Consider the following 144,179-nt stretch of genomic DNA (forward strand, 5'->3'; position numbering starts at 1 on the left):
GCGATGGCACCCTACTGGGATCACGCTGCTGGGGGCAGTGCTCTCCCCCCGCACTCCTCTTCCTCTGCCAGTGGCCAATGGCCTTCAGAACAGGGATGGGGCATAGCTGCCAAGTTATCCCTTTTTTTAAGGGATTTACCCTTATGCTGAATAGGCTTCCTCGCGAGAAAAGGGAAAACTTGGCAGCTATGGGATGGGGGACTAGTAGATGTTATTAGACTATAGCTCTCATCTTCTGCAACCATTGACCATGCTGACGGGGGGGATGATGGGAGTTGGGCGGAGGCCAGCAACATCCAGAGGGCCACAGCTCCCCCATCCTTGACTCAATGCACAGTCACTTATTGGTCAATCAGACGAGCACCTTCACCATTACCTGCTGACCCAAGAATCTGCGGTCTGTGGGAGAAGCCCTCCTCCTGGTCCCATCAGTAGGTATAGTATGGAGAATGGGGACTTCTTGGTGGCAGCACTGAGAACTCCCAAGGGAAACCAGGCATTCCCCTTTTTTACCTGCTTTCAGGAAACATATACAGACTTCCTTTTATTCATCCAGGCTTTTCATTTCATGAAGGTAATATGCTGCTGGTTCTAACTGCTGCCTTTGATATGTCATAGTGCTGTTTGAAATTTCTTTTTATGTTGAAATATTGTTGTGAGCCTCAAACTTTGGGAAGCAAGTTTGAGTTCTGCATATGAAACATTATTATTATTAATAATAATAATGCAAATTGATGGCTGCAATTCTGTACACATCAATATGACCCACAGCAATCAACTGCTGCACAGACCACCATGGAAGCATAGGAAGCTGAATTATACTGGACTAGACCATTGCTCTACCTAGTGGAATGTACGCCGACTGGCGGTAATGGCTCTCAGGGTTTTCAGGCATGGGGCATTCTCAGGCCTCCCTGCAGATGTTAGGGACTGAACCTGCAGCCTTCTGCATGCAATGCAGAGGCTCCAACTCAGAGCCACAGCCCTCACCAGCCCCTGGCTCTGCATAGCACACTTGGGAAGACTCTCTTCCAAAAGCCAAGCTGTCAAAAAAAACAAACACAGAGAAGTGACATTTGTGCACCATGCCACCCTGTTTCTCTTTTTGTTCCTCTCTTGCCCATCTGAACCACATTCTACCGTACCTTGCTGCAGCCGCAGCCAAACTCTGCAGCCCTGCTCGGTAATGTGGTTTCATATTCAGAATCCTGCTCAAATGTGATTTACAGCAAAGAGGCGTCTGGTAAATGGCCGGCTTTATTTTCAGCACGCCAGTTTCATATTTGCTTTTATTGTTTGCAGTAAAAACCTTTTATTCTTTCCATTTTCCACCCGCTGTGCCTGCTGCCCGCGTGCTCCCTGGTCTCCCTTCATTTGTCATTTCCCATTTAATCTGCTCCAGTTTGCCTCTCTCCCCCCCACCACCACCACAACCCCCTCCAGCCTGTCCCTCCTCTGTAGCTGTCAGATTCTCCTCCTCCCCCACCCCTGCCAATGTCATTGCTGCATAAGAAAAATGGGATCATATTTAACTTGATATCAAATCCAAACTCTTGATGACTTTTTGAAGGGCGTTGGAGCACAAGGGACAGAGCACCGATTTGGAGGGGGGGGCAAGCTACTCCACGCTATACTAGGTTTGGCATGGAACACAGCCCAGGGGTTGTTTTGAAATACTCAGGGCTCCCTGGGCACCATGCCCAGCCCCTAAAGACTGCCCTGCATTCTCATGAAATATGAACAAGCTAGGAAGGCATCTGAATTTGGTGCACCATCCATATGGTTGTGGGGGTTTGGGGGTTTGCCAGGATGATGCCCCGAGTCCCTTCCCAGCCTTGGGGACCTGTTACCCAGGGAGGGTTAAAATCTAACGGAGGAAATTTCTGAACAAGTCAGACAAGTTTCTTTGTAAGACAAAGATTTTGGCTGGCCACTTTAGTGCTCTCATCTGCATCCTGAAAGAATGAGCAATGTGGTCTTGGAAGCAGACTGGAAGCTGGAGACATGCTTACTCTGTGCAGGATCCAAAGCTAGAGAAGCAGGGTCTGCTGGGGTGTCCCTCCATCTTATGCTCAGGTTGCATATATGTGTAAATAAAACCATAAATCCTAAAGACTATTTATTCCAAGGAAAGTGAACCCTGGGTAAGAGCTTGGAAGTTGGAACCGCTGGAGTCTCTCAGCCCATGGAAATTGAGGTGTTGGGTAACCCCATTTTGTACCAGTTTTCGGACTTCCCAAGCTGGCACACGTGATCTCTGGGACCCAGGGCCCAAGCCCGTCTCCTCAGCTGTAAACTTCCCGCTGACTTTTAAAGGGAGCTTGCTCCTGTCTGAGTATGCTAAGGGTCACAAGTTTTGATCGCCAGGACTTCTTCCGATTTGCATATAGATTACACACACATATGTATGTATATCTCAAGGATTCACGTGGCACACTCTTAATGCTGGGCTATATATTTGTCTCTGTTGATAGACAAGCAAAACGGGCGCAGCATGGCAAATCAGTATTCCGAGTGGGGTCTGGGGATCATCACAGGCTGTACTGTCACTAAAGCTCAGCAAGTGTGAAGCTGATCGGTGCCTGGTTGGGAAATACTGAGCACTCCATGGGAGCTTTTTAAAGGAAGCATAATCAAGCTCTGTTTTATATACTCATAACCGTAAACACTTTCTCCCAGTGTGGATCTTAATGTAGCCCAAATGGTGGCGCCCGTTCACTGATGGGGGCACCAGCAGTCTGGAGGCAAACCCAACATTTTGCAGAAGTACACAAGAATCTTGGGGTGGGGTGGGGGCATAAAACCCTAAGGGGGAGTCCAAAACAGTGCAATAAGGACTGGGCATGCTCCATGGGAACAGCATGCCGGCTTATCTCTTGAGAGGATGGAAAGCCTGAGGGCTCCTGGATAGCTCAGTTAGAGTATGGCACTGGTAATGCCAAAGTTTCAGGTTCAATCTCCATATGGGACAGCTGCATAGTCTCTGTTTGATTGTCAATCACTCATTTCGGGGAGCAGCCACAAAATGTGGGGTTTGTGGCACAAAACGCCACAAAACTTTGGCACCCGTTTGGAGTCAATTGGACAAGGTAGGGTTTAACCTGTGACCCCAATTTGTTGTATCCATTGCTCGGTTTGTGGGGTAGTGGTGGCATGAAACATTGGGGTCGCAGCACAAAACAGCACTAAACTAGCACTTAACTTTGGAATCAGGTTTTTTTTTTTTTCCAGAATTTCAGGCTCACACATTAATGAAGCTCCAGTTAGGGAAACTGCTGGTCTCTCTGACCCTCTACGATGGCCCCTTTGCCTTTGCCTCTGAAAAATAGGATTGCTGTAGGGCGGCAGAAAGAGACCTCGCTTCTCCCAAACAACCAGCCCTGTACCTTAAAAGGCTAAGGCCAGCTACCCCACTTTTAGCTGTTGCTTGCTGATGTGTGCTACAACAAAACTGTCGGGTCCGGGATGTGTGTGGAAAGCCTCCCTGTGGCCTGCAGCTGGCAGCTGGCCCCCTCGAAACTGATTGAAAGTCTGACTGACTCAGCACACACCGGCATGCATTCCTGCAGCTTGGGCACGAAAACCCAGCATCTGTTCTCCAAGCTGCCACAGGAAGCAAGGGCTGGGATGTTGCCATGCAAATGGAATGACATGAGGCTCTCAGCGGAAAGGCCACCTGCCCCATCAGAGGAGGCACCTTGGAAATGTAGTCGTAAAGAAACCGGGCTGGCAGGACTGGGGAAAGAGAGAGGAGGTTGCCTTCCTTTATTCCAGTGCTCCTTTATTCCATGCTTTTTATTACACAGAGCACAAATTTGGGGCTTCAGACAGATGCAGTAAGAAGGTGCCTTATAATGAGTTGTACCATTGGTCCATCAAGCTCAGTGGAGTCACTTCAGTAATGCAGATGGAGTCCAGGGAGAAAAGAAATTGATAATACTTTACTGGGTAAACTGTACAAAAACAGTATATAATTCGAGGACTTTGTCTTTTAGGGCTGGCCTTGTTTGTACAGTAGCAGGAAGATATTCAGCAACACATACAGGGAGAAACGACCTGAAAAACAGCCAGTCATGGAGGGCCTGAAAAACAGCCAGTCATGGAGGGCGTTTCCTTGCCAAGGATCATGCCAGCCTGACTAGTTGCTAGGCAACAAATCCTCTACTACTTGGCTGTCTGGCAGTCAACAGGATTAACCCTTAGATTGCCAACTGAATGATCCCTGCTATTGTACTTCCAACAATACCTTCCTAGTGTCTCTCAGTGGTTCTGATTCTGTCAGACTGAGCTTGTTATTAGAGCAAATAATGCTTACATTTTCTCAGAGCGGGTGTGGTGCAATGGTTAGAGTGTGAGAGTAGACTGGAGAAAGCCAGTTACTTCGGTCAGCATGAAACTTTGAGAATCTAGGCTAGAATAGTCCTGCAAAGAAGAACTATGGAGAAAAATACTCTAGGAATGACACCCCTTTACACACACACACACACACACACACACACACACACACTTCATTAAATGACAAATTATAGCAAAAACAGATATTATCACATTGATGCAAAGAATGATCTCCATTATATTGATGCATCAATCTGCATTATATTGATGTGTCAGTCCAACTATACCCATTCAATCCCTGCATTTCATTATCAAGATAATAAAAACAACAATTAATTACAACTTCAAAATGTTGCTCTCAATCTACCGGAATGCTCCATTGTTCTCTTCAAAGTGTTAATATTTCCAAAGGTACCTTTGTGATTAAATCCGAGAAGGTTGTGAATCAGTTCCAATTTTCATAATCTGTTCTTAGCTTATTTAGACTTTCCCTTCCTTTGTGAAATCATCTTACCAAATGAATAAACTATACTATACCATATCAGGAGGGTTCCAGGAGGCTGCCACATAGAAGATGGAGCGAGCTTGTTTTGGGCTGTACCAGAAGGGAGGACTCAAACTAATGGACTCAAATGACAAGAAAGGAGATTCCAACCCAACATTAGGAAGAACTTTCTGATGGTAACAGCTGTTTGACTGAGACAAAGGACTCCCTTGAAAGTTGATGGGACTCGCCTTCCTTGGAGGTTGGGTGGCCATCTGTCATGGATGCTTTAGTAGTTATTCCTGCCTTGCAGGGCATTGGAATACATGACTCTCTAGGGTCCCTTCCAACTCTAAAATTCTATGAGATATGGTTTTATTTACACATTTACAGGCTGAGCCTAAAATGAGAGGACTCAGCATTAACGCTCCAACAGACCTTGTTCCTCCATTAGCTTTGTTGCGTCAAAAATATAGCCTTGCATTCAGTACAAGTCAGGCTAGGGATGTGGGCGGCGTTGTGGTCTTGGGCTTGCTGGTCAGGAGGTCGGCAATTCAAATCCACAGAACGGGGTGAGCTCCTGTTGCTCTATCCCAGCTCCAGCCAACCTAGCAGTTCGAAAGCACACCAGTGAAAGTAGATAAACAGGTACTGCTGCAATGGGAAGGTAAACACTGTTTCTGTGTGCTCTGGCCTCTGTCACGGTCCTCTATGTGCCACATGCCAGTTGTGGTTTAGTCATGACCCGGAAAGCTGTCTGTAGCCACATGACCTGGAAAGCTGTCTGTAGACCAGGGGTAGGCAACCTAAGGCCCGTGGGCTGGATGCGGCCCAGTTGCCTTCTCAATCCGGCCCGCTGACGGTCTGGGAATCAGCATGTAGAATGTGTGCTTTTATTTAAAATGCATCTCTGGGTTATTTGTGGGGCATAGGAATTCGTTTATTCCCCTCCCCCCCCCAAAAAATATAGTCCGGCCCACCAGATGGTCTGAGGGACAGTAGACCGGCCCACGGCTGAAAAAGGTTGCTGACTCCTACAAAAGACAAATGCCGGCTCCCTCGGCCTGAAAAGCGAGATGAGTGCCACAACCCCATAGTCACCTTTGACTGGACTTAACCGTCCAGGGGTCCTTTACCTTTTACCTTACCTTACAAGCCAAGCTTCTTTGCCTCTATTGCTCTTTTACACTCATATTTACATGCACCTCCAGTCAAGGGAGGGGGAAAAACATGCCCCCTTTCGCCTAAGTTAGCTGGCTCCAGCTAGTACTTTCTGGGGCAATCCTTCACCTGCACTCTTTAGTCATGCAAAGAGATGCTTAACACACCTTTGGCTGGAGAGACTAACTTAACAAGGAGATGAGTCTGACTACTTTTGCAGGCTCTTTCTCGACAGAATCTCATCTTACTGAAATGAAATCACATGCATGGAAGGGACCCCAAAGAAGTCATGAATGCTACCCTCTAACCATATAAGAATATTATTGTATGAGCCAAATCCCCCCCCCACACATTCTATGCAATGAAGGAATCATTTGCCCAAAGTGGGGCTCGAACCCCCAACCCTGAGATTAATTAAGAGTCTCAAGCTCTACCGACTGAGCTAAGTGGGACCGGGGAAGCTTCCTTAAGCTGTTTGCTTATTTCATAGAATCATAGAGTTGGAAGAGACTACAAGGGCCATCCAGTCCAACCCCCTGCCAAGCAGGAAACACCATCAAAGCATTCTTGACAGATGGCTGTCAAGCCTCTGCTTAAAGACCTCCAAAGAAGGAAACTCCACCACACTCCTTGGCAGCAAATTCCACTTTATGTCATACCATTTCCATACCAAATACACACTAGTGTTGTAATTGGTGATCCCGGGCTCCCGGCTCCAGAAGGAGGGGACAGAGAGAGAAAGCTGCAGGTGGACCCAGGGTGATGGTTGGTGGGTTAGGGTGCCCACCAACCCACAAAACCACCCCTTTCATTGATTTGAAGACCCGTCATTCTTTCGACTTCACCCTTTGAGGCTGGGATGGCTGTATCCTTAACGAGATGCTAACCCAGTTTCACTTGGGCTCTGAAGTTAACGCAAGCTGTCAAACAAATTCTTCTCGGAGCCATTTCAGTTTATAGGGGCATGAATGCAGGCGGGTGATGGAAGCCCTCCATCCCTCTTCCACGACAGCACCCATTTCCCCCCACATCACGAAGATCTTAATACAATTAGTGCATCCATTTTCAATTAGGAGGCCATAATGCAGCTCATCTCCATCTATTTGATGCATGGTAATGCAGATTCTCGAGAGACAATGCCGCCACTTTACGGAGTGCCTGCGAATGAAAAGGGAACATTAATTGAATATTCTGTTGAAACCACCTTCAATTAGTGCCTCGGAATTTTTGCGCGACACATTCATCACTGCGGCAATTCCAGACCTGCGCGCAGTATGTTTTGGGGGCTCTGCGGTGTGCACACATCCCATTCGCACGCATCATTACTCTGAATGCAGCAAATTTATTTGCTAATGAGGCATTAGCATTGTTCAAGGAACCGAGATCTGCAAAGATGGGCCATAGAATTACAATGCAAAAACAGGGGAGTGAGTGAGGCACTGTGATCTGATTTCCCCTTTATCAAAAAAAAATCTGGAAGACTAGCAGTGATAATAATCATAGCTTAGTGGCATGGGAGACCACGTGATGCAGAAGGGCCCTGTTTCCAGCACTGCCTAATAATAATAATAATAATAATAATAATAATAATAATAATAATAATAATGGAGCTTAGGCTGTTTCATGCAGGCAGGTGAAAAAATACATGTGCTTATTTTTTATTTATTTAGGTAGGTAGTTGTTAGTTAGTTAGTTAGTTAGTTAGTAAGTTTATATTCCACCTTTACCCCAAGGAGCTCAAGGTGTTGTACTTAGTTCCCCACCTCCTCATTTTATCCATACAACAACTCCGTGAAGTAGGCTAGGCTGACTGACTGACTTGCCCAGTGAGTTCCATGGCTGAGTGGGGATTTGAACCCTGGTCTCCCAGGTCCTACTCCAACACTCTAACCACTTCCCCACATTTCCACTTTGTGGCAATGGAAAGGTCCCAGGAAGGGACTTGTCTGTCTTCTGCACATGGGCTACTATGAATTGAAATGCAGTTGGTGGGTCTCTGTTGTTGTTGTTGTGTGTTTTGTTTTGTTTTTTTAAAAAAGAACAGCACCTAAACAAAACGATGTTTGCAGTTCTATTTCCTCTCTGTTGTGTCTCAATTGCTTTTTAACCTAGCAGGCCTCCACTCTTGGAGGCTCACACCACAGTTTATTAAACCATAAACCCTTCACGAGAGGGGATTAGCAGCGCAGGATCTGATCAACGCAATGTGGTTATGCCCCTGCTGCTATTATGATCTGCATAATTCTCCATTCACTGGGCTAATGAATTGCAAGCGGGTACATTGCTGGCAAACGTGAACACTGAGAAGCTCTCCAGAAGCCAAAATCTGACACAGAGGCTGCCATTACTATTCATTGCTTTCGTTATTGATTGTGTGGGAAGAGAGATGAATATAACACACACACACACACACACACACACACACACACACACACATGCACCAGCATAAAAACAGAATATGGCATAACACCATTATGAGATTAGGGGAATTACTCAGAATAAAAACCCTGGCCTGTTGTGCAGGTTGTAAGTGATGTGCACATGGGGGTTTCTGTTTGCAAATAACATCTAAGAAAACACTCCTAATCCCTAGCTCAGGGTTATCTATGGGGCAGAAGTGCCTCTCAGCTAGTCAGGTGGGGAACATCCTCTGCACCCCAAGAATCCACAGAGGTGGATTGTCCACCATTTCACTTCCCATCCCGGTTAAGATTGCTTTGTAAATTAACCATTTTCAGAGCAGTAGGAATGCTAGTTTTTTTGCCGCAAGAAGTGACCAAGAGTCTTGTGGGGTGGAATGTTTAGCCTGGAGAAGGGAAGACTAAGAGGTGATAGGATATTGTTGTTGTTGTTTAGTCGTTTAGTCGTGTCCGACTCTTCGTGACCCCATGGACCAGAGCACGCCGGGCACTCCTGTCTCCCACTGCCTCCCGCAGTTTGGTCAAACTCATGTTCGTATCTTCGAGAACACTGTCCAACCATCTCGTCCTCTGTCGTCCCCTTCTCCTAGTGCCCTCCATCTTTCCCAACATCAGGGTCTTTTCCAGGGAGTCTTCTCTTCTCATGAGGTGGCCAAAGTATTGGAGCCTCAGCTTCAGGATCTGTCCTTCCAGTGAGCACTCAGGGCCGATTTCCTTCCGAATGGATAGGTTTGATCTTCTTGCAGTCCATGGGACTCTCAAGTCTCCTCCAGCACCATAATTCAAAAGCATCAATTCAAAAAGATATATCCATCTTCAAATACTCAAAGGACTGCCACAAGGGAGACAGAGCAAACTTGTTTTCCACTGCTCCAGAGAGGAAGATCCAAGCCAACAGATTAAAATTACAAGAAAGGAGATTCTGACTAAACTTTAGGAAGAACTTCCAACTGACTCCCCCCACCTCCAATTGAGTGCAAGCCTGCAGGCATGAAAGCTGTACCTTTAAAGATCTCCATCCATCACGGGGGGCGGAGCGGGCAGAGAGAATCTGGGATATGAGGGCTCAGTTCTGCTCCGGGCATCAATCACACTGTAGAATTGTAGAGTTGGAAGGGACCTCAAAGGTCATCTAGTGCAACCCCCTGCAATGCAGGAATCAATGATGGAACAAGCTGGGTCCAAGTTCTAGGGGGAGGGTTGTAGCTCAGTAGCAGAGCTTCTGCTTTGCATCCAAAAGGCCCCAAGTTCGATTCCAGGCATCTCCAGTTATGGATAAGAGACGTACTCCCATCTAAAATCCTGGAGATGCTGCCCTTAAATATAGACCAGGGATGAGGAACCTTTTGCAGCTGGGTTCACCTTTCCTTTTGGAGTCCACATGCCAGTGGTGGATAGGGCCTGAGGCAAAAGGGGGAGGAGCAAAAAGAATGCAAGTGTTACCATTGTATAGTAGTTTACTCCTCTCTAGCCTCCACCCAGGAAAGCAGAAAACATGTTCAGGAACGTATCTCAGATAAGCAGAAACTCTGAAGGAGGGTGCAAAGCAGGCTTGGTGAAGGGTGTGGCCTAGGGAGAATCTCAATGGCCAAAGAGACAGGCCTGAAGGGCTGGATTTACCTCCCAGCTGTGGATCTGTCCTAATTCACTATTCCTGTTGCTTTCAGTCTGCAAATGATACCCAACTTCATTGTGTTTCCTTTGCATCAAAATGAATGGCCTTTGCTTTGCAATGAACAGAGGGGAATGACAATTTGCTACAGCACAGTGAAGGATTTTTTTGTGTGCAAAAAATGAACTGCAGTAGAATGGAAACAGCACTGCGTGTGATGTGGGGTTTAATTAAGTGTGGGGTTTCCCCCCACCTTCATCTACCGAAAGCAAAGTTTCCATCAAACTTTCCGTAGAGTTCTCCTTTCTATTTGTTTCCTTTCATTTTTGCCAGACTCCGTTCTGCAGCCCGGCAGACATAGTTGTGCTTAACTAAGAAGGATGTCAATATTTAAATAGCCCATTAATTCCTACATCCAACGCTGATTGCCAGTTCCCATTCACTATTTAGCATGTCTGGGATTCACAAGTTTGCTTTTTCATCTTGCGGCGAGTTGCTGTGATTTGAGCCCCAGTTCGCACTCGCTTTGCTTAACTGTCTCCCCAGTGCTCCATAAAGAAGTCTCTTTTCATTAATACCCAAACTCACCGCATCATCATTATTATTTTTAATCTGAGCCCCATCTCTGGGGAGTGCCATTTGTCAGCATGGAGCCTGCGGCTTTGGCAAGCAGCCTGTCATCTTCGTTTGATAAGCCAGCTTCTGGAAATCAATCAGTGCTCATTTGGAAACTGGGGGGGGGGACATTTTCCATGGAATCCAAAAGGGTAGCAACAAGCCAATTGGTACCTAAGGCAGAAGCAGCCCAAGTGGTTCCCTCTAGAAGTTGTTCAGTGAACTTTTCGGACTGAATTCAGGCAGAGGATAAGCCCCCTTTGAGACCCACCCTGGTGTAGTGCAGCAGCAGAAGTGGGGGACCTGTAACCCTCTAAATGCTGGAACTCTTAACTCCCATCACCACTGAACACAGGGCCATGATGACTGTGCCTTCGCGGTCCTGATGAGGCCAATCACACATCCCTGGAGAGAGAGTTGCATAAGCAAGTGGTGGCCGTTGACAAGGCCTGACAACCTAACTGATCTTAAGGGCACGCAAACAAGCAGTCCAAGCACTGTTGCCAAGCTTAAGGAGCTCAAGGTGATGTGTATGGTAAGTTCCCTCCTCATTTTTCCTCACAGATGTTAGATGTGCAGCAGCACAGATCATTCCGTTTGTAGCCAACGGAGCCAGTTCTGTTCCCAGGCTATTCAGCCCCCCCCAAAAGATGGTTGGTAGAGGTGTTGCTTAGCAACCAGTCAGAATGGCATGATCTTTGCTGAGGTAGCACATGGTTTGATTGGCTATATCGTTCTGACAGAAATTTTCTCTATATATATGTTTGGTTGAAGGTCTTCCTGCTGTGTACAGAGCTTGGCCTAAGAAAGACGAACACCTCTCTGTTCCTTTCTCCTCAGCTTATGAGGAGAAATATGCTTAGTAGCAGGTTTCTTTTCTCTCTGGACTTCCTCTGTGTTATTTAAGTGACTTTGCTAACAACAACAACAACAACAACAACAACAACAACAACCCAGTGAGGTAGAGTAGGCTGAAAGGTAGTTGCTGGCCCAAGCTCACCCACTGACCTTCTTATCTGAACTCTTATCTCCTAGGTCCTAGTTGAACACTCTAACCACTAAACCATGCTGCCTCTTAAATTGGCCTGATAGTGGCCATACATGCTCTATCTCGCCTGTGCCAATAAACCAGGTGTTCCTCAGCTGACATGGCACACTCAACACAGAACAGCTCCCCGCTTATTAATTCATAACCAGATGTCAAACTTTGTGGTTTGCCATGGTTACATATTAATCTCTCTTTAATTGGCCTGATTTCCAGACACTTGTACAACTGATGGCTCCCAGCAGGTTTTTGAAACTTCATTCTGGTATTTGCCGGGGGGGGGGGGGAGAGAGAGAGAAACAAAGTCGCCTTGCGATTAACTAATCCGCCATCTTCCACTCTCTTCTCTTCTCTCTCATCCAGCAGTTAAAAACATTTGAGCTTCCTCCTGAGTACAAAAATGAAGTCATTTGTCAGTTCAGGTGTCAAGAGCAAAATGACTTTTCAAATCTCTTGGCATTTGATTCCACGTCCTTCTGTTCTCTCTGGCTGAAATAACTTTTAACATGAGAAACGGCTGCTCAGTCAATGTATTTAAAAAAAAAAAAACGGGACATGCAGAAGCTCACCTCTCCTTGCAAGAGACATTTCTTTTAAAATAAAATAGCTCCGGGGAGAATGATGGTTGACATGCCATCCATCGAAGATCCCCTGTGGCGCTCAAATCCACTCTGAAGAGCTTCTGGTGGCATCAGATTCCCTCTCTCTGAGATATATAGCTCGGGCACCACAACCTCCCCACCCCACCCCCCTACTTCTTTGTAATCTTTGGGGTAATCGCTGCAGAGTCTCCGAAAACAATTTGCACCCCTCCTCTGGATCCCATTGACAAGGCAGTTAAAAACCCAGGCAGTTCCATTCATTACTGCCAAGATATCCCCAGCTTCCTCCCTAGGTGCAAGCAGAACTGAATGCTGCTCTCTGTGTACTCCTTCCCTCCAGATCTAATTCTGAGGTCCAACAGGCGCTGGAACCACTTTGCATTTCAGCTTCCTTGAAAAGGATGAGGCGCCAGGCCAAATGAAGGAGAGAGTCTGCAGAACGATGCGATGGAGATGAGGGGGAGCGGCACTGGTGATTCGTAACACAAAGGTAGAAAACCTCAGGCTCTGTGGGCGAAAGGCGGCCCCCAAAGCCTCTTTATCTGGCCCTCAGGACTGTTCCCCCAGGCCACTCATCCTCCCTAGCCACATCCACCCCCAATGATGTTTGCAGCCTCATTGAGTGCTTTTGCTTGGCCGGGATGTGTGCTTTAACTCCTGACCTACACATAAGAACATGAGAAGAGCCTGCTGGATGGATCAGGCCAACCAGATAGCCTTTATGGCAACCCACAAACAGGACCAGAGCAACTCTCCCCTCCTGCAGTTTTTAGAAACGGGCACTTCCAATGGACGGTTGAGCGTCGCAATATGAACAGCATTAAGAGGCATTTAGAGATTTATAGTGGCACTAAAACCTGCCCACAAGTCTCAAGAGGAGACTTGATGCTGTTCTGTGTTACCTTTGCCATTAAGACAGCATCTCTATATTCATAAACCATATTTTTAAAGTACACAGGGAAATGTGACATTTTCAAACCATTCCCACTGTTGTTCATCTTTGTCTTTTGAGTCTGGCCTGATCCAACAACAACAACAACAAGAACAGAATATTAAAAACACAATAAAACACCAGATATTAAAAACTTCCCTAAACAGGGCTGCCTTCAGATGTCTTCTAAAAGTCAGAAAGTTGTTTATTTGCTTGACATTTGATGGGAGGGTGTTCCACAGGGCAGGTGCCACCACAGAGAAGGCCCTTTGTCTGGTTCCTGTAGCTTCACTTTTCGCAGTGAGGGAACCTCCAGGAGGCCCTTAGAGCTGGACCTCAGTGTCCGGGCTGAACGATGGGGGTGGAGAAGCTCCTTCAGTAAAGCCAAGCCAAGCCATGGCTTAATGCTAAGTCAAACCAAAAGTTGTGCCTGCTTCACTCCTGCCTCTGTCCTGTTTATGCTGCACTGCCTGCAGCTAAAGCTATGGTTTGTCTCACTCCAGAGAGAAACCATGTGCTATAGCCAGGGTTCGTTCTTGGCTTAACACTTGTGGGTTTGCGGTGGGACTCGTGGGACAGATATTATGCAAACTGGGCCACCAGGTTTGTTGTTGCACAGATAAAACAGAGAGGGGGAGAACCTCTCTTCGGAGGAAAGGAGCAATAGAAATGTAATAAATAAACTGGGTGAAAAATTCTGTGCTGAACACAAGCTTGAAAGTGCCACGCATTTTGTACTTGCCTTGTAGAGATTCTCCCAAAGCATCTTTGCTCAGAGCAAAGGGCAGTTGCTGTCTTTCGGGAAGTGTAAATGCTACCAGGAGAGGAGCTATATCACATCTCAAACTCCCAACATGAGTAGCATTAACACCTCCTGGAAAGAAGAGAGGACCTTTTCCTCCTTTGTTCCCTTGGGCCTCACAGAGGTTTAGAGTGGGAAACAACTTTCTGGGCTTTGCATCTTCATTTCGATGGCACAGCAACCATCGCCGGAGTCAGTCAGTGTTGACGGAAATGGGCAAATCTGTCATTTTAGGTTTCCCCAGTGCTTTTTTCCCTAAAAGAAAAGAAAAGAAAAGAAAGTTTAGGGGTACTCTCATTTTGACTCAAGAAAATCACCATTTTATAGTTCAAATCGGGAAAAATAAATACAGTAAATGGACAAAAATACAAAGATTCACAAAATGTTTAGGGGTATGCATCCCCCCAGGAAAAAAGCACTGGGTTTCCCTCCTTGTATTGGTTTCCCCCCAATCTTAAGTGCAGTTCTCCACATTTTCTTAAGTTCTCCACATCAGCTTGTGATTTATTTTTAAAAGACCTCATGAGAACTGTTTAGCATTTTAGCACAGATTTCTCCTACTACACGGATTTGGGGGGGGCAATTTTGCCTAATATACCCATTTCTGCAAAGCCACTTCACCATATACGATGTGCAGTGGTACCTCTGGTTACAAACTTAATTCTTTCCAGAGGTCTGTCCTTAACCTGAAACCGTTCTTAACCTGAGGTACCACTTTAGCAAATGGAGCCTCTTGCTGCTGCCGCAGTGCCGCTACGTGTTTTCTGTTCTCTTCCTGGAGCAAAGTTCTTAACCCGAGGTACTACTTCCAGGTTAGCGGAGTCTGTAACCCGAAGTGTTAGTAACCCAAGGTGTTTGTAACCCGAGGTACCACTGTATTTTAAATGCTATTTTAATCAATTTATAGGTATACATTTATAGACACACTTTACCTTCGTGCATACATAAGCTTGGCTGCAGGACTGCATTGCAACATCTGGAGAAGTACAAAATGCTAAAGGATGACTGTGCTTTGGTTTTGTTTGCGAGTTGCGTTGGAAAGTGCAAATCAGGTTCAGTTTGCCTTTCGACATGAACCGAATCATATCCCTTAGTGCAAACAATACTGAGCTGTTTGGACGGCCTTCATTCATATGCTGGAGAGGCAAATTCCTTCTCTTTAACTGCAGGGGAAGCTGCCTAGGCTGAGTCAGGTTGTTGTTCCATCCAGCTCAGGACTGCCTACACGGACTGGCAGCAATGGCAATCCAGAGTTTCAGGCAATGGATATTATGAACTCTACCTGGAGATGCCTGTTGGGATGTGAATAGAGGAGAGGATATCTATCTTTATTAGATACTAGTCTTCCTTCCCCACGTTTGTGAGTTCAGCAGAGTGCTATTCCTTTGCATCTTAAAAGGGAAGCTTAGATAGGCTAGTTTTAGCCTTTTATTTTCTGTAATCCAGGATGCTTTAAGGCAGACTGAATTCACCTGGTATTTCCCCCTTTAAACCACAATCACACAAACAAGTTTTGTAAAAGGTAAAAAATAGCACTTACTCAGAATACTTGTTGAAGAGTAACAGATACAGCAGCTTTGTTCAGGCAGGCTTAAAATAAAATAATAATAATAATAATTTATTTCTACCCCACCCATCTGGCTGGGTTTTAAAATGGTAATTCAGTTACAAATACATACTTAAATCTAGTTTTAGATGGAATGGCTGTCCTACCTCGCAGGGTCGGCGCTACCCCAGGAACCTCCTGACTGTGCAGAATTGGAAAGCCATAATGGTAGAGTGCTTATATGTTGGTTCTGGGTGGGAATCTGACCTTTGCTTCTGGAACCACATCAGCTTCCTCAATGCCAGGGACTGAACCTGCAACCTTCTGCATGCAAAGCCGATGCGTTCCCACCGAGCTGTGTCCCTTCCCCAAGAAAACGTACACTACCTTTTAACAGCAGAGATTCTTGTTCTTCTGTCCCCAGTCTAATAGTGCTGGGGTGAGTTTTCCTGATGTTCTTTTGGGACTGCCTGTCGGTGCGCTGCATACAGTGAGTTGGAAACCCTGAGACAGCTTTAATAGGTGCAAACCGTTAAAAAAAAAATCCCCTGGAAATCCCTTTCTTGCCCCTGAGTAACAAAAGTGCCCTCTTTAACTACATCCCCCTACCCCACCCCAATTCCAGCCTTCTTTCCTAAAACTCACAGGTAGTTTTCCAGCAAAAGGAAAGAGCTGTCCCCCCCAAAAAAAACCTTCCTCGCTAGGAATAGCCTCCCTTGGGAAGGATGAGGCTGGGGGATTTTCACACTTGATGTGCTCTGGCACTGACTTTCCAGGGAGTTTCCGCACAAGATTGTATAACACGTTCAGCTGAATTGCTGTTGCTAGCCCGCCCCGCCCCCCCGGCCACCCAAAAATAAAATAAAATAATCATCTTAACAAGTTCCTCGGAGAGGCAGTGGCGGTCTGTGCAACAGCTGGGAGCAGAAGTGATAAGTCTGGAAGTCCCCAGTCTTAAATCTCACCCCAGCTGCATCACTAAAGGGCCTTAAGGAAGTTTGCGGCAGGTGCAACTTATGATGCGCAGCCAAGCGAGATTCGCTCTTGCTGGACCTGAAACTGGCACAGAAGCCGACATTTGGGCAGGAAACTGTGTCCTCATGTCCCAAGGCACAATAAGTCAAAGGCTGTGGCTGCTCATGGGAGAAAGCGCTCTGTACATGCTCGAGGGTGCTTTTTAAATCCATGCTTCCTCATTTATAAGGGCTGAGCTCTGCAACTCAAAATGGGCTGGGACACGACCAGATAAGATGGTGGGAAGGCCTGGGTTTTCTAAGGGGTTAAAGGCAAGGGCTGTCCTCCGCTTTAGATCAGCGCTGCTGTGTTCAAGGACAAAGGGCAGTGAGACAGCCAAAGGACCAGCAAATCCAGCATTGGCCCAAGACACCAGGTGCTTGGAAGGGCCCCTCACTGCCCTGACCTGGCCATACCACCATTCACTGCCAGGCCTCCTTCCAGATCAAGCATCCCCAAATTGCAGCCCTCCAGATGTTTTGGCCTACAACTCCCATGATCCCTAGCTAACAGGACCAGTGGTCAGGGATGATGGGAATTGTAGCCCGAAAAATCTGGAGGGCCGAAGTTTGGGGATGCCTGCTCCAGGTGCTTTTCATGTCTGGCTCATTTAAGACTCCATAGAATTTTTATTCCCAATACTGATGATGGGACTCATTGATTGGAGAATACTTTTATTTTATTTTTAATTCTTTATTATTTGTAAAGGGAACCTTTGTATGAATTAATACCAAATGATCCCTCTGGAGCAGCGTTTCTCAACCGCTGTTCCGCGGCACACTAGTGTGCCGCGAGACGCTGGCAGGTGTGCCGCGACGTGCGGCGACGAGAAGGGCAATTTGCATTGTCACGTGCCTGGCGGCCGCCAATAACCAGCACTGACCCGCCAGAAAGCAATATTTCTCCTCCTCTTTCCCAAAGCTCAGTGCAAACAAGCCTGCCGGCCGCCAATACACAACACTAACCCGCTGGACGGCTTGTGAAGCCTTATTACAGGAGATTGCAACCAACACAGCAATTGGCAAGTGTTTCTTACAGTCATAATTATAGTCAATACAGTATAGGGCGGCACAGAGTTAATTTTTTTAACTTTTTTAATGGTGGTGTGACTCGTGATTTTTTTCATGGAACAAGTGTGCCGTGGCCCAAAAAAGGTTGAGAAACACTGCTCTGGAGCTGTGCTGTATCTTTGTACTTTTGTCCTTCCAGACTGTTACGCTTTTTTACATTTTTTATTAGTTGTTTCCCTTCTTTTGTTACGTTTGCACTTTACTGCTGTTGTTAGCAAATCAATAAAATACTTCCAGGCTGTGATGCTGGATGGTTTAATTTTTTAATTCTTTGTTTTTGTTATGTTTGTATGTTTTGTTCCTTTGTTAACAAATCAGTAAAAGGTGGTGTTTTTTATTGTAATGATCTCTGTGTTTTAATAAACCCCACCCACCCACTCCCATTGCTTTAATTCCATTAATGATTTTTTTAAAGATTACACACACACACACACACACCTCAATGTTTTTAGCAGTTTCTATCTTATCTGTGAGCCGCATTGAGCCTGTCAGGGGAAAAAGTGTTATATATGCATGGGTGAGGCCAGGATTTATTGGGGTGTGTGTGTGTGTGTGTGTGTGTGTGCAGCCAAGTTATCTGCAACACAATTGGTCAGTTAGTTAAGTATTTTTATTTATTTACTTGATGGGGGGGGAAGCACCTACCTACACTCATATCCCAGCTGGGATAGCTCACTCTGTAGAACATGAGATTCTTAATCTCAGGGTCGTGGGTTAGAGTCCCACCTTGGGTGAAAGATTCCTGCACTGCAGGGGGTGAATTAATGACCCTCTACAATTCCAGAGGTTTAGTCATGCTGGCCACATGACCCGGAAAGTTCCCTTGGCCTGAAAAGCAAGATGAGTGCCGCAACCTCATAGTTGCCTTTGACTGGACTTAACTATCCAGGGGTCCTTTACCTTTTACCTTACCTTACAAGCCAAGCTTCTTTGCCTCTTCCCAGCATAGCTGCCAAGTTTTCCCTTTTCTCGCGAGGTAGCCTATTCAGCATAAGGGAATTTCCCTTTAAAAAAGGGAGAACTTGGCAGCTATGCTTCCCAGCCCCCATCTAAGAGGACTCACATAGCTGTCAAGTTCTCCCTTTTTGTAAGGGAAATTCCCTTATGCTGAATAGGCTTCCTCTTGACAAAAGGGAAAACTTGACAGCTATGAAGAGGAGGCTGACCTGGTCTTTTGCTCTTTTTTACACTCATATTTACATGCACCTCCAGATAAGGCAGGGGGGGAAACCTGCCCCCTTTCGCCTAAGTTAGCTGGCTCCACTTAGTAGAATCATAGAATCCTAGAGTTGGAAGAGACCACAAGGGCCATCCAGTCCAACCCCCTGCCAAGCAGGAAACACCGTCAAAGCATTCCTGACAGATGGCTGTCAAGCCTCCGCTTAAAGACCTCCAAAGAAGGAGACTCCACCACACTCCTCGGTGCTTTCTGGGGCAATCAGTCACCTGCACTTTTTAGTCATGCAAAGTGATGCTTAACACACCTCTGGCTGGAGACACTAACTTAACAAGGAGATGAGTCTGACTACTTTTGCAGGCTCTTTCTCGACAGAATCTCATCTTTCCGATATGAAATAAAATGTATATTATTGTTATGTACTGAGCGGAATCCTAGAACAATAGGATTCAGAATCAGCGGGAGCTACCCAATCCAACTCCAGGTGGAAGTGAATCCGCAACCTGATTGGCCTGCTGGAGCAGCCAATCAGGCGGCTGGCAGAAGTGAATCTGCTACCTGATTGGCCTGTAGGAGCAGCCAATCAGGCTGCAGGCAGAAGTCAATCCACAATATAATTGGCCCACAGGTGTAGCCCTGAAGTAGCCAATCACGCAAGGCCCATTGTGTAAATAATGTATATAAGCAGATGGTTTTGGGAAAAGAGCCATTCGTCTTCTCTTCTTCTCCTTGATGAATATGAGCTGAATAAAGAGCATGAAATTCACTCTCGACTCCGAGTATATTTCACTGGCGACGAAGGTGGGATCCTGCTGAGCTGACCGCCACCACGCACTGCACCGCAGCACCGCCACCTGCTGCACCGCTGCATTGCACCGTGCATCCAGGCTTCAGCTCCAGGACCCAAGGAACCCAGAATGGCAACCGACAGCAGCTTCTTGCCATTCAAACCAGCATCAGGAGACTGGGAAGGGTACGCCGCCCGTTTCAACTTCCTCCTGCAAGCGAAAGAAGTCACCAACGATGCCATGAAGAGGGCGACATTCTTCAGCGTCTGTGGAGAGGAGACGTTTGAAATCGCCCGGGCTCTCCTTGCACCTAGAGATGTCGCTACCGTCTCTTACAAAACAATAATGGAACGGCTGAAGGAGCACTTCTCACCACAGCCCTCGGTGGTAGCTTGCCGAAATGCCTTCTACGCAAAGCGGCAAGCCCCGGGGGAAACCATAACTGGGTTTGTGACCTCCCTCCGCCAAGCCGCCCGGTTATGCAACTTCTCAGAGTTGGAGAACATGCTTCGTGACCGCCTCGTCGGTGGCCTGAGGGACGAGATGTTGCAACGACGCCTCTACGCCAAAAAAGACCTCACGTTCCAGATTGCTCTGGAGGAAGCCCTGGCAACCGAAGCCGCCGAGAGGTCAACGCAAGAGGCACGACCGGCCCCGCCATCCCAACCGAGGGTCTACCACGAAGACCTCACCGACGAATCCGAATCTGACAGGGAGGAAGTACACCGAGTACAGCGGCGCACTCAAGCAGCACACACACCACAGCAGCCTCGACGAGAAGGAGGGAACTGTGCAAGCTGCGGGGAGAACCACGAGAGGAGGACCTGTCGTTTCCGCAACGCAGAGTGCAGGCAGTGCAGAAAATTGGGACACATCGCCCGGGTGTGTCGGGCTCGACTCACCCGTCGACAAGCATCAGATGACCGACCCAGGAGCCCCAGGTCACACGGCACCATGCACCAAGGCAACTCGACGGAGATCACGGACTACCAGGTATTCCAGTTGCCCCATCCCAGCACAGAGAAAATTTATATAGAGGTACAGATAGAGGGAGCCCCATGCCGCATGGAGCTGGACACGGGTTCAACTCTATCCATAATCTCGGCCCGAACATTAAGGGAACTGTGCCCTAATGGGGGTCCCAAACTAAGGCCGGCCCCATTCACCCTCCGGGACTTCCAGAAACGTAAGGTCCCTACAATGGGGGTGGGGACCTTCAGGGTGCAATATCGAGGGCGAAAGCAACAATTGGACTTGCTGGTAGTTAAGGGCCCCTATGTTAGCTTACTGGGACTGGCATGGTTTGGACCTCTGGGGCTAGCCGTTACCGGGGTGAACCGCACTAGCTTACAAGTGGACGTGGACGCCATATGCAAAGAGTTTCCAGGGGTTTTCGATGGGGCATTGGGACGATATACAGGACCCCCCATTGCCCTACAGCTAGACCCCGCTGTACGACCCATCAGGCACAAGGCCCGCCGGGTCCCGTTCGCCCTGAAACCCCGCATAGACGAGGAATTGGACCGGCTCGTGGAGCAAGGAGTGCTGGAGCCGGTGCCCAACGCCCCCTGGGAAACTCCAATTGTCACACCCGTCAAGCCTAACGGTTCGGTCCGCATCTGTGCAGACTACAAATGCACCATAAACAAGGCTCTCACGGCTCATGCATACCCAGTGCCAGTGGTCAGCCATGTCCTCGCCACCCTGGCTGGGTCAAAAATCTTTGGCAAACTGGACTTGGCCCAAGCGTATCAACAGTTTTCTCTCTCTCTCTCTCTCTCTCTCTCTCACACACACACACACACACACACACAAATTATTCTATTCTATTCTATTCTATTCTATTCTATTCTATTCTATTCTATTCTATTCTATTCTATTCAACCGAAGGACGGCTTCCCTCCAAACCATCCATATATATATGGACACACACACACACGTGTATTTGAATGAAATAATGTGGATGGTTTGGAAAGCACCTTTCCAGCGTCGGGCGTCGGTCGCCAGATGGCACTGCTGCCGCCTCCGCCGTGGCTCTGCCGCTCCGCCTCGCCGCCCGGACGCCTCTTTAGCAGCGAGACCCAGGAAGCTCCCGGAAGCCCGGCCGGGACTCGGAGCCTTCCTGCGCCGCCTTGATCCGGGCAGACCGGCGCGGCGAAAAACTGGGAGCGCGCTTTGGGAAGCCCCCGGGACTGACCTTCCGCGCGCTGCAAAGCGAAGCGGGGAGGGAGAGGCGGCGTTGAACGTCTAGCTGCGCAGAAAAGCAAGCCTCGTCGGTCTTCGCGAAAACCAGCAGCGCTGCCATCGCCACATTCCCCGGGATTGTTTCAAGGGGGGAAGAAGTTCGGGGAGTTCTTTCTACGACGAGAGCCGTTTGCTACCTCGCAAATACCGAGCGCGGGAGAGGGCGCTTTCCCTTTGCAGCTTGCGTGCTTCTTCTTGTTGTCCTTTATCTTTGCCTTGCAACTTTCCCCGGTGCTCAGCTTGGCTTGTCAGCCTTTCCAGGCAGCTTAAATAAGGCTTTGCCCTGAAGCCAGATGGTACTTGCAGGCTCCCTGTTGCTTTAAATCTATTAGCGAACATCATCATCATCATCATAATCGAAAGAAATGCTTCTTTAAATCCAACTTGGGTGAGCTTTCTTGGATAGCAATGAGATTGAATGCTGCTTTATTAACTGGAAAAAAGTGGCTGAACTAATAAGCCTTTGCTCTGGCAATCGCAGCATCCATGCTGCTGTAAATATGTGAGCACTAATATTAAAAATAATAAACATGCCTATTTAAATCCAAGCCTTCGCTAGCCAAGAGAGAGCCATGCTACTTTATTAACTAGGAAGAAGTTGGGGGGCGAGACAGAAAATGCTAAGGATCCGGGATCCGGGTGCTGGCTTGGGCGACGTGACAGGCAGCCGGAAGCTGCTAGCCGTGGGGGCCGTGCTGGGATGGCTGCTGGTCGTCCACTTGCTGGTCAATGTCTGGTTGCTTTGCATCCTCTCGGGGCTGCTGGCGGTGCTGGGTGGCTGGCTGGGTTCCCAGGCAGTGATTGGGACCAGCAGCAGAGTCCACCTGGAGAGGTTCCTCCTCCTCGAGAGCAGCCCTCCGAACCCCGACGCGGAGCAGCAGCTGGACAAGGAGATCGAGGGCATGATCGGGAAGATCGTTCGGGATTTTGTGTCCTCCTGGTATCGGTCGGTGAGCAACGAGCGGGGCTTCGAGGACGAGGTGAAAAAGGCCATGATGGGCCTGGCTGTGGAGCTCAAGAGGCGGATGGCCTTGGTAGACAAACAGGCTCTGACCCAGAAGGTGCTCCTGCTGGGAGGTTGCCACCTTCAGACTTACAAGAAAGCCCGGGAGAAAGCAGAGATGGGGCAGAGCTCTGGAGACCCTGCCCAGAGGGCCGATCACCTATGGCGAGCGTACTCAGAACTGTCAGAGCCCCACGTGGCTGTCCAGAGCCCTGCCAGCGAGGTGGATTATGCTCGGCGCATCGTGGACTTGCTTCTGCGCGTTCTGGTGCCTGAACCGCACCTGGAGACCAGGACTGGGCGCTTTGTGGTGGTGGAGCTGGTGACCTGCAACGTTCTGCTGCCCATGATCAACAAGATGGCGGACCCCGACTGGCTCAACCTGCTGCTGATTGGGATTTTCTCTAAGATCAAAGCAGCTGGAGGGAATGAGAAGCCGGAGACGGCGCCAGCTCTTTCTCCATGCCAGCCTGCGGTACCCAGTTCATTGCCGCTGGCGTTTCTGTCGGAAGCTGCCCTGGAGAACAGGGCAGTTTCCCCAAGGAATTCCGAGCCATCGATCGGAGATGCACTTGACGGCTTGGAGTGCCATTTGTCGGAGGGGAGGGAGCCTTTCAGCAGAGAGCTGAGTGCTGACGTGGATAGTAGGAGAGTTAGCACCTCATCCGTGCCCTGCCTCCAGCCTGATACCCTGGAGTCCTTCTTCCCCGGTGAAGACCTGGAAGTTGAATCTCCCGTGTCCGAAGTAGGAAAGGACTCTGCAGGGCTCATGCCCCGGGAGGAATTCCTTGTAGAGTCCCTCGCCGCCCTGGAGGGACCTGACAGCTTGTTTCAAGAGGATGGCCTGGGTGTCAAGGGCAGGTACTCAGAGTACGCTGCCGGGTCCAGCTCCGAAATGAGGCCCCGAATCCCCTCCTTGAGCCCCTGCCCCGACATCCAGATCGAGGCTGCCGAGGAGAAGGAGGAGAGCTTGGCTTCACTGACGGCTCTATTGGAAGACCCGGAGAAGACATTCCTCAGGCGGCCGTCCTACCTGGACAAGGAGCTGGCGGCTACCGAAAGCCTGGCCCACAGCCCTCAAGACCTTGCCCAGCTGCCAGGGTTGCTGTCTTCGTCCCCCACCGCCCCCTTGGGCACCTTCAGCTTTGAGCCGCTCAGCAGCCCCGATGGGCCTGTCGTCATCCAAAACCTGCGCATAACTGGCACCATCACCACCCGAGAGCACAGCGGGACAGGATTCCACCCCTACACCTTGTATACTGTGAAGGTAACCCAGTCGCTCCTCTTTTCGTGGTATCATAAAATCCTAGGAGTTGGAAGGGAACCACGAGGGTCCTCTAGTCCAACCCCCTGCAATGCAGGGATATTTGGCCCAACATGGGGCTCAGAAACCACGACCTTGAGATTAAGAGTCTCATGCTCTACCGATTGAGTAGTGCAGTCAGTGGGAGTCAGAAAAGCAGAATCTGCTGCGCCTACATGTCAGTCACAAGCAGGGTGGTGCTTGCTCACTTTTCTAATGTTTTTGTAAGACTTGAAAGGTCCGTTCTCTAGAGCAGGCCTTGGGTTCCCTGATGTTGTTGGGTTCATAGCTCCCCTTGTCCATGCTGCCTGGGAACGATGGAGGCCGTAGTCCACTAACATATGGGGGACCAAGATTGGAGAGAGCTGAAAGAGGAAAAGTTGCTTTATTCGGGGACATTGGTAGGCCTATTCCTACCTCTTTTTCTCAACGGTGACATGGACCATTCATGTAAGAATATTCTTCACACCTCTGAGCAGCGCAGTGGGGTGAGGTAAGTGAAGACAAGCTGCAACAATAAATTATAGCGTTCTTTGCTGCTCCTCTAAGGAGCCATTTGGGGTCTAGATTACATATCTGAGTTTCAAACACTGATGGGGGGGGGCGGAGAATACAGATCCGGTTGTCTGGATCCAGCTTGCCACCCATGTTTTCCTTCTGGACCCTCATGTCTGCTGTGTTTTCATGTAGAAAGTATCCAGTGGCATGAAAATTCTTTTCGTCTAGTCTCCCTGTGGTTTCCTTGAATGACGTGTGATCTTCTCTTTCCCCCACAGTATGAGACGACTTTGGACAGTGAAAATACCAGCGGCCTGCAGCAGGTGGCTTATCACACTGTGAATCGGAGATATCGAGAGTTCTTGAACCTGCAAACGAGGCTGGAGGAGAAGCCAGACCTGCGGAAGTTCATTAAAAGTTAGTGCTGAGTCTTGCTTTCTGCAGGAGCTCTTTCCTAGGGTGGCCCTAGGAAAGTCTCCTGTTTAATTTCAGTTAAGTGCATATGGCATTGGGGCCTTAGGTCCCATCTGCACTGCACATTTAAAACGGCATAAATACCACTTGAAGCAGCCACGGAGTCTTCCAAAGTATCCTGGGAACTGTAGTTTGTTAAGGGTGCTGAAAGTTGTTAGGAGATCCCATATCCCCCTTACAGACCTACTGTTCCCAGAATTCCCTGGGAAGAGGGATTGATTGTTAAACCACCCTGGGAATTGTAGATCTCTCACCCAGTGAGCAAATTTTAGGGGACCCATAGTTCTCTCCTCATCTCATTTTGTAACATACTCATTTTTGCTGTCTTTAGAAGATTATAGGAGCCATGGTTTGGCTAAAATCAGGAGTTGGGTGAAAATAGTGAAATCAATAATAATAATAATAATAATAATAATAATAATAATAATAATAATAATTTATTATTTATACCCTGCCCATCTGGCTGGGTTTCCTCAGCCACTCTGGGCAGCTCCAAACATAAAAATAATAAACTAACTAAATAAATAAATACATCAACCAGATGTCTTCTAAAGGTCAGATTGTTGTTTATTTCTTTGACATTTGATTGGGGGGGGGGGCGTGTTCCACAAGGCAGGTACTACCGAGAAGGCCCCCTGCCTGGTTCCCTGTAGCTTCACTTCTTGCAGTGAGGGAACCGCCAGAAGGCCCTCGGAGCAGGACCTCAGTGTCCAGGCTGAATGATGGAGTGGAGACACTCCTTCGAGTATACTGGGCCGAAGCTGTTTAGGGCTTTAAAGGTCAGCACCAACACTTTGAATTGTGCTTGGAAACTTACTGGGAGCCAATGTAGGTCTTTCACAACTGGTGTTATATGGTCTCTGGATTAGTTGTAGTTTCCGGGTCACCTTCAAAGGTAGCCCCACGTAGAGCGCATTGCAGCAGTCCAAGCGGGAGATAACCAGAGCATGCACCACTCTGGCAAGACAGTCTGCGGGCAGGTAGGGTCTCAGCCTGCGTACCAGATGGAGCTGGTAGACAGTTAAAGAAGAAGAGTTTGGATTTGATATCCCACTTTCTCACTACCCGAAGGAGTCTCAAAGCGGCTAACATTCTCCTTTCCCTTCCTCCCCCACAACAAACACTCTGTGAGGTGAGTGGGGCTGAGAGATTTCAAAGAAGTGTGACTAGCCCAAGGTCACCCAGCAGCTGCATGTGGAGGAGCGGAGACGTGAACCCGGTTCCCCAGATTACGAGTCTACCGCTCTTAACAACTACACCACACTGGCTGCCCTGGACACAGAATTAACATGCGCTCCATGGATAGCTGTGAGTCCAAAATGACCCCCAAGTTCCCAATATAGACCCATCAACCTTTTCTTCTGGTAACTGAAACATTCTTATTTCTCCTTTGTGCTTTAGGACCAGCAGAGATTGGTACACCATTCCTGTACCAATCCGGTACTCAAAGGCAAATGGTCCTATGCTGAGTCCATCTAGCTCAATAATCTTTTGCAATTCTCTTCTCCTGGAGACTCTCCAGAGCCTGATTCTGTGTATCTTTCAGAAAAATAAAAATAATAATCAAGCTGTCTTGTGGTAGCAAGGGATAAAGTAGAGCAATTAGCATCATGTTATCCACCCAAGGGGTTGAAATGTGGCAGGACGTAAGTTCAAATGGAGAAAATAAATTCTGCACTTCTGCAAAATCTCATGTCATGGACTGAGAGTGATAGATAATGTTAAGGATGGAATTTGAACTCTTGCTCACAAAACACACATACCAGTGGCCTGCCACACCTCTGTTCCTCTCCTCACTTGTCTTCCCCCCAAAGAAAATAACAAGCTTTTTGATTTATCTTTAGTATTATTAATCAGAGCCATAAGGCCTTTGCTTGATAAAACTGTTTTTGGTATCAGTTTTTGTGTGTGTGTGTGTGTGTGTGTGTGGCTGTTCCTCTGTTGTGTTTGAGTTACGTTCTTTAAAATCTTCAGTTGTATTTTTGTTGTTGTAAATGGCTTTTCCTTGGAAAAATGGCACATCGGTATTTAAATAAATAAATGCAACAAGTAAGCTAATAGGATTAATGAAGCATTGCAATAAAGTGTCTTCTTCTTCTTCTTCTTCTTCTTCTTCTTCTTCTTCTTCTTCTTCTTCTTCTTCTTCTTCTTCTTCTTCTTCTTCTTCTTCATTTTTTCTAACTTCCAGATATTAAAGGTCCAAAGAAGATCTTTCCCGACCTTCCTTTTGGGAACATGGACACAGATAAAGTAGAAGCCAGGAAAAGCCTCTTGGAGTCATTCTTGAAGGTGAAGGATCTTCTCTCCTCTCTTGCCATGTAATATCTCTTAGCAGGTTTATTTTAGTTTTTTTAAAAAAATCATGCTGAGGGGACTCGGTAGGGTCACGGTTCAGTCATTTTAAAGAGTGGGGCTTCCAGACAGTTGCTTGGTTCCCAGAACATGGTAAGGCAAACCATGGTTTACTGGGGGCCATGCAGAGGGGAACCAAGGTTTGCTCTTTCCCACAACTCATGGTTAGTGAGGAGAGTACTTAGCCACAGGCCTGTGTCTGCTCTAAACCTTGGCTTAGCTCAGGGTGGCACAGCAGCAAAACTACTAAGGAGGAGCAAAGTGGCCATTATCTCCCTGGGAGCTCGTTCTAAACTATGCTTTGGCTTACTGTGTTGTGCAAACCAGATCATTAAAGCAAGGGTGGAGTGAGCCTTGTCACTGTAGTAAGGCTAGGAGAGACCTTTCACACGGCAGCTTACTCAATTTGCCCAACATTTCCCAAACTTTCCGCATTATATTATAGCCACATGGTGTAAAGCCCACTTACAAAAACCTAGTGGAACATAGCGAATGTTAATGGCTCATTTCCATGTTGTCGGATTCCAGGAAAAATCTGTTTGCGGCCCCCTTAGCCTGGAAAATCACGGCAACGTTTCAGAGTTTGGGGTGGTATACCAGCATGCAGTTATTTCCTGTTGTTTTCACGGGGTCATCATGGTGGAAAAACAAGCAGGCATTTGTGGAAAGGGGGGGGGGACAGTGACATGGTCCAATGGCGTCCGTTGTCGTGTTGCACCACACTCACTGGAATTTAGCACAGTATGCCAGTATATCGGCGAAAAAGCCACAATTCCAAGATGCAACAGGTACCACAGTGGCATGTTTTCAAACAGAGGTTGGATGGCCATCGGCCAGGGATTCTTCAGCCGTGATTTCTGCATTTGCGGGGGGTTGGACTAGATGGCCCTTGGGGGTCCCTTCCATCTCTACAATTCTATGGAAAGAGCATTAGGAAATGGGACAGAAGCCACTAGCATTACAGTCAGGAAAGCTAGTGCAATATTCCCACATGTAAACCAGGTCGTGCAGGGGTAAGGCACCACTGGCTGTTTTACATTGTTATATAAAACAATAGACCAGTGTTTAGGGGCCTTCTACTTGTTTCCACTGCTGGTTGTGGCTGTGGCTAACCCTGGTTAAAGTCTGCCCAAGCGTGCTCCTAAACTGACCGAGAGAGCATTCTTCTTCTTCTTCCAGCAACTCTGTGCTATTCCTGAGATTGCCAATAGCGAGGAAATGCAAGAATTCCTGGCCCTGAACACAGACGCCAGGATCGCCTTCGTCAAGAAGCCCTTTGTGGTCTCCAGGATTGACAAGGTAAGTGTGCTCAGAGCACCAATGCAAAACTTTAAAAAGAGCAATAAATCCCGTTCAAATAACCCAAGATCGGTTCCATACATTTTAAACCATTCAGTGTGAAAATGGGGAGGGCAGAACTTTGGCCCTGGCAATGTGAAAAGGTCTCCTGCAATCCCTTTTTCAGCTGAACGCCCCTCTCCTCTTTTCCCCGTCCTTTTTGCAGATTGTGATGAACGCCATTGTGGACACTTTGAAAACGGCCTTCCCCCGGTCTGAGCCGCAGAGCCCGACGGAAGAGCTCAGTGAAGCCGAGGTGGATGGGAAGCCCCAGAACGAAGGGAAGAAGGCTAGCAAGTAAGGGTGCCAGTGGGGGACAATCCTCCCATTAGCGTTGAACATTTACCTTCTTTCTGAGTGGATACTTGGCTGTATGAAGTAATGTCGGGTGAGAAAACTGCTAAGCATTTCAAGTTCAGCACTAGTTTTAACACTTCGGACTGCAGAGGTATGGGGTGGAATTGCCTGCAGGGGAACTCAGGGAGAAAGCAGGCCCCAGAGATGAGATGATGCACCCAGAATTTCTGGCCTGGTTCACACATCATACTGAGCCAAACCATGGTTTCGGGTGGGCTCCCTTGGGAGCGGATTGCAGCCAGTTTGCCCCTCTGCGGCCGTTGTGCTGCTTTGCCACCCCGAGGGAAACCGTAGCTTGGCTTAGCATGCCGCCTGAACCTGGTCTTGCGGCTTAGTTGCACAAGGTGCCGAAAAAAGTACGCCCGCCCCCACAGCCCTCCCACCCTCCCTCCCAAAGCTGGGAAAGTGCTCCCTAGGCTTTGGGAAGAAGGCTGAAGGACTCTGGGACCTTGTTAGAGGCCTCATGCTTCCTTCCCAAGGCCAAGCACCTCCTTACCCAGCTTTAGGAAGACAGTGGGAGGGCGGGGGGGGGGCATCAAATGTCGCCCAAGGCCACCAGAAAGACACCGAGGGTCGCATATAGCCCTTGGGCCACGCATTGGACCACGTTGCATCCAGGAATGTCTTTAGCACTTGACTTGGCAGGATGATTATTAGACTGGCACTCGTTGAGTGCCGAAACCAAGCCATGCAAGGTTCTATTTTTGGCCACACAAAAGGATCCTATCCCGAGTTTTCCACCGAGCGCCACATGTTGTTCGGAGGCAACCATTCGTGGAAGCCACGGACACTCGGCTCCTTTATCTGGAAGAGTAGCTGGCTAGTTGGCAGTCAGTGTTTGCCATTACTGAACACATGCAGGCCGATTGAGGCAATCACTGAGTCTTTGCTGGAATTAGGAGTGTTGTCATCCCTGTGCTGGTATCTGTAGCATTATTATTTTTTCTTCCTGGAAGGAGATTTCACTTCAGGAAAGCAATCCAACGGGGAGAATTGCATTCTTCCAAAACGAGAGAAATCTTGGCAGGAAAGGACATTCCTTAGCAATCAACAGACTTCTTGCTTTGTCTAGGAAGCCAGTAGACCCCTTCCAAATAAATAGAGTCTCCCCACAGCCGTAGATTTGACAGCGGATTTTGCAGTTATCCGATGTGTGTCTGGGTGTTTGGGAATCCTGCTTTTAAATTGCCCTTCCAAAAGCTGTGCGGTGTGTACAATTCAGTGTCCTTGGGGAGGAGCCCCCACCTGTATATCTGCTGCATTTTGAATCAAGCTCTGGATACCCCCATATCAGAAAGCATATTTCGCAGATGGGAACAGATGCAGAAAAGGCAAAATTAATAAATCAGGGGGCTGAAACTGCTTCCTTGCAGATTGTGGTGTTAGCTAGGCTGATTCTGGGTGCCCTCCTGTCCAGACAAAAATGTTTGAAGGCAGCACCTGTTACAAAATCTTTCCAGTTTAGTTTAAAGATAATCCTGGAAACAGGGAGTTTTCAAGAAGGCCTTGAACAGTTATGATTGTTTGCCGAGTTCTGTTTTCTATCTTTTATACTTTTGTAAGTCACCTTGGGGCTATTTTGGGGTCTGCTAAATTAAATCAATCATAGTTGGGAATTTGCTCATCAGGTGCTAGTACCTGAACATTAGATTGAGCATGCGGGTCATGCAAAACACTAGTTTGAAGAATGCTTTTAATAAGGTAGGGTGGGAGCACTGGGAATGAGCTTATGGAACCAAAAGGCCCCGGAAAAAAACACTGATTTAAATTATAGTAAAGATTTCAGCTATGTTTTCCTCTGTACATATCAATCAGTGTCCTATTGCTTGTTTGTTTTTGGCAATGCAAAAGCGACCACCCTACATGATGCCACAATTGGGAACAGACTCTATTTTTCTGGCCTTTGGTCGCTCCCCCTGGCTTGTTCCTATTGCTGCCTTTTCCAAATGCCTCGTTAACATTTTGTTAGCAGGAATTTTCTACGATTCTTGGAGGTTCAACTCAATAGTAATGAGTACCTTTTCTCTAAAGCACATCAATGTAAGTGCACACATATGAATGCTAAATTTGCTTATCTTGTGGTTGTGTCCTTATAAAAGGCACTGTACACAGATTTTAATTTTTTAAACCAAATCAGCCTTTGTTTTGGACCTACAATCTAGGAGACATAATAAAATCACAGAATTGTGGAGTTTGAAGGGACACTGAGGATCATCTAGTCCAACCCCCCGCATTGCAGGAATACGCAGCTGTCCCATAGGGGTATTGAACCCACAACCTTGGTATTATCAGCACCACACTCTAACCAACTAAACTATCCAGGCCATGCTAGAACTTGGGATTGCCCAGTGAAAGTAATTGCTAGGAGATTAGGGACAGGTAAAGCATTCCTTCACTCAGGGCATGTGGAAATATTTGTGTGAGAGTAAATGTTGGTCACTGGGTTAAATGACTTGAAAAGGGGACTAGGTGCATTGGAATATATTTTATGCTAGTCATTCTTTTTTTAAGCTTTATTATTATTATCTTGTATTTTTACTCCTCTTGCCTTTATGACGTTATGTAAAATAACTTTGGGTACAGCAGAGTTCACACATTCAGCTACCAATAGCTAAGTCAAGGAACCTGCCTGTGTGAGCCAGCCTTGAGCTCTTTGGAGGAAAGACTGGTTATAACAGTTAAATAACAATTCTGGGGTTTTCCCTTTCGCAGGCCTAGGCTGAGATTTGCATCCAGCAAAATTGCTCCTGTCCTGAATGTGCCTGGAGCGCAGGAGAAGATTGCATATTCTTTCAAGGAAGGCACCGCTGTAAGTGTGCACACATGCCTGAGAAAATCTGAATCATAGAAGTGTAGAGTTTAGAAGGGACCCTGGGGATCATCCAGTCCAACCCCTTGCAATGCAGGAATACACAGTTGTCCCTTACGGAGATCGAACCTGCGACCTTGGCGTTATCAGCACCATGCTGTAACCAACTGAGCTATCCATGAATCCTTGCTCCCCGCAGGAGCCAGCCCACTGAGTCGCTTCAGCAAGCAGTCCAGGACTGAGTTGTTTCCATTGTTCTTCATTTAGTTTATTTTTATTTATTCAATTTCAATTTTGGGTAATAATATTTATTGAGTTTTCCATTTTAGTAATCCAATAAGAACCACATTGAAACATTCCAAATTACAATAAAAAAGCCAAATTATATATCTTTGGGTGACTTCCCATGATCTGAATTTTGTGGAGTGCTAATCCTCTAACATCACATTGCATTTCTTAATTAGTCAATAAACCATTCCGATGTTAATCCTTCACTTAATTTTCATTTATGTTTACAACCACTGGTCTGTTCAAACTTTCGTCTTCATAGTTCTGTGTGAAATATTTTCCCCTGTTATCCACATTCCAGAAATTTCATGTTTGATTTCTATCTTGCCCTGTTGTTATGATTTACTACATTTCTATCCTGCCTTCCCACTGAGGCGCTCCAAGTGGGCCATGTGGTTCACTCCTTCCTGTGTTTATCCTCACCACAACCCTGAGAGGTAGGCTGAGAGGCAGCGACTGTGGCAGTGACCGGCTCCTTCTTCTCTCAGGTCTCAGAGTTCCTGTCTCTAGCAAGGATGGAGTCCTTCATCCAGAAGCAGGAGAAGCTGATGGAGGCCATGTTTGACGAGAGCCCAGAGGGCGAGGGAGACAGAGAGGCTAATGCCTTTAGACGTCCATCCAGTTTGGACATCGTGAAGGTGCCACAGCAGCCAGCAGAGGGCAGCAGCAATCCAGGTAAGAATTCTAACCTGTGGTCTGTTCCTGTTTCGCCTCTTACTCTTGTTACCGGCCACCCCAATCCCCGCCAAGCCATGCATGGGATTCCAGGGGTCTGGACCCTCAGCCAAGGTCTGTGCTCCTTTGCAGAACTGAAGACGCGGTGAAGACTGGTGTAGCTTTAAGAAATATGATTTACTCACCTATTTACACCTTCAGTCTGCAGGGAGGGTGTTCAAATCTTGCAGCATGGTCGTCTCAAGCAGGGCTTGTTCCCCACGGCAGTGCGGCTGGACTGGAGTCCAAGGCATCTCAGCCAGGCTCCCTCCAGCCAGCCCGCCCAAGATGGATCTCAGTCTTTTTTCCTCTCCCCTCTTCTTCCCGGCACAACTTGCTAAAGAATCTCTTTTCCTGTCACTTTACATCCAGTTACCCTGGTAGCCTCTCTCTGCCCAGGCCCAAGAATTCCTCTCAGGTGGGTCATCAACACCTTTTGTCATTTTAACACCTCTACCCCAGGTGAGGCCCTGGCTTGGATAGGGAACTTAGCCTGTATTTTTCCACTGGCCTGTAATCTTCCCTTCAATTAATCAATTACAAAAATTACAAAAAAAAACCCAGCAACAACACAGAAAATGACAACAGATACATTTAAAAACCATGCGAAGCAGACACTCATGGCAGAGACCCATTCATCTGGCTGGGAAAGCCTGTTGGAGCAAAAATGTCCTCAGTTGTTCGCAGAAGCAACAGAGAGCAGGCACCTGTTGTATATCTCAACAGGGATGCTGTTCCGCAGAACAGGGGCAGCCACATTAAAGGCCCTGCTCTCCTGAACAGGGGCAGCCACATTAAAGGCCCTGCTCTCCTGAGCTAACTGTGGAGCATGTAAGAATCATAAAATTGTAGAGTTGGAAGGGACGCGGAGAGTCATTGTCCAGCCGCCTACAATTCAAGTATCTCAACTGAAGCACCTGTGACAGATGGTCATCCAAGCTCTGCTTAAAATCAGGGTTAGAATATTCTGGAGAGGAAGACTCTTCTGGAGAAATGCCTGGGTTTTCCAGAGATGTCCGGAACGTGAATCTCTTCTCTTCCGCTGACCTAGCGGGCGGGGAAGAGGAGAGTCAAAGCGGGGTAATTGAAGCCAAAACGTAGAGATGGATCCCAGTTGGACGCTCCTTCTCGGGAGGCCTCTCCTTCTGTTCCTCAAACATTCAACCCTTTCCCCGAATCCCTTCCCATTCTGAAATTGACTTATGCTGTGATGAGCAACAGAGTCATTGAAACAGGGCTGTTTGCTCTGTGCATGATGGTCTCCGCTGCTGACTCAGGATGCTACCACAAGGTGGCAGCGGACCACCATGAATTAAAGGAACGGAGGAAATGGGGAATAGGCAGCCATAGCAAATTAATGGCATAGCTGGAACGCTGACTTAAGGCTGCTCAATAGCCGGTCCCTCTGTCCCTCCAAGAAATGCAGTAGTCATGCCCCTCATTGGCCCTGCTCCATATCCTCCTCCTGACTGGCTGGAATGTGCCCTTGAGCTGTGACGGGGCTGCTTGCTGGAGTGGATGGATGGCCAGGCGAAATTTCTTTCATTTGCCTGGTTGCAATGGATAGATAAACGTTGGATCTGTTGCTCTGCTCATGTTTGCTTCTGGGACCACCCAATGCTGACAGGTGACTCAATAGCCTGAGAGCTGGTACAGAGCTGTCCTGATGGTGGCTTACTTGGAGTCAGATCATTGGTCCATCTAGCTCAATATTGTCTACACTGGCTGGCAGCCCCCAGAAGGATGCCCCCAAGAGGTGTACACACACACACACACACACCCCTTGCCTGTGAGAAGGCAAACACAAAGATGCATATCCTTGGTTGGGCTCAATAAAAAAATGCTTCTCCACTCCTGCACTGAAGCATAATTTAGCTTTATGAGAGCAACTTGGTGTGAACTGCATTCTCCTCGTGGCCATAGCTGCAAGAGGTTCAGAAGATTTTGCTTGCAGTTTGAGCTAGTCATGGTTTATTGCATTGTCCGAATCCTGAAAGGTACTGAACATTAACTATGGTTTGTTGAAACAAGCTAGGTTCATATCAACTAGGTCAACTTGTTTCGGGTATATATATATATATTTTTAAACATACTTTTTATTAATTTTACAAAATACAAAAAAAAGAAAAAAAACGGTACATACATAAACACCTTTTCCACCTCCTTCCTCCCCACCCACATGGGTCCTCCCCTGCCACAGAAGTATCCCATGTATGTGAACAGTCAGAGATGGTCCATTTTATGCTTGGATTTCTGTCCTCCTCCCCCTCCCCTGACCCCAAAGCCCCCCCCTGCCACCAGGGAGCTCCAGCAAACCAGGGCAGTACGCAGGAGGCCATCCATCCAACCATCTATTGTCATACCAAAAAAAGAGAAAAATAGAAATAGGAAAAAAGAGAAAAAAGAAAGGGCAAAAAAAGAGAAAAAAACAATACAAAACAGAAAAATTTTTCTTACATTCATAATTGTAAAACCATATTTTGTGGGCTTCCCCTCCCCCCCCTTCCCCGGTTTTCATCACTTTTTTATCATCTGCAACAGTTTCTTACTTTATAAAAATACACCTTTATAACTTATACAACTTATAAATCAATTGTTAACATTTTCATCTAATATTCAAATCACTGAAAAATCAAACTCCCATTTTATCTTCCCGTGCCTAATTTTTTCTCCCTCTATAAGCCTCCATATTTTCACATTTTCCAAAATCCATTCACTTTTAAAACTATAACTATTCTCAATTTAACCTTACATCCCCGATTACCGGCTCCACCCCCCCAATCCAGCAAATTCCATAATCAGCAGACCAGTTATAAACCTGTTGATCCATCCTTATAATCACAACATCACTTTCCCTTCACCCCCCCCCCCCCCTGTTTACAGTCTTTTGCCATCCAGGCCACCATACAGGACCCCTGAATTTCTTCTCTTCGCTGCATATTTTTTCCTTCTTCCCTGTGGGCGTTCTGGAGTTCCAATAATACCAATCGTGCCCCCCTCAAAGGCAGGGCACTCCATCCAACTTTTTGTAGAGTAAAGTCATCATTTTTTTCGTGGTGTGCTTCATTTTGTGTTGAATCATCACAGTCCTCATCTTCATCTTTTCCTTCCAAATCACAGTCACCATCATTGTCATTCTCACATTCATCTTTTTCAGTGTCAAAAGCTTCATCTTCTAAAAAATCATATTCTGCCATCACCATCTGAAATTTTTGCTGTAACTCTTGCCGTCGTGTCTCCTCTTGACATAGCTCTATTCTTGTTTCCCACATTAAGGTCAAAACAGACCGCTGGAACTCAGAGGAACACTTTTTTGTTGACATAATTCAATCCTGCCAAGGTCAAAACTTGTCACGTGGGGTGGAATATGATCACAGTTTATTTTCTCGACTCCATTTTAACAAGCTGGCTGCATTCTTCAAGTCTTATTAACAATAAAGTTCGAACTCACATTTCACAGACATTTAAACCAAAAAAGAAATTCCACAAAGTCCAGAAATACAAAGTGAAATAAAAATTGACTTATAAATCCTGATCAACTCACTGGGTTGTCTGGGCTGCCGGCTCCCGAGGAAAAGAAAGGTTTTTCTTAGCCTTTACCTCTTGCTGCAGGGCAGTCATAAACCACAGTCTCTCTCCCCTTTCACCCTGCATCAAAGGGGAGATTCTCTTTGATGCCTTTGAGGGATCCTTTTGAATTGCAAATCTTCTGTTTACGGCTTTGGGTTTCTATTTACTGTCTCTTTTGTTGCTGTGGGGGGGGGGGTGGCTTCCTCTTTTCTCCCCTCTCTCCCAGATCCAAATTGTTTTATAATCCAAATCGTGAGGTTACTTACAGTCTTTTCCAATCGTTTTATTTTCGGAAGAATCCAGCGCTCTCCGCCTTCGGCTTGAAGCTTCTCCCTGCTAGAATAACGTTGCCGCTCAAAATGGCCCCCGCGACTTCTACCCTCCTCGCTCCGGAGCTCTTATTAGAGCTAGCCGAAGGGTTGGGGAGTCCGGATTGGGGCTGTGCCGAGCAAATTTGCCCCCGGGACGCCCTTCCCGAGGTTCTAAGGGGCGCAGCGTCGCTCTCGCTGCCCTCCCCACTCCTAGCAGGGACGGGCCGTCTCGGAGACGAGACGAAACCCCGCCGATCGGCGCTGGCGCTGAACCCGGAAGCCCCTGTTTCGGGTATATTTAAGTCAGGTTTGGACAATACAAAAGCTGGCCTTATGAAGTCCCCCCAGCTGAGCAGAAGTGGGGGGAAGGGAGTGTTAAAGCTAGACACTTTCTGCTGCTGATGTGCTAAACTGTGGTTTAGCACAGGGATGGGGAACTTAATGGCCCTTTAGATGTTGTTGGACTCCCATCAAGTCCCACCAGCTTGGCCATTGGTTGGGGATGATGGGAGTTGTAGCCCTGGAGAGCCACAGGTTTCCCCATCCCTAGTCTGGATGGATGGGCCAACGGCCTCACCTGGTGCAAGGCAGTTCCTTATCTTCCCTTTGTGCTACCTTGACTTTGGCAGAGTCAGAGACATTACTGGCGGATGTTGCCTTGGACCTCCTCCGCCTGGTTATGGTGGATCACTGGAGCTGGCTGTGCACGGAGAACATGCAGAAGGTCCTGCAACTGCTCTTTGGGAGCCTGGTCCAGAGGTAAGTCATACAACTGGAGGAAGAGGATTTGGTGCTGAGAGTGGTCAGGCCATTCAGCTGTGTGTAGTCTTTGCCTGTAGTAGTAGTAGTAGTAATAATAATAATAATAATAATAATAAATAATTTATTTATACCCCGCCCATCTGGCTGGGTTTCCCTAGCCACTATGGGCAGCTTCCAACAGAATATTAGAATACAATAATCTATTAAACATTAAAAGCTTCCCTAAACAGAGCTACCTTCAGATGTCTTCTAAAAGTCTGGTAGTTGTTTTTCTCTTTGACATCTGGTGGGAGGGCATTCCACAGGGCGGGTGCCACTACCGAGAAGACCCTCTGCCTGGTTCCCTGTAACTTGGCTTCTCGTAGCGAGGGAACCGCCAGAAGGCCCTCGGCGCTGGACCTCAGTGTCCGGGCAGAACGATGGGGGTGGAGATGCTCCTTCAGGTATACAGGACCGAGGCCGTTTAGGGCTTTAAAGGTCAGCACCAACACTTTGAATTGTGCTCGGAAACGTACTGGGAGCCAATGTAGGTCTTTCAAGACTGGTGTTACATGGTCTCGGCGGCCGCTCCCAGTCACCAGTCTAGCTGCCACATTCTGGATTAGTTGTAGTTTCCGGGTCACCTTCAAAGGTAGCCCCACATAGAACCGGAGTGGGGCTCCCATCATACCTGATGGCTGGAATTCATGGGGACTTGGAGCCCAACGACATCGGGGGGGGGGGGCAGAAGGTTCTCCACCCCTTGTCTACGTGCTTCTGCATTATATAGTAGAGTCCTCTCCACGTAGTCGGCTATTTGGACCAGGCATATGGAACCCAGGTCCTTCCAGATGCTACTGGAGTACAGCTCTGACTGTTGGCCATGCTGGCTGGATCTGGCAAGAGCCCAGCATCAGCCGAAAGGCCACAGGTTGCCCATCCCTGCTAATGAGAGTCGGATGTGCACTGTCAGCCGGCCATGAATGTCCACCCAGGAGTAATCATAGCTTTATGAAAGAGATTTCAGCCTGGCCTACTTCACAGGGTTGTTGTGAGGAGAATATAGACAGGGAAGAGAAGCACGTATGCCACCTTGAGCTCTGTAGAGAAAAGGAGAAATGAAAATGTAAGGAACAATAAAAGAGACTGATGTTTAAGAAAAACCTTTCTCGGTTGTTAAAGTTCTTGGATTATAACCAACAACGCCGTCTCGCGATGCTGAAAAGATCTGAGTTTAGAGGCCCTTGGGAGAGAATTTCATCCAAGTGAGAGACCCTACAAAGAAGGCCTTTTCCCCAGATGAAGCATACCTGCCCTAAGACCTAACTAGGGATGATGGGAGTTGAAGTCCAAAAGCAGCTGGAGACCCATGTTTGGAGAACACTGGTGCCAGCAGTACTGAGCTAGACGGACCGATGGTCTGGCGCAGGAACATAAGCTGCATTTTTCTGTGTGCATTAACTGGATCAATCAACAAAAGCTTTAGTTGATTCGCCTAGTGTTTGGGCCTTGGGCGTTGGACCTTCTCTGATGCTCAGCGACCCACCAGCCCTCCTCCTGCAGCAGACAGCCCCAGAGGACAACCGTCTGGGGTAGACGAAGGACAGCGTGTTAGCGCCCTGGCTTATTTGAGCTCCTTTGAGGCATAGGTTGCCAAGAACTGCAGAGGTCAAGGGGATGCTGACAGGTGCTGGAATGCCCGTTTTCTTTTTAAAGAAAATCGGGTCAGGATGAGTGAGTCGCATCTCCTAAATGGGCTTCTTAAAAGTAGATGGACCAGGCTGGAAATTGATACCCAGAGAGAGAGAGAGAGACTAGGCACAAGGGCTTTGAGAGGAATGTCATTGCCTGCTAATACGCAGGGCCCTGGTAGCCTGGGGCTCAGGTCATGTGGACTTGGTATTTATTTATTTTTTTAAGAGAGAAGGAGTCACACGCTAAGTTCCTGCCTCGGCTTGGAATCCCAAGGGGGGCTCAGCAGAGAAAATGTCCCTTGCGAGGCCGTATTAGGCGAGGGACTGCAAAGCCAGCAGCCTTTGGTTTCTGCAGCTGCGAAACGGGGCTGGAGCAGGGTGGCGCTTTTTGCAGCATGGTTTGGGTGCTCAGCTTCCCACCAGCACCCCTACTTTTCACCTGCAACATGGAACTTGAATGAGAGAAGGTTGCGGGGATGGAATCGTGGAATCGTATCATTCAGAGGTGACCCCAAGAGTCATCTAGTCCGACCCCCTGCAGTCCAACTTCAAGAATCCCTGATGGATTGCCTGCCATCCAACCCCAGTTTAAAAAAACCTCCAGAGGGGCCTGCACCACCTTCCGATCTCTACACTGCAGCATTTTGCCGCAGTTCCCACTTGTTGCTCATAGAGCACCTCAGAATCTTCCAGGCTTTGCCCACAAGAAAGTTTTGAACAGGAGAGATTGCTCTGTTCACAGTCTGAAGAGAAGAAGGTGGCAGAATGCTGGGAGGGGGCTTTTATGCAGAGAACAGGCTCAGGTGAGAAGGGTAGCTTGGCGGGCGTTGCGCGTGAGTAAAGACAGGAGGATTGCTGCGGCTGCTCTCAGGAACTCGCAGCAACATCGAGACCTTTCGAACTGAGCTGTAATTTTTTGTAAGCCTTTGGCGATAACCTCTCTACCAGAAAGCTGCAGCACCTGCCTCATACAACAGTATACAGTGACGAACGAAATTAATTCGTTCCGCGAGTCGTTTCGTTTTGCGAAAATTTTCGCCTTGCGAAGCGCGGTTTCCTATAGGAAAACCAGAACAAACCAGGACAAACTAAAAAAAACATTTCGTCTTGTGAAGGACGGCCATAGAAAAATTCGTCTTGCGAGTCACCCAAAAAATCGCGAACCCCTTTCGTCTTGCGAGTCTTTCGTTGTGCAAGGTATTCGTCTTGCGAGGTACCACTGTATAAATGAAGAAATAACAGAACAAAAACCCACGATAGGCCCTGGCATTGAATGACGACACCCTCTTGCCCTGCAGGAAACATTTTCTATCCTACAATTTCCCCCCTCCAAGGAACCCAAAGTGGCATATGTGGTTCCCTGTCTCATCATTTAATCCCCACGACAACCCTGTGAGGTAGGCTAAGCCGGGAAGCAGCGACTGGACCCCTCCCCCCCAAGGTCATGCCCAGTGAGCTTTGTGGCCGAGTGATGGATTTGAACTCTGGTCTCCCAGGTCCTAGTCCTCATTTAGCTCCCACAACAACGCTGTGAGGTAGGCTAGGCTGGGAGGCAGCGACTAGCCCCCCAGCTCACAACAGTGAGCTTCGAAGCCGAGTGAGGGATTCGAGCCCAAGTCCTCGTTTGGCACCCCTAACCCCCTGCACCACCACTGTCTCTCTCGCCTCTCACTTTAGCCTTTCTTCCCATGGTTGGGAAGGGAATCTTGCCTTCTAAATTTCTCCCAGTGATTAGTTTTGTGTCGGTGGCCGAGGGAGAAGAAAACCAGATGCCCGAAAAAGGTATTGCTCAGGAAGGCAAGCAGCCCCCACCCCCCTGCCCAAAGCGTGTGTTAGGCCGATCCAATTATGCAACGGTGGAACGAGCCTTTTTTTGGTGGCTGGACGGGGAGATCGCCGGGGGGGGGGGGGCAGCCAAGAGATGAGATCATCCGGAGCCGAGAAAAGATTACCCGCTTGGGTGGTCTCTTAAACTCTGCCTGTAAACAAATCCCCTCGGGACCAATGCAGGCATTTCAGTACTACAGCTAGCAAAGCATGTTTGTGTAAAAATCTGCTGTAAAGAGAGCAGCCGAAGGGGGGGGGGGAAGCAAAGCAGGCTTGGAATTGGAGAATTGTAGAGCGGGAAGGGATCCCAAAGGGTCATCTAGGGCAGCCCCCTGCAATGCAGGAATTGCACCTTCAGAACTCCTGTGGGGTCCCCTCCCCACACAACAGTTTGCCCCTTTTGCTTTCTTGCTGGAGGAGACACAGCAGCTGTAGATGTGCTAGAAAGACACCATTGGGGTGCGTGAGTAGGCTAAGCCTCCTGAATAGCTCAGTCCGTTAGAGCGTGGTGCTGATATCTCCAGGGCTGCAGGTTCGATCCCTGTATGGGGCAGCTGCATATTCCTGCATTGCAGCAGGTTGGACTTGATCAGTGTTTACATTCGTAAGTTGAGTCATTCGTAAGTAGAGGTACCACTGTATTCAGAAATATTACTGCCTCTAACTGCGGAGGCCAAGCTAGCAGCTATCCGATGTCCTCTACTTCACGAATAAGATTTAAGATTTAAAAGAAGGGAGCTGGTAGGCAAGATCTTGGCCAGTGTTTCCCAAACTTGGGTCTCCAGCTGTTTTTGAACTACAATTCCCATCATCCCTTACCGCTGGTCCTGCTAGCTAGGGATGATGGGAGTTGTAGTCCAACAACAGCTGGAGACCCAAGTTGGGGAAACACTGGTGCAGGCAGTTTTGAAAACACCAGAGTAGATGATCCTCAGGGTTCCTTCCAACTCTACAATCCTATGATCCTGACTGTTAAGATGCAAGCCCTCTTTTCATGGCACAGTCCCTTCATCTGCATAGCCCCACCCCTCAATCAGCATATCTTTTACCCTGGGTTCCGCGTCTGGGATGCAGTGTTGGGAATACCGGTACACGTGATGCACACGCTCCCAGTGGCAGCCAGCGTTGCATTCCCCCCAAATGTGCTTGGACTCCCAATATGCGTCAGTCCCAGCCAGCATGGCCATGGGAACTTAAGGAGCCTGGCTGCTGGATTTGGTCCAGCATCCTGCTCTCACAGCGGCCGACCAGATGCCCGTGGGGAACCCCCAACCAGAATTCAAATGCAAGAGCCATCTCTCCGCCTGCGGTTTCCAGCAAGCATCACTATCTCCAGCTGGGGAGGCAGAGCATAGCCACTGTGGCTAGTAGCCATCAATAGCCTTAACCTCCAGGCCCAGGGTTTGAATGTGCCCCCAAACCTCCCTATCTGGCCCTAGGGATTCTCCCTTGCCCGCCCCCCGCATTGGCTCTGCTTCATGTCCTCCTTGAGTGTTTCTGCCTGCTTGGAATTTCTCCTTGGACTCCAGTAAGGTTTCTTGCTTCTATGGATTAGAGCAATGTTTCCCAAACTTGGGTCTCCAGCTGTTGTTGGACTACAACTCCCATCGCCCCTAGTTAGCAGGACCAGTGGTCAGGGATGATGGGAACTGTAGTCCCAAAAGAGCTGGAGACCCAAGTTTGGGAAAAACTGGATTATTGAGGGTAAAGAGGGGTGTAGCTGTGTCTGTAAAAACGTGACTATTGTGCAGAGGTAGAATTGGCACCGTTGCTGCAGCCACCTTTGCCTCTGGGCCCAATCCACCACCGGTAAGTGGCCCTCGGAAGATTGCCCTGAGAGAAGTGCGGCCTTCTGGTTGGCAAAAGGTTCCCTCTCCCTACCGGTAGTATTGAAAGTGAGAGCATTATCCTTCTCCGCTATCATTTTGTAGGATATTCTTCTTTTTGCACTGGCAAAAGGACTGATTTTGGAAAGGTTTTGGAGGGTGTGTGTGTGTGCTGAAATTCAATGACTTTGAGAGAGAGCTGCTTGCAAAGGAGGAATGAGCAACAGCGTGTCCTAGCTATTAATGGCTTTTGGTGCCATTAGGTGAGAGGACAGCGAGCATCCCAGCTATCTTGATCCCTTTCTTTGATCCTGTGAGTCAGTGGCGGGATAAAAATACGGCGCGAGGCATCTGTACCCTGCCCTCAGGCTGTCCTCTTTGGCACTGGATGCTAGTGTGTCAGAGGGACAGGTAATGCTAGCTCATCTACTGCTGGTCGGTTGGTGTTGAGCACTGAGACAAAATGATGCTTTTGGCCCACCTGGCTTCTGCCAAAACAGATCTGTTGGGATGCACAGAATCACAGAGTTGCAGAGGAACATCTAGGCCAACCCCCTGCAATGCAGGAATCCTTTTCCCAACATGGGGCTCGAACCCTTGACCCTGAGATTCAGAATCTCAGGCTCTACCTACTGAGCTGCCCGCCTTTTGTAGAGGTAGGATGCGGATTCTCACGTGGATGAATCCGGACCCATAGAATGCAGCCCTCGAGGGGCAGACCACAGAAGCCCAACTGATAAAACAGACCGACGTGATTTGGAAAGGGAGGGAGGGAGGGGGGAATCGTGGGTGGGGATATGTGTAAGTCTGCGAGGAACACGACACCAATTGGCAGGTCTCTTTGAAGGCCAGAGATAGGGCTTTGGAGTTGAGGGCACGGCTCGGCCGCATCCCTTGGCACAATGCCTCCGCAGTCCTGCGAGGCGACTGCTCTTGAGAACTAGCCACTTTAAATAGGCTTCCCGGAAGAATAAACATTCCTGACAGGCTGTGGGGGGAAAGACACTAATCCCATTTTTGGAGAATCTTGCTTGTGACTATCAGTTACATTTGTGCAGTCTGGAGGAGAGGGAGCGTAGCTCAGTGAGAGAGCTTGCACCTGGCCTGCAAAAGGGAGCCAGGTCCAGCCGCTGCCTTTTCGAGTTTTTTTTAAAAAACACACACATTGCAGGAGATGAGGAAGAGCATCTTCCAAAGACGCTTGGGAGGCCTTGCCGATCAGAGGAGGCAATACTAGACCAGGTGAACAAAAAGCATCACCTGGTAGAAATCACCTCCTTAGATTCCATAGAATTGTAGGCTTGGAAGGGACCCAAAGGGTCATCTTGGGTAGAAGGGGGGAAACCCCCGAGTGTATTGATTGTTTGCCAGTTTCCAAGCTTTTCTGGATGCCAATAAAACCCTGGACCAAAGATAACAAGGCAGATGTAGGGTTGTAGAGCTGGAAGTGATCCTGAGGATGATCTAGTGCAACCCCCTGCAATGCCATCTGCAATGGATGCTTTAGTTGAGATTGCCACATTGGAGGATGTTGGACCAGATGAGCCTTGGAGATCCTTTGATTCTAATGCAGGGATATGCAGCTGTCCCATACAAGGATCGAACCTGCAACCTTGGCATGACCAGCACCACGCTGTAACCATGTAACTGCACTCCAGCTGCCACCAGCCCCAGCCAACATGGTCAGGGGTGATGACAGTTCCACTTCAGCCACATCAGGAAGGCACCATATTGGCTATCCCAAACCTAGGAGGAAAGAAGGACTCCATCAGTAGGCAGCCAATGGGAAGCTCCCAAGAAGGAGCTGAGTGCCAGACCACTCTTCATCAGCAGCTAGTACTCAGAGGCATATCACTATCATGGCTAGTATATGCAGATACGCATTTGTCTAATCCACTTTTAAGGCCATCAAAGTTTGTGGCCATTACCACATAGCCTAGCAGCAAATTCCACAGTTCTACTTGTTCCGTGAAAGAACCAGGAGCCCCTCTAAACTCTGTTCCCATAGTGGGGAACAGCCACAAAAACTTCTAGAGTCCTGGCATTGCCCTCTGTTACAGTAGAAAGTTATGCTTTCATTGAGTCCTCTGGGAATTTCTGTGTTGTTGTTGTTGTTACTACAGGTAGGTAGCCGTGTTGGTCTGCTGTAGTCGAAACAAAATAAAAAAATTCCTTCCACTTGCACCTTAGAGACTAACTACGTTTGTCATTGGTATGAGCTTTCGTGTGCATCCACACTTTTTCAGATACGCTTCTTGCACACTTCAGATAGTATCTGAAGAAGTGTGCATGCACACAAAAGCTCATACCAATGACAAACTTCGTTGGTCTCTAAGGTGCTACTGGAAGGATTTTTTTTGTGTGTGTGTGTGTTGTTGTTGTTTACTGTTTCTCACAAATGAACATGCTTTCCCCCCCATTTTTGCTGGAAATACTTTTTTGAGACCAAGAGCCTTTAAAGATGTTCCTGACCAGGGTGGCAGCTGCATAGGTGGAGTGGGGTGTCTGTAATTTAGCCCAAATAAATATAGGTGGGGGTGGGGAAAGAAATACCACTTTTTCTCCTCCGTAGGCTGCTCTTATGAGATCCCACCTGGGCTCTGCTTCTGCTGTTTGCAAGAGTTCCTTCGAGAGAGTCTGTGCCCTTTTTGCAAGTCCATCTGCCCGGTATCATTTGAGACCCACGCTCTGTGCAAACTGTTAATCCAAAGATAAAGAGAGCATCTCTCATCACATCCTGGCTGTCTGCGCTTTGGAAACCCGAGCAGCGCTCGAGTGGGGAGGCTTCTGGGACTGGGTGGGGGAGGGCTCGGAGGAGCACCGTGCTTTCTAAAGGGACGTTTAGGCACATGCACCGAGCGAGGTTGGTGTTGGGTTCCAGCGCGGGAGTTAAAATAAATGAGAAGCATCCTCAACTTGGTCACTGGCAAGCTGAGCATCACCTGGCCCTGCCCTAACTCCCTTCCCAAATTCCCACCCTGTAATCCTTTGGGGTGACATGGGGCAGTAAGCAGCCTTGGCACAGAATGCTGCAAAGGACTTGCCTCTGTGCCTGCCCGCCTCTGCAGCTGTGGCACACAGACCTAAAACAGGCCTGGATGCTGCAGAGCCATCCTTTCCCCGGTTCCGGCAAGGTTTTGTCTTCCTCAGTGGCCATGGTAGAAATTAGCACTTCACACCCCCAAAACAGGGCTCAGTGTCCATCTCTACAATTCTACGATTCTATGATCCTACTTTGGCAAGGGCTCGTTTTCACAAAGTAGCAGATGGGGAAGAAAATACAGAAGTCCCCCATCAGGCAGACTCTTTTTTTCTGATCCAATTGATAGTGTTTTCTGCTCTCACACACAGCAAACTTAACAGCTTTTATGGAGGTGGCAGAGTTTATCACAAACTGGTTAATAAGAGACCACAAGAAACTAGCTTTGCAGGAGAAACAGGGAAACAGCATTACTGGTCAAAAACCTCAAATGATGCATATTTCCTTCACCTTTTCTCCTACCTTCATGCTGACTCTCTTTTTCCCACTCTATGGGAGATGGGGCCTTAAGATAGAAACAGGCTCAGGCCCTTTGTTGTTCTTGTTGTTTAGTCGTGTCCAACTCTTCGTGACCCCATGGACCATAGCACGCCAGGCACTCCAGTCTTCCACTGCCTCCCGCAGTTTGGTCAAACTCATGTTCGTAGCTTCGAGAACTCTGTCCAACCATCTCGTCCTCTGTCGTCCCCTTCTCCTAGTGCCCTCTATCTTTCCCAACATCAGGGTCTTTTCCAGGGAGTCTTCTCTTCTCATGAGGTGGCCAAAGTATTGGAGCCTCAGCTTCAGGATCTGTCCTTCCAATGAGCACTCAGGGCTGATTTCCTTAAGAATAGATAGGTTTGATCGCCTTGCAGTCCATGGAACTCTCAAGAGTCTCCTCCAGCTCCATAATTCAAAAGCATCAATTCCTTGGTGATCAGCCTTCTTTATGGTCCAGCTCTCACTTCCATACATCACTACTGGAAAAACCATAGCTTTAACTATACGAACCTTTGTCGGCAAGGTGGTGTCTCTGCTTTATAAGATGCTGTCTAGGTTTGTCATTGCTTTTCTCCCAAGAAGCAGGCGTCTTTTAATTTCATAACTGCTGTCACCATCTGCAGTGATCACGGAACCCAAGAAAGTAAAATCTCTCACTGCCTCCATTTCTTCCCCTTCTATTTGCCAGGAGGTGATGGGACCAGTGGCCATGATCTTAGTTTTTTTTATCTTGAGCTTCAGACCATATTTTGTGCTCTCCTCTTTCAGCCTCATTAAAAGGTTCTTTAATTCCTCCTCACTTTCTGCCATCAAGGTTGTGTCATCTGCATACCTGAGGTTGTTGATATTTCTTCTGGCAATCTTAATTTCGTCTTGGGATTCATCCAGTCCAGCCTTTCACATGATGAATTCTGCATATCAGTTAAATAAGCAGGGAGACAATATACAGCCTTGTCGTACTTACAGACCCCAAACCCATGCATTCTCTTTCCACACTGATGAAATAGTAAAGTTTCATTTCCCCACTCTACTGCTTTGGGATGTGTCAAGGAAGTGTTACCGACGTACAGGCTGAAACTTACTGGCCTTTGCACCGTGGGAGTCAAGAGGGTGTGATTTCCAAATCAGTGGATGCAGTATCCAGACAACTTCTCATATTGTCATTGATGTTATTATTATTTATTACCTTCATATCCTGCCCTTTCCTCCAAGGAGCTCAAGGTGGGATTCATGGTTCTCTGCCTCCCTATTTTATCCTCGACCCTGCAAAGTAGGCTAGGCTGAGTGATGGGGACTTGATCCAAGGTCGTCCAAATGACCTTCACAGCTGAACAGGGATCTGACCCAAGTTTCAGAAGCGCTGCTCTAACCACTACACTGCCACTTGCTGTCTTAAAGGGGAGATACAGGTGAAACTTGGAAAATTAGAATATCGTCGAAAAGTGCATTTATTTCAGTAATGCAACTTAAAAGGTGAAACCAATATATGAGTTAGATGTACAATATGCAAAGCAAGATATGTCAAGCCTTTATTTGTTGTAATTGTAATTATTTGTCGTTAGGCGGGTCAATTATAAATTGAATGTAACTAATGAAATGTAATACTGTAGCGATATTTATTTTTGTTTATTTTGTATTATTGTAACTATTTGTTTTATTACTGTTGACTTTCCAAAAGAAAGCATTTGTAAAAATTAAAAAATAATAAGTTGCATTACTGAAATAAATGCACTTTTCGACGATATTCTAATTTTCCGAGTTTCGCCTGTATGTGCCCCTTTTTTAGCTTTCACTGAAATAGAAATTCCCACCTCTGGGCACAAGAGGGCACTGCTGGCTACCTTTTATCCTTCCTTCCTCCTCTTCCTCCAGCCGCTGGTTCTAGTTCAAAACAAGGAGATGTACCAGTGATGCAGCTCAGAGCATCAGAACCAAGGTGCAACCAGAGACTTTAAAAAGAGGCTGCCGGCATGTTTCGCCAGCCGACTCTGGGAAGGAGCGAGCGGATGCTGCTCCCCTTCCAGTTCACCCAGTGGTTGGGCTTGGCTTAGTCTTGCTCACTTTGTATTGGAAGTGGGTCAAGTCAGCCCTGCTATTACTGCTTAAGAGATGTTGCGTTGGATCCTACTCCCCCCCCCCCACGCTTTTCTTCTCCTTTTGCATCACTACTGGCTTGAGAAATAAGGATCAGGGCCGTTTCCACCCCAAGCAGCTGCTCTGCATAAGAACAGCGTGCTGGATCAGGCCAATGGCCCTTCTAGTCCAGCATCTTGTCCTCACAGGGGCCAGTGAGATGCCTGCGGAAAGCCTGCAACATGAAATTGCCTAATCCTCCTTTGAAGCCTTCCAAGTTGGTGGCCATCACTGCCTCCTGAGGAAGTGAGTTCCATAGTTTAACTCTGCATGGAGAAGAAGTAGAGTCATAGAATTTTACAGTTGGAAGGGAACCCTGAGAGTCATCTACCGTGTTTCTCATATTATAAGACACGTCTTATATTTATTTTTTCCTCAAAAACCCCCACGGTGGCTTATTTTGGGGGGATGTCTTATTTTTTTAAGTGGGAGCTGGCAACAGTGCGCTGCGCAGAGCCCTGGCCCATGGGGACCCGGTGAGAGCCGGCAGCATGCGCCGCGCGAGACCCGGGGAGAGCCAGGAAGCAGAAAATAAAAACAGCAAGGCTGCCCTCCCATTTGCGTGCTGCTGGGGAGCAAGGAGCACAGCCACGTTGGCAGAGCAGGAAGCAGCCGCGGAGGCGGCTGTGAGAGAAGCGGCGGCGGAGGGCCTGGCAAGAACCGCTTCGGGCAGCGCAGCGCAGCGCAAAGAGCCTGGTGAGAGGCAGCTGCGGCTGCAGGTGAAGCCCATGATCTTCATGGGCGACTAGGGGCGAGCGCTCTGAGCGCTGTGGCTGCGGCGAAGAGGCGCCCGATCAGCCCGCCTCTCAGCTGATCGTTGGGAAGCCCCTGCCCCAGTTTAAACAGAGAACTTTACGACACAGGCAGTTCCCAAAAAGGTTTTGCTATTTGGTTTTGCCTATGGGCGGCTATTTGTTTCCATTGCCTTTTGCACAACTCCAGTTGCATTTAGCCAACTCTGGGCAGTGCGCGCGAACTCCGATGGAAGATGCAAGGAGGATAGCAGTTAAGACGAAGGAGCGCGTTTCCTAGGAGGAAGCGGAGGAGAAGGGGCGGGGGTGGGAAAAGGCCTAAGAGGAAGAGAAGTGCACCGACCCGCCTCCGTAACCTACATGCACCCAGGTCGCCTCCTCCCACCCTTACCATCACCGCGCATCTCTTCCCCTCTGGCTTCTCACCGGCGCGGGTGGCGCAGCTGCACAGTCTCCATGGCCGCCTGACTAAAGCCGCCACCGCCTGACCGGGATGGCGAGGATGGGTGTGTGTGTGTGCGTGCTTTCCCGCTCTTCACGGCCGTTCCATCTCCGCCGCCCTCCTTCTGCTCTGCCTGCTCGCGCCGAGTCCCTCGGTCCCGCCTCCGCAAAACACAGTGAGGCGGCCGCAGGGGAAGCGCCAAGAGCGCCCAGGAGCATGGCTGCAGCGACAGTAATCCCAGCGGCTGCGGAGGTGGCTGTGGGCACGCGCCAAGCACCAAAGCTGTTGCCTCTTGCCGGCTCTTCCGAAGGTGCTTAAACGCCTTCCTTTCCTTGCCAGACCTGCCCCCCCACTATGGCTTATTTTTGGGGTATGTCTTATATTTAATCAACTCGTGAAAAGCCTGCCATGTCTTATTTTTTAGGCCCGTCTTATTTTGTGAGAAACACGGTAGTCCAACCCCTTTGCAATGCAGGAATCTCAGCTGAAGCATCCAAGACAGGTGGCCATCCAACCTCCACCACCTCCTGAGGGAGACCGCTCCACTGTCTTAACAGAATTGTCAGAAAGTTCTTCCTGATGTTTAGTTGGAATCTCCTTTCTTGTGCCTTGAAATCTTCCGACACTGGAAGATGCATCCAAACCAGGCTGCTTCTACTCGGCTCCTTTTCAGATCCTTGCGAAAGGTTAATTGTGACTCAGTCACACCCTTGAGTCTGGCAGGAACTGAGTCCAGCTCGTTGAATTCTGGGTCCAGCCCTATCTGCCGTGCCACTCAAAGGTTCGGGAAAGTTTGTTCCAATTCCGAGACTTTTCCGAAGGCAAACGCGAAAGGGAAAATGATACCAAACATGGCTCACTAACAGAAATAGGGTGTTTCCTCCACCCAAATACACCTGCTATCTTCAAGTTGCAACCTAAAAATCCCAAGACTTGGAGAGGCAGGACATTCCTTGCAGGTGGAAAAGGTTATGTGGACGCTTTTGATTTATGGATCCCAGTTTACTGGCTTTTAATCATTAAGTGCATTGTTAGGGGCAGCGTGCATTGTTACTTTGTCATTTTATGGGGCAATTTTATTAGACTGTGGACACAGGCTCTGCAGGAACTTGGCAGTGGAGCGAGAACCGTTTGTTCAAGTCCGCCACCAATGCTGGGACAGATGCTGCGTCCAAAATGCAGAATAGCACAGCGTTGGAACTGTCAGAAGGGGGAATGAAAAGAATGAGATTAAGGCAGGAGTCCCCAAACTAAGGCCCGGGGGCCGAATGCGGCCCAATCGCCTTCTAAATCCGGTCTGCGGATGGTCCAGGAATCACCATGTTTTTACATGAGTAGAATGTGTCCTTTTATTTAAAATGCATCTCTGGGTTATTTGTGGGGCCTGCCTGGTGTTTTTACATGAGTAGAATGTGTCCTTTTATTTAAAATGCATCTCTGGGTTATTTGTGGGGCCTATGAATTTGTTCATATTTTTTTTCAAAATATAGTCCAGCCCCCCACAAGGTCTGAGGGACAGTGGACCGGCCCCCTGCTGAAAAAGTTTGCTGACCCCTGGATTAAGGGGAATAGGAGTTGTAGCCACCCCCACCCCCACCCCATTTTTGAACCCTTCCCACATGTACGCTTTATGCATGCCATCTGCCGGTCTGTCCATAGTTGGGCCCAAGTGTGGCTGGGAGGGGAGAGATGCACTTGAATTGCAGGGGGTTGGACTAGATGCCCCCTTAGGTCTCTTCCAACTTGGTGATTTGAAGACTCGCACCCTGAAGCACAGGGACATTGTAGCTGTCAGGACTCGAGCCTGTAGTACAACCTTTCCCAACTGGGTGCCCTCCAGGTATTACTGGACTCCCAACTCCCATCAGTCCCCAGTCAGGGACAATGGGATCTGTAGTCCAAAATGTCTGAAGGCCATCAGGTTGGAGAAGGCTGCTGTACCTGGTCTTGAACTGCTGTGGTAGAACATCTGCTTTGCATGCAGAAGGTCCCAGGTTCAATCCCCAGTAGCAGCTCCAGGTAGGGCTAGAAGAGACTCCCTACCTGAAACCCTGGAGAGCTGCTGCCAGTCAGTGTGGACAATACTGAGCTAAATGGACCAATGGATTGATCCATTTACTATGTTCCTACAAGGATTTTGCCTTATATTTAAACCCTTGTGATAACACTTTAAACAGTCATGTCTTTCCCCAGAGAATTCCGGGAACCTTAGTTTAAGGGTGCTCAGAGTTGTTAGGAGAACTCTTTCTTCTCACCCCAGAGCTACAATTCCCACTGTGGTTTAACCATCAATCCTTCCTCCCAGGGAACTCTGAGAACGGTAACTCTTGAGAGGGGAACAGGAGCTTCCTAACAACTCCCAGCACCCTTAACAAACTCATTCTCCTGGGATTCTTTTGGGAAAGCCCTGACTTCAAACAGAAGACACTTGTGAATGTGGCCTTCTGGTGATTCCAGCCCGCTCGTTTCTCCAGCCGAGGTGCCTTTCTAGAGCTAGGATTGACACGTATCATTCTGCAGTCAAAGGCTTCTGGGTTCTCAGTGGGAGAGGGGAGTAAGTTGCCCTGCTGCACTCCTCCACCCCAATTTCTCCCCCTCAACCAAGCCTATTCAAGGCCTTTCCGCAGCTGCCTCCGTTCATTCCCAGCCCCTCTGTAATCCGCCCTTTGGCCAGGCCGCGATGGAGGTCGCTCCCCACGGAGGTGAAGTCACGGCAGACAATGAGGCTCTCAGTCGCCACGACAACCATCAAATTGCCGAAGCTGCTTCTTCACTCCGTCGGATTTCACACCCAGCGCTCCTTGCCGTGCGGCCGATTGCTCCAGGGGGAGGGGACAGGTGTGAGGGGGAGTCACTATTCTTTTTTTAAGCCACCCTGTGTGGCCGGTTTAATTAGCTCCCAACACAGGGACTCTGCAGTGGGGCAGACTGTTTTGCTGACCCGCTGGTAGATGTCGGATGAGAACGGGAGCAGGAAGCTATTCGCACCAGAATGAGACATTGGGGAGAGAAGGGGGGGGCAGTTCCTCCACACTAACTAGTGCAATGACATCACCGCCTTCAGCCATATCATTATTATCACATATTCTTATCATTGATTTGGTTTATAGCCCCCCTGCCTCCCCAAGTATAAGAGAGTGGTGCTTATTAGGGGGGGGGAGCAAAAGAATATTCATTTTCCACCCAAGCTCATAAGATCGGAGCTGGAGGTGTTGGACGAGATCTTGGAGTCATAGTAGATAGCGCAATGGTGACGTCGTCTCAATGGAGTGCGCCTCTGGGGGTGAAGCCAAACCGCTGCATGAGCAGCACCCAAGAGACCTCCCTGGGGTGCAAGCCAGGGCAATGTGTACGGGGGTCCTGGGCTGCCCAGATGACAAGGCCACCCCTCTCCTCGACCTCACTGATGTGGTCCAAAGGAAAGCAGAGCAATGCATTTGGCACCAGCTTGGCTGCAGGAGTTGCCGGGAGGAGGTGTGCCGTCTTACCGACTCCACTCCAGATTTGCGTAGGGTTTGCTCTTTAGCCTTTTCTTCTCCTGAAGATATCCTGCAAGGCAGCGGAGGCTTAGGACCGGAGTTTTCCTTCTCCTAGATAGGCTACCTTTCCAGGTGGAGCATCTGCCCCTCACTTCCTTCTACAGCACACGCAGGAACCGCCTTCTTGACCACTGGGCCCACTAGTGATCTCATCCGCTCCCTGTCTTCGCATGCAGGGAAAGTCCCTAACTACCGAGGGTTTGAGACCCATCGGTTACCCTGAACTGGTTTAGCTGGCCGGTCAAAGCCGTTCCAAGGGTGTGGCCATTGTAGCATGCTGGCTGACAGCTTCTAGGAGCCACAGGTGAGAGCTGAATGCGGGATGGGATCCAAAGTTGGACGAACTGCCCCAGAAGGAGCATGGCCTGTCCCCCACCAGAGATACTCCTCCTCCCCTATCCATGCTGTGGATGTATTTGGAATACTGTGTGTACAGCTCTGGCCACCTTGCCTCAAAAAGGATATTGTAGAGTTGGAAAAGGTTCAGAAAAAGCCAAAACGCTCAGTGGGATGGAGCAACTCCCTACGAAGAAAGGATGCCGCATTTGGGGCTTTTTTGGTTTAGAGAAAAGGCAAATAAAAGGCAGCATGGAAGAAGTTTATAGAACTATGAATGTCATGCAGCCCTGTTCAGGGAGGCTTTTAATGTTTAGTAGATTATTGTGTTTTATTCTTCTGTTGGAAGCCGCCCAGAGTGGCTGGGGAGACCCGGCCAGATGGACGGGGTATAAATAATATATTATTATTATTATTATTATTATTATTATTATTATTATTATTATTATTATAATTATTATTATATGCAGAAAGTAGATAGAGGGGGGGGGCAGGAATCTCCCTTACTCATTACACTAATATATCCAGTGAAGCTGAATGTTGGAAGATGAATGACAGATGGATGTTATTCTATCTGTCATTCATCTTCCAACATTCAGCTTCACTGGATATATTAGTGTAATGAGTAAGGGAGATTCCTGCCCCCCCCCTATCTTCATGAGGACTTCTACAGAACTCCCTCCCACAGGAAGGCAGCGATGGCCACCAACTTCGATGGCTTTAAAAGAGGATTAAGTACTTGGAAGGGAAGAGGGTGGCTACTAACCGCAATGGCTATGCTCTGCCCTCCACAGTTGTGGTAGAAGCCGCAGGAGAGGGAAGTGTTTTTGTGCTCGGATCCTGCTTGCAGGCTTCCCTTCGAGGCATCTGGTTTACTACTGAGGACAGGATGCTGGACCAGGTGGGCCATTCTCCTGGTCCAGTGCAGTTTTTCTTACGTTCTTAGAAGCCCAAAGTAATAGACATAGAAATTTAAAAAAGCATTAAAAAAATCAACAGCAACTAAAAATAGTTTAAAATATAGTCAAAACATTCTTAATCAGTGATCTTGGGGTTGCTTGGAAGACTCAGCTATCAAATGTGTAAACAGGAGTGTTTTAAAAGTCATAATGAGTCAGTAAAGTCAGTGAATTCAACCTGTCCTTCAGGAGAGAGGATCTGATAGGGGCTTGTGTTATTTACTTCATTTATATCCCTCCTGAAGGAGCGGCTGTGCCTTGGAAAGCAGCCCTAGCCCTGTGGCTGGATTGTCTCTCTTTCCCTCTCTTTCCTTGGGTGGGGTGGAGGAAAGCACAAATTGAAAAGGCTGCCATGGACACAGCCAAGCCACTAGGCCCCTCTGCAATTCCAAGCACCGCTAGCAGAGTTTGCGCGCCAGAGAAGCTGGCGAAAATAAAAGGCTTTGGCAAGGCCCGAGTTCCTCGCATGCTTTTTTTAATTATTATTACAAAGTGCCACAAGTCTGAAACGCTGCCTGGGGTGCCTCTGAGCCACCCGCCTGGGAGCCTGTCCATGCAGCTGGGCCGGAGCTGGGCTCTTCCCCAAGGCACCTGCTCCCACCACCCCTGTGACTGCCGAGAACAGATGCCTGGGGCAGGTGAGTCAGCCAGCCTTCTGCCAGGGCCATCTGGAGAGCTCAGCATCCTGCTGGGGAGATTGGACTTGGGCTCCACTTACCTGTCTGCCCATCCTCTTTTCAGGTAACTCCTTCCGGTCATTAGCTGCAGTCACAGAATCATAGAACTGTAGAAAGAAGGGACCCAAAGGACCATGTAGTCCAACCCCATGTCTTCTTCTGCTTTGGCGATCACTCGTAGCTGAGTAAGATTGTCTTCCATAAACACGGATTTAACAATGAGCCCATAAGTGACTGTAGAGGCCAATTCTGGATCCACACGTCCTTCCACAGTGGGGACATTGGTTTCCGGGCGGGAGTTGATCACGGTGTGGATTTGCCAAGTGTGCCTTCCTCTTAGCACGTTTCTCCCTTGCGTCCTGAGTTCAAAGCCCATGACACCTTTGGTAAAGGCTGTTCTCCAACTGGAGCGCTCACAGGCCAGTGTTCCCCAGTTGTCGGTGTTTATACTACATTTTTTTTAGATTTGCCTTGAGACAGTCTTTAAACTTCTTTTGTTGGCCACCAGCATTACGCTTTCCATTTTTAAGTTTGGAATAGAGCATTTGCTTTGGAAGATGATCATCAGGCATCCGCACAACATGACCAGTCCAATGAAGTTGATGTTGAAGAATCATTGCTTCAACACTGGTGATCTTTGGTTCTTCCAGTACACTGATATTAGTTCGCCTGTCTTCCCAAGTAATGTGTAAAAATTTTCAGAGACACCATTGATGGAATCTTTCGAGGAGTTGGAGATGGCGTTTATAAGTGGTCCATGTTTCACAAGCATATAGCATCTAGTCCAACCCCTGGTAATGCAGTCTAAGGTCATGTTTCCAACCCACCAAACTACGGTTTGGCGGATCAAGAAACAATCTGTATGGTTCTGCCCTCCCCTGCCCTATTCCCTCTTTCAATGCTTGAGCTCTGGGAGGAGGGGCTGGCCTAAGCTTTTGTGATGCCTACCCAACTACTGTTGAGAAAAACACACAGTTTGACAAAAATTGGGAGGGGGTAAGGGTGGGGCTTAAGGATTTCATTAGCCCCTCCCCCCAATGCACCCTTCACACACACACACACACACACACACACACACACACACACACACACGATGTGCTCATCTTTTTTACATTTTGTGACCAAACCACAGTTTCCTGTTTAGTCCAAACTGGCAAACCATGGTTTGAGCAATCCTTTAAAAAGCAGTTTGGTCCTGGTTTCCAATCCTTGTTTGGATGGATTCCTCAAACCTGCTCTTGAATAGAATAGGGCACACTTCCAAGCAGCTTGGGGTCACTTCCTATCCTCCAAGTCTTTGATTCTGAGATTCTGTGAAACATGCAGGGGACTTACTTTCCACCTCCAGACATCAACTCTCCTCGGGATCAGGGGAAGGCAGAAGGAGGTGAAGAATATTGAAATCTGACTTTCGGACACCCCACGTTTCGGTTGCTATGGTGCCTCCGAAATGCCTGGCAGGATCTTCCAGCAGCCACAAGCCAAGGACGTCAGTGCTCCTTTAAACGAGCCTGGCTCCTGTGCAATGGCAGATGTAACCCATCAGCTATCACGGCCAGGTTCTTTTTTATTACAGAAGCTATAATGTTCTGGGCAAGGAGGGCTTCTCGCCACTAAGTATGAGAGCAGCTGCCTGGCTGCCCTCCTTCCAATTCAGTGCTGTTCCAGTCATGCTGGGTTATTCACATTGGCTGCTTGGTGGCCTGCGGTGGCCAGAGGTGTGTCTGCTTGCCAGGGAGTGGGGAGCATGGTGCCCATTTATGAAACACGAGGGAGAGCTTTACTTAAGACAGACTAGTAGCAGGACACATGAACAGCCCTGGTGCGGATTGGCTCCTTGGGTTTAAGCATGTGCTGTAAGTAATTTCTACAGCTGATTTACAGCTCATGACCCCAAAGCCAGGTCCTCCCCTTTCCTTGAGGGAGCATCAATTGACCCGCTTCCATGGGCCAGCTCAGAAGCAAGAGAAAAAAGAGAGATAATAAATGGGGAGGGTGGGGGTTAATTAGTCCGTGGATGCAGGACAAAAAAAAAGAGCCCACTGGATTAAAAATCCAGGATGAGCACATTTTTCATTGTGCCCTTTCACCACAGATAAAACAGGCAGTTAAGTTTAAAGAAAGTGCGATTAAACTAATGCATGGCTAATATACAGGAAAGGGGATTTTATTATAAAAAAATGCAAGCAGAAAAGGAAGCCCTGGAGCAGGCACCCCCAAACTTCGGCCCTCCAGATGTTTTCGACTACAATTCCCATCTTCCCCGACCATTGGTCCTGTTAGCTAGGGATCATGGGAGTTGTAGGCCAAAACATCTGGAGGGCTGCAGTTTGGGGATGCCTGCCCTGGACCACCACCCTCCATTGCCTTTTCAAGGTGACCTTGGAATAAAGCAGATGTAGATGCTGCTGGAATACAGCTCCCATCACTTCCAATTATAGGCCATCTTTGCTAGGACTGATGGGAGCTGGAGTCTGACAACATCTGGAGGATCACAGTGCCGCCACCTTCCCCAATATAAAGTGATTTGAGTATTTGCATTCATAGTGTGCAGGGTGCCCTGCAGCAGCGATATCACAACAACCCTCTGTGGTTGGCCTTTATTCCACCTTGCCTTCTACAAATGAAACACCAGAGCCTACCAGCAACTCAGTGGCGGGCTAGGTTTTGAACAACGGCCTTCCCAGGCAGGCCCAATAAGTCCTTAGTTGCACAAAGTGTTCTGCAAGACGTTTGAACCGAATTCAGTGCATTGGCCTTTGGTTTGTTCAAAGCTCATCCTGAGAATCTTTTCCAGCAGGGGGTGGGGTGGGGGGCAGCAGCAATGAGTTTGTAATTGTTTATCTATTTGAAGGAGCCTCAGTAACCATAAAGCAGCAAAACAAAAACAAAAAACCAGCCCCTCAATTAAAATGCAACATCTTGTTTCAACTTTGGCTGAAATAAGAGGATAAGGAGAGGCCCTGCTAAAAATACATGTTTCTTATCAGGAAGTCACTCAAAGCCATTTTAGTGGTTTTCAAGCACTTTTGGCAGGCCTCTTCTGGCAGCATTTTTGGTTAGGCGGGGTGTGTGTGTCACAAACAAGAAGGCTTTGCTGCATTCCCCAGGCCTCACGCGCGTCCTTATCTTCTTCTTTTTTTCATTGTTTTTTTTTACAGATTACAGAAATAAAACACAGAAGTAAATAAAACGGCATTTGTGATTGTTCCAATACACTTAAATCTCCATACAGTGGCACCTCGGTTTACAAACACAATTGGTTCCGGAAGTCTGTACTTAACCTGAAGCGTAGGCTACTTACCCTGAAGCGAACTTTCCCATTGAAAGTAATGGAAAGTGGATTAATCCGTTCCAGATGGGTCTGTGGAGTACACAACCTGAAGCGTACTTAACCCGAAGTATGAGTGTAATTGGTTCCGGAAGTCCGTACTTAACCTGAAGCGTACTTAACCTGAAGCGAACTTTCCCATTGAAAGTCCATTGAAAGTGGATTAATCCGTTCCAGACAGGTCCGCGGAGTACTTAAACTGAAAATACTCAAACCGAAGCGTACTTAAACCGAGGTATGACTGTATACTGTATACTTTTCCCCTTATCCCTCCCACTTATCCCTTCCCCTCCCCTCCCCTTCTACTTCTCAGCCACTACTATGTAACAATTGTGGGTTACCATATTTAACTGCATACCTCCTTTCAAGGTTTGTTTCTCTTTTTTCTCATTTGTTTAATTATTTGAGCCTTTAAATATCTGCCAGAAGATCGGCTTTTTCTACATGTTGTTTAATGTAATCCACAAATAATTTCCAATTTTTTATCCTCCCCTTCCTCCCCTATTCCTTTAATTTCATCATGCTTAATCGCCAAATTATAATATGTAACCATTTTTAGCTGCCAATCTTCTTTATTAGGTATTTTTTGGGTTTTCCAATTTTTTGCTATGAGGAGTCTGGCTACTACTGTTGCGTAGCTTACTATACATCTATCTTTGGCTTGGATGTCGCTTTCCATCATTCCTAATAGGAATATTTCCGGATTTTTTTTAAAAGGAATATTTTAGAATCTTCTTTAATTCTTTATAAATCATATCCCAGAAACCTTTGATATCTTCGCACTACACGTGTCCTTAGCTTGTTTGCTCAATGTGGAGAGAAGGAATGTTAAGCAGAGCATGTTCCTTATTCGTTTGTCTGTTTTCTACTGTTTTGAATTAGGAACATACACTGAGCCAGTCTAGCTCAGTGTTGCCTACACTGACTGGCAGCAGCTCTCTCCAGGGTTTCAGGCAGGGAGCCTCCCCCACCTGGAGATGCTGCTGTGGATTGAAGCTGAGACCTTCTGCGTTCAAAGCAGATGCTCCGCCGCTGAACTAGGGCTGTTCCTCCCACATTCTGAGATATACTGCCTTGGACCACTGAGGCTCCCTCTGTCTCCAGATGTTCACCGCCTTAAGGGGACAGCTGGGCCTGGGCTTCAGACGTTTGCTCTTTCTACCAGACACATCTGGGAGCCTGCTGCACTCCTCTCCCATCCCTCCGGGGTCAGGAAGGATCGCAGCTCTGCTAAACAAACACTTCATCAAACTGTCCTCCGGCCAGGGGTACAGAACACATTGTTCACGGTTTATACCGTTGTAAACTTTTACAGGGTAGGCGCGGAGAACATTTCCAGTAAAATTCCGAGCCACTCTCTTCTATTCTTGGCCGGCCCTTAAGAAGGGCTCTTGAGTGCTTTGTAGCCGCTGATTTACTGGCGATTTCGTTTTTTTGTTCTCTTCCTCGCACACTATTTAGCAACTTGCTCGACGTAGATCAGTCTGGTCCACGGCGGTGACTGGACCCCACGTTTTCCAGCATAAGAGGAAAGGCAGGAATTGTAGCAAGCAGGGACTATTGCAGCACTGGCAGATGACTGAGAGGAGATGTTGCAGAGGTGAAACATCTTTGCAGAAACCGGGATAATTTCCATAAAGGATTAGGGTGGCCCTTCTGAGCTTCATTTATTTCTCTCTCTTTTTGTGGATTCCTTGAGAATGGCTGCCGAGCGCTGGTGATGCTTAATAAACTTCCTTTTCCAGAACCCTCAGTGTGGTGTAGTGGTTAGAGTGTTGGACTAGGACCTGGGAGAGACCAGGGTTCAAATCCCCACTTGGGCCATGAAACTCACTGGGTGTGATGTTGGGCGCTGGTCACACTGCTTCTCAGCCTCTCCTATCTCAACGGGGTGGTTGTGGGGATTAATTTCTGTTCTGTGACTGTAATAAATCCATTCATTCATTCGTTGCAGCGATTAAATGAGGGTGGGAGGGAAGCCATGTACATCCCCGTTTGGCCAAAAGTTTTGTCAGTCCATCTGCTGGTGATGATAATGGGAGGTGGAAGGTGGGGAGATCTAGGAGCCTCCTTTTCCTATTAGTCTTGTGTTTCCTGTTGCTGTCCTCTCGGTGTCGGCTCCAATAGGGACTACCTCCTTGCCTTGTGGACTTTTGCTGTACGCCCAGTCCACACCACTGTCCAAAAGAAGAGGTGGAAGCAGGTGGAAGCTTCTGCATCTCCATGCTCAGCTCTTGGACATGTCATCATAATCTTCCATTATTGGGCAAGGTGATTGAGCAAGTGGTTGCTGAACAACTCCAGGCATGCCTGGAAGAAGCGGACCATTTGGATCCCTTCCAGTCGGGGTTCAGGCCTCATCATGGGACTGAAACTGCCCTGGTCGCACTGGTTGATATTCTCCAGCAGGCTAGGGACAAAGGTGAGAGCTGTTTCCTAGTCTTGCTGGATCTCTCAGCGGCTTTTGACACCATCGACCATAACATCCTTCTGGACCGTCTAGAGGGGTTGGAAGCTGGGGGCACTGTTATACAGTGGTTCCGCTCCTTCCTCCTGGGCCGTGTCCAGAAAGTGGTGGTGGGGGATGAGTGTTCAGACCCCTGGGCTCTCACTTGTGGGGTGCCTCAGGGTTCTGTCCTCTCCCCCATGCTTTTTAACATCTACATGCAGCCGCTGGGAGAGATCATCAGGGGGTTTGGGCTGGGTGTTCATCAGTATGTGGATGATACCCAGCTCTACCTCTCTTTCAAATCAGAATCAGTGAAGGCAGTGAAGGTCCTTTTGTGAGTGCCTGGAGGCGGTTGGAGGATCGATGGTGGCTAACAGATTGAGGTTGAATCCTGACAAGACAGAAGTACTGTTTGTGGGGGACAGGAGGCGGGCAGGTGTGGAGGATTCCCTGGTTCTGAATGGGGTAACTGTGCCCCTGAAGGACCAGGTGCGCAGCCTGGGAGTCATTTTGGACTTACAGCTGTCCATGGAGGTGCAGGTCAATTCTGTGTCCAGGGCAGCTGTCTATCAGCTCCATCTGGTACGCAGGCTGAGACCCTACCTGCCTGCAGACTGTCTACCAAGAGTGGTGCATGCTCTAGTTATCTCCCGCTTGGACTACTGCAATGCGCTCTACGTGGGGCTGCCTTTGAAGGTGACTCGGAAACTACAACTAATCCAGAATGCGGCACCTAGACTGGTGACTGGGAGCGGCCGCCAAGACCACATAACACCGGTCTTGAAAGATCTACATTAGCTCCCAGTACATTTCCGAGCACAATTCAAAGTGTTGGTGCTGACCTTTAAAGCCCTAAATGGCCTCGGTCCAGTATACCTGAAGGAGCGTCTCCACCTCCATCATTCTGCCCGGACACTGAGGTCCAGCACCGAGGGCCTTCTGGCGGTTCCCTCGCTGCAAGAAGCCAAGTTGCAGGGAACTAGGCAGAGGGCCTTCTCGGTGGTGGTGCCTGCCCTGTGGAACGCCCTCCCAAAAGATGTCAAAGAGGAAAACAACTACCAGACTTTTAGAAGACATTCAGGGAGGCTTTTAATGTTTAATAGATTGCTGTGTTTTATTTTTCTGTTGGAAGCCTCCCAGAGTGGCTGGGGAAACCCAGCCAGATGGGCGGGGTATAAATAATAAATTATTATTATTATTATTATTATTGTTATTATTATTATCATCATCATCATCATCATCATCATCAGAGTTCTGTTGGGTCAGGCCACCGGCCCATCTTGTCCAGCATCCTGTTCTCACAGTGGCCAACCAGATTGCCTGTGGGAGACCCGCAAGCAGGACCCAAGCGCAAGAGCCCTCTCCCCTCCTGTAGCTTCTGGCAGCTGCTGATTCAGAAGCACTGCTATCTCCAGCTGTGGAAGCAGAGGATAGCCAACATAGCTAGTAGCCATGAAGGCAGCAACAGCAAATAGGGGCCACAGACGCAAGGGGTTTGTGGTTGGCACCTTGCCACGGCGTGGCCCTCAGCAGTTGCCTAACAACACCAAATCACTGGCATTGGCCCTGGCCCTGGCCCTGTCTCCCACCACTGTGAGCTCTGGTCTTAAAGCAGCTCTCCCTTTAGCAACGGGCTCATCCTCTGTTCGTGTCTGTTTCAAATGCAGAACCCATGACGGCATGCACAAGTTATGTGTCTCCAAATGGGAAGCCGACACCCCTTGCCTTTGCAATCTCCATCTCTTTTTTTATACCGTCTGGCTCAAAGCTGCTCTGGTCCGGCACGGTCCGTTTTTCTTTTGAAGCAAGGTCATGCCTCAGTCATGGGTTGGCTATCTTTTTATATTCACAATCGAGATACCTTTGCACAAAATCCCGGCACAGAAATCCTTTCTCGAGCACCCCGGATGAACAAACTCTGGTGTTTGGGTCGGTCGGCGTCTTTATTTTTAGCCCGTTTGCTGTCTGTGTGGTGTTCCTATTGTGAAGCATCAGGTTTTTTAAAATAGCATCAAAAGCGCCAGCATAGTAAACTTAGTCCCCAATCTCTTCTTTCCTTCCTTTTTTTCCTGATTACAGGTGGTTGGAAGTTCAGGTGGACAATCTGACCTGCACTCAGCGCTGGGTGCAGTACCTTAGGTTGCTCCAGGAATCAATATGGCCTGGTGGAGTCTTGCCTGCAGCCCCCAAACCACTCAGAACAGAGGAACAGAAGGCTGCAGCAGAAAGGCAGGCCTTACAGATTCTCATGGGGATTCTGCCTGGTGAGTGAACCGATTTCCCTCCCCCCCCGCCTTGCGAGTGAAACAAGAGTCGACTCTTAAGAGTCTGGGTCAGGATGATCAAGGGTCTGGAAACCAAGCCTTATAGGAACGGTTGAGGGAGCTGGGTATGTTTGGTCTGGAGAAAAGGAGATGTGATAGCCATCTTCAGATATCTGAAGGGCTTCCACATTGAAGTGGAGCAAGCTTGTTTCCTGCTGCTCCTATGAGCCAATGGATTCGAGTTACAAGAAAGGAGATGATAAGAGCCGTTCGATAATGGACAGACTCCTTCAGATGGTGCTGGACTCTCCTTCATTGGAGGATTTTCAACAGACCTTTCCTGGCCACCTGTTGGGGATTCTTAAGCTGTGATTCCTGCCTTGCAGGGGGTGGAACCAAATGAACTTTGGAGTCTCTTCCAGTTCTGTGATTCTATAATGAACTGGTGTTGCAAGCATTTTGGTGTAGAACTCCCAAGTCCATCTTAGGCTAGGTTTTCCTTTGCTTTATGTATTGAGCATGATGGAATAGGTCTTATAGATCAGAGGTACTGGGTGGATACCAGTTTTCACCTGGCCATAATGGGTGGGTCCAGTTTTCATCTGGCTGCATCACAGGGAGAGTTGTCACAGCAAGGCTCTCTTCACCAACCTGGCTACGTCTCATGGCCTAGTGGTTTCTTCTTTGTCAGAATTTCCCCTTTCAGCAGCCATTCCATCTGGCTGCATCTAAGGGAAGGGCAAGACAACGAAAAGGTAAAAAAAGTAAAGGACCCCTGGACGGTTCAGTCAAAGGTGCTATGGGGTGCAGCGCTCATCTCGCTTTTCAGGCCGAGGGAGCCGGCGTTTGTCCACAGACAGTTTCCGGGTCCTATGACCTGCATGACTAAACCGCTACTGGTGCACAGAGGACTGTAACGAGTGCCAGAGTTCATGGAAACGCCGTTTACCTTCCCGCCACAGCGGTACCTATTTATCTACTCACACTGGTGTGCTTTCGAACTTCTAGGTTGGCAGGAGCTGGGACCGAACAACGGGAGCTCACCCCATCACGCGGATTCAAACTGCCAACCTTCCGATCGGCAAGCCCAAGGGGCTCAGTGGTTTAGACCACAGTGCCACCCGCTCCCTAGTGCAAGACAACAAAGCCCTTCATGTCAGGCGAGACCAATTGCCATTTGGCTTCTGACTTCTTAGAACTTCCTCTTTCAATGGCCATTTCACATGGTCATCACTTAACTTCACTATGCAACAGTGTGAAAGAGTTGGATTTATCTGAATTTGCTTTCCCCCAACCCTGTTCTTTTCTTCCACCTCAATATCATATATTTTTGATGGCAAGTCACCTTTAGTGCAACCATGACCTCTAAAACCCTGATCTGACCTTTGATCTAGGGACATTAGGCAGTGCTTCATCCATCCCCAACTGGGTCCCTATAGGTATTTTGAATTAAACTTGCATCATCCCTGACCATTGGCCCATATTGTCTGGGGCTGGTGGGTAATGTAGTTCAAAGCAGAAAGCCAATGGTGGTGTGACAGTTAGGACCTGGAGGTCAGTGTAGGACCTGGAAAAGACCAGGGTTCAAATCTCTCTACTCAACCATGAAGCTCAGTGGGTGACCTTCCACCCGTCCCTGCCTCCCAGCCTAACATCACAGGGTTGTTGATGTGGGGATTAAATGAGGAGGAAGAGAACCATGTATGCCACCTTGGGCTCCTTGGAGGAAAAGGTGGGATATAAATGCAATAAATAACTCAACAGTAGAACATCTGGAAGGTATCTGGTTGGAGAAAGCTGGTATAGTCATTCAAGAGGCATATGTCTCCTGGTGATATTTATTCAGTTCTAAACATATTTTTGGTGCCCAAAGAATTAAATCTTGCTGCATACTCCTCCGCGTATAGCACCTTGTATTGTACTGCAAGATCCACATTGTACTTGGGAATTCATGCCAACCTCTGATGTCAACAGAATTAATCCTGGAAATCCTTGGGACCAGTAAATGTCGACAGAGTTGGAGCCTAGTCCTGGAGTCCATGCAACATCCTATCATAAACAGGTAACCTTGGCAACATGGCATCCTTACAGACGAAGAAAGACGTGTGTACAGTGCATAGCTTAAGAAAAACCCAAAACAATTGGATCAAATTGCCCAGGGATCATATGGAATACTTTGCTTTAGCAATACTCTGAGGTGCACCAAGCTAATCTCTGGTGCATCTTAGGTGCTGGTGGGGGGACAATCAGATTAATCTAACAAAAGAACAGAGGAAGAGCCTGCAGGATCAAGCCTGTGGCCCATCTAATCCAGCATCCTCTTATCACAGGGGCCAACCTCTGTGGGAAACCCTCAAACAGGACATAAGTGTAACAGAATATTTGAGAGAGTGAGTGCCTTTTTGCTATGTATTGTGGGCACTAAACTTAGCTATCCTCCACGCTCTGGATCGTCCGTAGCTGCCATAGGCAAACTTTTCTGTATTGTTGTAATAGCTGATATTTTTTCCCCCAAAATGAAAACAAAAGCTGCAATTTACAGGGTTCTGCCAAGTTGATTTGTAGATCAGACCAAGGGAGCTGGGATATCATCTCTCTCCTAGGAAGGAGCTAGTGCTGTTTGAGGTGGGAACTGGTTTCTTCTTTACAAACCCTGGGGGAGATGGGGAGGGGGGGTTCCTTTCTCCACAAGACCTCACCTTATGGGCAGCACTTCTCCATGACTCCTCTGTATGCACTGCTGTGCTTGGCAGCTCGTTGATGGGACGTACAGATAGGAAGGAGGAGGAAATAGCCCTCCTACGTCTTACTTTAGGGCAAAGAAGGACTTGGCCATTGGCCCACCTAGCTCAGTACGGTCTGCACTGATTGACACCAGCCCTCTGGGGTTCCAAGCAGGTGCTTTTCTTAGCAGGCCTACCTGGAGATGCCACCGAGGGCATTTTGCAGGCGACACATGTGCTCTCGTGCTCAGTGGTGGCCATCCCCCAAGCGAGCCGATTCAGCAGTATCCATCACTAAGGCACAAGTCATCCAGTATTTCCCCCTCTTCATTGTAGTCCATATTGAGCTCAGGCTGTCGCCTTTTCCCCAGCAGAGGGCCTTAATGCGTGGAATATCCCTTAGGCTTTCCAAGCCCCCTGAAAGTCCTGTGTTCTTTCTTTCAGGCACATGGTTTACTGCCTCGCAGACATCCTCCTGGAATTTTTGATCCCCGATTCCCAAGTGGATGAATCCAAAGCAACATCCGTAGGCACGCCTGCCTGTGGAGTGAGTGAGAGAGCGGGTCCTTCAACACACTAACTCGGAATGGCTTTGCTAGCAGTAGAGGAGAAGTGTGTGTGTGTGTGTGTGTGTGTGTGTGTGTGTGTGTGTGTGTGTGTAAAGGTGAATCCCTAGGCATCAATTCTTGGCATTTCATTTCTGTTGGACTGAGCCATGGGCCTCTGCTGATGAAGGTGCACAAGACTGGCTGCTGAAACTGAGATGAATGGTCCAAAGGTGTTTACTTGTACTGTAAAAATAGTGTCCATCCCTGAGCTCAGGAGCAGCTCTTGATTAGAAGGTATCCTCTTCTTATAGAGGTGAATAAGCTTGAGAATAGGACAAGACCTCACTGGCATTCCTGGATAGATGTGATTTCACTTATTGCATGTTGTTGTTTTTTAAGCTACATTCAAGCTAGTAAGCTTGGACACTCCCAAGACTACATGCAGATATATGGGCATTCCATTTCATGATCTCTCCCCATTTTCCCTTACACAACATTATCCTCAAGAGTTGGAAATCAAATGTTTAGTAATTAAAATAAAACTATCCTTCCTTTATTTGGTGTCTGTTGTCCTTGAAATTCATGTTGTCTCTTAAAGCACAGAACTACCCAAGGAAAAGTTGTTTTTTTCTGTCCGGAATGGTTGGAATCAACTTGAATCAATGGTTTCTGCCGGGTGGTTTGCAAAACTCAGGGAGAAGCTGGAACGTGGGTAGGCAAACTAAGGCCTGGGGGCTGGATCCAGCCCAATCGCCTTCTAAATCCGGCCCGTGGACAGTCCGGGAATCAGCGTGTTTTTACATGAGTAGAATGTGTCCTTTTATTTAAAATGCATCTCTGGGTTATTTGTGGGGCCTGCCTGGTGTTTTTACATGAGTAGAATGTGTGCTTTAATTTAAAATGTATCTCTGGGTTATTTGTGGGGCATAGGAATTCGTTCATTTTCTCCCAAAATATAGCCCAGCCCCACACCCCCACACCCCAAGGTCTGAGGGACAGTGGACTGGCCTCCTGCTGAAAAAGTTTGCTGACCCCTGAGCTAGAACCTTGGCTAAATCCTTGACTCAGTCACTGGCTTGCTTGAAAGAAGATGATGCCATTAATTTTGTAGCTAATTGGGATGGTTCTTCCTACTTTTCTATGAAGGTCTGCTGCAAGCCTGGGATCAAAGCTGTTGTTGTTTTATTTATACTCCGCCCATCTGTCTGGGTTTCCCCAGCCACTCTTGGGTGCTAGTGGGTCTGGATCCAACATACACAGGTGTACCCAAGCGAGCCTGGGATTGAGTCCCAATACCTCCCTATACATAGATTCTTAAGCGTGATGCTGGCCATCTCGTTCCTGCCTGTACTGATCAAGTAAATTCAAGCACACTTGTGATGGAATGACAGTATGAACTGAATGTAAGCAGTATCCTGGAGGAAATGAGAGCTGGTGTATACCGAAGGATTGTGCGAAAGGATCATTAAAGGACAATACAGTAGCTGGATTGTTAAACAGCTGGTCAACACCAAGGAGGCCCTGTCACAAGTCACCACCTACTGGACACCCCCCCCCCACTGGCAGCACCACCAACAGAGCCACCTGCCAATCGTAGAGCTCAAGATGTTTGATACTGGGGAAGGTGCTGTTTTAGGTGCAAATTGCAGCTGCAGGGAGCCGATCAGGACCAGGCCAAGCAGTTAAAGCTCCCGACCCCTGATGGGGCCATGGCTCCTGCACCTGCAATTTACATTTTTAAAACCACGTAGGTGATGACTAATATGTTGCCTAGTGATTGACAGGAGTCCAGGCTTGTGATCTAGGCCAGCTAGAGCTTCTGACTAATCTTCAAGGCAGAACCACATAAAGCACATTGCAATAACCCAGCCTGTGGCCAGGGTTTGATCACTGGGGGAGGACGGGCTAGCTAGGTAGCACAAGGCAAGAGGGGCTGCATTTTATTTCAAAAAGTTTGAGCCAAGAATTAAAACAATATTAATTTTATTTTAAATTGAGGGGGAACCCGATACGGCAAAGTGCTTGGGTCATATATTTTTCCAGATTAGACATGCCACAGAAAGATCCCAGATGCCGTCGGAAATCCATTACCTGCAACTAAAGTGAACATTTGCGCAACACATGATGTGGTATTAGCTGTGAAGGCCAAGTTCCCTTCACTAATATCCACCCCAGGCTAGACTGGGCCGTTTCCAGTGTCAACAGCTCTAAGATTAAGCACTTATCCATGCACAGAATGCTGTGTAATTAGTACCAGAGCAAACTGGGAATTTTGCACCAAAGAGGGGAATTGGCACCACTGCTGTGTCTCTGAGATATACTGTACCATACACACACAAACACACACAAACAAATATATATATAGATAATAGATCTTGTGTAGGCCTAATAAGATTTCCCAACATCTCCATACTGGGAGGCTTAGCTTTGCTAAGATAAATGAACACTGCAATCAATGATACAGTAAAAGAGCCCCTACATTTTAATTGTACCTCTGTGCTGCCCATCTTGTTCTTGAGGTTGCTAGTTTGCAGTCCAAAGACTGTGGCTTGGTTCACAGTGTACAGCTTGCATGCAACAGATGAGCAAGAATGCATTCTCCTGTCCACTGGGAATGACAGCAACCAGACCTACATGACCATCATGCAGTAATAGTTACCTACGGCCTATACATGGGAAGTCTATATTTTACTGTATTTTTATCTTACCCTCCAAGTGTCACTATTTTCCAGGGACAGTCCTGGTTTTATAGAAGCTGTCCAGGTTTCTGATTGGATCATGAAATGTCCTGCATTTCCATAGGATGTCCCTATTTCCATGGGACAAATGCTGGAGAGAATGGAGTTATGCGACCCCTGAGCCAAGGAGACACAACCTTTAAAAGACATCTGAAGGCAGCTTTGTATAGGGAAGTTTTTATATGTTTAATGTTTTTATATACAGTATGTTGGAAGCTGCCCAGAGTGGCTGAGGCAACCCAGTCAGATGGGCGGGGTATAAATGTTATTGAATAGAACATCCTTATTTTCATCGGAGAAATGTTGAAGGGTATATGTGAGTCTACAGAACAGGGGCCAGCAAACTTTTTCAGCAGGAGGCCGGTCCACTATCGCTCAGACCTTGTGGGGGGCTGACTATTTTTTTGGGGGGGGGATGAATGAATTCCTATGCCCCACAAATAACCCAGAGATGCATTTTAAATAAAAGCACACATTCTACTCATGTAAAAACCCACTGATTCCCGGACCATCTGCAGGCCAGATTTAGAAGGCGATTGGGTCAGATCCACCCCCCGGGCCTTAGTTTGCCTACCCATGGTACAGAACCTCTGCCCCTGCACATCCCAAAACAATCTCTGAGATGGGTTAGGGAGAGCGTGCTTCTTCTTTGGCGATCACTCGTAGCTGGGTAAGATTGTCTTCCATACACACGGTTTTAACAATGAGTCCGTGACTGTGGAGGCCAATTCTGGATCCACACGTCCTTCCACAGTAGGGACATTGGTTTCCAGACGGGAGTTGATCACGGTGTGGATTTGCCAAGCGTGCCTTCCTCTTAGCATGTTTCTCCCTTGCGTCCTGAGATCGAGTGTTTTCAAAGCCCATGACACCTTTGGTAAAGGCTGTTCTCCAACTGGAGTGCTCGCAGGCCAGTGTTTCCCAGTTGTCAGTGTTTATACTACATTTTTTTTAGATTTGCCTTGAGACAGTCTTTAAACCTCTTTTGTTGACCACCAGCATTACGCTTTCCATGGCCAACATGCAAGGACACCCAGTGAGTTTGGGGGCTAAGCAGAGATCCCACTCCAAGCCCAGTTACATCACAGCGCACAATGATGGTATTGGCTCCAAGTGCACCATTCTTTTTGATGAGAGTGCAGTCCCACATCAGATGCATTTTCCATGTGCAAGACTTAAGCAAAAATCGTGTCTATCACGTGGCCTTTGGGTAGGCCTGGAGAAGGTCTCCTGTGGTTTTCAGCAGCTGGTATTCAGAAGTATCCCTGCCCCCAACCATGGAGGCAGAATATAGCCATCATGGCTAGTAGCCATGAAATTGCCCAATCCTCTCTTAAAGTCATGCAAGGTTGTGCCCATCACTGCCTCCTGTGGGAGTACAGGTAAAGGTAAAGGGACCCCTGACCATTAGGTCCAGTCGTGACCGACTCTGGGGTTGCGCGCTCATCTCGCATTATTGGCCAAGGGAGCCGGCGTATAGCTTCCAGGTCATGTGGCAGAGCAGCACATGGAAACGCCGTTTACCTTCCCGCTATAGCGGTTCCTATTTACCTACTTGCATTTTGACGTGCTTTCGAACTGCTAGGTTGGCAGGAGCTGGGACCGAGCAACGGGAGCTCACCCCGTCACAGGGATTCGAACCGCCGACCTACTGATCAGCAAGCCCTAGGCTCAGTGGTTTAACCACAGCGCCACCTGGGTCCCTGTGGGAGTAGGTAGGACTAATTCCTTTTATCTGTCCTGGATCTTCCAACATTCCGCTTCATTGGGTGTCCACGAATTTTAGTGTTATGAGAAGACGCAGAAAAAGCTTTCTCCACTTTCTTCATGCCCAATATCATTTTATAAACTTCTAGAGCCGTCAAGTATCACTTGGCTAAATCCATCTTCCTTCCTGTTCCCAAGGTTCTCTTGGGTCGAACGGAAAAGAGGGGCCTGTTCTTGAAGAGGGCGAAAGAACACCTGTTCTTGAAGAGGGCGAAAGTGGTGAGGATCAAAGACCATAAACTTCTTTATTTAAAACCCCCTTTTAAGAAACCGGCTTAGCAAAGCGTGCATATTTTCTCTCAAGTGCCGTGGCTCTTATAGAACCTCCTTGGCCGTCCTTCAGCTTTCAAAATCAACAGAACTTAGCAAAGGAGACTACCTTGACCAAAGATGGCAGAAGGAAGTGGATGGGTGTTTAGCAGAAAGGATAAAAGTCAAAGCTGTTTGCTCTCCAAGGCTACTTTTCAATGCAAAGCACTTCAGATTTCATACAAGGCAGGCTGCAGCTCTCAAAACCTCAGCACTCTATTTGGGGGCTTTTAACTTTCCACACCCACACACAGTCCCTATTCTTTCCACCTCTAGATTACACACATGCCCCCTTCTCCTAATAATAATAATTATTATTATTATGTGCACCTGTGAGAAAGTTGTTTTAATCCCCTTGTATTGCAGACTGTCTACTATAGCTACCCTCCACCCCAAAACGGACATTTTCTAAAGGGAAGTTCACAGCCAGAAACTTTCAAGTAGTTTCCAAGGTCTCTGTTCCTGCTTTTATTTGCTGAATGCTAAATTCAAGGGTGGGTGGGTGTGGAACTTGACCATGTAGAATCAGTGGTGGACCTACATTGGGGGGGGGGCATGAAGCTTGCACTGTCACGGGTGGCACTTAGCAACCAGCAACCGAGGTCTGAGTAACCACTGTTACCTTCTTCACTGGGGTTGTTCCATGACAGATCACCACACCTTTATAGCACCTGTGCTACTAAAACTAGGGAATTGTTGAAATACAACAAGAAATTAATCAATTTAAGACATGTGACTCAAATTGGGTGTACCAAACCCAACATTTTAAAGCAATGTGGACTAAAGTTTCATTAGTTTCATAGTAGATCCGCTCCTGTGTAGGATCACCTATGGGAAGAATCTTAAGAACATAAGAAGAGCCCATGGGATCTGGCCAATGGCCAACCAGATACCTGTCGGAAACCCACAAGCAGGACCCGGTGAAAATGAACAAGACAAAGCGGGGGGGGGGGGAGAGAGAAATAGGTTAAATCCTACCATTAGTGCCTAGGGTCTGAATCCCAAAATTCTAGGATCCAGATTTGATGAGAGTTTGCATTTGTAAGAGCCATGGAAGATGTTTCAATCCAATAGCTAGTTCAGCTACTGCCGAAATACAAAGTCTTGCTGTATGTTTGATCTTTTTGGTAGTCCAATACCAAGGATTCCTAGCAATGCCCTTGATTTTCTTTGTACGACTGTCTCTCATAGCTGCCAAGTTTTCCCTTTTCTCGTGAGGAAGCCTATTCAGCATAAGGGAAAATCCCTGTAAAAAAGGGATAACTTGGCAGCTATGCTGTCTCTAGAATCTGGAGGGCCATTTTCATTCCTCATTTGAGAACATCAAGCATGAAAGCAATGACCTTTTCTAGTTGTTCTCCACCCCACTGCTTCCCATCTGGACAACACACTGGGAGTGAGGGAGGGGAGTTCTCCCAGCCCCATATTTTCCATTTGAAGCTTGTGATGGCAGTAAGGAGATGTCTAAGGTTCTCAGTGAATCAAGGTCTCACTAGGAGGGCAAGTTCCCACTGAGCTCCTGATTGAAACACGATGAGGATTGGGTCAGTACTAAATCAATGCAAATCTATCACAGTTAATCCAAAACGGAGCCAATATGGTTTCAGAAAGACCTTGTTGAAGCTATCTGAAGTTCAATGTTCTTGATCGTTTATTCCAAGATGGGTTGAAGGTATTTATACCTATTAAGACCTATTAATCGGATGGATGGAAGTTTTCTGTTACTGGCTACCCAGAGTAGCAGTTTGGTGTGTCTTTTATTTGCTTGGTATAATCTAAAGACTCATGTTGGAGTATTCAAAACATATCACAGTGATTCTGAAATCATTGAAAGTTTTGCTACAATCCTTTAAACACTTACTTAGGAGTTAAGTCCTGTGGATTTGGTGAGGGGCTTACTCCCAAGTAGGCTTACTCCCAAGTAAGTATACACACATATGATCAGGCTAATAGCATTTTGACAATGATTCTGTGGGAAGGACCACATCTTGGCAACAGAGCACATTCTGTCTGCATAATGTGTCAGACCCAATCACTCACATCCCTAAAGTGTTTCCTGTCAGTCTCTTTTCACCTATCATTCCTGTGATTGATTGTACCATGCTTTGGATCCTTGGCTGAATGGAAAGGAGCGCACTAAGGTTGCTTTTCAGATTACTGAGTTGTCTATACAGCATAGTCATGTCCAATATATATATGTGAATAATTTTTTAAAAAAATCAGTTCCTTTTCTCTCTCTCTTTTTAAAAAAATCTCATTAACTTTACTTTTTGAAAATACATTGTTGTTGTTGTTTAGTCGTTTAGTTGTGTCCGACTCTTCGTGACTCCATGGACCAGAGCACGCCAGGCACTCCTGTCTTGCACTGCCTCCCGCAGTTTGGTCAAACTCATGTTCATAGCTTCGAGAACACTGTCCAACCATCTCGTCCTCTGTCGTCCCCTTCTCCTAGTGCCCTCAATCTTTCCCAACATCAGGGTTTTTTCCAATGATTCTTCTCTTCTCATGAGGTGGCCAAAGTATTGGAGCCTCAGCTTCACGATCTGTCCTTCCAGTGAGCACTCTGGGCTGATTTCCTTAAGAATGGATAGATTTGATCTTCTTGCAGTCCATGGGACTCTCAAGAGTCTCCTCCAGCACCATAATTCAAAAGCATCAATTCTTCGGCGATCAGCCTTCTTTATGGTCCAGCTCTCACTTCCATACATCACTACTGGGGAAACCATAGCTTTAACTATACGGACCTTTGTCGGCAAGGTGATGTCTCTGCTTTTAAGATGCTGTCTAGGTTTGTCATTGCTTTTCTCCCAAGAAGCAGGCGTCTTTTAATTTCGTGACTGCTGTCACCATCCGCAGTGATCAAGGAGCCCAAGAAAGTAAAATACATACAGTCTAACAAACAATTTCCATATAACCTCACTCCCAAGAAACTTCCCATGCATATACTATGTAAATAATATACAGTCAAACTTTAAGTTTGTAAATAGTTGAGAGCTGGTTGCATAAGGTGTCTTCTACTCTCCATCTTAACAGACTGTACTAGAATGAGCCATGGGTAGTTGACAGAATATGTGCAGCTTGCAGGCTTAACATATGGAATAAGAGAACAAGAAGAGCAAACGTTTAGAGGAGAAAACGTTTATTGAATACTTGGGAAATAACTGTGTACAGCTGAAAACACTGGCAGCATTAATATAAATTCAACAGTGTAAACAAGTTTTGCTGGATGTAATAATGGAATAATGAATGGTATAGTTTTTGTAAAATATGCAGGGATTTATATGTAAAATGAACCGTGGGAAGAGAAGAAGGGAAGTCACTGATATCTTAAGGATGTAAAATGAGTAGTTTAAATTGTAAAACAGAAAACGTAATAAAAACTATATACAAAGAGAGAGAGAGAGAGTTGGTTGCATAAGGTGTCTTCTACTCTCCATCTTAACAGACTGTCCTACAGTGAGCCATGGGTAGCCGGCAACATTGTCCAACATGTGCCATTTCACAGTTTTGAAACCACCTTTGTGCTCCTCCATTACTTTCTCCATAACGGCTATATTCCATGTTTACTCTATCCCACCATGCCTCTGGAGCTAAGGAAACCGGGTTTCTCGCGACCATTGGTTCCCCAGCTCGTCAGGCCTTTCGTTCTCATTGTGTGGGCCAAAGCCACCCCTCCTTCCCGCTGCCCTCCGCTCCTCTCCCCACGTTCGCATTATGAGGAGGGATGTTTATAATGAAAAATAAGTAGAACACAAAAGCAGGCTAAGGGGCAGGCCCCTCCGGTGGGGGATATTAGAAGAGTTAGGCTCCGACCTCCATTTAGGTCTAGTTTCTGAAGAAAGGCAGCCATTGAAGCCACACGGAGGGCTGGTTTCATAGATACAGCAGGGCCTCCGTCAAACTTGTGACTGTATGAAGGGCCAGTCTCCCCAGCAACCACGTCTTTAATGAGTTTTGAGGCTCGCTGTCTAATCTGAAGTAAAAATGTCACCACAAGTCGGCCCCGGGCTGGCAGCTTCCAGCTATGGCCTATCTAGAAACCACATATCCAACTCACGCCTTCTGGTTGCTGGGGTGAAAAGGCCTCTTTATTCTCCACAGGGAGAGGTAGATGAGGGTTTGAGCTTAAACAAGGGGGCTGCCTTTTTTTGTATGTGTGTCTTCCCCCCTGCCCGAAGCTACATTTCCCCCCTCTTGTTAAAGGACCCCTTTATTATGACTTTAATCTTGGAAGTTGGAGGGAGCAATAAGCCCGGAGAAATTGGGAAAAAAAGACCCCTCTCGGCGGGGAAAGGCCCCAGTCAATGGTGTGTGAAAAGAGAAGGCAGCAAAGGGGATTAGAAATGTCAGCTTCATGGGAAATACTTGATATTTAATAGCGTTAATTGATTAGCGCAAAGTCACTGACATCCACATCCTCCACGGGGCGAGCGGAGCCCCATCCAGCGCTCTTGTTGCATGGAATTATTGGACCTTGTTAGAGCACAGGTCTATTCAGAGCTGCATGAAAAAATCTTGCATGTGGCGGTGGTTAAAGTTCTCCAAAATGTACTCGTTGGCAAAAGTGGCATCACTAGAGATAGCAGGGTTGACATCTCTCCAGGGAGGAGAGGGCAAGCAACCAACAGGGACCAGCATGCCTTAACACATCAAATATACTGTATATACAGACATTCTTAAATTTGCTCAGAAGTTGCTGGCATTGAGGTTGATGGATGTCCTAGTCCAGTGTTTGTTCCCAAGGTGTCCAGCTGTTTTTGGACTACATTTCCCATCATCCCTGACCACTGGTCCTGCTAGCTAGGGATCAGGGGAGTTGTAGTCCAACAACAGCTGGAGACCCAAGTTTGGGAAACATTGCTCTAATCCAGGCATCCCCAAACTTCAGCCCTCCAGATGTTTTGGACTACAATTCCCATCAACCCTGACCACTGGTCCTCTTAGCTAGGGAGGCCAAAACATCTGGAGGGCCGCAGTTTGGGGGTGCCTGCTCTAATCCATAGAAGCAAGAAACCTGCCCTAGCTGAGAGAAGCTCCTGGATGTAGCCTAGTGCCCATAAAACAAGGGCAGAGAACCTTTTCCAGCCCGAGGGCCACATTTCATTCTAGACAACCTTTCAAGGGCCACATGCCAGTGGTGGGTGGGTCCAGAGGCAAATGTAGGCATGGCAATTAATAGAAATGTGATCTTTGTGTGGTAGGCTTGCTTCTATGCATACAAACAGGTCCCTCTTTATCCTGCATATAGACAAGCAAGAAGCATTCTTAGTTCAAGGGCAAATTCAGGCTAGGCAATAAAACCCCAGGATGCAAAGGAAGGCCAGGGAAAGGTGTGGCCTGGGGAGAGTTCTAGGGGCCAGGTAGAGAGGCCCAAAGGGCCACATTTGACACCCAGGCCTGAGGTTCCCCACCCCTACCATACCCAATAGCCTGATGAGGTGGTAAAACTTTATGCAGTAAACCATCATAAACTGTAACTGAGAGACAGCATTCATATATTCCTCCATGTAAAAAATAAGATGTCCAGAGGAAGAGGCTAGCTTAGTCTTTTCCCTGCAACTTGGGCAAATCAAACCCACAATGCTTTATTATTATTATTATTATTATTATTATTATTATTATTATTATTATTCTGCTGTAGCTGCTCTGTTCTACAGGAACTTGAAATAAATTGTTTCCCCAGTTATAGCCCTCTAAAATGGCCATTTTCTAAAAGGGTTTCAGAATATGGCTTCCAAAGATGGTTCCGTTTGATTAAAAACCAGAGGGAACAATATGTGCTGAATGAAGTTGTTTGGAAATAGTTTTAGCTTATCTTTATCAAATGCCAACAGGTTAACTGTGTTGATCTGTTGCTGAAAACAGTTCAGCGGCACCTTAAAGATTTATTGGGGCAAAAACTTTGATAACGAGAGCCCACATTGTCAGATGCATGAAGCAGATATACATGAGTATAAAGTAGTAGTAGTAGTAGTAGTAGTAGTAGTAATAGAAAGCAAAAGGGCTGTAAAATTATTCCACCATCGCTTCTCAACTCTGACTAAATTTGATTCTTAGAACCACTTCATGAGACAGTTTTGCAATCAGCTGAACATTTTAGGAGGTTCACTGTAACAGAATGGGCAAAAAATGGGGAAACTGAAAAAAAAATCTCATAGAAGGGCAGAGGCTAAGAAATGGAAATATTCGGTGTAGACCCCACTCATGGAACAATAATGGGATATCTGTGTTTTTTAGGTACAAAGTTCTCACTAAGTTATCCCGGGTGGTAGAGAACTCCGTTATAAAATAATCAAATAATATAACATTATGTTAGACTAGATGTAAGGACCCAGGTGGCGCTGTGGTTAAACCACTGAGCCTAGGGCTTGCTGATCAGAAGGTCGGCGGTTCGAATCCCTGTGACGGGGTGAGCTCCCATTGCTTGGTCCTAGCTCCTGCCAACCTAGCAGTTCGAAAGCACGTCAAAATGCAAGTAGATAAACAGGAACCGCTACAGCGGGAAGGTAAACGGCGTTTCCATGTGCTGCTCTGGTTTGCCAGAAGCAGCTTTGTCATGCTGGCCACGTGACCTGGAAGCTATACGCCGGCTCCCTCGGCCAATAATGCGAGATGAGCGCGCAACACCAGAGTTGGTCACGACTAGACCTTTACCTTTTACCTTTAGACTAGTTGGAACTCTGGCCTGATCCAGCTGGGCTCTTCTTATGTACTTATGAGGGGGGCATTTTAGCTTTTTTAGTGAGCATTTGGTTCATTATTACATTTTTATCCTGCCCTTCCTCAACAGAGCCCAAGGCAGCGTACATGGCCTCCTGCCACCCATTTTGTCCTCAATACAAGAACCCTGTGAGGTAAGCTAGTCTGTAAGTTGGTGTTCACCCAAAGGTGTTCACTGAGATTCATGGCTGAGTAGGGTTTCAAAATCCTACACTTGCCCGGGGGTGTGTGTGTTAAGAATTGACTACAAAGAAAAGTCATATTTTCACCGAATAAATGGCCTGCTTTTGTTAACTGCTTAAGTAACTCTGCGGGCTGCAGAGATGCATTTTCTCCTCTTGGTAGGCTTGGGCCCTCACGCTAAAGATGCTTGCAGGGAGGTAGAATGTAATAAATGTTTGAACGAGAACCACTTTCATTGTGCCTGCATCACTTCTGCACTCCGGGTCACTGTCAGTGTGAACCGCTAGAGGGACCTGTCTGCCTCCTCATCAAAAATTGCAGCGGGCAGCATTGAAGGACACTTGGTGGTGCTGTTGCCTCAGTCATCGCAACAGCCACCCAGTTTCGTCATACCTAGGAGTTATCAAACAAACCTCATGTTAGTGGGCAAAAGACTGATAGTTATGTTTTACCTTAGCTTTGAATATATCTTCTAGATAGAACCTTCCAAAGAAATCAGGCAAAGAATGGTGAAGGTACTTGGGAATTAAGGTACTTCTGACACTTAATGCTGTTATCGATTGTTGTTTTGTGTGTGTGTGTGTGTGTGTGTGTGTGTGTGTGTGTGTGTGTGTGTTTAATACCTTAAACAGCCCTGTGGTCTTCGGATGAAGGAGAGCATAAAAATTCTAATGATAATAAATATAATAAATAAATAAATCACCATCAATAATAATAAACCGAATGGCCAGCAATGCCAATCCACATACCTCTGCCCTGGGCCCAAGAAACTTACCATCGAAATCAAGAATTTTCAGACTTTCCACCCCAAGGGCCCACTTGAGCTGGCTAAAAGTTAAGAGATATCTACTAATCACAAAATAGCAGTGCAAAGGAGGGGGCAGTAATAAAATGAAGGATGATGGAAGTGGTAGAGTGACTCAGCCTCCCTTTTTAGGCAGAATTTGGAGATCCAAAAACTAAGAAGTCTTTTAAAAAGTTTCAGTTCCACATATTTCATACCTGCCCCATAACATTTTTTTAGCCATCTCCTGTCATTTCCTCTCCCCTTTGCCTTTCACCTGCATCCTCACAACAACAACAACAACAACAACAACAACAACAACACCAAACCAATGGGAGCACAAAAATCTATTTCTATTTTTTTCACCTACGTCTGTTTTAAAAACCTTAATGACTTTATTATTTTTAATGATGCTGGTTCTGTGTATACAGTATTTGCTTTAATCGGAGTGTGGTTTTAGCTGCGTTCTAGCTCCAAATTTATTCGTAAAAGCTATTGGAGAGCTATTTTGATAATGCGGTCATTAATCAAAATAAACAAATAATTCTTTTAAAGACTGCGAAGTAGACCTAATATTGCGGGATACATTCTGGCATTGCTTTCTCAGATACATCGACCCTCCCTTCCATCTATCCTTTGGCAGGAGGGCCTTCACTTGCAGATACACCCCCTCTTGCCACATCTCTTGTTGCAGAAGACAACTCTGGCATGGGCTTTCACAATGTTAAAACCACATCTCCATGTACCTATGTTTGTGTTCTATTTCTTGATGCTGGGTGTGGCCAGCATGCTCCCTCTCCTACACATAAGAACACACACAGCCTCCCCCCATAACTCTCACACAAACACAGTGCTGTAAGAAAACTGCCAAGTTTAAGGTGAGCCCACATTCCATTTTCATTGCCATTTTCACTGATGCTAAGGACAGTTTGAGTATTATTGGTACAGCACTGCTTTGATTACTGCGGCTGCAAGCTTTCAATGACTTAAACTGGTAAATCAGTTGCCAGGACCAGTTTTAACTCCTGGGGCTGAAAGTTCAAGAACACCCCACATTGTTTATTGGAGGTTCACGTTTCTTGCAGCAAGGGGTGCATGGATTAATAAGGTGACCTATCTCTTACGGTTATCTTTGCAAATTCTCAGCTTCCTTGCAATATTTTTTTTTAAAGTAATCTATATTAAGGCTTTAGTGATATGTGAATATATATGCAATTCATGAACCAAGAGGTAGATAAAAGACAGAGAATTAGTCAACTGAAAATCCATTAATTAGTTGAAAGCCCTCTTGATTAGTCAGCATAGTGTCTCTTCAAATTATGCAGCATGCCGGAAGCTGCCGTTGCGATCTGCACAGGCAGAGGGCACAAATGGTCAGCAAATGCAGGGCTTTACTTGAATTGTGTGATGGGAAGGGATAAAAAGCAACCCTTCAGTCCTCCACCTGCATTTTGTGCTTTTCTCTTTCTGAATATACAGACCTCTGAGTTTACATAGCCAAAAACGATGACCGATCCACACATGGGTGTACATTGCATTATACTTCATGGTGTTGCCAGTTACATGATAATATGATGTTGAATGTGGGCAGGTATCACAGATCAGACGCATAACACAGACTTTGCAGGCAAGAGGCTCAAGGTTAAATCCCTGGCATCTCCAGTTCAAGGATCAGATAGCAGGTGCCTGAAAAGATCTCTGCCTGGAGAGCTGCTGTCTGTCAAATTAAACAATGTTGGGCTAGATGGAGAAACAGTTCGACTTGAAGCAGCTTCCTGTGAGTGAATTGTCTTTGCTGAGAAGGTCTGAGTGAGACGAGGTGAGATAATAATATGAAAACTCCTCAGATTGTATGATGGCAAGCAAAGCCACCACACTGGATATGCCAAGAGAGTATCTCCATCAGGTTTCTCCCTTCCCTTAACTGCGCCCTGGCAGCAACCATTCCATCAGGCTGCAGAAGAGGGAGAGAAGAGGGAAGCAGGGACCACACCACTAGTCTTCTGAAGGACCAGCTCCATTAAGAGCCTCTTTCTCTCAACTGTCCCCTGGCAGAAGCCATTCCATCAGGCCGCAGAAGAGACCCAGCAGGGTCCACTTCCAGATTGTCACCCTGTAGGCAGGCGTTGTCTTCTTTCTGCTGATCTTACATGAGCAGCTCTGGGAGCCCTTTTGGCAAAAGATGCTTTAAATAACTAAACAAATACGGGCGTAGTGCTGCAAATGCAGCCACCGAGTTATGACTCTGCATGCACAAGCGACACTGACAAGTCCCTTCCTGTCAACTAAAGAGCTTATATTCCTGCATGCTGAGAATGTTCGATCTACTCTCTCACAGATACCCCATTTCATTTCGTGCCTCGTGTTCCTTGGGATTGACACATAGCAGCCATTATCCATCTCAGATGCAGCCTTGTAAGTGTGGAAGCTACACCTGCCGCCAGCTGTTGACAGTTTCCTCTGATTGCTGCTTGTTCCCTCTTTCTTGTCTAATCAAGCCTCCAGGCTTGGGCTGCACATCACTGATGTCAGTGCTAGACCTCACACATTGCCCCTTTCTTAGTGCATTAGCATCAGTTGGGCTCACATCTTTGCAGACTGTGAGCACACATTTGAAGCGCCATCATAAAACACCCTTATTTAAAAGCATGCCCCTTTAACTCTCCAGAGGGAACCTTCGAGTGTGATCCAGCGAGACTCCGCTTACGACTTCAGGGGCACTTTCATCCCTGGCGGTGCAGCCGAGGCAGGAGACAGGATCATGTGTTATACATGCTACTCTGTAAATATGGGTTACAGCGTTTGGGACTCTGTAGTTTAGAGAAAATGCAAGTAAGAGGCAGCATGGCAGAAGTTTATAAAATTATGCATGTCACTGGAGAAAGTGGACAGAGGAACATTTTTATCTCCCTCTCTCACAAGAACTCGTAGGCATCCAATGAATCGGAATGTGGGAAGATTCAGGACAGATAAAAGAAAGTCCTTCACACAGAGCAGAGCTAAACTATGGAACTCGCTTCCACAGGAGGCAGAGATGACCAACTCTTATGGCTATAAAAGAGGATTAGACAAATTCACGGAGGGGAGGGCTATTGGTGGCTACTAGCTACTCTGCCTCCTCAGTTGGTGTTATGTATTAACTGCAGTACTCCTTCTGGCCACCGTGGCTGCAGTTCTTACCCTGCTCACTGTGGCTGCAGTTCTCACTCAGGTCCACAATGGGTGTTATGTATTAAGTTAACTGCAGTACTCCTTCTGGCCACCATGGCTGCAGTTCTTACCCTGCCCACTGTGGCTGCAGTTCTCACTCGGGTCCACAACATGCAAATGAAGGATTGAGAGTGCTGTTCACGGATTGGGTAGCTAGGGGAAGTTTGTTACTGTTGCAAGTTACTGAGTACTATATAAGCCAGTTGGCTAAGCTGCTGTTCAGTCTGGACTCAGAGCTAGAATAAAGAGCTGGTTGTTTTGAGAGCTGTGTCTTCATCCTTCTTACCCACTATTCTACAGTTGGTTGCTTCTGAATACCATTTGCTGCAGACCACAGGAGGGGAGAGGGCTCTTGTGCTCAAATCCTGCTTGTGAGTTTCCCACAGGCATCTGGTTGACCACTGTGAGAACAGGATGCTGGACTGCACTGCGTTACACTGAGTCAGAATCATGGTCTATGTAGCTCAATATTGGCTGGCAGCAGCTTCACGGGTTTCAGGCTGGGGGCATTCCCAGCCCTATTTGGAGAAGCCATCAGGTACTGAAGCTAGAACCTTCCACTTGCAGGGCAAAGGCTCTACTGCTGCGCTAGGGCCCTTCCTAAACTCAGTTCGATGGCAGCCATTTCCCTCGACTCTAATGCTATTTAACAGAGCTCGTGCTAAACCACACCACCCCTTAATTAGCCACTCCTTGCTGGTTTGACGGCTTCCTTGCCTTTATCCTGGATATTTGTCGGGCTGCCTGTCTCGCCAGCGGAGCACAGCCGCTCCCTCGGAGGGTCTTGCAATCTCGGCTGTTATGTCTGGAAGGCTGCTCTGGATTTTGGCTCCGGGGTCCCAGCCCTTTGGATCTGCATAGGCTTGTATGGGAATCTGAGTCCCCTTTTGACTCTTGTTTCCTTAAAGCTTAAATTACCCGCTGAGTTGTGGGCTTGAAAAATCCTCTGGTTGAACATCTTTCAGTGCCAAAGAAGATTAGCTGAGCGATTAGTTCCACACACCTCTCGGACCGGTTCCTGTTTCTTTTCTCTGCTTTCAAATGTAGTTTTGCATAATATACCTAAAGGCTTGCAGTAGATGGCTGGAGGCGGGTTGGGGGTGGGGAGGAAAAAGAACATCCTGATAGGGCTTTGTTTTGCTTTGGATTATCTTACACGGGGTGAAACCAGAGAGGCCTTGCTATTAATTTTCATGCTTTAGGGCATCACTTAATCGCAGTGGTTAGGAAGGAATCTTATCCCTTCCAAAAGAGCACTTTCAGGTGTCATTTTACTGAGGCCAGCCCACCTACTGGACAGGTGGGACTTGATCCAGAATGCTGAGCCCTGCAAGGGAAGATTTGCAGTCAGCTGCAAGACAGTTTGCAAACTCTGCCCCTGGGCAGCACCTTCAGTCTTCCTGTCTTGGACACCAAAGCAGTTCACTAGCCTAACGGGGGAAGCCAGGCCCTCTGGAAATGATGGGGATATTGTAATGGGTGGAGAAGGGGTTTAGATAACACCCTGAAAGTGGATTCTGTCATTTACCCAGTCCATGTGGTCCATGTGGGCAAATGGGACACTCTTTCACTCAGTTCAGCCTTCCCTCAATCAGCCTCCACCTAAGAACAAACGAAGAACCTGCTGGATCAAGTCAATGGCCCATCTATCCCAGCACCCTGTTCTCACAGTGTCCAACCTGTGGGAAACTTGCAAGAAGGACTAGCGCACAAAAGCCCTCTCCTCTCATCTGGTTTCCAGCAACTGGTATTCAGAAGCATTTTTGATTTTTAGGAAAGTGCACACTGTTTGGGTCTAGATTGAACACGCTGACTCACGGCCCCACTTATCCCCACTATTCTACATAGTGCAACAAGCAGATTTTGGATATTACGAAGAGGCAGAATGGCTTAACTGTACACCCGCAAGTCAGCTGTCCTCCAGATGATAGCTGCAGTCATCAGACTGGGGAAAACACAGGCTGTAGTAGAGTGAAAGAAGGTGATACAAATGCTCTCAAAGATGGACACTAAAGGAGAAAGAGCAGAAAAGAAGAGAAATGTAACTCACTTGTACAGATTACTGTCTAGGAATGGAAAAATTACATACTGTGTGTGTGTGTGTGTGTGTGTGTGTGTGTGTGTGTGTGTGTGTGTCCTCTTGAAGCTTATCCAGCAATCAAAACAAATTTCCCCAAATCAGTAGCATGCACATGCTCTACCCATGAAGACACGCACCATTTAAATGTTCTCATACTTGTTGCAAGTGTTTACATATTTCATTGCACTCAGGCACATGCAGGGAGATACAGAAGTCCTACCGTTGCCCATGTTCTAAGCACACATGTGGTCTGAATCATCGCTCTTCGGGATATACATCCATTTCTTTTTTCGTACACATCCGTATCCCGACTTGAGTATCTCTTCTTGCCTTATCTGATAATTTTCAGAGAATTTCTAACATGAGTTCCGGAAGTGGGGTCTGGTTGGCCTGATGCAGTTTCCACTTTCTTTTATTCAATTACAACCCTCTCCTCCTCCATATCACTTAATAAACTCCCCAACCCGAACCCCCTCAAAGCATGTGATTGCATGTAAAATTGTATCCAAGTCTGTGTGTGAGAGCAGTGTTTTATTGAAGTTCTAATGAAGTGAGGGGCACTCCTGGCACAACATTTCCCCTTCAGGTATTTCAGAACTCTGAGATTCAGCAGAGAATTTGGGTGGTGGGGTTGGGATTTTGGAAACATATTTCTGGTGCACTGTGTCCACTTATGGGCAACACAGTTTAAGTTGTATATTGACAAGATGGAACATGTGCAGAGGAGGACTGCCAAAATGATAAAGGGACTGGAAACCAATCCTGATGAGGAACAGTTGAGGGAGCTGGGTATGTTTAGACTGAGACATGATAGAATAGCCATCTTTAAATATTTGAAGGGCTGTCACCTGGAAGATGGAGAAAGCTTGCTTTCTGTTGCTCCAGAGGGTAGGACTCAAAACGATGGATTCAAATTGCAAGAAAGAAGATTCTGTTTAAATATTAGGAAGAACTTTCTGACAGTAAAAGTCATTTGATGGTGGAATGGACTTCCTGAGAAGGTGGTGGGTAAACTCTCCTTCACTATTAGTTTTTATGCACAGCTGTAAGTCAGAGCACTAGCCCATTAAGGTCCCTGCAATCCCTTGCAGGTCAGGGTTCTTGACATCATTAGGTTGTAAGAGCTCAATGGAATCTTGTTGGAGCAACATCTACTTTCCCACAAGAGCTGTCCTAGGTCATGTAGAACTCTCTCCTGCTATCTTGAACCTATTGCCCAAAACAATGCTTCTCATGGGGGATGGTTCCCTGCTCAAGTCCCAGGATTTTTTTAGTCTCCATTGAACAGCAAAGCCTTGTCAACCAAACCTTAATCACCAGAAACTTGTGTGAAACCCCTAGGAGAGTGTCCAACATTTTTTTAAAAAATTATTATAGGTAGCTGCATTGATCTGTTAGAGAAAAGTGACCCTGATCCAGATCAGGAGCCCTGCAGCTCCTTTTTGCACACAAAAAGCCATGTGCTTAAAGTTTTCAAGTAGTTTAACCCTTGTACTTCAGAAGTAATACTTCCTAGTTAAGTATGCTTGGGGCTGCAGCTTTTAGAGCAGTTTCACATGTGAGGCTTTCATATATGTAAACCTCTCTCAGTTTAAAAGTTACATGAACTTTAAGTGTTGCTAATGTTTGAGATGTTTGTCTCACCTAAGAATAAAGCCAGCTGGGGATAACCTGCAATTCTTCTTACTTTGGTATGATGGGTGCTTTTGTGTTTCAAAGGAAGCCACTGGCCCTCATGTGGAGTCCAGCTCTTAGCCTCCCATCTTGCTCCACAATGGGGCCTCTGTTTTTCCCCTGCGCTCTTAGGAGACAGTGTGGAACTGCTTGAAATGGTAGCTATCCATCCAGCTAATGGGGTGGAGCTTGGCTTCAATCACTTCATTATCGGATTGCAAGCCTCTGTCGGCTGAAATTAGCTTTGAAAGTGTGACTTAGGCAGAGAAGTTGGCATGAGTGGGCTGCACTCCAGTCTTCCTCCGACTTTCTAGTCAATGCCAAGGAGTGCCCACCACATTATCCCCCACCATTTCTGTTAGCAGCCTCCGGTAAGACTGCCTTTCTGTTGGGAAAGATGAGTGGGATCCTAGGAGACAGAGAAACACTTAGCAAGGTCCAGGCAGTATAGTAATAACTAACCCGTTCCTTGCTCTAATAAAATAAAATACAAAAATAAAATAAAATAAAATATGGAAATAAGATTGCTAAATTCTGGAGAATGAGCAGTACGTGAACATTTGTTTGTTTTTTTAAGACACATATTGCATAGAGTTGGTTCCAACTCACAGCCTCTGTTTACATTGCAAAGACTCCCACACTTTACCCTAGTTATGAAACTATGGAAAAGTTTTTCCTTTCCTCTGTGGCCCCTTTAAAGCCTCATGCAGGGCCCAGTGGAAAACAGACGTGCAGCTGGTGGAATTTAACAACAACCCACGTTTATTTGTCAGAGGGCCTTTCTGGGCTGGTGTGTTAAGGTCTGAAAAAATATCTTTAAATAAAACCCCAAGGTTATTAGCTAATCTTAAACTTTCAATTTTACTACACCATTGTGAGTGATTTCCTATTTGATTGTTGGTTTTAAAACAGTTTGGTTGAACAGTATTTTCAATTCAAAGGGAATGGGTTTCAGAGAACGGCTGGCAAAAAATCTAAAAGTGTGAGCAGGAAGAGACAGGGGACACACACACATTTTTCTGCCTATTATTATTATTTCTTACCTGCCCTTCACCAGGACTGGTTGCGAAAATTTAAAATTACAGTCACAAGAATAGGTCAGGTATTGAATACACACACACACACACACTCACACACACATCGAGTGCTTTTTTTCTGGGGGTACACAGAGGTACGCATACCCCCAAACATTTTGTGAATCTAAGTTTGGCTCATTGAGGGGCAGTATTTCAATATGAGTAGGAAAATGAGGGTACCCCCTAAAAAATTTTTAAGAAAAAAAAAGCAGTATGCATATCACAGATATGCTGTATATTCCGGCGTATAAGACGACCGGGCGTATAAGACGACCCCCAACTTTTTCAGTTAAAATACAGAGTTTGGGATATACTCGCCGTATAAGAAATACGACCTGGCGTATAAGACGACCCCCGACTTTTGAGAAGATTTTCCTGGGTTTAAAAGTAGTCTTATACACAGGAATATACAGTGTGTGTGTGTGTGTGTGTGTGTGTGTGTGTGTGTGTGTGTGTGTGTATCACAGATGACAAAGGCCAGGGTAAAAATCATAGTAAAGAAACACATGCAGATTTTATGCAAATGTAAAACTCTTTGTCCAATGTTTGCTTTAGGTCATGCATTTGCTCTTTTTTTGGGAGGGGGGGGGTGCCTCAGTGGCAGGGCTGTAGCTCAGTGGCAGAGCCCTTGCTTTGCAGGCAGAAGATGTCAGGTCCCATCCCCAATGGCATCTCCTGCTACGGCTGGCAGAGAATCCTGCTTAAAATCCTGGGCAGCCACTGACAGCCACTGTAGACAACACTTAGCTAGATGGGCCAACGGCCTGTCTCAGTGTAAGTCAGTTTCCTATGTTCCTATACTGAACTAACTGACAAGTGCTAGACTCTTCTTCTTAATTTGTGCAAAGGTTAAGTGTATTGTGTTAACACAATTAACAGAGAAATCCTACTGCTGGTGCATTTCCTGATGCTTGCTAAATCACGACCACCCAAGGGAAAGATAACGACAGTGGATGGGAGCTCCCCACCTCCCGCACCCCATTTTTGTTTCCTCCCTATTACCCCCAATGGGAGGGAAGGAACAATGCCTGGTCTTGGGTCGATGCAATTTTAATCCCGTTCGAGGGTGTGCCAAGGGATTGAGGAACCATCTCCACTATACATTTCAAGCTGTATCTTACCAGGTAAACAGTCATGGCTCCCCTCCCCAAAGAACCCTGGGAACTTTACTTTTTGCTTGAGTTTCAATACAAGCAGAATTTAGTACAAGCACTGGGCTTGACTCCTTTATATTTATTATATGTATTTTTTGGTGTATAATTTTGCATATGAATAATCAGGCTTTTTTTTTAAAAAAAGGGATTTTATTAGTAGCTCAGACATAAGCAAGCACACGGTACAAAAGGTGGTCTAATGCCAGCACATTCTGATTGGATCAAAACCACAATATTCTGTGTATGAATTGGTTCAAAGCAGATTCCTCCTCCCTCCATAGTCAGTTTCCACTCAGCCCTCTTACTTTGTGCCGGAAATGAAGTAACTTTGGATCAGGACCATCCCATTGGATCAGGACCATCCCATTGGAATGAAGCCCCAACGATTTCGTGGGAACATACTTTCAGTCATGTCCACTTCTGAGCAGATCCTTTCCAAATCAAAGAGCTGTTATCCCACATATATTTTCCTTACAGGATCCCAACAGATGTAATTCAGGGTTTTTCTTTTCTTTTCATTGGGGACATCTTTTTTTTAAAAAAAAGTCTCATTTTCAAATGTTTGTTCGGTTTTGCCCAAGAAACAGATGCCCCCCCCCTTCCCGGCAAAAAATGCCCTGGGCAACAAGACCTGGGGCCAAATGGGATGTCATCATACCCCACGTTTGTCACCATCAAACAGATGTTTCATTGCAAAAGAAAAGCAAGGGAAAAGAAAATGTTGGCCCTCAACAGCTGTCTTGCACTTATCACAGCCCAGATATCTGTTGGCTAAGCAAACATCAAGGATCCCATGTAGCCAAAATAAATGTAATACAAGGGGAAGTAGGAGGATTGGGGCACAAATATGCATGACTGCATGGGGTTTTGTTTCCTAATTTATTAGGATGTTTGTGTCTATCTGTGAAGCTCTTAGGACAGGTTCACTCACCAAGGTGGATAGGTGCATTGACAATACACAACCCAAAAATATCACAATATTGATAGTGACTAACAAGACAGAAATTTTAAATTTATATAGCAAAACATTTTGGCCCTCACCTTCATCTGTTAGGAATCTAACATTAGAAGTCATGGACATCCAGCGAAGCTGAATCTTGGAAGGTTCTGGACAGATAAATGAAAGTTCTTCATGCAGTACATAGTTAAACTATGGAACTCGTTGCCACAGGAGGCAGTGGCGGCCACCCATTTGGATGGCGTTAAAAGAGGATTAGACCAGTGGTTCCCAACAGGTGGTCCGGGGACCCCCAGGGGTCCGCGAGCTATGCCAGAGGGGTCCGCAAGATGCTATTAGAATAAAAAATATATTAAATATATTTTGTATGATAACAGATTTTTTGTTTTGGCCGCTTCCTGCATGAGCAGAGTCTAGCGCAAAACTAGAATTAGATAGAGGCAGTAGTTCTGCTGTATGCCGTTAGGTGGCGCTTTACAAACACTACTGTTTTGCAAAGAGGCAGCGCGCGCATTCTACTAACGCTCACTTCCCCAAGATGCTTTGCGCGCGTCGGCTTCATTTGTGCGCTACTGCGCAGGTACCCTGTCTTCTCTATTCTCCTCCCTCCTCCCTGGCGCGCGCTGCCTCTTTGCAAAACAGTAGTGTTTGTAAACAAAGCGTTGTTTTTCGCGGAAGCTACAGTTCGCGTAGTTTAAAATGGACCGTTGGTTAAAAAGTGGTTCATCTCATTAAGAACTGAAAATTAAAACTAACTGTATACTGATGGAGTACTCTGTTGTAACTGTAATAAACGTAAAAATATAAAGTATAAAAAGACTCTTAATTTAGCTCTCACTTTTTAATTTTAGGATTAGGAATAAATGGGGGTCCTTGTCACAATAGCGGCTCGATGAGGGGTCATCGAGAAAATTTTGTTGGGAACCCCTGGATTAGACAAATTCATTGAGGACAAGCATGTCATCAGCTACTAGCCAAGATGTGTATGCTACACCTCCACCTCCAACAAAGGCTTTATAGCTCTGATTACAGGTAGGAAGCCGTGTTGGTCTGAGTCGAAGCAAAATAAAAAATAAAATAAAATAAAAAATAAAAAATAAAATAATTCCTTCAGTAGCACCTTAAAGACCAACTAAGTTTATATTTTGGTATGAGCTTTCGTGTATCTGAAGAAGTGTGCATGCACACGAAAGCTCATACCAAAATATAAACTTAGTTGGTCTTTAAGGTGCTACTGAAGGAATTTTTTTATTTTATAGCTCTGAATTAGGGTTGCCACACGTCCGGAATTCCCTTGACATAGCCAGTATTTGGTCCTCTTAAACAGCATCCGGACGGAAATCGCTGAAATGTCCAGATGTGTGGCAGCCCATGTCGGAAGTGTAGATTTGGGTGGATTTCATTAAAAATAGCTCAACAACTTTGCCAAACAAAGCTTTTTCGTCTGGATTTTCATGTTTTGAAATATGGCAACCCTATCTGAATATTAGTTGCTGGGAATCACAGGTAGGTAGAGTGTTGTTGGGCTCAGGTCCAGGTTCCCATCTGCTTCTGGCTGGCTGCTGTGAGAAGAGGATGCTAGACTAGATGGGCCATGGCCTGAGCCAATAGGGTTCTTCTTATGTCCCCATGTTTCTAGTGTACAGTGTAAAAGCTTAAGAAAGCTAGGTATAAGAGGGCATGGCACACATCAAGGAGGGATAACCAGATATTGCCTGAAACAAAATTTCAAAGAAAATTCGGAAGTCATTCTTAAGTGCAACATCATGAGAATTGGGCAAGAATATTGGAAATTTCAGATAAGACTTGGAATTTGGGTAAATGGGTGGAAGGCAGTAAATCCTCATGCATAAGGAGGGGCAAATTCATCAGTTTTGTTTTTCTCAGTTTCCCTATTTAAAATTCATTTCTCCATATTTCCATATAAGTTTGATAATCACTATAAATATATATGGTCTTCATGGAAATTCATCAGCATTTTTTTTGCATATGATTTTTATTGAATTTTCAAGTATGTAAAGAAAGAAAAATAACAAAAATAAAGTCAAGATAATCATGCAACTTCGTACAGCGTTATTTGTTTTACATATTACAGTACAGTATATATATCCAACCACTACAACCCCTCTTCCCCCTCCCCACCCTTCATCTATTATTATACTTTTTCTCCATTTTCTATACCTTCTATTAGTTTCAGCTTCCTCCTTCTTTAGCCGTTGGTTTTCTATTTTCTTCTCTTTTAACCGCTCGTTCTTTTTAATGTCTATATCTTTTTCCATTGTTTATTCTCTAACGTATCCATTTCTTATTTTAAACCGCTGTAGGTATTATACTAAACCCGTTAGTTATTGTTGGTTTACAGTATCTATTCAGATATTCTCTAAATTTACACCAGGAAATTCATCAGCATTTTAGTGCAAACTTATTATAACATGCATATTTTTAATTCAGCTTTGCCTAACATACACATTTTTTGCAAAGCGCTTCCCCTTAATACAATGCATTTTTATTTGACATATTCATTAACCTTTGCATTTATATTTTTGTGAGTGAATGGGGGCAGGGGATGTTAGCCTTCATGAGGCCTGAGTCCCCTGCAATCCTTGGTGTCCTGGATCGAGCAAGGGTTAAAATCTGATGGATGAGTCCATTGTTGAAGTAGCCAAGCCAGCTTCTTGGTGGGTTAATGGGCCCAAGCATGGGCATTAATCTGAAAAAGGAATTTGCTTTTTGCCAGAGGGAAAATGGGTGGGCCTCCTCTCTCACCTGGCTGGTGATGTCTGGGAGCTGGGAGCTGGGCTAAAAGCAGGAAGAAGGCAGAGAGTGAGAGCAATTATTATTATTATTAATAATAATAATAATAATAATAATATACCACCCTATACCAGCTATGTTTGATTTCTGCTTGACCATGGGAGAAGCAATACCTTCTGGGGCATTAATGCTGTGAGCCCCTCCATCTTATTTTCAGGTTGTATACAGGTGTAAATAAACCATATATTATAAATACACCACAGCCTCCTCTGACCATCATTCCAAGGAAACTGGAGCCTGGGCAAGTGCCTGGAACCACTGGAGTCTCTCACTGCTCAGAGATAGGGCTGGTGTGCAGCAACATATACGTATATGCATTTTTGTATACATTACTTGGCTAGGGAATTGCATTGCAAAATTCAAATTTCAAATAAGAGGGCTGCATTTTGGGTTTGTATATTGTTCTGCAAAAATGCAAAATAGGTACGTAGGCTTACCTTTAAATGCAATCCAAATCAATTTTCTCCCACATCCCTTCCCATGCAGCAGTTTAGAATTCATAATTCATCCCAAATTCACCATAGAGTATGAACTAAAAGCACAAGGCCATTTATTCTGCCTTTTTTTTACTGTCTTTCTCCAGGCAAAAAGGTTTTTGTTTTGTTTTTTTAAGAGGCACCTCCTGCAGAATCCCATGAGATAAGTATAATCGCCTGCAACAGGATGCTATCAGCACTGAAAATATATCTTCGGAGCAGTGTTGAGATGTGTGGCAGGCTGTGCCATGCATGCTAAATGAGGATGCATTTATACATGGGCAGTGGAAATCGGAGCCAAAAATCTCACACACATATAGCTAGGTATCTCTCAAAGGCAGAAACAGAGGCAGTGATATATCAGGACAGGTAGCAAAAGGAAAAAAAGAAGGATATTTCTCTGGCCAAGAGGTTCAACTAGAGCATTTCTCTGCCTTTGTTTTTGGCACTTGGAAAATGATCAGGTTCCTGGTGCTCTTTCTGATTATCATCACCTATGAGCATCCTTTGCCTCAATTTGTTTCTAACAAGGGCTTTCATCAGGTGCTTGGAGGAGAGGAAAGAGATGGGAGGCAGTAATGTTGCATTGCTATGGAAACAGAGATTATATTGTCCAGGGCAGCAGCAAAACAAAGGGGAAAGGGGAAAAAATAATCTTAAAAGACCTAGTGCACAAGTGGAACAATAATATTATCCCCAAATGATGTGTCCAAATTGAAATCAGCTGCAGGCCTTTGACTCAGCAGTCCCAAATAGGCGGAGGAGCTAAAAGAATGAGAGAGCTGGATGTTGTGGAAGAGCCGAAAGGTGATACCCTGAGAAGAAATTAACTTCTTAGCCAGGTGGCCCCCTCAAATCCCCAAACCATTGTCATCAGTTTGGTTACCGCACCTCTGGGACTTCCAGCTCACACAAGATTAGTCGGGGCTAACAAGAGGCAAGGACAACACACTCTGTACATGCTTAGAGGCAATTATTTCAATCATAGCTGCCAAGTTTTCCCTTTTCTCGCGAGGAAGCCTATTCAGCATAAGGGAAAATCCCTTTAAAAAAAGGGATAACTTGGCAGCTATGATTTCAATAGATCATCACTCCTATGCCACAGTACAGAATAAAACTCAATAGCTTCCAGAGCCTCCTCTAGGTAATGGCAAAGTGCCAGGCTGTGAATACAAGGTATTAAAAAATTAAAAACCGGGGTTTAGTAAAGGAATGGGGGACCTGTAGCCTTACAGATGTTGTCGGGACTCCTATCAGTCACAGCTAGCATGACCAATGGTTAGGGATGATGGGAGCTGGAATTCACCAACATCTGGAGGGCACCAGATGCTTGTATAACCTTCAAAATAGAATTAGATGACTTTTTTTAAAAAAAATGGGCAAATTCATTGAGGAGAAGGCTATCAATGGCTGCTAGCCATGATGGCTATGCTCTGCCTACATGGTTAGAGGCAGCAATGTTCCTGAATACCAGTTGCTAGAATCCACAGGAGGGGATGGAGGTCCTGTTTGCAGGCTTCCCACAAGCACCTGGGTAGGCACTGTGAGAAGAATAGGATGCTGGTCTAGATGTGCCACTGGCCTGATCCAGCACAGGCTCTTCTTATGCTCTTACGTTCTTCATTGCAGCCACTGTCCTAGACAGAGATTTTGTGTATGTGCTATGCAAATGGACATCAACTGGGGAAACTGCTCTCATTTTCTGTCTCTAGGCTTGGATGTAACTGTAAGGTCACCAGTCGTGAGTGACAGAGCTGCTTCACCCGTTCCTACATCAATTATTTTGATTCTTACCCCCACCCTGCTGCCAAGCATAGAGGTGCCTATACACTCCCCTAAAACAATCCTACTAAAAACATTCTTATTTAGACAAGCCAACCCAGATGCTTAGAAAGTTGGCATGAATTTTAGCCTCTTTGGGTATTTCTACTTGTTGTATGTTTATAAAATGTGCCTTCTGGATTTTTCTTGATATTGTGGAGTTTTCTTTGTAAATCTCTTTGAAGTTTTTTCCTACAATCAAGAGGTGTATACATTTAAATAAATAAATAAATAAATAGGGAGTGGAGATCCTGGGCTTCTCCAGATCTTTTTGGACTCCAACTCCCATCAGCCCCAGCCAGCATGGCCAACAGGTAGGAATGATGGGAGCTGGAGTTCAACCATAGCTGCCAACCCTCCCTTTTTTGCATGAAACTCCCTTATTCCAAGCCACAGCTGTCAACCTTCCCTTTTTTTGCTGGAAATTCCCTTATTCCAGCGCCATTTCCCGTTGCTATCCTGGATTGTTAGATATACCGTAGACTGTCCCCGGGACAGGTGAGGCTGCTGCTGATCCCTTATTTTCAAATCCGAAAGTGGACAGCTATGAGTTCAACAGCATCTGGAATAGAGTGGTCCAATGTGCAGCCCAAGGGCTTCATGCAGCCTTTGAGACCTTTCTTGGCGGCCCTCAGCAACATTTCAAGATTCAACAATGCAAAGTTGCATAAGAGAGGTGCCAGTCTTTGGGAAGGAGGCATTAGGACTCTGACATGGCCCTAGAGTATGCTCACCTCCTTCCCAAAGCCTAGTTAGCACTTTCCTAGCTTTGGGAAGGAGATGGGAGGGCTCTAGGACCTGCCAGAACCTTGTGCCTCCTTCTTAAACCTGACCCCTTGCTTAGCTGGCATTGGGAAGGCAGCGTGGGGACTAGAGGGGGCTGTCAAATTTTGGCCTCACAACAAGCCAGTGTGCGGCCGGTGTCGAAAGTACTCTTGCCCGCCCACTTGGTATGAAAAGTTGGACTGCCCTGATCTAGAGAGGTTCCCTGCCTTTGCATTATCAGCAATACAAATGCTCTGCCTCGTTATTACAAAATGACAGCGGAAAGGAGGTAATGTCTGGCATCCCTCATGTCCAGAAGGGAGTCTGCCAAAGGTGGAGTGGAGCGAGACAGGAAGGGAGAGCCAGGGAACCTGGGAGAGACTCGCTTCAGCTGTGAACAGATAGCAGTCAGAAGCTCTGGAGGACACTGCATTGTTGAAACATTTCCTATTCCAGTTGAAAAGTCTTTGATCTGTCTCTCTCACACACGCACACACACAGCTGCCAGATTGCAGCTGTCTAGCAAAATCCAGGAAAGGTCACTGGACAGCAAACAGGGATGGGCAACCACGTCAATTTCGGTTTCTCACACTTTCCCATTCTTCTAGTCTTTTAAATTCAGCCACATCAGTTTCAATTCTTCTTTTAAAGTCCCCTTGAAAATCCACCAGCATCTTAATGTGCATTTTTCCTACCATGCACATATTTTTCTATGCAGTTTTGCCTAATGCAACACGTTTGGGGAATGCAGTTTCCCCACATAGAACTCATTTTTTTGTATACTGTTTGCAAATATCCATGAATTTATATGCACGCTTTACCCTAGGACATGCATTTTTGTACACGTTATTTGGCTGGAGAACTGCATGGAAAAGTCTGGAGGAGGGCAAATCTTGGAGAATAGCTGTTGCATTGTTATGGAAAGGACACATTTGATAAATAAGCCTTTAAATGTGAACTGAATCAAATTTCTCCCCCATCCCTACTGGTCAGTGGTAGAATATATTCTTCTCATGCATGAGGTCCCATGTTCAGTCTCCAGGATGCAGAGAGCTGCCTTACAACATGTCAGTTTATTTGCCCATCATTGTTGCATACTTTGACTGGCAGCCATTCTCCATGGTTGCAGGTAGTGATCTTTCCTACTGCTTGCAACCTGATTCTTTTAGCTGAAGATGTAAAGGTTTGAACTGGGGCCTTCTGTTCCTTTCACAATTCCTGAGTTCAGTTCACTCCATTTTCATGTTAGTTGGCCAAGCAGAAGAAAATGTCTACAGATTTAATCACAGAATCATAGAATCGTACAGTTGGAAGAGATCCCGTGGTCCAACTCCGGTCCAACCATGCAGGAACTTCAACTAAAGCATCCATAACAGTTGGCCACCCAACCTCTGTTTAAAAGCCTCCAATGAAGGAGAGTCCACTACCCCCTGAGGGCAACTGTTCCACCATCAAATAGCTCTTACCATCCTGGTGTTTAGTCGGGATCTCCTAATGTGTGAGAGGAAGGGCTACAGCTGTGTGATAGAACATCTGGGGAACATCTCTGTGTTAGAACACCTGCAGATTCCACCCCTGGCATCTCCAGGTAAGGGCTGGAAGAAAACCCTGCCTGAAATCTTGGAAAGCAGTTTCTGGTTGGTGTGGACAATATTGAGTTTATTTCTGCAAATGGAACTTGCTCCCACAGGGCCTTAAAAGAGGATTGGGCAAATTCATGGAGAAGAGGGCTGTCAATGGCTGCTAGCATTGATGGCTATGCTCTGCCTTCCCAGTTGAAGGCAGCAAGGCTTCTGAATAACGGTTGCTGGAAACCACAGGCGGGGAGAAGGCTGTCGTGCTTGAATCCTACTTGCAGGTTTTCCATAATGAACATCTGGTTGGCCACTGTAAGAACAGGATGCTGGACTAGTTGGGCCATTCGCCTGATCCAGCAGGCTCTTCTTCTGCTCTTAAAGGTAAAGGTAAGGGTACCCCTGACTGTGAGGTCCAGTCATGGACGACTCTGGGGTTGCGTGCTCATCTCGCTCTATAGGCCAAGGGAGCCGGCGTTTGTCCACAGACAGCTTCCGGGTCATGTGGCAGCGTCCCTCTTCTGCTCTTAAGCATGCTGTAATCAGTGTGAGCTCCCTGCACCAACAAATTCCTCTGCCTCCCCCAAACACCAACCAAGTCACTTAAAAACCTATAATGTTCTCATCATCTACAATTGTTGCAAATGTTCTGCTCAGTTGGTTGAAAGAGCGTCGCTGGGAACCGTGACGAAGAGGCAGAAGGAGTGGAGCAAAGGCCTTTCCATCACTCCACCTCTTCCTTCATCTTGGCTTTAATTGTTTTCGGCCCTGAGATGATGTCAAACAGCTGGCCCAACCAGCGCCCCGATCATGTTGCTCCGAGCTGCTTTGGCTCTCAGCAAGTTGACAGGGAGGGGCTGGAAGGGAGGACTTGGCAAGCCGGCAGCCGCTCTGGACTCCGACCCATGAATGAGCTCAGAGAAGCGAGAGAGAGAGAGAGAAGGGGAGGCATGGAGGGCCTTGGAAAGGATCGATTCTGTTTATTTATTTTTCCGAACTGAGAAAGGCTTTAAGTTGTTGACTAGAACCAGGCCTAGGAGGAGCAGGTGCTGAGCAGGTTGGAGACAAATCTCTCAATAAACGTCTTGCACACACCTTGCAGGGCATCCTGAGAGATGCTGTTTACGTCCCTTAGCAGCAGGGGAGGGGGGGACCTTTTTGTTCTTGGTTGAGGGCTGCCAGGTGGGGAAACATTTCTAGCCTGAGGGCCACATTCCCTTCTGGAAAACTTCTGAAGGGGGTACAGTGGTGGTGGAGGCATAGCTGCCAAGTTTTCCATTTTCTCGCGATGAAGCCTATTCAGCATAAGGGAAAATCCCTTTAAAAAAGGGATAACTTGGCAGCTATGGGTGGAGGTACCAAATGTAAAAGTGGGCAGAGCAAAGAACGTACCTTGGTGCAGTGTTCCTGTTCCTACTCAAGTTCACACACCACTTTTTAATCCTCCATCCAGACAAGCAAATGTTTTTCCAGTAATGTCAGTAGATTCTTCAACTTGAATGGCAAATACAGAATTCTTCATACATGCTTCTCAATATTAACTATTCTTCTGAGAATTGGTCCTGGTCCTGGTATGAAATTAAACGAGTCTTCTCTAACACTCTGTTCGAGTGGTGATTCTGGATCACAACTAGGATTGTCCTCACACTTGATGCTCTTGCTCTGCTTTTGAAAGGATATCTATCCATAATCTGCAAATTTATATATATACACTACGCTATGCTACACTACGCTTCACTATGCTATGTGTGATGTAGTGGTTAAGAGCGGTAGACTCTTAATCTGGGGAATGGGTTCACGTCTCCACTCCTCCACATGCAGCTGCTGGGTGACCTTGGGCTAGTCACACTTCTTTGAAGTCTCTCAGCCCCACTCACCTCACAGAGTGTTTGTTGTGGGGGAAGAAGGGAAAGGAGAATGTTAGCCGCTTTGAGACTCCTTAGGGTAGTGATAAAGCGGGATATCAAATCCAAACTACTACTCTCCTCCTCCTCCTCCTCCTCCTCCTCCTCCTCCTCCTCCTCCTCCTCCTCCTCCTCCTCCTCCTCCTCCGCTATACTACACTGAAATGTACAATTGTTTCTTTGATTGTCCTTGAATCTTCCTGCCACATTTGCCATTCTCCCTACACACACACACACACACACACACATACCAATGTGGCATGCCATATCCTTTAAAAACCACTGGGCCATAGGTGCCAACTCCCTGGGGCCCTGGGTGCTGGAGCACCCACAAAACTCCCCATGAAGGGGTCAGGCACCCAGAAATTTCAGTGCCAGGGCCATGCACACGGCATGGCACCCACGTCCCCAGGCACCCATGGGTGTGGGGCCAAGCTGGCACTTCTGCACTGGGCTATGAACTCTCCTTGGAGCCGTGGCTGTGGACTCTCCTTGGCTGGCAAGGCCTTGAGGCTGACATGATGAGCTTCTGCACTTCAAAAATGCAGCATCCTACCACTGTTCTACACACAGTTAAATGTTGTTGCTTCTCAGTTGTGCATGCCAGACCCCCCAAAATCCCTTGGCATAAAATGTCTTTTTGACTTGATTGATCTGGATAATGCTGCAAGCTATTAATATGTAGTAAGAAGTAACCACAACTCATATTCCTAAAATACACTGCCTTTTCTTGCAGTTTTTACTTGAACATATATCCAGGATGGGGCCTATAAACTTTGTAGAGAATCCTACCTTCTCCCCCAACCCTAGTCTCTCCCTAAATGGATGCACACTGAAATCTACAATCCCCCAAAATTTAACCCCCCACACACACTCATCTTTTACTGCAGCAAAACGTGAAATGTCATGGCAGGGGCATCTGGGAAATTAAGACGACTCTACCCTGCTTGCACAGAGAGAAGGTTGCTCTGCAAACATTTCCTTGGATAGCAGCAAATAAAGCAGGCTATAGGATTTGACCATATCACATGGATGAATTTGTACCATATTCCTTGGAGGTACTGCAACAACAAATGACTCCATAATAGACTTAAGTCTCAGTCCATGTGGCGAATGACATCTGGCAGTTTCTTATGTGCACTGATGTATCATTCCTGGAAATTATGTTGTCATGCTACGTAGCAAATGGTTCATGCCACCACAATTTGAGGCTTGATGCTAATTTTTGTGTGTGTGTGTGCATGTGACCAGGGTTGTGGGGGTGGGGGAGAGGTAAAATATAAACTGTGGTCTGGGACGAGTTGTCCTTGGCAGAGAAAAAAAAGTCCTGAGTCATTGTTATGCTAGGCTGCACACACACACACACACACACACACACACACACAAGCATTCCAGAGTAGGGACAACAGATGGGATCTCTGAAAAACCACCTGGATTTGTTCTGCTAATGCAGGGGTCAGCGAACGTTTTCAGCAGGGTCCACTTTCCCTCAGACCTTGTGGGGGGGGGGGCTGGACTATATTTGGGGGGGGGGATGACGCAAGAGTGGCTGCTTACCTGTGTCTTGCGAGCGGCAGGGGCTGGCAGCAGTGGCGGTGGCGGAGGGACGATGAGCGGCGTGCGAAAGGGCTCCAGAGATGGGCTGCTTAAAATGGCGGCCACTCGAGCGTTGCTGCTGCTGCTGGTGACACCAACAAAGCCCAGCCCCCCTTCCTCCTCTAGGCAGGGCAAGGAGAAGCCAGGAGGAGGGAGGGAGGAGGCGCCGGTGCCGCCACTGCCATGTGAGGGAGAGGGAAAGAATGTGCACACTGGCGATCCACACAGTGATTCCCAGACCGTCCGGGGGCCGGATCCGGAAGGCAATTGGGCCTGATCTGGCCTGCGAGCCTTAGTTTGCCTACCCATGTGCTAATGCATCAGGGCATTTGATGAAGCCATTTCCAGCAGCCGCAATGCTAACACCAAACATTTCAGGGCTTCTAGACTTAGGTCAAGCCTGGATGTCACAGGTCAAGAACTACCCTCCCTCCCTTCTAGCTCCCCTCCTCTTGCAACCTGAGACATACTGGTATTTATTAACACACACACACACACCCCCAAAAATGGCCCACTGTCTTAGAATCAGGGCACACTTTTGGGTGGCTGTTGTGTTTGTGCATGTGAAGGGCGATGGCTGCATGTTTCATTTCAGATGCAGTCATTTTGGAACTTCCTGAGGCCATTGATGCTGTGTTGCTGTGCAACCCTGGTTATCCACTGCACAAACCCTAGAAGGTGGGATTTTATGGATTTAATGCTTGCACACCATTGAGTGCCGCTGCTGTTTTGGGGGTGTATCCTGTGGTCTATCATTCTCTTTTTAGAATGGGACAGTGTATCGTCTGGGTGAAAAGAGCCCATGCTTCAACAAGGAGTTAACTCTGCAAAGAAATCTTATTCTTATTCTTCAGGACAGATGAAAGAAAGTACTTATTCAAACACTGGGTAATTAAACTATGGAACTCACTCCCACAAGAGGCAGTGATGGCCACCAACTTGGACAGCTCTAAAAGAGGAGTAGAGCCACACACCCTGCTCTTGCCACTTTTGCCTCTGCTCCTCCACCCGCCACTGGCATGCGGCCCTTGAAAGGTTGCCCACAAGGGAATGTGGCCTCAGGATGAAAATAAAAGCCCCACCCCACTCTGTCATTTTGTGATGGATCTTTGCTTTTCGCCATCCAGACCCTTTAAAGCTATACTTGTTAGCATCTTATCTTTCCACAGCTGATAATGATGAATAATTTTGGACTCCATCAGTTTCTGGGTGCTGGTCGGAAACCGCTGTTTGATGAAGAAGAGGGTCTGCTCCTGCCACTTGCACCCTGGTTCAACTATGATCTGCAGCCAAGTGCTCACGGTACACTTCAGTTACTGACTGGCAGGCAAAATGGAGTAAAAACTGATATATGTGTGGAAGGATTCCCTCTTGGCAAGATCCGGGTAGGGATTTTGACACAGTGGGGTATGGAGTCTTGGCTAGGAGACCTTTAGCACACAACAAAGGTGGTAAACCTATGTGTGGGATAATAGGATTGAATGCTCGTCTAAACCAATGAAGTGAAATAAAATGAAATATGCATAGTTCATCTATGGAACTCACATAGACAAGATGTGGTGATGGTTGTTACCTTAGATGGATGCTGTTGTTTCTTGAAAACGTATCTTCTGCATGCATTTGTTCAAACCTTTCCTTTCCCCACTCCTTTATCTAAGGCAGGGTTTCCCAAACTTAGCTGTTTTTGGACTACAATTCCCATCATCCCAGACCATTTGTCCTAGGGATGATGGGAGCTGTAGTCCAAAAACAGCTGGGGACCCAAGTATGGGAAACCCTGATCTAACAACCCTCACCGCAACTTTGTGGTTCCCTAAACAAATGGTGCAAACTGCTTGAAGCTACTGCCAGTCATGAAATGACCCCACCCCTAACGCCAGAGGAGAAGCACTTTCCCCAACCTGAGAGCTGCATTCGCTTCTGGCTAGCCTTCCAGAGACCACATGCCTCTGGTGGGTGGGGCCAGAGGCAAAAATGGGTGGAGCAGTTTATGTAAACAGGAGACGTTCCAGCCAGGCAAAAACACTTGCTCAAGGATGTATTTAGATTTTACATATTCATTTCAATTGTGATTTCTGCACCTTTTAGGAATGTTTCAATTGTGCTGCTTCAATGGCGTTGCTTATTCTGCTGTCATCTATGGACTAACTCAATAAATGCTTTTCCGGTTTGCTCAAAACGGAGCAGTGAGTGGTGTGGCCGGGGGGGGAGTCCTGAGGACCAGACGGAGAGGTCAAGGGGGCCAGAGGTTCCTAGCAGCCATGCTGTACAGTTGGGCAATCATCCCAAGAAGGAAAAAAGAAAGGTCTCCAGTTCATGGGTGGGAGGACCGTGACGGCAGAGTAGTATGAGCACTTTTCAAACCCCAAAGAGTGATTTTCTCCTCTGTGTACCCACTTTCTCAACACTTGTGACTTGAACAAACAAGAGTGAGCTTATGCATGTGCTGGAGGGTGTTTGTATAGGTGCAGGGACCATTCCTTCTGCTGCCCTGAGGGGACTCCAGGCACTGAGGTGACATCAGAAGACCTTCCAATGGAACTTGGGTTGCTAAGGTAAACTCAGGGTGATGTCAGCCAACAGATGTCCCGAGCTGAGGAAAGGTTTTGCAGGCTGGCTTTTACATGCGCTAGGGCAGAGTAAACATTGCCCTTTCTTAGGATAGCCAAATCTCTTAAACAACTCCCCCCACCCCCTTATATTGCTGGCAACGTAACCAGCTTAAAGAGTTGTTTGGAGAGCTCTGGCCTCCTGGCTTTCCTTGGTGAATTCGGCCCTCTTCTGAAAATATATCATTTCTCCCAGGGTGGGGACGATGGGCTAATTATTCATTGCCTACACATTCACCTCTGCTTCCCAAACACCCTTTGCAAGTGCCTGGCCTGATATAAATTGATGCTGATGTAACATTCTGAAAACAAGTGAGCTCAGGGATTGGATGGCAGCCCTTGGAGGAGATGCGAGAGCACTACGTTGCCCTGGCTATGGGCTCCCGATGCCCTATCAGAATGCACCATATCTCAAGAGGGAGATGTCACCAGCAAGATTTTAAGCAAGCAACGGTCCCTCAAGCACCAACCACAAGCTAACTCAGGGGTTGACGACTTTTGGGGGGCCCATGAGCTTTTTTTGCAAACTGGAGAAGCAGTTGGTACCATGCACATGCCAGAACTCTCCCCTCGAGAGCTGATGGGTGCCCATTGGGACTGGTAGGGTAGAAGGCAGGGAGCCTAACAGTAGGTGGCGCCAGAGCCAATGAGAGGCAGAGCCAGCTAATTCCAGTTTTGTCCCCATCCTTCTCCCTGATGTGTTCTGCAAGGGCCACAACCACTAAGGACTTCTGCACATCTGCCAGTGGTTGTCTCTGTTAAAGATTCATCAGCACCCTGTGAGCGGTCACATCCATGCTATGCATTTAAAGCAGATTTAATGCACATTTAAAGTGCATGGCTTCCTTTGGGAACTGTAGTTGGATAAGGGTGCTGGGAGCTGTAGCTCTGTGAGGGGCAAACGGCAGTTGCCTGGGTTCTTTGGGTGTGGGTGTGTGCCATGTGCTTTAAATGCATGGGGTGGATGTGAGCAACATCAAGCTTTAACCCCCATGATGTTGGCGGGGCCTCTTGCCAGGCCCAGTTGAGGTGTGCATCTGTGCCCAGCTCCCAGAACACAGGAGCAGGTGCCTACTTGCAGGTATCTCTGCATGCTAAGAATGACTCGGAGGCTGCTGACAGAACGAGCATTGCCTTTTGCTTACAAGAAGAAGGAACAGTGATTCGCCCCATTTATAGCCATCATTTCACTCAGCGTCTACCTTTGACTCAATCCATCCTCTAACATGGACTGCTTTGTACTCACATCAACTCAAGCCGCTCTACCACCCAGTCCAGCCAACCAGTCTGGCCAGCGGTGTTAAGAGAAGACCGCAGTGTTCTGCAAGGTGCTCTTTTATTTATTTCTTTTTGTCCGTCTCCATAACAATGTTGGCACATGCCTGCATCACCTGTCGATTCCCTGCCCCGTCTAACGAACTGCAAACAGAGGGCATGGAGGATGGAATTCTGCTTTTAATGGAAGGGGGGGGGTCTCTCTTGCTTTCTTTGCCCTTCCATTCCTCATCTGTCAACGATCTTAGCTGACGGAGTCCTCACGGACCTGCTCTGGCCCTTGTGTTAAGGAAAACCAACACATTAGTACAAATGTTTTTCTGTGAGCTGCTGGGATCAGTGATTTAATACCAGTCGATATTTGATAGGGGGTGCCCAGGGAATATAGACTGGAAACCAGGAAGTAATATTACATGAAAGGAAAATAGAAACATATTCCTAATGGGTTAGGTCATACTTTTTTTTCACTTTCTCCGCTGTAAAATCTTAAATTAGCTTTCTCCTCTTTCTCTTTCTTTTACACTTGTTTCTTAAAGAAACTGAGTTTGGGATTTCTTTCTCTATAGGATTCCTTGTCATCAGGTGATGTGGCTGGAGTGTCCCACTTAGCAAGTAGGAACAAATCAATTCCATTAGGTTCATCTCTGCTCAGATTCCAGGGTGTGTCTTCCTGACTTATTTGAAAGCGCAGCAGATTGCTTCGCCATCCTATAGCAGCCTGTACATCTGGCCTCCATTTCAAGTGCCCACCGAAAAAGTTTAGGAAAGCAAAATACAAGAGGAAGAGTGCACAGCACCTCAAGGTGATCACTGGATGTTGCCTAAAGCAAAATTTCAATGAAAATTCGGAAGTTCTCCTTAGGTGAAACATCTTAGGAATTGGGAAAGAAGCTCAAAATATTTAGATAATACTAGGAGAGAGAAAAAATGGGGGGGGGAGCTTGAACATTGTTATGCTCAAGGGAGGGGAAATTTGTCAGTTGGGGGGTCATCTAGTCCAACCCCCTGCAATGCAGGGGTCTCAACTAAAGCATCCATGACCTCTGCTTATAAACCTCCAATGAAGGAGAGCCCACAACCTCCGGAGGGAGTCCATTCCTCTGTCAAGCAGCTCTTACAGTCAGAGAGCCCACAACCTCCGGAGGGAGTCCATTCCTCTGTCAAGCAGCTCTTACAGTCAGAAAGTTCTCCCTGATGTTTACTCAGAATCTCCTTTCTTAAATTCATTGGTTCAGTTTCTACCCTTCAGAGAAGGAGAAAACAAACTTGTTCCACCTTCCCTTTAGATATTTTAAGATGGCTGTCTAGCAAATTAAGTTCAGAGAGTTCCCCTGCATGTGTGTGAGGAGGAGAAGATGGGGATTCTAGACTGGGGAGCGACAAGTCCCAGGCTGGCATGAGCATGTCTTGATTTATAAACTAATCACAGGGGATGACCAATTTATGCATCATCATCAGTCTGAATCCTTTTGTTGTTTTATAATCAGAGAAGTTCCACAGAATTCCAAGTCTGTTTTGAGGAATATAAAAGCATACTTTGGCCACCTCATGAGAAGAGAAGACTCCCTGGGAAAGACCCTGATGTTGGGAAAGATTGAGGGCACTAGGAGAAGGGGATGACAGAGGATGAGATGGTTGGACAGTGTTCTCGAAGCTACGAACATGAGTTTGACCAAGCTGCGGGAGACGGTGGAAGACAGGAGTGCCTGGCATGCTCTGGTCCATGGGGTGACGAAGAGTCGGACACGACTAAACGACTAAACAACAACAAAAGCACCCAGCATTCCCATTCCAGCCTGGTGAGGTTCTTCTCAGCTCCAGATTCACCCCCTATAATAAACCCAAAGAAACACGCCACATGCTTGAGGCTTGGCGTCCCCTAATCTCTCTGTAAATGATTCCAATCAATTATTGGCATGTGTTAGTCTCTTCATGCTTCCCGATGCCCAGAAGATCCTGTGCTGAGCACATCCAGCAGAGATCAGATGGATAAACTCCATCAATGGAGAAACTGGGGGCTGGGGGTTGGGGGGCGCTGAAGAGTTTAACTCAGTGGTTCCCAAACTTTTATGGGCCAACCCGCCCCCCCCTGGTTTCATAAACTCATCCCCAGGGCCCCCTACCCAATAAAAAGCATTATTCAGAATAGCAGTTTGCATGACCAACTAGTAAAACAGCAAAATTCAGAATAGTAACAATTACCATAATTGCACATTTATTCAAAATCCAATTAAAATTAAGTTCAATTCAACAAAAAATAATGAACTACGGTTGCCATATCTCAAAAAGTAAAAATCTGGACACAAAATGGGGTTTTTTTTGGGGGGGGGGGCAAAATTGTTGAGTTTCTGTGTTTTTTGCCCAAAGTTGTTAAGCTTTTTTAAATGAAATCTCAAGAAGAAGAAAACAATAGTTTTTTACCTTTCTTTTTCCAACTGCTAAATTGTACATGTAAGGGGGAGGGCTTATAGGAAACAGCCCCCCCCCTCATCAGGTCGAGTTTCTCTCAGAGCAGCAAGTCCAGTAGCGGATCAGATTACAGGAATCAGGAAATAGAGAGGGAGGGAAGGGGCTTGGACAGCATGAAAGAGCCTCAACATCGAGTAGAGAAGGAAGCAGCTGGGGAGGAAATGACGGGAGAGCAGTCAGAAGGACGGCCCTTCCCCCCCCGACGCCTGAATTGAGGCGTACGGCACCCTGTAGAGCGAGAGGGAGGCGCTTTGGGGTTCCCAAGCTGTTATGCTGGGCGCGAAACAGAAAGAAGCCATTGCGAGGTTCTGACTTGGACTAAGCAGACATGTTTTCCAGACTCTTTGCACTGTAAATAGGATGCACAATAAAAACGCCTTAAAGACAAGCAGGTGTGGAGCGTCGTTACTCAAGAGTAGCCGCAAGAACCTCTGACAGTACGCTACCATGCATCCAGACATTTCTGTGATTTCTGTATGCCAACCCTAGATGAACCAGCTTTTCAAAGCCTATAGTCATTTACACCTCCAGTGGCACACACCCACAGGGAACCATGGACATCACCTTGAGTTCCTTGGAGGGAAATGTGGGCTATAAATGCAATAAATAAATAAATATGTACATGAATAAATTTCCTATGTTCCTAAGTAAATGAATGTATACACAGTATACCCACACATAGTTTCTAGGGTGCTGGAAAGGGGCAGAACAGTAGTTCAGTTCAGTGGAAGGGAGCATGCTTGTCATTCAGAAGATCCCAGGTCCAGTTCCCAGCATCTCCAGATACGGTTGGGGGGTACCCCCTGTCTGAGATCCTAGTGTAAATGGTCCAATGGGTCCGACTCAGTAGAAGGCAGCTTCCCATATTCCTGTTCATGTGGGGTTTCTGTTACAATACAAAGCAAGAAACTTAACAGTAAGAAGGGAGTAACTCTGCAAAAGAACGCCAACAAGAGATAGTTCGATACAGATTGCATAACACTGTGCAAAATACGTTTTGCAAGATCTCCGCATAGTGCTGACTCTGCGGGCGGCAGCCAGCAAATGATTTCATAAAGTCAGTGGATCATTTGCTAAATTGGCCCCAAGTGAATCTGCTTGTCTTTATATTAGTGAAAAACAGGATATAGCTTAATAAAAATAGCAACAAAACAACATCCTATTTATTTAAGACAGGCATCCCCAAACTCGCCCTCCAGGTGTTTGGGGACTACAATGCCCATCATTGCTAACCACTGGTCCTGTTAGCTAGGGATGATGGGAGTTGTAGTCCCAAAGCATCCCGAGGGCCGAGTTTGGGGGGTGCCTGGTTTAAGAGAACTTTTCCTGGGTCTTGATGGAACATGAGCTCTGTGCAGACGTTCTTTCAGTGGGGATTCCAAGATGCCCCATTTACATTCAAGCAACATGTGGGTGTGAGTGGGTGGGTGTTATGTTGGAGGATGCTCACCAACCCTGACTCCAATGCCAATGCCAATGTCATGTGTCCACTGTCCTGACCTTTCTCAGCACACTGAGCTTACACTCATGACTCCTGCTCCCTCTTCTTGTGCTTGAATGCTGGAGGACAGCAGGCCTCTGCTCCTGACATGCACATACTCAGTTGAGGTTCTGCATGAAGCCTCCAGATGCTCTCGGACTACAACTCCCATCAGCCCCAGCCAGCATGGCTCGTGATCAGGCATGCTGGAATTTATAGTCCAACAACATCAGGAGGACACAGCCTTGGCTACCGTGGATGTGTGTTGTACATGCATAAGTTCTATGCAAGCGTTTGGCCACATTATCTATATTGGGAGCAGGGAATCATAGGCTTATAGTTGGGAAGGACCCCAAGGGTCATCCAGTCCAAGCCCCTGCAATGCAGGAATCACGTTTTGAAAGCCTCCAATGTAGAAAAGTCCATCACCTTCCAAGGTAAAGGTAAAGGGACCCCTGACCATTAGGTACGGTTGTGACCGACTCTGGGGTTGCGGCACTCATCTCGCGTTATTGGCCAAGGGAGCCGGTGTACAGCTTCCAGGTCATGTGGCCAGCATGACAAAGCCACTTTTGGAGAACCAGAGCAGCACACGGAAACACCGTTTACCTTCCTGCTGTAGCGGCACCTATTTATCTACTTGCACTTTGTCGTGCTTCTGAACTGCTAGGTTGGCAGGAGCTGGGACCGAGCAACGGGAACTCACCCCGTCGTGGGGATTCGAACCGCCGACCTTCTGATCAGCAAGCCCCTAGGCTCTGTGGTTTAACCCACAGCGCCACCCGCGTCCCCACCTTCCAAGGTAGTCTGCTCCATTACGGAACAGCTCTTCCGGGCATGTGATCCTGCCCTCCTCTCCGTCCTTTAAAATATTGTCTGCATAGAGTTGGATCTTTGGATCTCAGTAGTGGCATTCTTGTTGTTGTTTTTGTTTTCCCTTGAGGTTGAAACAGCATTAGACTGCAGCTCTCTTTTAGATGAGAGGCCACTGCCTTTGATTCCGCTGTGTCATCTAGTAAACAGAGTTTGGAAACATGGTCACACTAGTATGGAACAGCATACCAAAATATTGTGGAATGCACTAGTCAGTGTATTGCAAAGCGTTTTCTGGACATGTCTAAGTAAAGTATATTTAAGCAGGGGTGGGTGGGTTTTTTCCCCCTGTGTGTTTGGTTGAAAAAGCATTAAAAATCTTTCCATTTTCAGTGTAATCATTTTAGGATCCCCCTGGGATTTTAATGATGTGTTGCAGGACAGTTTGCAGCACTTTGTGTGCAAACATGAGCAAAAGACGGGGATGATAAACGATGGCTCAGACTGAGTGATGTGCTGTTTGCCACAGGTATTTCTGAAACATTTCTGGAAAGCTCTCTATGGGATTTGGAGGGGCTTCTTGGGAGATAAGGAGGATTTCGGAAAAAACCACCAAGGCCCCAGACATACTGTAGATAAGTAAGTTAGTAAGAGATATGCATTTAAACAGATAGTTTTACTCCATGGTCTTAAACGTGGAGAATAGCAATTTTCAGTGCAATCCCAAGTTTAGAGATTTGTGTAGGGCAAAATGAGATGTGTATCTTACAACAGGAAGCTCAGTTCCTTAACACACTGCTTTTCCATATTCTGATTTCAAAGAAACCCTGGCACACTGGCTTTTCTTCAGAGAAACTTGCTCCCACAGGAGGCAGTGATGGCCACCAATTGGGATAGGTAAATGTGTTTCTGAAGGAGTTTCTTCCCCACTGCATAGCCCTGACTTGAGAAAGGCATACCGTACTTCTCTGTTAATCTCTCTTCAAGTTATACCCTGTTCTTATTCAGCATACCTGTGTAAAGTATCCATAGTTTCTTATCTTTCTGGACTCCTGTCTGCTTTATTCCAGTCACTCTGCTAAAAAGTGATGGGTCCATCATGCTTTCCCTGCGCCATCCTGCTAACATTATATTCATATGCTCTCACCTCTCATGCCATTGCATGCAGTTTCTCCAGTGCTAGGTTGCAATTTTAACACCCCACAACGTCCCAGGGCGACACTACACCAAGAGCATTCTGGGCAATGAAAATGACAGTCCCAGATCTCCACTGGAGGCCACCTGGTGATGACTGGAGTCTGGAGCACGCCTACTGCCCAACAACAAAGAAGGAGATCCACCAGAGAATAATCTTGCTGAGGGATCCCCTCAATCCTGGAGCCAGCCTTGTTACACAGCCTGGGAGATGAAAGAGGTGGCAGTGGGAATTCATTGCATATCGTTTCAAAACAACCAGCCAAAAATCTTGGGCCACAGGCCTGTGTCATTTGACTCTAGAAAACTTCACCAGGACAGGCTGATCCTCGAGCTGGAGGTGTAAAAGAATGTTATAATATGTGGCACTGTTCCGAAAACAGGGAGTGAAAACAGGAAATTACTCAGCATGCCATAAGAGAAGGAAAATGTTTCCCTGCAGCAAATGGTTTTGTAGCCAAAGCCTGGAAATAGCAAAAATAAATTGGATGGCACCTATAACTCAAAGATCTATGAGCTCATTGACTCTCTCTCTCTCTCTCTTCTCTCTCTCTCTCTCTCTTCTCTCTCTCTCTCTCTGTGTGTGTGTGTGTGTGTGTGTGTGCATGCAGGAGAACAAATTGTGCAAAAAACAATGTTTTAAAAACCTTGTCATAAGTAATCATAAGCATGCATACATATTTATGCATTGCAGCCAGGCAAATGCACCCACCATGGCAACCCGTTACAGCTGCCTTGCAAATGTTGCATGCCAAATGAAGAAACCGGATTGCAGTCCCAGCCTGCGCATTCTACCTGCAACCTCTCTGGTGGAATCTTGAAGCCCAAGAGCTACTGAGTAACATGTTGGGGCTCATCAAGGAGAGGCTCTAGGAAATAACCATTGTAATACATGAGATCAATGGTAGGAGCATCTACTTTGCATGCAGAAGGTCCGAGGATCAATCCCCAGCATCTCCACGTAGGGTTGAGAGAGAACCCTCCCCAGTTCTGGGCCACCACCACTTAAGAAGGTTTTTTGACAACCTGGAGTGTATGCAGAGGAAGATGACCAAGATGACCAAGGGTCAGGAAACCAAGACTTACAAGGAATGGTTGAGGGAAACGAGTATGTTTTCCTTGGTAAAGAGGAGACTGGGAGGAGATGTGATAGCCATCTTCAGATCTCTTGTTTTCTGCTGCTCCAGAGGGTAGGTCCCAAACCAAAGGATTCAAATGACAAAAAAGGAGATTCTGACTAAACATTGGGAATTGTTCCAGCAGTGGAACAAACTTCATTGGAGGTTTCTAAACAGAGGTTAGGTGGCACCTGTCAGGGATTCTTTTGCTGTGATTTCTTCATTGCAGGAGGTTGAACTAGATGAATCTTGGGGTTCCTGCCAACTCTACAGTTCTCTGGTTCTATGAAATCACTGCCAGTTGATTTGGACAATACTGAGCTTGATGGACCCAATGGTTGTATAAGGCATCTTCCTTAATGGCTATGTATGCTACACTCCTAACATTTGATGACATTACGATACATCCACACTTCTGCTTGCCCTGAATTTCAGTGAGATTCTTCTTCCATTAAGCATGTGCAGGAATAGGCTGCACCACTGTTTGCAAGAAGATGGAAATGAAGGTGAAAGATCCAAGTGCTCCTTTCTTTTTCTCTTGCTGGGCAAAAAGCAGCTTGGGAGCAGTATATAAATGACTTCACCCAAGGTCATGCTCTTTTAAGCTGTTACACTCATTAATGAAGGATCAAATCCCTACTTTATTATGATACCTCTAAAGTGAAAGAATGTTTTAAGAAATCTATCCTTCTGAAGACTTAGGAAGCTGCCTTCTACTAAGGCTATTGATTCATCCAACTCAGTATTTCTCTGATGGTATTGGGTTTCAGCTCCCATCATGCACGACCATTGGCCATGCTGGCTGGGGCTGATGGGAGTTGGAGTCCCAGAGCATTGGCTGACCCTAACATTCGTGCATAGGGCTTTCTGTGTGCGATCAGGAACACTGCTAAAGGAGGGTTCCTGGTTGTGTGGAGAACCTTCTCCATGGAAACAGTTGCTTGCATTCAGTCCAATGACACCTGAAGGACCCCGTGTTGGCTCCCCCTGGTCTACACTGACTGGCAGCAGCTCTCCAAGGTTTCAGACAGAGACAGGAGATTCCAGGGGATGAACCCACAAAGCATGTACGCTATCACCGTGCTACAGTCCTGGTCCCTTTGTCAGTCTAAGACTGTGAGTAAACCAGGCTAGTTCACATTTGTTCAGCGTTGCCCATCTGCATTAAGTGATCTTGAGGACACCCCTTCATTCCTTCCAGTGACTCGAAGTTGCAGGCTTTCTGGCAGGACAACCCCCTTGCTTTCCTGAAGTTTACAGTCCTCTGTGCTGTTGCCTTTGGCTCCATCACAATGGGCGGCGATGCCTTTTACTTTTCAATTTAATAATCTTTTGGCTGCTGTCAAACATTGTTTCTCGTTAGATTAGCGGTGGAGGATTAAGCAGTGTAATGTTAGGGAGGTATTTCCTTTTTCTTCGCCAATGGGAGGGAGTTGGCAGGAGGGGCTCTGCCTTCCTTTTGCATGGCGTAATGCTGGGTTTGAAAAGAGATGTCGAAGAAGGAGCCGATTTGCATCGAGAGAGGGACTGTGACCCTAAGCAACCTCTGTGCCTGTGCAGTATTGAGCCCTTGATTGTGAACACATGCCTGGGGCAGTTGGATTTTTGCTTGTCCAATATAAGGGAAGTACTACCTGCAAAAACTGATCACCTATGAGTTGTATCCAAGAGTAATCATACTCAGAGTGGTCTCATTGAAATTTGCAGATGTGGCTAACTTCGGTTCAATGAATTTCAACAGCTAAGAGACAGTGACTGGCCCAAAGTCACCCAGTGAGCTTCATGGCCAAGGCCTGGTCTTCTAGGTCCTAGTCTTCCACTCTAACCACTACACCACACTAATATCTGACTGTGATGAGATGTGTGGTCTGGAAGGACAGCAGAAGAAGGAATGCATCACATGGAATTCTTCCCACTTTTCTTTGACTCAGCTGTTGCTAGGTTCTCCTCAGAAGTCCCTGGGTGCTTCTTTCCTTCTGGAGGGCAGGTTGCAGCAACTTATTGTAATGCAAGGAGATATCATCACCTCTTAAGAGATCTGGATCGTGTATTGCTGCTGTCAGGCATCACATCCAGGTCTGACGTTGTGGAGCTGAGTTGCAAAAGAAGAAGAAAGTATTCAGGGGGGGGGGGCTTTGTTTCCTGGAAAGAAAAAAACTCCTGCAAGTTGCAAGCACAGCAATTTCATTAAGAAATAATATCTCTTTCTTCTCAAATTGTCTTGCTTATCTGTGGGGTGATGTCTTACCATTATCTTGGTGTTGTAAGAGTGCATCGGAGGAGTGATAGAGACAGATATCAGCCCTCCAGCTTTACCCCTACATCCCTGCCAGATTTGCGAAACTAGCCACACCATTGCTGCTTCTCCCGAAACCCAGCTTTTTGTTTCCCTTGCATGGAAGAAAGACACGCTGGAGTCAATAGGGGTTTCCTTCTGAGAAAAATATGGTCAGCACAGCACGGTCTATGAGCATTTCATTCTGACATTGTGTGCTGAAGGGATGTCATGTGGAAGATGGAGCAAGCTTGTTTTCTGCTGCTCAAGAGGGTAGGATCCAAACCCATGAATCGCAAGAAAGGAGATTCCAAATAAATATTAGGAAGAACTTTATGAGGATAAGAACTGTTCAACAGCGGAATGAACTCCTTTACAAGGTGGTGGACTATCCTTCTTTGGAAGTTTTCAAACAGAGCTTAGATGGCCATCTGTCAGGGATTCTTTAACTGTGATTCCTTTGTTGCAGGGGTTTGGACTGAATGGCCCTTGGGATCCCTTCCAGCTCTACAATTCTAAGAGTCTATAAGATGAAAGATCTGAAAGCAAACTGTGTGTGTCAGTCAAATTCAGAGGAAACCACAATGACGAATGCTAACGTATCTGTTCCATTTTGTACAGAAGACCAGGTAATTCCAAATGACACAGTGATGTGTAACATACAGGGAAGTTGTAATTTCAAAGGGTGGTTGTGCTTTGGTTTGTGGATTGTTGTGGAAAGTGTGAATTAAGCAGGTATGCATTTAAATGACAACCCACACTTATAGTCTGGAGAACAGGTGAATGTAAGAGGAGCCTGCTGGATCCGACCAATGGCCCCATCTAGTCCTGCATCCTGTTCTCACAGTGGCTGTGTGAAGAATTGGAGAAAGATTCAGGCTTCTCTGTTCTCATACCACTGACCTCTATTCAAGACACAGAGCAGAGGCAACATGGATCTGAGGGAACCCTTACATGAACACCCTCACCCTTTCATTGGTGCATCTCCATCTTGAGTTTCTGGGTGTTCTGATATCCCGTGGGAAACAGCTTTTTAATATATTGTTGGTGACACTTCCAGTCCACTCTCCTGCCAAGAGGTTTTGTCTCATCATAATATCATGCACCCGAAAGCATGACTTTCTGAAGGCCACCCATTCAGCTTGAGTGTTCCCCACACCTACGCCCAATCCTAGCTTCTGCAATGCACTTCTTGCTTTTGGAAGGCTGCTCCACAAATTCCACTGCATTCCAGAGGGAGCCAAAGGTTTAAAATCCAAGGAATGCCAGGCTGTGAACCCAGAAATCCCCAAGCCTATGCAACTAACAGATCCACCTGTCTTTCAACAAGTCTAAGACAGGAGGCCTTTTGCTGTTAGCCATTTGGTTTGTGTTGTGATGGATGGAGGTATATATCAGTTCTGCATTAAGTCGAAAGGGGTTTGGGGTGTGCTGTCAACGGGGCTTGCCATAATCCATCAGGCAACCCTGTCTAACTTTCTCCTGTACTAGGATGGTGCAGATATAGCAGAATCAGTTTACTGAACATCTTACAGATGCATGCATTCTGGATAGTGTCTACAGATAAGCAGAGGAATGGCTGAGAAACTGGGGACACAAATTAGGTTACTCCAAAATGCCAGGATCACCATAGAATGACACCATTTTAAGCCTGAGAAGGGCCTGGAGAAAAATTATTACTACTACTACTACTACTACTATTATACATTTGTATACCAGCCCTCATCTGAAGATCACTGGGCAGTTCACAACATAAAAGTACAATATGAGAACACAAAATAAAAAATAAAACAAAACAAAAACAAACCAATAACCCCTGATTCAGTTGACATTTAAAGGTGAATCTACCAAATTCCGAAACAATGGGGAACTGAATTGAAGCTCACACTTCTCCAAATTTGGTAGTAATGTGTACAAAGCATGCATTATATGAGGGGAAAACATTTTGCAAAAAAGGTGTACATTAAGGAAAATTGTATACAAAAAAATGTGTATATTAAGAGAAATTCACAATGAAATTTCAGGAGGACTTCTTATTTTTGATGCAAAATAATGTGAAAATGTATAGAGCTGAATATAAGATTGGGGGGGGGAATTGAAACGGAAAGACATACTGAAGTTGGCAGATTTTCCCATCCATACTTATCTTCATCTAAACGAGGTACGGCACCCTCCTAACATTGACCAAAATGTCATGTATTGCATATGACACTCATGTATGTCCATTTCAGCATAAATGTAAGTTTTGTGCCATTTCAAAAAGAAAATAAATAGATTTTACTTTGTGGTTTGGTATTGTTTTCATTTTTGAATTACATATGGGGGAACTTTTCAGTGCTCAGAGCCTCTAAAAGGTCGAGCCCTGACCACAAGTGTCACTAGCCCCAGCCAGTCTGATCAATAGTCAGGACCGATTGGACTTGTAGACATCTAGAGGGCCGCAGGTTAGCCAATATGTACTTGAAAAACATTTTTTTTAAAAAAAAAAAACCCTAAAAGAGGCCATCTCCATCTGTAGTCAACCCATTCTTTCTAGCATATCAGGATTGTACCATTGCATTCCCATCTCATTCTATTGCATTTGTTGCAGGAGCCATAATTGTCCACCGGTGGAGCCAAGATCAACCCTTCCTCTTCTTAACAGTCTCACATGATGAAGTCAGGGCAGCACCATGTTTTATAATGACAAGCTCTGCATTCACAAATTCTTCCACTTGTACCTCTTCTTTAGTAAAGACATAGGATAGGAAGAACCCTGTGGGATCGGGCCAATAGCCCCATCTAGTCCAGCCTCCTGCTTGTATAGCAGCCAACCAGATGTCCCAGATGTTTCCAGCAACAATTATTCAGAAGCATTACTGTCATTAGAACATAAGAAGAGCCTGCTGGATCAGGCCAGTGGCCCATTGAGACCACCATTCTGCTCTCACAGTGGCCAACTAGATGCCTCTTCTGGGAAGCACTCAAGCAGTAACCCTCTCCACCTGCAATTCCAAGAAACTAGTGTTCCCAACTTGTTCCTAGTAGATGCTCAACGTGCAATAGGATCTTCTTCAATCTCTCCCAAATCCCCTCCACCCCACCCCCAGCTGTGTTTTTGTTTGTCTCCAAGATGGCTTTCAATTTTGCATAATGTTTTCCCATTATGTGGAGCTCTGAATAATCAAATAACGAGAAGGAACAAGCATAAATCAGGAAACCGTTCACCCATGCCAAAGGAACACAGGGGAGAGAGGGAGAGGACATATGGAGTTCATCACCAATGAGAGAAGAGGAACAAAACAATAATGAAATGACAATAATAAAAACAGGATAGTGTCAATGGATGTGTGAGCCCGGCTGGGGGCATTTGCAGAGCGACTGTCTTTCCGTATATGGCTTGTAAGCAGTTTTTGTGGTTTCTGTCAGATCCCTTGGGGATCCTCTTGGCCAAGTCCCGCTCTCCATTATTCTCAGCTTTTTAAATTTGCTGCCCTGGCTGTCGCTGGCTGGGTGACACTTCAACAGTTGGGTGCAATTAGCAGTGTGCTGGCAAGAGATTAAGGGTTCCACGAAAACCTTCCTGGAGAACAATTCCAAGAAGCTGAGCTGCAGTGACACTTTCCATCTCGCGTGAACGGCGAGAGCTCTCTCTCTCCTGCCCCGAGAAAACTCCCTCTGCTAATTCCCCGGGCAGAAATTAATCAAAAAGGCCTTGTCTTGACAGCCAAGACTTATGATGGAAAGAATGTTTCTTGATGGAGCAAACCAACCAGGCTTTGAAATCAGAGCTCCTTTGAAACTGGTCTGAGTCGATGGGTTGACATACATGGACAGCATTGGGAGCTGGGCCACAGAGGGTACTACAAACAGGTCATTTCATTTTTCTGCTGTCAAGTGTTTGGAAGCCACAACTGTTCCCCACATGAGCATGTTGGCCCCATGCTTTGCTCCACTGTAGCATTGACTTCAAATATGCCCATTCAGAAATCTGATGGAAAGAGACATTTCCCGCCTGCTGAGAACATGTGACTTTCCCAATGATGTTGACCAGTGAATTGCCTTCTCCTCCACAGGAGGGTCCACCAACTCAGTGTTTCTCAACCTTTTTTGGGCCAAGGCACACTTGTTCCATGAAAAAAATAATGAGGCACACCACCATTAAAAAAGTTAAAAAAATTAACTCTGTGCCGCCCTATATTGACTATATAATTATGACTGTAAGAAACACTTGCCAATTGCTGTGTTGGTTGCAATCTCCTGTAATAAGGCTTCACAAGCCGCTGATTTCTCTGCCAGCACAATCCTTTGCTCAGCAAGTTTCAGGTTGAGCTCATCCAGCCAGCTTCTTTAAGTTTGTCTAAAACCACCCTCCCGTGGTGGTGGCTGTTGAGAGCTGTGCTCGCTCCGCGTCGTGACCCGGCCGGCTTCCTTTCCGGTGGGTTAGCGTTGTTTATTGGCGGCCGCCAGGCACATGACAATGCAAATCGCCCTTCTTGTCGCCGCACGTCACGGCACACCAGCCAGCATCTCGCGGCACACTAGTGTGCCGCGGAACAGCGGTTGAGAAACGCTGCACCAACTGACAGCAGTGCTTTTAATGTGCGGGGAGGTAGTTAACACAATAAGAACTCTGCAGGATCAGGCCAAGGGACCATCTACTTCAATGTCTAGATCTGCTGGAAGCAGGAAGCCTCCATTGTTTGGGGAGGTTTTCCAGACAATACAGAACACTTGAGCCTTTATGAGTCGAAGCAGGCTCCCACCTCCAGCTTGAGGAGGGAGTCAAGTGTGGGGAATGGGTACTAGCTCCCATTCCTCCACGCTCATCATTTCCTGATTAGAACAGGGCTGTAGAGACTTGTAGGTAAGAGCTTTGTGGCAAACACCGGCCTATGTATAAGCAATGGATACCACCATCAGGGCAGATGTCCAGGGACCCATTCAACAGGATGAGCAGGAGCAACCCTCAAATGTACCAGGACTGACTCACCACATTTTGAAATAAGGGGTGCAATCCACATCACCATCTAAACAGAGGTGCTGGCTTAAAGACCAATGAGTCCAGAGTCTATATCTACATAAGTGCACCAGTGCAGTTGAGGCTTCCTGATTGTCTAACCCAGGATTGTCTACATGGATAGTCATTGGCTAGCAAACGTTTTATGCACACACAGGTCATTCCAGTGGTGGCCGGCTCCTAGGGCTGATAGCTCAGTTGGTGGAGCATGAGGGTCTTAATCTCAGGTCATAGGTTTGAGCCCCATGTTGGACAAAAGATTCCTGCATTGCAGGGGGTTAGACTAAGTGACCCTGTGGTCCCTTGCAACTCTACAATTCTATTATTAAATGTTTATTATTTTATTTAGTGCATCTCTAACCCACCTTTTTTCCAAGGAGCTCAAGGTGGCAAATGTGGTTCTCTCCTCATTTAATCCCCAGGTGGGTTAGGCTGAGAGGCAGTGACTGGTCCCCAAGTGTGCGACCAGTGAGCTTCATGACCGAGTGGAGATTTTAACTCTGGTCTCCCAGCTCCTAATCTGACACTCTAACCACTACACCACATGCAATACGGTGGCTTTGCTTTGTGATGCTGAGCATTGTTTACCAGAGATCCCAATACAGAGGACCCAGGGCTACAAAATATATTTCTTCTAGTTGTGTTTGGTGGAAAGACGGAAAGTGCTGCAACTTATTGCATTGGGGGACAGTGAGAACATCTGGCTATGCAGGTTAGCAATTGGGCTCATTTAGCAAGCAATAAAGAAACAAAACACATTTCACTTCTTGTTTTGTTTTTGGATTGCCTTCTCCCTCCCTACCTTTCTCCCCGGCCACCAAAAAATCCATACTGGTATAAAGCTGACAGTAATTCTGTAATTGCAGTTCATTGTAAAACAGCTTTTCTTAATCACAGAATATGCCTGGCATGCCGTTATTGATTAAAAATAATTGCACACATGGAAGCCAAGCCATGATGTATTGTTTGGGTTCTGGAAAAAATCAAGAGGCTGCAACTGCCTGGCTACACTGGTGAAATGGGAACATAGGAAGCTGCCGTATACTGAGCTAGACTCATTGGGCCATTGAGCTCAGTGCTGTCTGCACTGGCCAACAGCAGCTCTCCAGGCTTTGAGATGGAGACCAGCTTTTGTTAGCACAGAATTTGTATTGCAAACAGAATGCAATTTCTCTTTTAACGGCAGAGTACACACAACTTTAGGTGTCTCCTTCTTCTTGAGGAATTTGCTATTCAGGTGTCATGTTCCTAGTCCTGCATACCAAGGACTGCACATATTGTGTGCATCTGTCACCCATATCTTGTGGTTCTTGTGTCCCCTAGGACAGTGGTCCTCAACCCCCGGGCCACGGACCGGTAGCGGTCCGTGGATCAATTGGTACCGGGCCGCCTAAGGATAATTAAATACAATTAAATTAAAATTATTAAATCAAAACAATCTAAATAAAATATAACCAATAAACGTCCCCCCCCTCAGCGGGCCGCAGTAAAATTATCAAACGTTGACTGGTCCGCGGCGATAAAAAGGTTGGGGAGCACTGCCCTAGGAGACCATCCCCTGCAGGGAACTGGCACCTGGAATTCAGTTACCCCAGGCAAATGTGTTTGCAAACCAAGTCATTTTTTTAAAAATTTAAACCCAAGGCAGTTTCGAAATCATTTGGAACCAGGTAATAAAATTGTCACTCATATAATAATAATAATACAAAACAAAACAAAACAAAGCCAGCTCAAAAGAGAAATGGATGAAAACCACTACCTGGCAGCATAACCTGGACAGAAAACTACTTCCTAAGGAGCCATGTCTCCACCAGATCTCTGAAAGGCAATGGGGAAACCCTGACAGACATCAGGGAATGAGTTCCACAAAAAGGGACAGCCACTAGGGCCCTGTCTTTCCTAGCCCTTTTCTGAACTTCAGAAAGGAAGGGGGCATTGGAAAGGACTTCTCTGAGATCTCAGAGCACATGGGAACATGTCTTAGGAAGAGGCGATCTTTAAGGTAACTGTGTGATTGATTTGTTCTACCACAGAAGGAGAAGCATGTGTTTGTTTAACAAAATGTATATACTGCTTAATTGTCAATACAATTTCTAAGTGGTTTCATAGGCTAAGGTTTATTAAATTTGTGCATTGCTTCTAACGGAGAAAGCTTCTAAGTTATTAAACAACCAGGGGCGTACCCAGGATCAAAACTAGGGGAGGGGGGGCAAGCCATGGTCAACTAAAATATTGATCAACTAGCAGCTCAGTATAGTGACGCGGAACTTGGTTTTTACACCATTTCAGTGTGGTAAACAACTGATTATTCGCCATCGCCCTACCTAATTTTGTTTCATTTAATCACTTTATAACCATTTATCTTTTTGCTTCTGGGGGGGCAGCTGCCCCCCACACCCTATGCTGGGTACGCCCATGTAAACAACCAACATTTTAAAAATTTAAAATAAAACCGCGTAAGCAGAACAATCCTGTGGCTGGTGTCGTCTGAGTTGGAACCAGGCAGGCCTCCTCCCAGGAAGAACATTCCATAAACAGAGGGGCTACTGCACAGAAGTCCCCGTCTCTCTTTGTCATTCTCTGAACCTCTGTCAGAAGTGTAAGAGCATAGGAAGAACCAGTACTTGGTGGCCCATCTAGTCCAGCATCCTCTTCTCACGGTGCTCATGGGAAGCCCACAAGCAGGATATGAGTGCAAGAGCCCTCTCCCCTCCTGTGGCTTCCAGCAACTGGTATTCAGAAGCATCACTGCCTACGGCCATGAAGGCAGAGCATAGCCAATGAGGCTGCTAGTCATTGATTGGCTCCTCTGTGAGTTTGTCCAATCCTCTTTTAAAGCCATCCAAGTTGTTGCCTATCCCTGGCTCCTATGGGAGTTTATGCACTGCATGAAGAAGGACTTCCTTTTATCTGTCCTGAATTATGCCACAGGTTACCATTTCAGGGTCCAGGCAGGGTCTTACCAGGCAAGGAGGTCCTTTAGCTATCCACCATAGCTTTGTGTGAAGTCGGCCTTGCTCTCATTCCAGTTTGTTGCATGCTGCTGATGGAGAAAGAGAAACTTGCAGTGTGATGGTGTCCCATCATGTGTTCTACATTGTTTTACAGGGAGGAGAAGGCCGTTACCTTCAGAGACATCTATGCAATGGTGGTGATGTGTAGCCAAGTTCTCAAAAGCCGGCAATTTGGCACTGTATCCCTAAAAAGTGTGCAGATTTGTATCTTTGCATTTGTCAAAGGGAAATATGCTTGAGCTAAACATTTTGTGTGTGGTGGGGGAGGAAGACTTACATTAAGCTCTAATTTTAATTTCTGCAATTATGTTTTCCTGCCTCCAGCACTGGCTGGGACTCTTGTATCCTAGAGGCAAGCGAAAGTCATGTCATACTTTTGGCAAACGGTGCAATATTCAGTCAAGGTCAGGGGGAGAAAGGGAATTTCTTCCTGACCTCAGCTGATGATCAAGCGATTCCCTGAAGCAAAAAGATTGATTGCTCTTGCGATGTTTATCCTAGCTAGTATAACTACGGATGCAGGGAGGAGAATGTGGTCAGAAGAGATTCTTCAGAGCCAGAATTCATGAGTTCCCTGCCCAGTTTAGAAATGTACTAAGGCTGCCCTTCTCAACCTACTTACCCTAGAGCAGGAATGTCCAACAGGTAGATTGTGATCTACTGGTAGATCACTGGATGTCTGATGTAGATCACTGGTAGATCATTGGCACCCCCCAAAGAACCTGAACAAAAAACTCAACAACTTTGACCTGAACCCCAAAAGGGGTGTAGATCACTGCCAGTTTTTAACTCTGTGAGTAGACCTCAGTCTCTTGGGAGTTGGCCACCCCTGCCCTAGAGTAATTCCATGGATTCATTTGCACCTGCTTAGTAGAAACTTTATTTTCAGAGTTAGTAATGGTTGTGGTGAGATCCAAAAATCCCCTTTCTCTAGGGGTGAGATCCAAAAATCCCCTTTCTCTAGGGGTTAGATCCAAAAATCCCCTTTCTGTAGGGTAGCCATGAGCCATGGGTCCGAGACGTTTATCTTTTGTCCCACTACTTTCCCTGGGGAATCTCAATGTTTACTGATGAATCAGTATAAATGTCAATAGGTGGAAAACCTGATTCAGCATCAAGCAGCAGGTTTTCCAGGGGAAAGCAGTGGGACAAAAGGAAAACCCTTTGGACCCATGACTTAAAATCACGGGACAAACAAAAGTGTGGATGAGCCCTTAGGGAAACAACAGGGAAATGGAAGAAACCACCATGTGAATGCAGCCCAAGTCCTCCTTAAAGATAAGGAACCCTAACAAGGGGCCTTGAAGTCGTACATTAAAACCAGGTTGAGTAAGAACATAAATCACTGTCACAACCTCCCCCACTATGGTGAATTGTACTATATTTACATTTAAATTATAGCAATTCTTTCAACATTTGTGTCCATGCGTATGAATTAAATTCGGATTAAAACAATAATAATTATAAATTTGTAAACCGCTTCCCATTGTCCTCTCTCTTTTTTTGGGTGGTGGTGATGTTTTTCCTCTGTCAATGATTAAGTGACCACCCTACATTTCTCTGATGGAAGAAGTGTTCCTCCAACTCCTTTCATTAGACAGAACATTTGGGTTCTAGCCACTGCTAGCCTTCTTTAGATTAGGGCCATTGAAGTTAATAGACATGACTAGCTTAGTCGAAACAAAAAATAAAATAAAATAAAATCCTTCCAGTAGCACCTTAGAGACCAACTAAGTTTGTCATAGGTATGAGCTTTCGTGTGCATGCACACTTCTTCAGATGCATGCACACAAAAGCTCATACAAATGACAAACTTAGTTGGTCTCTAAGGTGCTACTGGAAGGAATTTTTTATTTATTTTTTGTCTCGACTACGTCAGACCAACATGGCTACCTACCTGTGATTCATTCATTTCAGTGGATCTGTTCTGAGCAGGATTATAATCAGAAGCAAGAAACAACCCTTTGCATTTAAACCTATGTGTCTTAATTGTCCCGTCACCTGCCTTTTTCTTTGACATATTTGCTGTCTGTCCATCATTTCATGGAGCTATTCTTCAAGGTTATCCCCAACCAACTCCTGGAAAGCACATTATTCTACAGCCTATCCCCACAATTGCAAAGGAGCTATATATGGTGGGCACAAAGATTCCACGGGAATTGAGGAAGGTAGGGATGAATGCTATGCCAAATTTATTTATAATAATCCAAGCTCTCCTGAAAATGAATATGATACAGATAAAGGCAAATGGCGAGAAAAAGCATCCTCATCTCTGAGCATCTCTGAGCAGCACCCCTTTTTTCATTGCACAGGTGTCTCTACTCTGAGCCTGGAAGAGTATGACACAGGTATGCTTTGCCTCCTGGATGGAGGTTTGTGACAGCTGCGAAAACAAGCACCCTCCTTCACGTCAGATCCTCCAGCTAAAGTAAACCCATGAGGTCATGCCAGAACTTTTGTGTCACCCCTGTAATAATTAGGATGCTTGCCCAGTTGCCTCAACAGCCCCATCTTGCACACAGGTGTGTTGACTTTAGGCAGCTGGCATAACAAGAATGTGCCAGCACAAAATCTGAAAGCAGCTCATGGGGGAGCCTGTCCAAAATTAACACAGCTAACTTCTGAAATATTGTCAGAGAGAGGCATGACTCTCCTCTTTTTTAAAAAAAAAAGGGGGGGAAGAAAAGGAACACCCCCACACCCTAACAAACCAATCATGATGGAGAAAAAGCAGAAATTGAGTCTGGCAAATTGTAGAAATGAAAGGGAATCTTTGTCCACGATCCCAAGAGGGAACGGAGCTTGCAATTAGCTACGAGGCAGTTCACACACGTGTAAAGCTTGATTTCTCATCATTAGATGACCCACAACTGAGTGTCTGAATGCTTCTGAATACGAGGTGCTAGAAACCACAGAACGGGAGAGAGAGCTTGGGTTCTAATCCTGCTTGCAGGTTTTTCACAGGCTTCTGGGTGGCCACTGCGAGCACAGGATGCTGGACTAGATGGGCCAGTAGCTTGATACACTAGGCACTTCTTGTGATTCTGGTACAAGGCAAGGTGGTGACACACACACACACACACACACACACACACACACACACACACACACACACACACTGCACGCTGTCCCATGTACAGAAGCCAACCGGACTTTCAACTCAGTACGTTTCCGAGCACAATTCAAAGTGTTGGTGCTGACCTTTAAAGCCCAGTCAGCTCTTGGCCCAGCAACCATAAGAGAATGGCCTCGGCCCAGTATAGCTGAAAGCGCGTCTCCAGCCCCATTGTTCAGCCCAGACACTGAGGTCCAGGACTGAGGGCCTTCTGGCGGTTCCCTCACTGCGAGAAGTGAAGCTACAGGGAACCAGGCAGAGGGTCTTCTCAGTAGTTGTGCCCGCCCTGTGGAATGCCCTCCCATCAGATGTCAAAGAAATAAACAACTATCTGACTTTTAGAAGACATCTGAAGGCAGCCCTGTTTAGGGAAGTTTTTAATATTTGATGAATTATTGTAATTTAATCTTTTGTTGGAAGCCACCCAGAGTGGTTGGGGAAACACAGCCAGATGGGCGGGGTATAAATACATAGCTGCCAAGTTATCCCTTTTTTAAAGGGCTTTTCCCTTATGCTGAATAGGCTTCATCGCGAGAAAAGGGAAAACTTGGCAGCTATGTATAAATAAGTTGTTGTTGTTGTTGTTGTTGTTGTTGTTGTTGTTGTTGTTGTTGTTATATTACTTCAACAATAGGAGCACAAGTGATTTTGAGGGCAGTAAATCTCAATTGGCAAACCCAGCTCTGTCCTCCAATACTTTACTGCTGTGACCCCAAGTTATTTGTCTCACTTTGTCCAAGGGGTCAAGCCAACTCTGCATATAAAGCATTCTTTTGGGGGGTATAAGTTCTAAGTGATGGTGTCTGATCTTATCATTGGTTAATCAAACATCTAATTTACCATCTCGACTTCCTGGACAGGACAGCCCCAGCCTGACTTTTCCCTGGAAACCAATACACTCAGTTAGGTACACCTTAGCTGCACATCACAGACCAATGCACGTAGCTATTCTGAAAAAGTAAGCATACGGAAGCTATGCCACCGATGGGAAACAAACAAGTTCATATATTTATTTGATTGATATCCTAACCCTTTCCTCCAAGGAAATAAGGACAGCATACATGGTTCTCCCACATCAATATTTATCCTCAAGACAAACCCATAAGAGAGATGTTAGACCTGGAGTAAATGATTGGTCTAAGTTTACTGTACCTTATGAGCTTGTGGCTGGGTGGAGATTTGAACCTATGTCTCCCCACTTTATGTTCAATCTCTAACCCAAGGGTAGCCAACATGATTCTCCCGAGATGCTGTTGGACTTCAACTCCCATCAGCTCCAACCAGCATGGCCAACAGTCAGGGGTGATGGGAGCTGTAATCCAAAAACATCTAGAGGCTACCATGTTGGCTAGCCTTACTCTAACTGGCTCTCAGTGAAGTTGAGAAGGGGCTAGAGCAGGCATAGGCAAACTCGGCCCTCCAGATGTTTTGGGACTACAACTCCCATCATCCCTAGCTAACAGGACCAGTGGTCAGGGGTGATGGGAATTGTAGTCTCAAAACATCTGGAGGGCTGAGTTTGCCTATGACTGGGCTAGAGTAACACAGAAGCCTCACCAAAGATTCCTAAGGAGGAATGGAATAAGAGGAAAGGTCCTTTTGTTCATTAAATAACAGGAAGCAGAGGGTGGGAATATAAGACACCATTCTCCAAATGGAGGAATGTAGAAAGTGAAGTCTCGCAAGAAACAGTATTAGGACCTGTGCTTTTTAACTTGATCATAAGCTAGAGTTAGGAGTGAGCAGGGTGGGGTGGTGGCCAACTTTGTTGATGATACTAATCTGTTCATAGTTGCTAAAGCTACGAGATATTGCAGAGAGTTTCTCCAAACTGAGTGAATGAGCATTAAAATGGCAAATGCAATTCAATGTAAACAAGTGTAAAGTGATGTGTGTTGGTCTTAGAGTAATGGCAGGATCTGGCTTCAAAATCATGCTGCACCATCATGACCTTTCCACCTTTCCACAGCAATACCATGGATGTCTCTTCTTAGATGGAATTTCAGGGGCGAGTCTAGGCCCCATGCTGAAAATATCCATTCTTGCAGTGCTGTTATAACCATCAACTCAATCAACTAAAGGCTATACATTGAGGCTTTATAGCAGTAACAGTTGCCTCTGAAGGTGGGGAGCTGTGAAAGATATCACCCCAGTATGGTCCTTGCAATTTTGAGGGATGCCAGAGGCCTCCCAAAGGAACCCTGCATGTCTCCATACAGGTCAGAAAGGTGGTGTTTTATTTTCTGTGTAATTCACAGATAAGTTGGTCTCATCGCTCCACAAGCCAGGAAGTGAAAGGCTCTTGTAAGCCAGGCCTGTGTGATGTCATCTGGCTTCTCAAATAAGTTAACAAGAGTCTAAGCAGCAAGAGGGCCGATCAAGTGTATCAAAAAGGCAGCTGGAGACGATGCCTTCCTAGGATTTTTTTTTCTCAGCTGATTTCTCCCTTTGGCAAGATTTGCCTGCCAAAAACACATGCGCATGTGATACAATGAATAAGGAGAGGCAAACATTTATGGCACTGTGGGGAAGAAGAATATGAGACACTCTGAAAAGGACTGAGAGTTACAATTATTCTTATGCAGGTACTTGGGTCTTAGGTGGGTGTTACTTTTACGGGCATTTGCAGATGGAGGAATCTGTGCCTCTGCACAGCCACTAATATTGTAAGGGGCACATCATTGGTACTCAGAGCTTGCCCACACTCATTTGCATCTGTTCTGAAATGGGTTCAAGGACTGAAGATTCAGGACAGAGAAAAGAAAATCCTTCTTCATGTAGGGCATAGTTAAACTATGGAACTCGCTTCCACAGGATGCAGTGATGGCCACCAACCTAGATGACTTAAAAAGAGGATTAGACAAACCCATGGAGGAGAGGGCTATTGAAGGCAACTAGCCATGATGGTTGTGCTCTGCCTCCATAGTTGGAGGTAACAATGTTTCTGACTGCTTTCCAGTTGCTAGAAACCAAAGGAAAGGGGGAGCTCTGGTGCCCAGGTCCTGCTTGTGAGAACAGGGTGCTGTGCTAGATGGGCTGTTGGCAGATCCATTAGTCAGTCATTTGTATATTACACTTGCAGGAAATACAGTCCGTCTGGGTGTTGGTGTCAGAGCTGAAGGGGCTCAAGCCCAAAGGAAGAGCCAAGGATGATTGATTGTAGTTGCACAGGCAAAATCCCAGCCCAAACAGGAAGCCTCTGCAGCATTTCCTCTTTACAAGAACCAATGGCAAGCCTGGAGAGGTGGAGTCACGGCAGGGTGTGGGCTTTGCTGCCAAGTTTGAAGGGGAATGCTCTAAACCAGTGATGGCCAAACTACAATTCCCATCATCCCTGACCACTGGTCCTGTTAGCTAGGGATGATGGGAGTTGTAGTCCCAAAACAGCTGGAGGGCCAAGTTTGGCCACCACTGCCTAAACCAACATCCCAGTGGCTCACAGCACAGGGAATCTTTACTTATTTTATTTCACAAGATTTATATATTGATTGATTGCAGTAAAACCTGAATGTGGTTTGTAAAAAGAATAAAGCAACAAAGGTTTGCTTTGTTTGTTGTTGTTTTGACCATCGTGGTTATATCAGCCACAGGAAACAAACACATACAGCATTAAGGGACAGTGTCTGTCGAAATGTGAATAAAACAATAACATCATTTGGGGGGAAATAGTTGCTGCACCCACTTTTACCTCTGACCCTGCCCACTTCAGGTACGTGGCCCTTGGAAAGCTCCCCAGAAGGGAATGTGTCCCCCAGACAGAAAAAGCTTCCTCACACCTGCTCTGAGTGAAAATGCTGGACTTGTTTCATAGAAATAATGTGCAGAAAATGCGAAGCAGAGGACTGTGAAATATCTGGTGTCTGCAGCCACCCCCACGGTCTCCCAGCTGCGATCCTGCCTTGCTCTAGGTTATGGCTCATGGTTTGACCTTTCATGATCTGCTGTGTGACTCCTGCTCCACTGAATTAACACACTGATCTCTGGCGATAACAAGTTTACAAGCTGGTCTCTGGCCAAGTCGCGTTCCAGTCTTATCTTGTCCTGTATGATTTACACTTTGCAGAATTAAGTCCAATATTTACTAGAGCACCCTGGACAAAACAGAATGCTTTCAGTTACGTAGGCGAAGGTCCCCTGAGAAGCGAGGTTTCTCAAGAATCCACCCCGTCTCCCCCCCGCGCCCCCCACGGGATGAACTTCAGCAAAACCTATGGTCAGCTTACATGAAGGCGTCTGCAGGTTTTTGTGTTCCGTCAAAGCATCTGAGGGGTATAATACCTGGAGGTCTCACTTCATTTGCTTCAGTAGTAACTCTCTGGCAATACAAACCCAAAGAGTTCTGAAGCGATTAGGCAATATCAAATATCCCATCATGAACCTAATTGCTGCCAGATAAACTCTTGAATGAGCAGCTAAACCGAAAAGTGTCCTTCTGTACAATCCAGTCAGGAGCTGCAGTGCAGTGAATATGGAGGGTTTGAAAATAGGGAATTTGTCAAATATGTGCTGTAGATAAGTAAAGAGAAAAAGCACGGCATAGGGGTGGCTACAGTACCCAGCATCTCTGACCAGTGGCCATGCTGGCTGGGGCTGATGGGAGTTAGAGTCTGACATCACCTGCAGGACCACAGTCCCCCATCCTTGAGCTAAAACGAGGCTGCAACGTTGTCTTCTGCAGAAGTAAAACTAGCACTCTTATGCCCTTGCATTACACTCTTCTGCCCCCAAACAGAGGGCAAAAGTGCATCCTCTGGCAGCATGAGAGAAAGAACAGGGGCTTTCTCTGCAAATGAGGGTGGATGAACACACTGGGAGCATCTCCAAAGAGCGGGATGGCTGCCTTTATCGAAATATTCCTGGGTTGCTTGCAACTTCACGGATGCTTAAAGCTTGGCTCGAAGCGACAGGGTGTTGCCCGGCCATTTGTGAAAGAGTGTGGGGCCAGCGTTGGCAGAACTGCCAGATGCTGCAAGCCAAGAGGTGAAGTACCCTGGCAGCAGTGCAGAGGAGCTCAGAACTGGGGAAGCGAGCAGGGCTCCCTGGCCAAGGCTTGGTTGCATTCTTCTGTGACACGGGAGGTGAGGTTTGATGCGCAAAAGACAAGCAGGGTTCTTAGAGCGACTTCAACATCAGGGGAAGAAATAATCAGGTCTGTGAAATTGTGCCCTACCTCACCACACATGCACACATGTTGCCAAGGGGCAGGCCAGCATTTCAGGGAGTATCAAAGCATGGGGCCTCAGGCTGGAAGGAGAGCCCATTGGTCAGTTTCAGATTATTTTATTTCATGAAACTTATAGTGTGAAAACAACCTCAAAACGGTTTACAAAAAGAATAAAACAATAAAATAATCAGTAAAAACAACATTTAAAAAAACATCAGCAGAAAACTAAGAACAGATAAAAACATATATCAACATTCAACATGTCTGGGTAGACTTGTCTAAACAAAAATGTTTCTCTCAGTTTCTTATTTTTCCAGCCTTAAGTTTCATTTGCCCCACTTCCACCCACATATGTGATTTTTTTTTAAGTGCATGAAAATTCATGCTCTTTTTTTTTTTTGCACCATCAACCTAATATATCCGCTTTTGTGCATAGTTTTCCCTAGTGTGTGCATTTTTTGCAAGCAATTCACACTTAACCAAATGCATTTTTCATGCATTCCATGTTATTTTCATGCATTTGGGCACACATTCTCTGGGCATTGCATAATCCCGAGAAACGCAAATTCGGAAAGAAATTTTGCTTCAGGAAGTGCAAATTTCAAAACTTTGCATTAAAAGGCAACCTGGGTGAATTTCTCCCCCACTCCTGGACGAGACTGAGCTCAGTATAAGCCGCTCCCCTACCTTCCTATGTTTGTGAACCAGCTGTCCAAAACTAACTCTGCCCTCACCCAGACCTACAGTGGTGATGCCACCCACCATGCCAACGTTACATCACCTGCCTCTGATGGCTTGGCAGCAAAGCAAGCACATCTTAATGAGCAGCGAGGAAGACTTTAACAGCTCTGCCAGCACAAGCACAGCCAGAGATGTTCAGAGGAAGCCGGTTGTTGGCAGCAGCCAGCTGGTGGCTTATTCTCGACCCCCTTTGCACTATGTCATCTCACATCTGACTTTTCTAAATTAAGCTGAGCTGGTCCCTGCTGAGCGCAAAATGGATGGCTCTCAAGCGCACTCACCATCGGTCAAGCCTGCAAGGTGGAGGCTATCAGATCACCTTAGGAGCCTGCCGCCATTTGTGCTGATGCAGCGGGAAGCAACAGGGTTGCAGGGCCTGAAGTCCACATGCAGGCTTGGTCGTTTTCCAGGAGAAATTATGTCAACCAGGCTGGTCCTGTGGGTGAAAATCATTTCTGCATTCGACTGGGACTACTTGTAGGGCTGTGGAGATCAAGTAAGACTCTGTGGGGCACAGATGTGATTTGGCACTTCCCAAGGCGGTTGCTCTGTTGATGCAAATTGGACCACTCCATGAATATTGACCCAAGCACCTGAACTCCTGCAGCTACAGAGATCCTGGCCCTGTGCAACCCTAATGACAGGAAGAGCTCTTGGCATCATCATACAAACACAGGGGGGGGGAATTAATGACATATTGCTTTGGAGAACTGAATTGAAGAGCGGGGAAACAAGAAACAGGAGAGTGTCTGGAAACCAAGCCTTATGAGGTTGAGGAAGCCTGGAGAAAAGAAGACTGAGAAGTGGACAGGGTAGCCATCTTCAAATATCTGAAGGGTTGTTACGTGGAAGATGGAGCAAGCTGGTTTTCTGCCGCTCCAGAAAGTGGGATTCAAACCAACAAATTCAAATGACAGGAAAGGAGACCCCAGCTTAATATTAGGAATAACTTCCTGACAGTAAGAGCTGCTTGGACTATCTCAAAAGGTGGTGGACTCGCCTACACTGGTGGTTTTTAAGCAGGTTGGATGGCCATCTGTCAGGGGGTCTTTAGCTGTGATTCCTGCCTTGCAGGGGCTTGGACTAGATGGCCCTTGGGGTCCCTTCCAACTCCATAATTCTGTGACTCTATTCATCCACTCTAATGCCTCCTAAGTATTCTTAAGGCTGCAGTCTGCTTTGCAATTGGATTACATTTCCGGAAACAGCTGCCTTAAAGTGAGTTGCATCAGAGACTCTTAATGTTTGGGAGTTGCTGCAGTGACTTTGTCAGCTTTTATTAATTGTAGAGCACAAGTTGTGTGCCAACACACCTCCTCCCATTGATTTATTGGTCCCTGGGGGATCCTGCAATTCTGCTTTGTTTGAGCTCTTTGAGGCTAACTTATATCCACTCTTTTATCATTCCCTTCCTGGTCCTCCTGCCTGTTTATCTCCCTCCTTGCCAATGTAATTCTCTGCCACTGAGCACAAACAACCCAAAGCCCCCTTGATGTTATAGCCAAAGTTGTCCTTATCCAGTTTATGGTTTTCAGGGCAGCCTAGAACCAGTGCAAGGAGATCAGATGGATGCTGATTTTACGGCAAGTCTCAAGGCTTTATGAGACTCTCAGCCACTATCCCACGCTAGATTCCTGAGCTCTAAAAGCCTGAAACAAAAGCTATTTATCCACACAAGGATTGAGTAAGTCTACTGCATCATATTCAGGGGGGTGGGTTGAAAGTTTTGCACCACAATAGCCACACCCGGGAGCTTGGGAGAACGCAGCTCTTGCAGAATAACTGACTGACACCAAACTGTGTGTTTATGCCTCTCTCTGTTTCTTTTGATTGCCCAACATGGTTTGGTATAGCCGGCCCTACCATTGGGCAGTAGCAGATGGCATCGTGGGGCACCACCACTTGCCTGACCTCCCGTCATAAGAACATAAGAAGAGATTGCTGGATCAGGCCAGTGGCCCATCTACTCCAACATCCTGTTCTCACAATGGCTGACCAATGGCTGGGAAAACTGCAAGAATTCGAATCTTGCATTCGATTCTGGCATTCAGAGTCATTGTGTCCACCACCTGTAGAGGCAGATATAGCCATAGCATAACAGAGGACGCCACTGAAATTTGAGATGCCAACATCCACTGCTAAACCACCACTGACTAGGGCACATTTCATGGGAAATGTATTTATTGCACCCTTATCCCACCCTTCTTCCGAGGAGCTGACGGTGACACACATAATGATCCTCCTTCCCATTTTCTGCTCACAACAACCCTGTGAGGTAGGTTAGGCTGATAGGCAGTGACTGGCCCCCAAGGGTCACCCATTGAGCTTCATGACCAAGTGGGGGATTTGAACCCTGGTCTCTCCCAGGTCCTAGTCTGGCTCTCTAACCACTACACCATACTGGCTCTAGGCAGCTCACATTGCTCTATGTTGCCTGAAACCAGTAAATTGAAAACACTGGAATGAGTTTAGACCTCTGCCTCTCTTACTTAAAAATAAAACACTAAACTTTCCTCACCACCTTCAGTTAGCTCTTTGCCCTCTGAGGCCTTCCTTCAGCCTCCTCACAAAAATGTCAAGGTTTCATGCCAACTCCTGAGGCTTCAAAAGACCCCTTTGTATTTGTTCATTTTATTCACATATAAACTTTTTTTAAAAAAAAATTCCATGCTTGTATGTGTCATTCTCAGGAGGGGGAGGGGGGAGAGCGAAGGAACTTGGATTATAGGCCTCTCTAATTTCTGCAAAGAAGTGTGCCAAAAGAATTGTGTCACTCACGAAAAGCCAGGTCTTGTTTCCACTCCCAACTCTAGAAATGGAGGATAAATTTGATTCCATTCACATTTGAAGGCAAACCTGCAGAATTCACACTTGACGAAACAATAAACGGAACACAGCTGTCCTTTGAAATTTGTACTTCTCTGAATTTTGCGATGCAGTTCTCCAGCCTAGGAACATGTACAAAGATGTAGGTATATATTTTCCTCTTGTGTTACTTCTACTAAAAAGAAGAGATTATGTCTGGTCCAGGCATCCCCACCCCATGGAAATAAATAGCTCAATGGACCCACATTGTGAAGCAATATTGGCTTTCTGTATTATTTCTTTATAGAATTGATATCCTGCCTTTCCCTCCAATGAGCTCAGGGTGCCATACATGGGTTCCCCCCCCCCTCCTAGTTTAATCCACACAACCACCTTAGGTTTGTGGAATAGGAGGAGGGGAAGTGACTGGCCCAAGATCACACCCAGTGAGCTTCATGGCTAAATCATAGAATCATAGAATTGTAGAGTTGAAAGGGACCCTGAGGGTCATCTAGTCCAACCCCCTGCATTGCAGGACTCTCAACTGAAAGCATCCATGGCAGATGGCCATCCAACCTCTGCTTAAAAACCTCCAAGGAAGGAGAATCCACCACTTCTCATGGGAGTTCGTACCACAGTTGAACAGCCCTCACTGTCAGAAAATTCTTCCTGATGTTTAACCAGAATCTCCTTTCTTGTAGTTTGAATCCATTGGTACAGTTCCTACCTTCCAGAGCAGGAGAAAACAAGCTTGCTCCATCTTTTGACACCCTTATAGATATTTGAAGATGGCTATCATATCTCCTCTAGGTCTTCTCTTTTCCAGGCTAAACATACCCAGCTCCTTCAACCGTTCCTCATAAGGCTTGGTTTCCAGAAGGCTCTTTTTATGTCCTTATGGGAATTCGAACCCTGGTCTCCCAGGTCCTAGTCCAGCCCTCTAACCATTATACCTCACGCAACAAATGGAACTGCTGTGACACCTCCCCCCCTCAAAAAAAAAAAGAATCATGAAAACTGCATTCTTATGAGGAGTTTGCAAATTCTGCTGGGAATCTCTCACTCCTGCAATCCCGCGTCCCAACTACGGTTCCCAAGAAGGGGCAACGATTCCTCAAACAGATTAAATCTGTGCTATACATCTTCCCAACGAGAAGAAACTGCTAAAGACGAAATGTGTGTCTGACCTCACAGGAAAAAAGTGTGAGTTTGTGAGCCTCTGGAGAGAAGCAGCCTACGATGTCTGCAGTCTCCACCCTGATCGTTCGAGTGAGCACCTCCATCCCTGCAACAGGCGTGACTTTGGGGGGAGGCCAACCCTATGTATGTATGTTTCCATTCGCTCAGGGAGAGCGGCTCTTGGGTTTGGTCCCAGTCACCTCTAGAGGGCTGGTGCTAGGAGGGCGGCAGCTGCAGCGAGAGAGTAATGATGCTCGTATATCACCTGGATGTCAGCACCAACCTGGGCAAAGGGCGGCAGCTCAGTGTCGCAGCTGCTTGCGCCTGCCTGAGTAGCAGCGAATGATGCTGTTGAAGGACTCAGCTCTGGAGAGAGAGAGAGAGAGAGAGAGAGAGAGAGAGAGAGAGAGAGAGAGAGAGAGAGAGAGAGAGAGAGAGAGAGAGGTCTGAAAGGCCTAAGGCAGGGTTGGAAAGCTTCTGTAGTGAGAGCGGTCAAGTTATTCTCTAGGTAGCTGCTGAGCAGAAGGAAGGATGTTCTCCCCTACAAACCGATCACCCTTCACAAGTCATAAGAACATGAGAAGCGCCTGCTGGATTAGGCCAATGGCCCATCTAGTCCAGCATCCTGTTCTCCCTGTGGCCAAACAATGTCTGTGGGAAACCCACAATCAGATTTTGAACACAAGAGCCCTCTCCTCTCCTGTGGCCTCTGGTATTTGGAAGCACTGCTCCCTCCAGCTGGGGCGGCAGGGCATAGCCATCAATAGCCCTCTCCTCCAAGCAATGTTGTCATGTTCTGTGGCATTGCTACCACTCTCTAGCAGGCCTGCCAGCTCTAGGGGTTCTTGTGTTTCTTGGGAAACACTGGGTTAGGCCACCAGGAGTTTTGTGGGAGAGGGGGCCACTAGCTCACTACTGCTGGGGTAAGAGACTCATTCCCTTTGCTCACTCATGCTTTTTTCCAACACAACCAAACAGGGCCGAGGGGATCTCCTCAAATGAAGAAGAGTCTGATTAGAGGAGTTTAGGATTTCATCGCTGTTGTGCAGCAACCACATTCTTGTGCACTGCCCTCGAATTCTGCGGTCAGACTCAGTTAAGAAATGATCCCAGCTGGTTGAGAAATCTGGGGTTTTTCCACCTCCCTCTTTCTTTGATTGGAACTTGGGAATGATGATGGAAAGGGTGAAGAGGAAATCTCACAGCTGCAACACAGAGTCAGCAAATGCATCTGATTCATCAGTTGGGCTGCATCAAGCTAGGTAGGGTCTTGGAAGTTCAAAGGCTCTCTAGTCCAGATCTGCATTTTATCTGTAGGTATTAGGGTAATGACCTTTTTTACAACCTCATTTCCCTGTATCATAATTTGATGAGCTTTCATTAAAGATTAGATAAAATCTTACTTTCAAAGAGATTTGATTAAAAAAAACCCTCATGCACAAAATGATTTTAAAAATTTTATTTATCAGTTTTTTGACTATTTTTGAAGTCACTGTAAGCAGATATAAAATTGAACCCAAGCTTTAGAGTCACATATATACAACATTATATAGGGCCATCAAACACACAAGGAAGCTTTTTTTAGCTGCAGTAACAGTATAGACGCCGCTAGAGGACAATGTTTTGCTACCTCTCCTGTAGGTTCTTTTCCCAGCATGCCTGGCAGGGTCTGCTGGCTGAGTTTTGAGGTCCCAAAAAGGGGCTTTTACCTTGCGCAGGTGTGACATTTGTATACCCTATGTTGCTAACAACACTCCCCATTGTGGAATGTGGCGTTGTGTCCAAATCTGATACGAAATATATATAGAATTGTTAATACAATTTTATGAAATGGTAAAACGGCATACAAAAAAATAAAAAACGGTTTGTGCGTAACCTTTTTAAATATTTCAATGGAACATACCTCATTTTAGTCATTGATAGGCAAAAGTTCATCCATTTGTGCTACAGGAAATAAAAATGAAAAAGTCATCACCCTAATAGGTATATTTGGCAGATATAAATGCCATGCATGGACAAAGCAACCATGTCTGGATCTCAGGATGCTGCCACTGACCCATCTAACTTAGTATTGCCTGCATCTCTCCGGGGCTTCCAGCATTCCCCAGGGCTACCTGAAGATACCAGGGATTAAGTCTGGGGTCTTCTGCATGCAAATTAGATGTTCTACTACTGAGCTACCTCGATGCTGAAACTGGGGAAAGACATGTTAAAAATTTGGGAGAAATCTGTTTTGGCGGTTCTGCATTAAAAAGAGAAGGAGAACCATCCCATCCCCGTTCTGTAGGATCAGCTCTTGAGGCAGGAGCTATGGAGTGCTGCTTTTGACTCCTGAAAAGTTGGAGCATCTTGGGATTGTGGAACCCCTATCAGATTCTAGGTGGAGCATATGCCACAACTCGGAAACAAGGGAGAAAATCTGTTTGTTTCCCACAGGAGCAATACAGGAACTGAAGACAGCTATCAATCTAAATTCAGGCACCTCCAGATTTTGTGACGCATTTCTCACACCCTAAAATGCACACATGAATGCATATATTAGGGGTGTGTGGCAATAATGTACGACAACACACATGGGTAAAATATTTGTGGCAATAATGTACAAGAATGCATTTTACTAGGGGAAATTGCTTGAGAGTGTTTATTAGGAGAAAGCTCCACTACAATGTTGGTAAAGCTTTGAAAGGATTCATTTAAAAATGTATCACAAACTGATGTGGAAATGTGGCAACCAAGACTGGAAAAATGAGAAAGTAAGTGAAACTGACATTGACATTGAAAGATTTGTCAAATCCCACCGAGTGCCCCCATAAAAATTTAACCCAGTGTTTGGGCACCCATTTAATCTTGATGGCATTTCCCAAGGCTAACTGCATCTGGGGCATGTTGAAAGTAGGTGGCAGTTGCCTTGAAGGGAGATCAAAGAGCAGCCAGCTTTTGGCCCAGCAACCATAAGAGAACGGCCTCGGCCCAGTATACCTGAAGGAGCATCTCCACCCCCATCGTTCAACCCGGACACTGAGGTCCAGCTCTGAGGGCCTTCTGGCAGTTCCCTCATTGCAAGATATGAGGGAACCAGGCAGAGGGCCTTCTCGGTAGTGGCGCCCGCCCTGTGGAACTCCATCCCACCTGATGTCTAGGAAATAAACAACTATCTGACTTTTAGAAGACATCTTAAGGCAGCCCTGTTTAGGGAAGTTTTTCATGTTTGATGTTTTATTCTGTTTTTAATCTGTTGGGAGTGGCTGGGTTTCCCCAGCCAGATGGGCAGGGTATAAATAATGAATTATTATTATTATTATTATTATTATTATTATTATTATTATTATTATTTAGAAGAGGCAGAGTTCAGTGGTCACAGCCATACAAAGGGGTCCCATTGCAGACACACAAAACTCCATCCACTTCTGCATCCTCTCAGATTCTACAAGATAACTCAGGAAGCCCAAACTGGAATACTGTACGTACCAGATATGGGTCCTGAGCACTGCAGAGGAATAGGAAGCCTTGGCCATGTAGAGCTTAGAATATGACCAGGGCCATGCAGATTCCATGATTCAGTTTTCATCTCTTCTTGAGATTAACAGTAAAGGTCTGAGTTAAAAACAAGCATCCATATAATCAGTAGTTTGGAAATAAACTAAAACCATAAAGAAAGAAATGGAAATGACCAATTAAAATGCACAGCAACTTTGGGCTTTCCTAAACAAACAAGATTTCAGTAGGCACCCAGAACTCTACAGCGAAGGCACCTGCCTGACATCAATGGGCAGGGAGTTCCAGAGAGTAAATGCCATCACACGGAAAAACTGATTCCTCAAAAAGTGTGGAATGGACAGTGGCGGAGCTTCATGCTCCGGCACGGGGGGAGGGGGTGGGGCTGGCGCCCATTCTGGGGGCGGGACACACCTCCCGGAGGGGCGTACACACATTCCGGGGGTGTGGCGCGCCTCCCGGAGGGCCGTGACATACGTTCCGGGGGCGGGGCGTGCATTTTGGGGGCGGGGCGGGTGCCCGCGATGGCGCCCCTTGGAGCCCACCACTCGGGGCGGCCCACCCCCACCGCCCCTATCTTCCTACACCCCTGGGAATGGACATCATGGGGCACTTGTGCAATTGCCAATTCCGCAGACTCAAGTAGTTACACTTTAGGCATTTTAACACAGTTGTGAAAACTTTCTAAAAAACTGAAACCTATCTCCTACTCAGAGGGGTGGGCACTTTGCACATGCTCAGGGCATAGCTGCCAAGTTCTCCCCCTTTTTTAAGGGAAATTCCCTTTTGCTGAATAGGCTTCCTCGCGAGAAAAGGGAAAACTTGGCAGCTATGGCTCAGGGGAATGCAGTTAGGGGTCTCCAGCTCTCTTTTTTAAAATAATAATAATAATAATAATAATAATAATAATAATAATAATAATAAAGAACAACATTAGGCAAGGGGAACTTGGCTTCAAAGGGCCCACCTTCCCAGTTATTCTTCCCCAGCCTGACTGTGATGTTGCTATGGTAACAAACAGAGAGGTGTCAGGGAAAAAAACAACCCCAGGAGACAGGAGGGGCTGTGTTTTGACATGATATGCCCCATAATATGCCCCCTGGGCTAAAAAGCACATTATGAGGCCTTATTAGACCCTAATTCAATCTTATACCTCCCCCTCCACCTGCCTTTTCTCCAACCTCTTTGTGGCATTTTTCGTTTGTTTGGGTTTTTTTGCTGTTATTCGCTTGGCAGCAAAAGAAACACACACACACATTCTTGTTAAAAAAATTTTTTTCCTTGCATACTTGCTGCGTGAGGAAAGTCGAGTGGGGGACGGAGCAGTTTGGGGAAAATCTCACACAGAGATTAGGTTACAAGGGACAGCTGAGTGTATAAATCCACTCCCCAAAGAGGGTCATTAGGAATAGTTCTGGCAGAAGTTTCTCTCCCCCCCCCCAATCCTCAATTCATCTCCTCCCCTCCTACCCCAGTCCCTCCAACATAATGCTTTTTGTTCAGTTGTGGGGTTTTTTTGGGGGGGGGCATACGGAACAGAATAGGAGCCTGCTGCCTTCGAAACATGGGCTACCCCTCAGAACCCCCACTCTCCTCACAGCTCATCTTGGAGAAATAATTGTTTAACTTTTCTCCAATGCTGGAAGACACAACAATCCCCAACGTGGTATGGAAATAAATTGGGGGAGTGGGCAAGTGGACCGGTTGGCCCCAGAGAAATCCACGCTGCAAATCAGAGAATCATAGCATTGGGAGGAGTCCTGAGGCTCATCTAGTCCAGCCCCCTGCAATGCAGGAAGCACAGTTAAAGAATCCCCGATAGACTGCCCTCCAACCTTTGTTTGGAAACCTTCAAGGACTACCTTCCTCGGTAGTCCGTTCCACTCTCAAACAGCTTTATAGAATCATAGAATTTTAGAAAGCGTTCCAGTGTTGGTCTCTGCTTATTGTCCAAGGACAGTGGCCTTCAGGGAACAAATCAGATTCAGTGTTGGCTCAGATGCATTGCTGTTGTTGGCTGTAGCATTGCTCATTTATTTACAGGATCCTCCACCCTTTTAACCTGTTATTCAAGCAAGAAGAGGGGACATGGCTTAGGGCAGGCACCCCCAAACTTCGCCCTCCAGATGTTTTGGACCACAATTCCCATCTTCCCTGGCCACTGGTCCTGTTAGCTAGGGATCATGGGAGTTGTAGGCCAAAACATCTGGAGGGCTGCAGTTTGGGGATGCCTGGATTAGGGCAATCTCCACCAGCAAGATGCCCTATGCATGTTTTGAGACTACAACTCCCATAAGGCCCAGCCAGCATGTGAGCAGAGTTGAGTGGGAGTTTAGGAGAGTTTCAGAGCCTCTAAAACTGGCCTCAGCTTTGAGGCATGGATTTTTTATTTTTTTAAATGACCTTTGAATTCTAATCCGGCTCAGAATTTATCCTGAGCTGGAGAAGAATTCCTTTATTCCATCCCATGAATGTTTTGGACTCCTATCAGCCCCAGCTCACATTTGCGTTTCCTATTTTTGCTTTAGGCCAGCGTTCCCTTAAGGGAGAGTCTTCCGGACGCCACATGCCAGAGACAAAAGTGGGTGGTTCCATGGAGGCAAGTCTTACCTTTCTATGGGGTGCTACATTTCAGCCTTGCAGAAGTCATGGTTTCTACACCTCCCCCCCCCCCATGCACCCTGTTTTCCCGAAAATAAGACATACCCATAAAATAAGCCATAGAAGGATTTCTAAGCATTTGCGCAAAATAACCCATACCCCGAAAATAAGACATAGTGATAAGCGCAGTTCTGGAGGGCGCCAAGGAAGAGGCGAGGCAGGACGTGTAATTTTTTTTTAAAAAAAAGACATCCCCTGAAAATAAGCCATAGTGTGTCTTCCTGCAGAAAAAATATATATAAGACAGTGTCTTATTTTCGGGGAAACATAGTACAGCCGGCCAGCCTCCATTCAGTGAAGTGGGAGTTCAAGCACATATCTCAGTCAGGTGAAAACATTAAAAGAGGGCGTGGAAAAGGGCCAATGAGTGCTGTGGCTAATGGGGAGAGACGTGGTCTCGTAAGACTGTTGACATCAGGCAGGCTCCTTCGCTGTACTCTTTTCAGCCCCAAAACCTTCTTTGTCCAGACAAACCTGCCCAGATATGCACAATGTTGACATATGTTTGAATCTGTTTTTAGCTTATCATTGATTTTAATTTTTTTTTAAAAAGTGTTTAAATAGGTGTTTTTGGTGATGCTTTCATTGTGTTATTCTTCTTGTAAACTACTTTGAGGTTTCTGTGCGGCCATGGGACATATAAAGTTTGTGAAATAAAATAGGAAGTACAGTGGTACCTCGGTTTATGAACACAATTGGTTCTGGAAGTCTGTTCATAAACTGAAGCGTTCATAAACTGAAGTGAACTTTCCTTTTGAAAGTAATGGAAAGTGGATTAATCTGTTCCAGACGGTACGCGGAGTACTTAAACTGAAGCATTCATAAACTGAAGCGAACTTTCCCATTGAAAGTAATGGAAAGTGAATTAATCCATTCCAGATGGGTCTGTGGCGTTCATAAACTGAAAATTCGTAAACCGAGGTGTTCATAAACTGAGGTTCCACTGTAGTTCTGAGGGTCAGATAAAGAAAGCTGTCAGGCTACATTTGGCCCCTGGGCTTGAGATTTCTCACCCTGCTTTAATTTCTCCCCCACCCCCACCACTCTAAAAAATGAGAGGACCTCACAATGGTGGCAGCAGTAATGGTTCCTCACCCCATCCCTCTTCTCAGTGGTTAAATTGTTAAATTGTTTGATGAAAAGTGCCATGTTATTGTTATGCAGCCGAGAACAGCCTGGCAGAGGCCCTAATGCTTCTTCCATTCCCAATCAGTTGGCGGGATCCGCAGAGCAAAACTTTTCCAAATGCAGGTTTCATTTGCATTTCACAAGCTGTAACTATTTGGTCCTGTAAACGAATAACAAGTGGTTATTAGAAGCACATTGCTGAAGGATTAGCAGCCCCGTGTGCCTGCATCTCTTATGAAAGGGATGGAGGTGGATAGATGCAGCTTGAGGAGCTCTGTGAGATCTTTCTTCCCATGCCGCATGCCGCCAATGTGGTTCTAATAAGCAGCTATTAATGAACCGACAACAACTGCTTTATTAAGGCCAAATAGAAGGCATATTGGAGAACGGGAATTGGCAGCGGCGTTGTGTAATGGAACACAGAAGAATTAGTCACTCCGAGGCTGAAAGCTAAGAGATGTGAGCCCTGGTGGGTTGGATTCCCCCACCCAATACGAGATTTGGCTAAGCATTGGATAGGATCTGGAAATGGATAGGATTGAGATTGCCATCCGTGTAGTGCGTAGTCAACCCTGCATGAGTGTTGTATGCATAAGGAGTTGAACTCAGATCTCTGGTGGCAACTGAAGGAGGACAGTGTCAAAGGGACACCAGGCAGTCATTTTTGGTGATGGCTAAGGAAGGGTTAAACCCCTCTGGGAATTTTAGCTCTGGAAGGGTCATTTGATAGCCTTCTCCTCCATGAATTTCTCCAATCCTTTTTTGAAGCCATCCAAGTTGGTGGTCATCGCTGCCTCCAAAGGGAGCCAGTTCCATAGTTTAACTTTCTTTCTTTGCTTCATGCACCAAACTCTCTTGCCATACTTGGTGCCAACACCCTCCAGTCCTCTTGCCATCTGGAACAGCCTCTCTGGACCGCACTGCCTCATTGACTCTCCGTCTATTTTTAAATTTAATTCAAAAAGATGGCATCACGCTCCAGTTTCTCTGTCTCACACTTCCCATCCACTCCCCTTCAAAAGTGTGCCTTTTCATTCTTATTTCATTTGTGCAGTGCTTTGGACTGGGGGCACATACTGTCCTTATGAAAGAGGTTAAAAGCAAAGTGGAGGTGGGTGTGTCCCCCTCTACCCTCATGTGACCCTCTTGGCTCTCTTCACCCATCTCTTTTACAGATAAAAACAGGAACGATTCTCTCTGTGTGTCTCTATTTCTGAAATCAGATCTGTGGACTAATGCTTTGCTGCACACCTGCTTCAGCCCAGGTGAAACCATGCTTTGGCTCCTACAAAGGAGACATCTTAGTGTCCCTGTACAGTTGCATCAATTTTTATTTTTATTTTTGCAAAATGCTTCACTGATACGCAGATGTGTTTCTGTGCATTGACATACCACACACAAAGAAGATTTATGCTTCCATGTGAACAGTCATATCGATTGTGTTTTTAAAAAAGTGTGTGTGTGTGTGTGTGTGTGTGTGTGTGAGAGAGAGAGAGAGAGAGAGAGAGAGAGAGAGAGAGAGAGAGAGAGAGAGAGAGAACATGGACCACAAGAAAGAGGCAAAGCCAATGTGAGAGAAATGTCAAATTTCAGCAGAAAAGAATAAGCCTCGCTGGCAGGAGGGGAATACAAACACAACCTATTTCATCGTTTCTGAGGCTTTCATCTCTCTTGCTGTTTATGTTCTTATCACCAAAAGGGATCTTTTGTTTTCCAACATGCTGAGTTTTCAGAAGAGTGTGTGTGTGTGTGTGTGTGTGTGTGTGTGTGTGTGTGTGTGTGTGTGTGTTGGGGGGGGGGTCCCAGCTCCCCTAGCCTGTGCTGTTGATGTTTCTTTTCTGGTTGCTAAGCTTGTCTCATGCATGCTTAATGCCTGATGAGATCATGGTGCCACTTAAATATTTCACGGATAATTCAGGGTTATTCATTAACAAAATTGTGAACAAGCAGGTGTATTCATGAACTTCATGGGAAAGAAAACACACACACCAGGAAATGACATTGAGGGGGAGCGGTGTGTGTGTCCCCTAACCAAAATTGTAAACTGCATTTAACATGAAATATATTAACCCTGTATTTTCTAATCTACATTGCTGTTATTTAACTCAAACCAGCATGCAAGGTGCTTTTCTTTTTGTAAATCCACCAAAGAACAAAATAAAATAACATTGGGATTAAGGGGTTTTCTCTGGGCAGCGGAGGGAATGTGTGATGCGCCCCATTGGTGTAGCTGTGGTAGCCCTTCTCCGTCTTCTGATGGGAAATGGGGGGATCGAGGAAGGTCAGTTGGTGGCGGCTGAGAAATATCCCTATTTTCATCTGAGGCATGTTGGAGGGTATGTTGTCAGTGGTGAGTAAGGCCAGAGGCAGAAGTAGGAGGAGCAAAGAATGCAAATTCTGCCATTGTGCAGTAGGCTA

General features: G+C 46.5%; 1 protein-coding gene across 2 annotated transcripts; it reads left to right on the forward strand.

The window, feature by feature from the left end:
• The first annotated feature begins 21,693 nt into the window (after positions 1–21,693).
• SNX19 (sorting nexin 19) lies at positions 21,694–67,180 on the forward strand. Of its 2 annotated transcripts, XM_060268619.2 has the most exons (11): positions 21,694–24,116; positions 24,929–25,067; positions 27,313–27,413; positions 28,656–28,775; positions 28,981–29,111; positions 31,884–31,980; positions 32,757–32,943; positions 37,493–37,622; positions 63,169–63,353; positions 65,328–65,415; positions 66,521–67,180. In XM_060268619.2, exons 1-11 carry the CDS (start codon positions 22,464–22,466, stop codon positions 66,654–66,656), a joined length of 2,967 nt encoding a protein of 988 aa, XP_060124602.1. In that variant the 5' UTR covers positions 21,694–22,463; the 3' UTR covers positions 66,657–67,180. The 2 variants fall into 2 exon arrangements, with proteins under 2 accessions (XP_060124602.1, XP_088513664.1); XM_088657538.1 differs by lacking the exons at positions 63,169–63,353; positions 65,328–65,415; positions 66,521–67,180 and adding an exon at positions 58,471–58,875 and having other exon boundaries at positions 21,697–24,116.
• Positions 67,181–144,179: the final 76,999 nt, after the last annotated feature.

The sequence above is a fragment of the Zootoca vivipara genome, chromosome 14, assembly GCF_965207765.1.
Source record: "Zootoca vivipara chromosome 14, rZooViv2.hap1.1, whole genome shotgun sequence".
NCBI lineage: Eukaryota > Metazoa > Chordata > Lepidosauria > Squamata > Lacertidae > Zootoca > Zootoca vivipara.

Bases quoted from the DNA above. Each gene is read 5' to 3' on its own strand.
- SNX19 (XM_060268619.2), top strand. From the start codon at position 22,464: ATGCTAAGGATCCGGGATCCGGGTGCTGGCTTGGGCGACGTGACAGGC. The intron at 28,776-28,980 runs GTAAGTGTGCTC...TCCTTTTTGCAG, and splicing joins TGGTCTCCAGGATTGACAAG to ATTGTGATGAACGCCATTGT. The intron at 32,944-37,492 runs GTAAGAATTCTA...TGACTTTGGCAG, and splicing joins AGAGGGCAGCAGCAATCCAG to AGTCAGAGACATTACTGGCG.